Below are 132,042 nucleotides of genomic sequence, written 5' to 3' on the forward strand. Positions count from 1 at the left end.
TTTTTTTTTTATTGGAATCTTCATCTTCACCTGTCATAACCCTTACTTTTTAATAAACACGTGGAGGTACCCTGAATAATATATTTGGTCATCTCACGTGACAGAACGTTGTGCATAAACAAAGCATGTCAAAGCCTCTTCATTTATTCACCATACATGCCTTATGTAATGTTAGTGCATTGTTTTTTCCCAGAATTAAAAAGAAAGGTTAATTCATGAAAGTAACCCCTTAGGTCAAACTGCTTTTTTTTTTTTTTTTTTACGGGTCCTCTCTTTATCCACTTACTCATGGTGAAGCCATGCAGCGCTGTCACTTGCAACCCAGTGGGCATTTTTGAACATAAGGCAGCAGTGCTGTACATTAACAGAGAAGGAGTGTTTTAGAGTCACCTTTCTTACAGTACAAAGTCATGCATCCTGCAGGCTCATGATGACTTGCTGTGTTCCACTCTCATGCCTCCTTTCTCTCGAGAGATGAAATGTGTACGGAGGTATCTGTCAGAACACAACTAACAGGGCTGCTACGCTTAGCTGTAGCTCCCTGTTCATCCTCTTGTGACAAACACTACACTTATTCTACCCAAGCGAGGCAGACGTGATATAATTCCCTGTGTATGGGTCTGTAGTGCTCTGACAACAGTCCTATTTGGAAGAATAATGATTGATCTGTAGTGATTTCATGTTTTCTTCCATTGATTTGCTGATGAAAATGTTGATCTGATACATTAACCAGACACATCAACTTGAATGTGATTTGGCAATATTAAGCAGAAAACTGTACATGAGTATACATAGTGAATGCCTTTTATAAATGTGGGACTTACCGGTAAAATGTCCTTTGGATATAAAGATGATAAGAAGCTTCATTAGGCATTGGGATAAAACAGGAACACTCATGCATTTTAAAGGAAATAAAGGAGAGAAAACTGCACTGTGTAGCTTTCAGAGCAACTATTGTGTGGTGAATGCTGATTTTTGGTTTTACACAATTTCTTCATGTCAGCTGTCGGCTTGCTGTGGGTAGCATTATGCATGCAGTGATTTAGCAAGTGGTCCTGAAAAAAAATGAAGGATGTTAAAATATTACAAATAAGATAAAGACATTGGTATGAGCAGTGTTGGTGTTTGTATGCCTCTGTGCCACCGACAGCTGTGACAGGCGGCATTATGTTTTCAGGTCAGCCATCCATCCGTCCCAATCTTGTGATCACGATATATTAGCGAAGCCTCCAGGGGAATTTCCTCAAATTTAGTGAAAACATTCCCTGACACTAAAAAGGCAAATTTTGCCAGACAAATGTCAAAGGTCACTGTGACCACTCAAAACTTATTATGGATCATAACCTGAATAGAAATAACATGCTAATTAACTGCTACTGGGCTAGATGGCGGAGGCGTACAACTGCGAGGTGGTAATTTTAGTTCTGTTTTAAATTCTGTATTTGTCCACCATAATAATTTCAGTGTGTAGTGATTAATTCACACGGTTGATATTTTAATTCAAATAGCAAAGTTCAACCTTCTTGAAATGTCTCTTAAAAATGATAACCTCCTAATGAAATGATAAGATAAGCAACCTGCGAGCAACGGGTGAGAGGCTACTAAATTGTGTCATTTTCCTGCCGTCCACTTGATCATCAGATGGGAGATGTGACAGCAAAGGAAGAACTACTGTATGTTGCTATGATGTGTCCTTAAATGATCAAAACAACAGAAGATAGATATAGATATTTGGCACATCTGAAAAGACTGAAAACACTCACTTATAGAGCTGTTAAGTGCTTAAGCTGAATTCTCCTCCGTGGCTATAATAAGCAGCTCCTTCAAACATCTGCTGCAAACACAGTATGGTGGGGTGGATCAGACACGTGTACCTACTCTAGCTAGTTAGTTTAATTAGTTGTCTTGCAAAGGAAGAACAGAGAGTGGTCTCCAGTTGTTTACAGGCCCGTTCTCTTCTCTCTTTTAACGTCTTTTTCTCTTTTGTCAGTGTGATGTCCCTGTTTTTCCTTTATTAAAGCAGAACTATGCAGGATTTCGGCTGTAATTATTGTGGCTCAGAGTCACTGTGATGGTAGAGTGACCTATTATGAGGTGAATGGGGTCTAGGCCAATGCGCTCACCCCCCCCCACTGGCTGAAAACCGCACTTGCAAGATCAGTCCTCCGTCTCGGTGTAAATCTCATCAATGGATAGAACTATCGCGAGAAACTGCCTTACGGCAGTACGAGATAAGAACGCAGATGACGTCATGCATGTCATGAATCGTGATTGGTTTGAGTTCGGAAAGTCGGAGGAAACCATGGAAACATGTTTGTACTGATGAAGTTCGGCTTGTGGCTAACACGGAGCTAATGCTAACAGACACACACACACCATGGATCTTTTATAAGATAATGTAATACATCATGACACACACACACACGCCTTCGCGTTTTGGAACCTTTATTCATGTGTGTGTGTATGTCTGTGTCTTTGTGTCTTTGTCTGTGTGTGGCCGTATTAGCGTTAGCTCCGTGTTAGCATTAGCTCCCTGTTAGCGTTAGCTCCGTGTTAGCATTAGCTCCGTGCTTAGCAAACACCGCTCTCTACCTTCAGCAGTAAACACAAGCACGTGTAGGGAGGGGGTGGAGGAGGTGGTGGCGGCGAGTTTTTTTTTTACGACAGTGACATGTGCCTCCCAGAACTGTGGGGGAGCCCCGGAGAGGGAAAAAAAGAGAAACCAACGAAGGAGCGAGCTATTTCCGGCCAAGTTGCATAGTTCTGCTTTAAGACTTGAGTCATTGAAAGTGATGGATTTTACAGTATGTGATTTTTGCAGAAATACATACTAAAGTTGAAGGGAGTGATTAACAGTCATATTTGACCCATAATTGGATCAAGTGAGTATATGGTTGGGAGGTTGATACTGTTGCTCCACTGTCACTTACTGAGCAGACCCTGGTTTGGCAACAATTTGGCTTCACTTTTCTACAGCGGGCTGAAGTAAAGATGCACCATACAGTTATTGGTCTTCTCTAGTTGTGTTGATAAGTTACAGTTTATTGATTACACGTGTCAGGTAGGGATGCACATGATTGACCGTTTAACCGTTAACCGATAACAAGAACTTTGACTTCGATTAATACTATCGGTTATTTTATTTTTTTTATTAGCTCCTTACAGTATGTCGCCAACTCATGGGGGCGTGTCGACACATGCAGACTTCCACGTGTCTTCAGTCATATTTTGCAGCAAAAAGTTACACAGGAGGACTGACAGTATGTACAGCAGCCCCCATGAAGGAAGATCAGTCAATAAATGTAACCTACACGGACATACGGTAGATGTGCATCACCTGTAACTACGGCGCTGAAAAAAAAGAAAGAAAAAGAGGACGTCACTGCTCTCCATCCTGTTCACGTGCAGCTCTCCTGCAGCTCCACAGAGGAGCTCTGCTGTTCCTTCAGCCTGGTGTTTGGCTGCACTGTATAAAAACACACTACATTGGACGATCTAAGCTCCATATGCGTGATCAGCTGAGACAGAGCACAGTGGAAGTGGCACTGATCAGCTGTCGCAGCGCACATGTGTATTTAACGGCAAAAAAAATTGAAAAAATTGAGCGATTTTTTTTTTTTTGCCGTTAAATACACACGTGCGCCGCCAGCGTCGTAATCTTCGGTTAATATCGGTTAATGGTTAATAATCGGTTAACGAGCGCCGGTTATCGGTCAGAAAAAAAAAAAAGTGCATCCCTGTGTCATGTAGTTTTAGTTTGTGATTTAAACACACACTAAGCCAAATCCATATGAGCTTTTGTAATGTCAAAACAGCAGGAGGATAAGTTAAATTCTTTAATCCATGTTGATGATGTTGCCTTTTCATGCAATGTTATCAGCTTTGTGTTTTGCTCCAACTGCAGTTTGAATGAGGATTGAGATTTCAATTCCCCATTGATCACATTTGTATTGCTGTATCATGATCAGATTTAACACCACTATTATCTGTAATTTGTTCATCGTAACTAATGAAAATCAATTTAATAAATGATGTAAAGTTGAAATCCCAGATTTGGCTGCTAACAAGTAGAGTCACTGTGTTCTCCATTAAAGAAATGAAGGCACTTGATCACCTGGGAACCAGACAGTGGTGATCACATTCAAATACAATGAGAATTAATTAGATCTATATATCATTGCCCAAATGTGCCATGGGAGTGTCCTACAGCAGCGCACTGGGAATGAGCATGTGACACAGAGGACCATACTGTACATCTATGGGGTTGTTTGTGTGCTGCTTTGTTTGAGTTGACCACAAAGTAAAAATACTATCATTTTTCTATGAAAAGTAATTTAAGAGAATGAAGCGACTGCAGGCTTTACCCAAAAGCACCTTTAGCAGCTTTAATTCTATGGGCCATAGTTACCATAGCAACTTGTGCCCCTTGATTTGTGCAGGGAAAATCAGGTCACATTATTGCTGTTAGATGCGACCTTTACTTCACTACAGATCTAATAGTTGGTTTCCTCTTTCCACCAATCACTCAGTGTGCATCTCTATATTTTACTTCAATTGTCTGCATTCACACCAGCATAATTCAAAATGGATAAAAATCATCTTAGCAAACTTACAGGGATTTTACCATCAAAGCAAGACTTTTTAAAAAGAGTCTGAAAAGCCTATCTTTTCATTTTTCTTTTTGCCTTTAGTATGTTGTAACGTGGTGTCACACTTGAACCACTGCTATTTCATTATCTAATGGATGTTGTAAAGAACTGTGGGAGTGTATAACAAAGCTTAGGGGTGTGTATTGGCAAGGACCTCACAATACGATATGCATCACGATACTTGAGTCACGCTGTGATACAATATTGCGATCCAAATTTTGTGGAATATTGTGATATATTGCGATATTCTACATAGTTCACTGACAAATTAAGAATGTATTATGCATCTTAAAATCCAAGGTGGCATATTTATTTACATCAGATAATAGTAATTCATCACCAAATGAAAACTTTGTTAACATCTGTGTTTTCTAAAAAGATAAACTCCACGTCTGTTTACCTCTTCAATCATTTTTATTAATGCAAAATGGGCAAACATATGCATCTGACAAAATGAACTGTTTGTATTGCCTACTAGTTCAAATTAATTAAATACTATAGTAACATGTGGATTGCTGCACCACTACAAGTAAAAAAAAAAAAGTAGTTTTACATATAAATAAAAATGTTCAATTGAAAATGAAATATAACCTTATTCATTTTTCACACTCTGGCGCTTCCATTTCGTATCTGGCAATAAAGGCTGCAGTCACACACATGCAAAACACAAATGCAGACACTAGCACTAAGGGACACTCATCCGTCACACATACGAATAACAGTTGTGGATTTTCCCGTGTTGTTAGCAGTGAGTGGGAACGACCACAGCATCCCGCACCACGACCACACCAGCTAATGTTAGCTTGTCGGCTAGCAGAGTCTGTAGGCTCATGTAGCATTAGCTCCTCCAGCTGGTCTGCAGTGCCCGCGGTGCTTCATTTACAGTAGGTGATGTGGCCTCAGCAGCGGTGCTCCAGGTGCAGTCCTGGTCTCTCCTGGTCCTTCACGAGATAGAAACCAGAGCTCGTCCAGCACACTTCACCGGTGTTTGTTGTAACAGGAAGCTTTGCTATGGATGAGTATCCGTCGCGCTGTGGCACATTCTACACTTTATAAAATAAGTGTATGTTTGATTTAAACACTGCGCCGCTTTCCTTATCTCTTTCTCTGGTGCCTCCAGCAGCACTTGTGGACTAAACAAGTAACTCCTAGTACCAAAACATTAAATTCACCTTTGCAATTTATATAATAATTTATTTAATAAAAGATTGATCCTTGGTGTCTGTGTATCGATACAGTATCGCCGCTCAAAATATTGCAATATTATGCTGTATAAATATTTTCTTACACACCTAATACAGCAGTAAACATGTCTTATTCAAGCATAATGTCAGATTTTGTAACATACAGTACAGGAGAGAAATCCTTTGAGAAGAAACCTGTAATTTCCAGCTGATGGAGTTTGAAATTTATGAGCTATAAAGGTGCGTTCACACCGGACCTTTTATTTTTGTCGCTGTCGCTCGTGTCGCTCCAAAAAAATCGCTCTGTCACTCAGCTGCAGTCGCTTGTCAGTTTGGAACGATACAACAGATCGCTCTGATGATGTTATTCAAGCGATTTCAGTCGCTCTTTTCTTCCCGTTTGTATTGGTCCAGCACGGCTGACATTGTAGCTGCTGGCACCGTTTACCTGTTGTGGAAGTCCCACAAGCGCCGTACAACGTCAAGCTAGCTTTGCTCTGCCGGACTGGAGCGTTTCCATGATTTCAGTAGTTGTCATAGTTACACATAGATTACAGCAGCCAATCAGCGCTGAGCGAGGAGCGACTGACGGCCGGAGAGTTGGGATTTCTCATCTCGAGCGACAGAGCGAAAAATCGCTCCGTCGCTGTCGCTCGGAGCCCCAGCGATTTTTCGCCTGAGCGATTAAACGCTCAATCGCTTGTTTGCATTGATGTAATATGTAAACTCGTCGCCAGCGAGAAAAACAAAAGGTCTGGTGTGAACGCAGCTTAAGCAAAAGGCTTACAGCTTACAGTTCTGATTTCATTTGTTATTCTAACTTGCATTTACCAGAAAAACAACCTAAAGACACAGAGAGCACAGATTTATTTTTATTTTTTTAAATTCGTGTTTTGCATCTTAGCTGATCATCTATATATTATTGTGTTATAGCTATCCAGATACAACCATTAGAAGCTGCAGCCGTGAACATGATTTGTGCTTTAACATCATAAAACATCATTGGTGCCATGGATTCAGATTAATTCAAGGAGTCAGTCATTCTCAGTAACATCATGTACAAGTGGGTGTTTTAACTGTGCTGACCTGACTCGTAGAAATCCAACAATGAGCCTTGAGATTGTCCCCTCATGTGCCAGATCACATACTCATTAAATCTCAATTTTCAGCAGGGCTCATTAAAAGAATAATTGTGTGACAGACAGAACCTGTGTTCGGCTGTTTTATGTGGACGGAGAAAATTTGAAGTATCAGGTCCTCAAAGTGTGTGTGTGTGCGTGTGTGTGTGTTTCTCTGCAGGAGTCCAGGCTGGTGAACATTATGATTCTCTAAAACTATGTACACTACACAGATGTAAAGCAGATAGAAAATACAGTAGCCTATGTAAATGTGATCTATAATGCTTCACATACATTCACAGTTGTTTTGGATCCCAACACAGCATTTTTTCACAGTATGGATAAAATAAGTTTTTTGTCCAAAAATATCACATAGAGATATTTCTGGGTTATTGTGGTTTTACTAGCAGAAGATGTTTGAGAATTATTTATATACTACTGCTTCTACAAGGATCTTAAAGTAACCAGATGCTTTTTGCAATTTTGACACATTTACGCAAAGTTGACACATTTCCAGGTGTCGCACTGTAAATATGTTTCATTAATGGTGAGAAAAAATATTTTCATAACAGGAATTAAGGGCCTGCAACATGTACCGGTAATTCATATCATGCTACGTTGCATAATCTACAAATTAGCCTTAACATTTTATTGAGCATGGGCATGAGCAGATGTAGCTCCATGACCCATTTTAGAGCCAGTAAATTTACCACATTGTGTGACCTGCTCTTCCCTCTGATAGGACACCCAGAATAAAGCAGAGCATTTATAGAAAGTTCATAGATGCTCTAGAGAAGCTTTGTGGAGGATTTGGACGCCAGTTCACTGAGATGATAGTTAGCTAACAGGTCCCTGTCCTGGACCATTAGTGATTTTCTATACTGTATGGCTCACTAGGGCTGACCCGATTATCATATTTTGATAATCGAAGCTTCGACGGCCGGGGGGGTGGGGGGGATCGTAGCGGAAATAATGAAAGTAATGGCAAACAAACACTGCATACTGTATCTCCAAAATCAGGCAGGTTTCCAGGATGCCAAGTCGCCTACTCATTTTAATGTAACAATTGCCGATGAGAACCGGTGTCAAACAGGAAAAAAGGAAGAAAAAAAAAACAATCGATCACGGACTTCATGATCGATTACCATGGCAACAATCGAAGCTTCGATTTTTTTGGGTCAGCCCTATGGCTCACCATTGCTAATTTCTTTGCCTTGCGTCGTTTAGAGGACACAATATATCCAACTGGCATGCTTAAATGAATAAATGATTACACATATTAATAATTGAACTTGAAAATTTAATATGACATGGTTTCATTCAAGACATTTCTCTTCTGCTGTGTGAGCTTTTTCACTCCGGACAAGTTTGCTGCCCTTTGTCTATACATAACACTCAAAACAGCTGAGCTGTCTCATTTAAATATTCAGGACCCTGAGTTTCTTTTTTTCTTTTCTTTATTTTTCTTAGGAGAAGGGTCAGCTGTCATTACCTTATCTCAACTAGATGGATGCTATAGGTGAAAAATCTCAGGTGCGATGGTGTATTTTAAATATTAGCAAGAGTTTGTGTTAGGTGAGTGCATTTGTTCTTTTGCAGCAGAAGAATCTTTCCACGAGATGTGGCGCCCGTTGCTGAGAGCAACAAATAGCACAGTTGTGTTCATGCAGAGTGGAGAGAACTTTGCTTTTACCGTGAAGCATGTGCAGGAAATGTTAATGTTGTAGTTTCTATTAAGATCATACTAGAGGGTCAGCCATTAATTCCAGCTCTCACACCTGCTTTCTTACAAGTGTTATTTTTTTCTGCTGTTGTTATCTAGTTGCACTTCGCCCACACAGTGTGTTCTGTGTGTTTTTTTTCTTTCTTTTTTTTCAAAGGGGAACAGAAAAAAACCAAAAAAACTATTTGGCTGAGAAACCTAGATTTAGACAAGGAAGGACATTATGCTGTGTATTAAATTGTGAAATGTAGGTCCTCGTTTTAGTTTTATAGCACAGAGGATAGTGGAAAAAACCCAAAAACGACTGAGTGACAAACTTGTGAGGGCCTGTGGACAGATGTCTACTGTTTGTCTTGCTGCATGTGTTGCATTTTTGATATGATATGGATGTGTATGACCTTTTGGGTGTGCTGTTAAAAATGCTGGGGAATGGCATGCTCTTTAGAGCCCATGCTCATTGCATTTATTTATTACATCTACAGTAGTTTGACACTACTTGCAGTTGTTACTGTGAGTATTAGGGTTGTCAATTTAATTATTTTTGACTGAATATTGTATAATAATATTCAGTGTTTGTTACTCATTCAGTACTCCTCCACATAGACAGGCTCCACGACGTGCTGTATCACTCCGCCTCTTCCGCACACACCACTGATCCAAACAGCTGAAGGCGGAGTGATACAGCACGTCGCAGAGCCTGTCTGTGTGGAGTACTGAGTAGTGCTGAGTGAGTTGGTTGACTCGAATACTGCTGTGATCTCGACAACATTGCAAATAAGGGCAAAACCTCAATGTCCTTTTCGAGAATAAATAAAGGTTTGAAGTTAGTTCCAGATAAACAAACTTTTTTCGACCAGCTGATGCATTGTAAATTTTTACTTTAGATCGTACTCTTGAACTGGTGTATTATTTTGAAACAGGACTATAGGCGGTGAAAATACGCTGATTAATTGTCCCTCATTCACAACAGTGTACTGCCTGTGTCTTGGTGCAGTGCAATGCGCCAGTGTTTCTCAGTGGGAAGAAGAAACCTTTCTACTGCAGATCGTATACTTAATGGCTATTTGTACCTCATACAACCCCACTTCAAAAAAGCTGAACTATCCCATTAACGTAATTTAACCCAGTTACTGTGTATTTACCTTTACTTTGGCATACAAAGCTGGGCGGTTATCCCGCACATAATGATTCCTATCAGATGTATTTCCTTTGGCTGCTGTTTCATTGCAGCATGTTTGACAGGCTGGCAAGCCGTCATCAACTTTATATGTTTGTTTGGGGAGAATCAGTCTTCCTCTGCCAAACTTTACCACTCGCGCACAGTCTCTGAACTAAGGTAAACACGCGGTTGTTGTGTAACTTTGTTTTCGTTCCGTGTGTGTTGCGCTGATCTGCCGACATGGTTCCGACATAATCTTTTTTGGGAAGTGACGGTATTTAGGAACCTTTACGATTAAATAGCCTAATCGTGGAATTTAATACCGCGATCAATTGTGAAAACAAGTAATCGTGACATCCATCATTTACATGTTGAACATAAAATATTTTTCTGTTTTCATGCTTTATAGTTACCCAAATAAAGAACACATCATCTGCAGGAAGAACCTGAAATCTATTTAGCTTGCAACAAAGAATTATTAGAATATGGCACTATTGGAAAAGCACAAAAACAAACAGAAGATGAGCCCTCTGTTTATCCCACTGAAACTAGTGTCACATGTTCAAAGATCCCTTGGGAAATATGCACCACTCAGAGAAGTGGGAGACTGCGCTCATAAATGACAAACAATAGAAGAGTGAGTAGTGCTTCCTCCCCAGGGAACATCTTTGACTTGGCTCAAGTGTATCAGCACGGAGTATAGATTTTAAGAAAGTAGAAAGTAAATGGAAAGCCTAAACATGCATCTTTCAATGAGACCATGAACTCTCTTGCCAATCAAAAATAATGAGAGATCTTTAAGAAGAAACTGATCGAGTTCTGATTGAGTTGTCAACACATTTTTGACTGGGCTCTAATTGATAAGGTTGATATGATGCTCATTAGGGATGTCACGATTTCGATTTTTTATCGAAATCGATCGAAATTACGTCATGGTCTCGAGCATTGAAGTCAAAGAGAGGATCGACGATCACAGCCCCCCAACTGCCTGTTGTCCCCATTGCGCACCACGCGTCTTTTCAGTCACTCCTCTGAGTTCTCCTTTTATTTTTTCGTTCGAGACAACACTCATTCTCTCTCTCTCTTTTTTTTTATTTTACCGACGGTGTCTGCTGATGTGCACGTCTGCAGCAAACAGATGCACGTGTTGACTGGCTCTATTCCAGCCACATGATTGGTTCGGCGCAGCGGAACTCGAATATCATTGGCTATTTGTATTGTCTGCCAAAACATGGATGAATGAAAACTATCGACTACGCCTCATATTTCTATCGAAGAAAAGTTATTGTCCCCCTCCTACCTGGGAAACACAGCTCTAACTACACAACTCCGACAAGCACTGAGAGCCGCATGTTGCAGTGACGTTATAAGATTTAAAAAAAACCCGCAAATAATAAGCCGACGAAAAGGTGCAACTGCCACTTAACTTTTTGTCGATGTATTATTTGTATTATTTTTTTCTGGGACTGATTCACTGGGCCACCACCAGTCTGATCAGGTCCATCGCAGCGCTGCAGCTGCAGTACTGCCCCGCTGTCTGTCACATTACTCTCACGTATCAGCGCGATTTTGTTTACATCAGGAAGAATAATGAGACGCGATGGTAAATTAATGAAAATAAAATTATGATAATGTACAGATATTTGTTTCGAAACCTTGGGGGCAATTTTGGCCCCTGGATTATGATTTTTGGGGGCATTCTTGGTAAAATTGGGGACCAAATGACTGAGAACAAGATTGTTACCTTCATATTGTAAATATCAAATCGAATCGAGAATTTGGAGAATCGTGACACCCCTAATGCTCATAGACAATAAACTCAAGGTTTGATTTTAGAAAGAAACAAAAACTATATGAACATAATTCATGACCAGTTTATAACAGGAAGTAATCTAGCTAAAGAATGATGAAATCATACAATATGTTATCAAAGAACAAGAGATCTAATAATCAGTAACATTTCTGAAATATTAACATACTCGAACTAAGACGTGTCCCATCAGATCATCAGATGCTCATTTTGATCCACTGAGCCATATCATAGCTGGCTTATAATTAGGCCTGGATTTGGATAATCAGGTTGTTAGTGGAGCTAAACACACCATTGTGTAGTGAAGTAATTTTAGTGCACTCATCACTCTACATGTACAGTACGGTTTTTCAGTGTCACAGACAGGAATCTGGTAAAATGATCTGCCACCTACAAAAAATGACATGTCAGAAGAAATAAGGCCACTTGAGATGGACTCAGTGCTTATCGCTTGCTCACTGTTAAGACTGCCTGTCTAATCCTTTTACCAGTTCAGCATCTGATACTTTTTCCTGTTCACCAATCTCACAAGTGTTGGCTTTTCTTCTGAAAAGTTGTATACTGGATCACAAAAGACTGATTTGTTGATAGAATATATGACCGGTTAGACTTTTTTATGCACAGCCAACCGCTTTCTGAGCAGTACCACCACTACAGTACCTTAAAAGATAGGGTAGGCATTAGCGTTCAGGTTTAAAGCTACAGTTATTCTCTTATGTCCACCTTCTACCTCTGTCGAGCTCCTTTGAGAAAATGATTTCAGCAACAACATGACCTTGCCTCTGGGGCCACTTTTACTAGGTGTCTAGCATTTTGAAGCCTCATTGTGGTTAATTATTTAGAAAGTTCAGATGTTTTCAGTTTGTTTAATGTCATGCAGTGTCGGATTTCATTGAAAAACTGATCTAGACAATTCATTTTTGTATCAAGTGTAGCTAATTAAAGCCCCTACAAGAAACTTTTAACTGGATATGCAAAAGTCTCTTGTTTCTGCTGATGTATCTGCCTACAACAGCAAATGAGCCCATCGGTGTGAAGATAAGCTATTTCTAAATAGTGAAACAGGGAGGCAGTGGTCGGGTCTGACCACGGACGAAACAATTTACGGAACTCAGACCGGAGACGGCACGTGCAGCAGGGCTTAAGACTGACCCCGTAAAATATGTATTTAGGATAATAATTAATAACCCCCGGGGCACAGTTGGGACAAAGGTTTTTTTTTTTTTTTTTTTACACTGAAAATGTGCATATCACTGTCACTACACTGACGGTGCACATGAAGTTTCTGTCTGTATTGTTGACCAAGGATGGTTTGTAAGAGATGGCCAGTCAATATTACATTAAAGGGATAGTTCAACATTTTGGCAAATTGGCCCATTGCCATAATCGCTATAGTCATAGCAGTAGGTTCATTACCTTTAATTGTCGGTGTAAGCTATTTTCAGTACGGCGGAGCGCAGCAGCTGGCTGCTCAGAGCTACGCTATGGAGGCTAATGGAATTTCTTGGTTTCCCTCATTAAACTCATCAAATTCAACATCCCAAAACTCCACAGCGCTTTTGTAGACAAGTTGTGACCTGCACAACCACCACGCTATGAGATAATGAGGGAACGATACGAAACGGAGCCGTTTTCGAGGTAAATACAGGGTAAATACGGAGACTGCTTGCTGAAAAACTGTCCCTGAACGCAACGCGCATCAGCGGTTTTGTATGAATTTACCTCGAAAACGGCTCCGTTTCGTATCGTTCCGTTATTATCTCATAGCGTGGTGGTTGTGCAGCTCACAACTTATCTACAAAAGCGCTGTGGAGTTTTGGGATTTTGTATTTGATGAGTTTGATGAGGGAAACCAAGAAATTCCCTTAGCCTCCATAGCGTAGCTCTGAGCAGCCAGCTGCTGCGCTCCGCTGTATTAAAAATAGCTTACACCTACAATTAAAGGTAACGAACCTACTGCTATGACTATAGCAATTATGGCAATGGGCCAATTTGCCAAAATGTTGAACTATCCCTTTAAGATTCTATGGCAGATGTGTCGGCAAACTGCCAAAAGAAAGTAGTTTTTCATCAGGTGTTTTCTGCGAGTGTTGACCAGTTGATCAAATTTTAAACCAGCCAATATTTCAACTTCTTTGAATGAGAAATATCTAAAATAACAAAACAAGCCTTGTCCTTGGTGGGAATGTTGTTATCTAGGGCTGGCTTTTTTTTTTCCTTTAGAGGAGATAACAGAGGAAAATGCACAGCATTGCTCTGGCACAACAAAATAGAGTGGGTAGGGCACAGCATGGCACAGTTCCAAAGAAACTTTTCATGTAAGACTTATTGATCAGACTCAGGAATTTCTGTGAATGCGCTTCGAACAGAAGAGAGACTAGATCCATTATTTAAATATCACATATCACATGGTCCTAAGCTTAAGATCATAGTGTTACTATTACAGCTTCTACTACTAAAGCTATTATTGACCTCACATGTACTATGAAGCACTGACTTTCCCTGTGGAGGCACAGTATACACCCAAACTGTTTCCTCATGCTGACTTGTTTTCAGATACTGATATCAGCAATTTGACGAACTACAGTAGACTCAAATAGTTAGACATAGAAAAACATAGTCACCTGCCTACTATTCCTTTAATTTTGAAGACAACACTTAGATTCATGAACAACAGTGAAATAGCTAGATCCATCATTTTTATGCCACTTTTCAACCTTTAACTGGCTTCTGATGGTGTGTGCTCCCTTGACAGCCATCTCTACCTCAGGTTAGTGTAATTCCCTAGGCGGCGTCTGCTGTGGATCTAACATTAAAAACCTGACGTCCTTGTTATTTTAAGAAGATTACATTGTTTTTAAGAGAGATGGGTACATCATTAAGAATAGATCCTATTTATTTATCCATCTATTGTTTGGTCAGTTACATGTAATTTAATGATCTCAGAGTCTGGATGTCAGCGATAGCTGTGTGAAATAGTGGAATTATGACAAGACAGGTGACATTTAAAAGTGACATTTTAAAATTTGCCCAACTCACCAGAGATGTTACATCATTGTACAGTTGTATACATCGACTTGGCTTTTTGGTTTGCATTATGATGATGTGTTACGATGCATCATCATTATGATATCATAACACACCATTACATTACTGTGCAAAGTCTCAATTTTATTATTGAGAAGCTACTTTCGCATTTTTATTTTTGGTGATATGGATATGGCCGTGTCTTCATAAATAGACAAAATAACAGTTTGCCCTTCCCGTGATCCCTGACAACAGCTGTGGAGATGATAAACACTTTTGTGGCTCACTCCTCCCTCAGTCCAGGAAATGACTGTCATTGTGCATCCCTGCATTGATTCTTGAAATGAATTGAATGAAATAATGATTTTTAACATTAGACAATGCATTTCTTAATGGTATAGTTTTATGGAACATGACTCATTTTTACTGTAATCACAATTCGAACAATCACCATGGGTCTGCAAGTTTTCAGCATCCTCAGAAAATGTCTTCCAGTTACTTAACAGGAGAGTAATGTGAAGGTAAAAAAAAAAGTTTGTACTCTCTACTAACAGTCCCTCTTAACCTATTTTCCAACTCATCTCGGCTTGCCCCGAATTCCTCCACATAACTTCATGCATGTATGTCATTTCAAGCCATAGCACCTTATTAGGCTTTGAAGTGTCAGTGTCTTCTCATACAGTGTCCTCAAAGGACACATAAGCATTTCAGGCACATACTTCATACTTACTTCTTCGTCACGACAGCCATCACAGGCTGCACATGTAATTTTACCACTGTGAAAGTGCTAACTCCATTCAGGTGTGCTCTATATCGTAGTGAAGACTATAATTGCCTGTGCCGCTCTTCCCTTTGGTAATTGTCTTTTGATTGAGGTCATCAGGACAATTAAAACCATTGAGGGGTGAAAAGAGGCAGCAAGAGACTTGAGACAGCCATGCTAGGTGGTAGAAAGGATGAACAAAACATACAGACGAGATAATTATGTTTTGGGAGACACGGTGCAGTCAGAGTAGGAAGTCAGAGATGCTATAGAAACAGAATCTACACATCTACTCACAGTTAATTAATATTTCAAAAATCTGTTGTTAATAACGTGGTTGGTCATCAAAGAGGCTTCAGAAGAAGAGGTTATATGACTTATGTAATTAATGCCCTTCAACCTCATATTCAATGGTTACAGTTTAATTGTACTTAAAGGGACAACGAGGAGTTTTGGAAAAGCGAAGCGTTTTCACACTACATTTATGAGCCTCCGCGCGCACCGTAAAATTATTTTGACCGGCGCAAGACGGACTCATGTTTTCATTCATCAAGAATTAAAGTCAGAGGTTCAAAGAGGTTCACATACTGTCGTAGTTCCTACCATAAACGGCGATTCAGCTGCGTTATTCTCATGACTCGTTGCGAAACCGAAAGTAAAAAACGCTGGTCGGCTCGACCAGCATCTCCGCCACCACTAATAATAACAAAATAACGATAGAGACAGAACGATATATTTATCGAAAATGGGCCCATTAACAAGTGTGGGTAGCGGAGATTCATCCACATTAACGTGAGACTTTTTTATAACCGAATAGAAACTCCTCGTTGTCCCTTTAATATTAACATACAGTAGACAAATATGTGCTAAACAATTCATTTTAATATTATTGATGCCCATCTGAAATACAACATGGAGTTGCTTTGATGGAAAAAAAAATCTCCATGAGCAATAACGGCAACATTTATTTTGTCTCTGAAATCTGGTAAAACCAATTGGTCATGTCAGTATGCGGAAATTTCTCATGATAAATTGCATCTCCACAAAAATTCATGATGGTATGTCAAACAACACTGGAGATGTGGTTTCACTTATTTGCTGTGGGACCCCTTAGGCAAATCATTGTAATTTCGTGAAATGCCGTTTCTTAAGAATTTGACACATCACTCAGCCAAGTTTTGTCGAAATCGGGTCAGTAGTTTCTGGGATGTCGCTTGTGACGAAGGAGATAGAGGCGGATAAACTGTTCAAATAATGAATAGGAAACTGTTTCTGAGCATTCGCACATCGTTTGCCTCAACTGTAACAGTCAGTTGAATGTCAGGTATGGGTCTGTAGTTGGAAAATATGCAGGTATTCTTCCTGTTTTGTGAGGCAGTAACATTTATTTTTCTATTTTTTATTTTTTGTCTGCAATAGCCATTCTCTGTGAATGTGTAACTGTGAAGTGTGGGTGGAACAAAGTTGTCTCTTCTGTGTCACAGTGTGGGGGATGGTGGTAGATCTGAACTACACTAAACACTAAACAGTCTGAGGGTGTGGGAGTCACATTCACAAGACCAAAGTTTAGTGGTTCTCTTGTTCTGAGGGCTTCTTGCAAGTCTTCCAAAAAATAGTTGTAATTGTCTTTGTTACACACGGTAGCAGCAATCATCCATCTTGCACTTTCATTTGAATTTTAGAGGTTTTGGGGGACACAAACTTCTAAAACATCCTTTCCAGCTGAATGGATGGTTAAGCATCAAAAGCAGCAGTGAGCAGATAAATGACTACACCAACTGATAGCAGCTCACTAAGGCTTTAGGACATGGCACTGATGCTTATTACACTGCACATTTCCTAAAGACCAAATAATTAACAAAGTGTTTACCCCAATTAGAATTTCATTATCCATTTGGATAACCATCAGTGACCCTATTTTAATAGACATCATCCCTGGAGTTGGATTGGATGTAGTTAGAGGGGCGACAGTCTATCTTCACAGTCAATGGAGAATTGTTATGAATAACTAAAAGGCTTCACATGGGAAGATGTCGAACTCTCGTGGCAATGCTGATAACCACTATTGTTCCATACATTGCTCATATGCCCGAAAACCTCATTGAAGGCAATAACACACCGGTCAGGAACATTCATGTTCACATACCTTTCTCCAGCTGTATCAAACTAAATAGTAATTGACTGAGTAGGGTGGATGAAAAGCACCTTTTTCTTACGTCTTACAGTATTAAAGATGATTGTTTATAGATTACATTGTTTGAGGTCATTTTACTTGGGTTATTTTCAACTGCAAATTTATATCTATAAACACAGTACCTCCCTAAGCTATAAATCTGAGCATCACGACTTGAATCATGTCATTAGGTGACCTTTCTAGAGCTGATCCAGTGAGACTGAATTAATGAATGACACTGTTGGCTCAGAGGATTTCTGTTTTAAATATTGCATCTGAATTGAGTTTTGAAAGTAGGGCTTTCTGCTGTGATTCAGAAAATGTCCCCATGTCCCAGTAAAATCACCATGGGTGCTGTCATAGTGTCCCAGGAGTTTTGTCATTATTCACTGTCTGTGTAGCAGCGCCAGGATTTGTCTGTAGATGATATCACCACTACAGTCTGACTCTGCTGTTCTGCTAAGGAGGGACTATTCATATTCAGATGAATAAACTAAGGAGTGCACTATGTGTTTAGAAGCTGTATGTCCCTTTCAGTGGTCAGTAAATGACATTTAAATTGTTATTGTCTGTTAGCCATCCGTGTTTACTAAATGTTTGTTATGCTCGATGAATGCCAACACAGCTTGCCAGGTATTTTTTAGTTTGCAGGCTATGCATATTGTTTCTTCTCGCTTATTTCCCAAGACAAGATATAGATCTTCTTATCATCTATAGGTGGGATATTAGTGTTGGGTATATACTGTATATATGCCATCTCCAGATGTTATGCACTTCAGAGCCTTGTTCGAGAGAGATGTTTTCAAGCCTTTACCATTTGAAACTTTTCATCAGCATTTGGCTGAAGCTGATCTCATACAGTACAGTTCTGTTTTCACTCAATTGTAACTACTTTGACTATGTATTTATCACTTTTAACTTTATTTGTTAATTTTAACTTTTTTAAAAACTTTTTTCATCATCTATTTAAAAACTACTGTTGCTAATTGTTTACTATTGTTGCTCAGTGAAGGCCAGCACTAAACATGATTATGTATGTCACTGGATCCATTCCACATGCTTTAAAGTTCACCAGACAGAGGTCAAATGCTTGGAAAACATTTGTATTATAAAGGTTTTATTTGCCAGCATTAACAAACAGTACACTCCTACAACCTTTAATAGATAGATATATTTATTACAGACTTGGGTCCATTATAAAATTTTGATAAAATAAAATACAAGGACACAGACAATACAAGAAAAAATACACCAACTTTGGTTTTAATGTTGTCTGTTCGAATATTTATCACTCTGACAATACATTTTCTTTGAGATCAGTAAGCTGTGCTGAGGTTTATATTATATTGGTTAATTTAAACACTAATAAAATATGGTGGAGATAATTTATATCCTTCTCTTGAATGAATAACAACCAATCTTCATTAAGACTGTTTCTAGTCATAATGATAACCCTAGCAGCAGCAGTTCTCTTTTATTGACCTATCTAAAGCACTGTATTGAGTTGATTATGATATTCTACAGTATGTGGTCTATGTCAATAAACAGTTCAGTAATGGTTTATGACTGTCTCTCAGGTAGAACTCAGACTGTAGTCTACAACAGTTAAAATTCAGTGTTAGCAAAGGTGTTCCTCTAGGGGCAATTCTTGGTCCTCTTTTATTCACCATATATTTAACATAAGAAATGTAATCTCTGACATATACATGACATGTGATATCAAATACAGTATGTGCATGCTTCTCCCACCACTATTAAGCCTCCCGACTGCATGTATCAGAGCTCTCTGCACTTCATCATAGGTGACACTTTTCTCACTCATTTTATGCAAAAAGGTGGGATGGTCGTCCTTAACAAGGGAGCAGCATTCTATGTTGTTTATTTATGAGGCTTTACAGAAAAACTGCTTGGCTACATCTACTCTCTGGTTACATTTTAATACTGCACTTAAATGTCAGGTCTCAGGGCTTTTTTTTTTTACTTTAGCTGTACCTCTTGTTCACACTGAGAAAAAGGTTTCAAATACTGCATAGAAATGGAATTTAAAAGGGATATGAAATTATATCCTCTCATTTGACTGGATTATTTATTTGCAATTGTTGATGGGAAAATGTACAATTATTTCTATATTTCTAATTTATCTTTGTCTGGCTACGTTGTATGTTGTACCAGGATTTCCCCCAGAAAACTTGTTAAGCCCGGTGGCACCGGCGGCCCATCGGCGGCCCATCGGCGGGCCACCGGTGCCCAAGCGTGTTTTTTTGTGACAGGGGCCTGACTGATCATTGACTGATGGCAGGGCCCTGTAGGGAACAGATTCATTAATGGAGCAGTAGCATTTAGAAGGCTTGATTCCTTCCTTAAGGCCTTAAGATCAATGCTAAAAGTTGACTAGAAATTTGAAAATATTATCATAAACATCTGTTATTATCAGACATTATGTAACATATTTAAACACCAGCTATAGCAGAGTCTTATAGAAAGGCACTCTTGAAATGTTGTTCAATCAACCACAAAAAAAAAGTAATAATTATAATTATAAAAAAATATTTAAATAAATGACATCAATTGTTTGCATTGAAAACTTAAAAAAAACTGCCTGGTGTCTCCATTGTGTAGTGTAGCGTTATTTCCATGTTTTTTTTTTTTTTTTTTTTGCTCCGAGATTTTTTACATCTAGAGTCACGTACACAGTACCACGCTCTTTTGGAAACGTGACACTCACGGATTTACTAGAAAACAAACGTGTGTGATCGCGAACTTTACAAGCTGAAAAATGAAACAATGGATCATTACATCTGGTGAAAGCCCCGCGGCTCACAGGAGTCCGGAGCTCTGACGCTGCAGGGGACGACGTGCTAACAGCTACCAGCTACCGGCCGTGCTACAGCAGCTGATTGAGCCTCTTGGAGCCGCGGCTCGACTCACGTTAACGTTGTTCCTCTCGGTCAGCTGGTAAAGCAGCGGTCTGATGAGCATGATGTCCGTGACGTGTCCCGTTGAAAAAGACACCTGATCACGTGTTTATTGAGTATAAAACTGATTTTAAAAAATAAAAATAAACAATGTTTAGCTTGGCGGTGGGGCAAGTAAGGCCTGGCGGGCCGCCAGGCTTATAATACACTGAGGGCCGGATTTACTAAAGGTTTGCATGTATTAAAACGTGTGCAAACGTGATTGCATGCGCAAACACACGTGGAACCTGATCTACTAACCGGACGCACCGAGGATTGCGTCTCTCAAATGGGCAAAATAGCACGTGCAATCCATTTAGCGTGTTTGCCTTGATGAATATGTAAATATGGGCGTTTCAGCCAGAACTGGGAGGAGTAGATGCAAATCGATTTATTTAGCGAGGGCAATGTGATTTACCAAAGAGATTGCGGTGGCTGTTTTTGCGTCTTTATTTACCACGTCTGAAAACCATGTACTGTACTAACTGATACAACTTTGCCAAAACTTCTGCGTTTATTGGTTTGATACCTGTCAGAGCCCCATGATCTTACATCTCTGCATTTCCTCACGTCTGGGTAATTCTGTAACAGTTTTTTAGCCGTGTTGAAAGTCTTTTACGCGCCATTACGTCACACGTCTGTCCTGCAGTGCGCTCCGTTGGCTCCTCTCCTCTCCTCTCCAGTACCTGGCTGCTCAGCTCCGTCTCTCAGTCCCGGTCCCGGATTGAGACACGTCACCACTGCCTTCACCCGTCTTTGATCCCTCTGGTCAGTGGTCAGAGCGTTTAGATCCGTGTGTCCCACCTGAGCTCTCTATTAATCCACTGGATCATGGGCGGCACACACATATTCTAGGTGTGTGATTGTCGCTGCAGCTGCTGCCTGTTCGTCACTATATGACGAGTTGGGCCCTGTAGCGATTTGTGTTTATCTAAACAGAGCGCGAGCGAGATGAACACACATGCTGTCATTGTATGCATCGGATCAAATGTAATTCTGTCCCTTCGTCCGTCCAGCTCTCTGTCCACTCTCTCCATGACGGAAACGATTACCACGCGCAAAACCCTCATTTACATTGTGGTTTGCACGTGTTTTCATTTAGCGGGTTACTCTTAGTAGATCAGCTGTTTTGCGTGCACTAACCAAACACGCAATATTTTAGCGGGTGCAAACAATTTAGCGCCCGCTATCTGGGACCTTAGTAAATCCGGCCCTGAGGGTAACCCTGTTGTACTGTACGTTTATTTTTTGTTTTTACAAACATATCTTCAAAAAGGTTTAGTCTCTGTGAGAACAAGGATTTAATGAACATAACATTTATAATAATGCACCATTGTGAAGTAAAGTTGTACTTTATAATGCTGCACAGCTTGGCCATAATCTTTTTTTTTTTTTCCACTTTTTGCTTTTTCAAAAAAATAACAACAACATATATTTTATTTTTTATTCACACAAAGGGCTAGTTCCTAGAATAGCAACATATAAACATGACATTTTATGTTGAGTGAGTCATTCGCAGTTGTAGGAGGTTGTCCTCAGATATTGCTCTCAGAAGTCGGTGTATGCTCTGTGGTAGGGCTGGGCAATGAATCAATTTTATCAATTAATTTTTGAATTTGTAGTTTAGGTCGATTTGTTTTAATGAAAATCTTATAAGTGCAGCTCAAAACCGGGCTGAAGAGAGAGGAATAGCAGAGTGCTCCTGACAGCTCGTCTATGTGAGCTGCAGGTGAGCCGGCTGGACAGCACAGTTCTTATAGGTGATGTAAGTTTGCCTTGCAGTGTTTCAGAGAAAGCGTACTGAAAAGTTACATTTTCACTGTTGTGTTTGATAGCTGCGGGCGGTGACACTGGAATGCTGTGAGTAAACTGAAAAGTGATGAGTGTACGGTACTTGATGGAAAGACTGTTGGATATTTAATTGACAAGCTGGATCCCATTAAGACATAAGCAGAGTGTTGAGATGATTGAAAAAGTTGTGCCATTAAGTTACAAAAGCCTTCATCAACATGGTTGCATTGGATTTCCTGACAGGCTCTTTCTGATATGGGCACAGTCAAGGATAGTATATTGGCACCAGATTAGAGAACAAAGGTAAAACTAGCAGGATGTGTAAATGTGCAGCAGACAAGACCCATTCTTAAACAAGGTGAACGTTGACATTGCCTGCAGATTGGTTGTGTTGGCCGCATTCGCCACCTGCTTCTATAACACCTTTGATGGCTTTATAGATGCTGTTTACCACACCCTCAGGCTACATGCCGTTTCTAAGCAGACAGCTCATCAAGTTGAGTGACAAGTGAAGGAGTGGGAACTTGACCAACTGTGGGGGTGGATAGCGGGATAAACAATGCACTACCTGCCTCAAAGCAGAAAGTTGCATGCTGTAGCTTTCATTCTATTTTAACCCTCTTTTTTATCCAGTATAGATGCTCTTTTTCAGAAGTTCTTCTCTTTATACTCTTGCACTTACTTGGCAATTTCCCAGTGTTTTACCATTGGGCACTGAACAAAAGTTACTCACCTACATTGTTTACCCCAGTCATATATTTTCCATCCAGAAAATAAAACTGGTGAAAGGTCAATCAAAAGCCCACTTCTCAAACATTATCCATTATCCCCTCCTACACCACATCCCACTAAAGGCTAATCTGGAAAAGATGTCCCATTAACAAAGAACTTGATTTGGTCAAAGGAGTGAAACTGTGATGAGAGTAATCCCTCGTATTATCATGTTTTAACTTAATTCACTCTTGCACTTGGATTAAAGCCTCCAGTGTGTGTGTAACACCGACTCATTCTGGAGAGCTTAGTTGCTTGTGTAGGCCAAAATGCAAAAAATATTACTAAGCAGTGTTCGCAGTCTTTAACTACTCATAAAAGTCACCCTAATTGTATTTTGTTAGAATGTACGTATCTGAGAAATCCAGAAACAGATGGAACACTTAAAGAAGCACTCCAGTTGTACAAGTTGACTGCTGTTGAAACTTTTAGTAGAATTCCTTAAGATATTGTACTTTTTGTCAATGTTGAACAAATTCCAATGTTTCCAATCGATCACAATAAAGACAACTTTGCCATTAATGTGTGTTTTGGGTTCATTCACCCAAAACACACACCATTTCAAAATTATTGTGTATATTATAGGGATGTAATGGAAACCGAGACCAACAAATGTGATGTCCACAGTGTTGGTGTTGTGATACCAGAAGGTGGAATTTCTCACAGCACTGCACAAAGTATAGCCATGGAAATAGAGATAACAGCTCTGGAGTTGGCAGAATAAATTGCAGTGAAAATCCACTCCACCTCTTGTTTGTACATGAAGCGTATACAATTGCCTTAACATGTGCAGAAGAAAGTGTGTGTGAGAGAAGACAGAAAGCCAGTATTGTCCAGAGTCAAGTGTCACAGTAATGAAGCTTTTGAAGTAGGTCAAATTCAAGATATCCTTGCGGGTGGCTTGTCAAGTGAACCCTGGTAGTGTGTCTGCACAGCACAATGTGGTGCTGAACTATGTCTGTGGTTCATTTCTGGGTTTTGTCCATCTAGAATGAAGACTGTGTCATTGTAAATATTAAATTCACATAATATGTGTATCAGATATCTGTAATATATGCCCATATCCCCAAGTGTCCCTGTCACAATATACAAATTAATGAGTAAGCTCAGCAGAGATGAACACTTAGAGAACTCAAGTGTCATTCACTTATTCCCTCTTGCATGTATATTTAGTGTGATAATATTCAAATGATCACTGAGGAGAAGGCAGGCATTTGGTGCTGCCACTGTTAAGTAGTACTTGTGCTGTTGCTATTGGTACCATACAGATGCTGCTACGTGTAACTATAGCTATCATTAGCATTGTAATCACCACTGCCTTTACTGCTTATTATAGTCATCACAGGTTTGTTAAAGTACTTTTATTTGTTAATCAGAAGAGAGGCTAATCCCATTATATTACTGTTGTCTTTGCTTCCATTTTATTTATGTAAGTTTTTTTGTGAAGTGTCTTGGAATCTTGAAATTAGGCCATTTACTGTATATAATATAAAAGAAAAACATTCATAATATATTATCTCAGTATTTTAACATATGTGACTGCTCCTACAGTTGTAAATAAAATCAGGGCAAATTACAGAAAATCTCCTTTTATCTTTCTGTGTCTACTTGATGACTGGATTTGCTGGAATTTGCTCTGTGTGTGTGTGTCAGTAACAAGTGCTAAGCTAGAATGTCAGTGATTATATTTCTGGTCTCGTCCTTCAATAGACTTACCTTCCTTGATGCACAAGATGTATGCTAATTAGAACTGGTGGCAAGGTGAGACAAGGGAGTGTGAAGACGATAATTACAATCAGTATCTGGATTTATCTAAGTATTACATTTGTCATCGTGGCCCCCGCTTGCCTTCACACAATAATTTTTGTACATCAGCTCTTGACTTTACCTTCACTTCCAGTACTGTTCCAGTTATTAATGCAACTCCTTGGGTGAGTAACATCAGACAATAAATAAACGAACTGTGGATTGATGTCTAAAGGGTTCAACATCGTAATGAACGAGCCATTATTTAAACTGAATCAGACTGTTAAAGATATGCAAACTGCCCACTTTTCTGGCTTGATTAATAATAATGAACACAACCTGGTCTCTGATTTATGAATTTCTCACCCCATGCCATTCATCTTCTAGTGATCATGGAACCCTTTTACTTTATTTGTTGGCAAGGTTTTCCGAATTCAATCCGGATCCGACCCACCCGTCAATATTACGACCCGTGGCCCGTGAGATCGCCGTCATCAGTGGCGATAACAGCGGTATAGCTGTACTCTTTCGCGTCTATTTCCGGAACGGAAAATGCGAGCCGACGTAATTCTTTTTTTTTTTTATGAGAGCGGGACACTTCAGCCTTTACATTGATTCCATCGGTGTTTGTAGGTTACCCAGAAGCCGAGCAGTCAAGCCATGACAGGCTAAAATCCAATGGGAAAGCTATGAGCGGCCAAAGATCGTTTATTCACACCAAGATGGTTGCTCTGTAGTTGCCGTGTATGATACTATCAGGAAATCTCCCGAATCATTTAAAAGAAATGATTTGCTACGCTGGTTTGAGTTTTTCTCTGTAGGCCTACACACATACACCCGCGTACCCACCCGGGGATCCGACCCGATGCAGGACTCTAGTCCAGACTGCCCCTGTTTTACCCTTCACCCCATTCAGCCATCCTTTTATACTGTCTGAATTTTCACTTGTTGCCCTGCAGATTCTTTTAAAAACTGTTCATGTGCGCATTTGTGTCCCCCCTCTGTGGTAACTGTATCGTGGCCTTCTCTCTTTTATCAAGTGCTCTCTCGCATCTGGGTCCACACCTGACGATTATAAAATTGTTATTGTTCAGTGGCTTTTTGGAAAAGCCTTTGGTCAATAGTTCTCTGACTGTGCTGGTCAATCTCCCAAGCTACTCTTTTTATCCAAAGTCCTTTAAAGTTATTGTGGAGAAGTAGCCATTCCAAGGTCTTCAAGATGTGTGATGTGAGCTCCTCTGACAGTCTGTGGTCATTTGTAACCCAAACATCAAATCTCAACAGGAGTTGCAGCTGTACTATGAAGTTGTAAAGGAAATGCTCTAGATCTAGGAGAAGCTGCAACTAAAGCAGTGTCTACATCATCTGATACTGCCTGACAGTGATCATTCTCATCTCCCTCCATACCTCACAGGTGTTGTTAAACTGTAGCTTCATCTCCTTTTCATTTGTAATTCTCCATTACCTGAAATTCTCCTAGTCTCCATCACCTAAAGAAACTGAACTATGTGAATCTGGTCGCTTTTCCTCTGTTTTGCTAACCCTCCTCCTGGCCATGTGCATTTGTTTACAACATAACTGGCGAGAAATCAATCAATAGACCGGTAGATAACGTTATATATCATACGATGTTACGACATCTATATTTGTATAGTTTAAACTGTCATAAACAAGAGATTATGGGTTACAGGTTACGTTTGTGTCGCAGTGCGCAGACACAAGAGCTGGGACACCGGGGAGGCAGCACGGGTCTTGCAGGGTTGGTTTTCAGGCAAGAGACAGAGAGCCTCCATTCTCCCAAGATGAGCCATTTATTATCCATCACAATTACTCCAAAGCTGTTTAATTAAAGTGAAAATGTAGTTAAGCTACAAATCCTAGTTCCTCTTTAAAGCCTTTTTTTTGCTGGTGTTACACTGTCCAAACAAAAGTTAAAGTAGTCTTTAGTGCAACCAGGTCAGTGTTCTTGCTGTTATCATTTTCCTATGACTGAGTAAAATACTGAGTAAATTCCAGTCTGTGGTCTCAAAACAGTCCTTTAGGAACTCACCGGCCTCTGGGGCCCAGTTCATGAATGAGCAGGTAAATGCAGTTTTCCTCAGTACTCAGGGTTTGTAGGAAAGCTGAAGACAAACAAGATTATGAACTCATCTGCCAAGAGCTGAATCAATGTAAGCCTCCAATAATGTTTGTATCAGCAACCATGCGTTTTCCCCAGCTCCCTTGCTTGCGTTGACTCCTTCAGGGGTTGGTCCTCGGCCCTCCTCTCATTATACATCCTTCCTCTGGTCTGGGTCATTTGCAGCTTTCAAGTGTTCTTGCTATACTGATGATGGATCTTTTTTGTCTGCTAACCCCAATAACTACAGTCAACCTCCATGATGGCCACCGAAGATTGTATATTTCTGAATTCAATCCACCTAAACCCTGATAAAATAGACATTTTTGTAAATTGACCTAATTGAAGAACCACCACCACAATTGGAAGGTTTATTTGTTCTTCTCACTCAGATATAAAAATCTACCAGTAGGGGTCTTGGTACCATCATTAATCAGCATGACTTTTGACTTTAATATTCGTAAGCTTGTTCAGCTCTGTTTTCTTCACCTAAGAAATATTGCCAAAATTGATGTATCTTGTCCTCTATTGAATTTGAACTATTAGTCCAGTCCACGCTCTCATTTTTTCTGGATCAAAGTATTGTAATTCTCTCAAAATGTGCCTCAGTCAAGGTGATCTAAACTGTGCACACTTTCACAGTTTCAGACTGCAGCTGCTAGGCTACTAACTAAAATGAGCTGTCAGCCACATTACCCCATCCTTGCATCTTTTAATTGACTTTCTGACACCCCGATTCGCTGCCTTTTGTCCATCCACTGCTCTAACTGCAGAACAACCCTCAGGAATCATCTTCCATAAGATTTCCTGTGGTTTTTATATTGGAATTTATACCTTTGTTTGGCCCTCATATTATTAATGAGAGTGTGAAGAAGTGTGAAGAAGCACTGTTTTGCTAACCCACACAAAAATAATTTCTAATGATGCATCCTTTGTTAAACAAAAAAAAAAAAAATCATTAGATCCACAACACTTTCTGTTGAAGTGTGATTAGAAAAACAGCACAGTTGTTTACTTAATTATAATGAATTTTGCTAATATTAAGCACAAAATGGAAACATCACATTTATTTTTGTAACAGTGTGAAGTATATTCAAAAAGTGTTTGTTGAGAATGTGGGAACATCATTAGGGGATGTTTGTGACTTGGTTTAGAGAACCACAGCCAGGGACACCATGTCTGCATGATGTAACAACAGTGAGACAAAGTGGAAGCATTACATTCAGAAATATCAGTGCACCTTGTAGTACTCTGCATGTTACCTCATTAATAATCATCTAGCTGAGTTGTGATCGTCTGGACAGAAGTGTGGCACAGTTGTGCTCCAGAACCCTTTAATGTATATAGCCCACACCCGAGAAAAAAAAAAAATACAGGTACAAGTCTCAGGAGGTAGCATCAAGGAAGCATCTCTCAGTTATGTGATATCTCAGATAGTTTAAGCCCGCTTAACAGCCTGCGCATAGCTAAAAAGGGTAGACGAGTGACCACACTAGAGGGTATTTCAATGAATGATGAATAAATTATGTTTTAATTAATGCATTTGTCTATGTAATCGGTGGACTGTGTATTAATTATATTTATGCTTTACTTGTCATTGCTTTAGTGTCATTAATTTCATGTTTCGTTGGATTGAATATTTCATATTGCTGCCAGATAGCGCCCACGTTTACATGCCATTATGCTCTAAAGCCTGCAGTAGATGCTTTGTGTAGGTTTGTCTCTTGTGAATTGAAAACAGCTCTATCAATTTCTTCTCCCAGATATAGTACATGGTTGACTGAAAAGTGAAAGCTTGTCCACAAATGGGACTAAACTGGACTAATGTGAAAATGTGACTTATGATTCTGTTCTTTTAAAGGGTCCAATCCATATACTGTATGCTCTACCTGTAATTCAACTTTCATTTCGGAATTCAGGATGAAATTGTATGAGCATCAGTTTAATGGAATAAGTGGCTGGTCAGCCTTATCATATGTCAGCTTTCCCAATGTGGCTGTTATAATTTACAAAATGTTCATTTTCATTGCGTGCTTGAAATTTTGCTTTTTGGATTTATTAACAGAGATATTTTTGGATATTCAGATGCTACATGGCAAAATGAGTTTTATCACAGGAGTGAGAATAGTGTTTGGTGTGGGAACATTGGGCCTCATTCACCAATATCTTCTTAAGAACCTTCTTAGATTCTTTCTTAAGTTGTTCTTAAGAAGTTCCTTAAGAAAACCCTACGTCAGATTCATCAACGCGTTCGTAAGCCTCAGAATTGTTCGCAGCTGTGTTCTTATGCCATCTCCTCGTAAGTTGAGGGCGTGTGCCAGGTGAGTCTAATTAACATAGGATTAGCATAGGTAACTGCCCCATCAATGCCCGTAAAAGGGCATGAGACCGCAGGGCCGTGTGCACACACAACCCACAGGCACTGAGCAGAGAAGGTGAAGTAAGAAAGAAAGTTGAAATGCTCAAATGAAAATCTGGGAGGGAGCACCAGACTCCAAACGTAAAAAGAACTTAAGTAGTGAAGTGGCGCTACTGCGGCAGGAATGAAACAAAGAAACAAACAAAAGGCTTATATTTAGTTTAAACTTTATATTTTTATATTTATATTTAGGCTATATTTAGTAGCGTCAGCAGTGGATGCAGCTCTTCGGTTGTTATCAGAGAGGAGAGACCACACTCTCACGTGTGCCATCATAAATATCATCATATTATCACCTATGAAAAAAAACAGTTGTGTGTAGTGTGAACACTTACAGTAAGTGCACTGTTGCAGCCCGCAATTAGGGAAGAAAAAAATCATATCGGCAGCTGTATGCCCCCCCCTCCCCCCAAAAAAGATATGATATGAATTTAGTGTCTATAATGTTTTTTAAGAGACTGCAATGATTTGTCAATTATTATTATTAATATATATGATTATTAAAAACATCATAAAAGATAAGAAAATAATTCTTATTCAAATCATATAATGTTATACAACTGCAGAACAAAAGAAAACGCTATAATCGGTTATTTTTGCAGAAGTCTCAGCACCTAAAAGTGCGTAAGTATACTCCTGACTGTTCTTAGATTTTGTTCTTAGTTAAGAACAAATTCTGGATAAGAAAACATTCATGAATGCCACAATCTTCGTAAAAACTTCGTAAGTAGGACTTAAGAACAAATTTGTTCTTAAGAACGGTTCGTGAATGAGGCCCATTGTCTTGGAAGAACTTCTATTTTAGCAAACACACTATAGGTGAGAGATGATAAAACATAACCTGCAAATAGATTTCTGCAGGAAGAGACGTGCCTCTCACGCTATTTACTAACTGGGGTTAATGTGAAAGTTGCCCGGTCCAACATGTACCAAGGGGTTTGATGTGATGACAAGACCTGTGCAGCCAAGAATAAAGTGAGGTGCTGAAGGAGCAGACAGAGAAGGCTTCCTTTCCTGAGGTGATTTGTGCATTATGAACGCAATAGCCTTGTGCTCGTGTCCTACCTTACTGACATGCTATGGCCTTTTATGTGTTATGCAAGTGAGATGCGAGGAAGGTCATAGGGAGGTGAAGGAGGTGGAGAACTTTTTCCAAAAAGAGACTGCAGTTCTAACCATCCTCTGCACAAAGATGTCTAGACAGTCCCCCCTCAGCTATTTAATGCTTTACACCAGTGAGCAAAGAGAGTGAAAAGCAAAAAGTAGCATTATTAAGTGTCAGTCCCCATTTGAAGTTTGTTTTTTTATTCATTTCCGGCTGTAAGCAAAAGGCTTAAACGTACAGCAAAGACCTGTAGATTACATATGGTGAACAAGCAGCAAAAGACACAAAGAAGGAAATGGATAATTGTGTTTGTTTATCTCACTTTCATTCTCCTCCTTTATTTCTGTCTGTGTTTTTTTCTTTCTTTCTTACTCTGAATAATAGATTGCCTAATTGCTAAGTCACTAATTGTTTAACCCGCTCGTGCTCCTGCTGGTACATTCTAGGAGGATAGGGAGCAAATGAGGTGAGGCAAAGACAAGGAGGCATAAATGATAAATGTGAGACGACTCCTGCTGGATCTGGACATGCTTCCCTCAACCCTCAGAGCTGTCTGCGCCGCTGAATTAATGATCTTAATGACAACGACAACTTAAATGAAGATGAGAGAGATTGCGAATGAGATAAGAGAGGAAGAGAGAGAACCAAGGAGGGGGGAGTTGTGAATTCAAAACACCTTGAACACGAGAAAATATCAAATGAATCGAGAATTACTGCTTATGCGTATTAAATGAATGGCACTGAGGGAAAATGCCAAGGTCAGCACACTTACTCTCTTTATGCTGTGAGCCTACACACTATAAGCAATGCACCCCATTAGCATTGTTTGCAAATACAATTGCATCCATAAGTAGAGGTGCACAGTGTTTTACACACAATCTTCTCCCGAATAAGAGGTTGTTATTTCTGTCATGTTTTGATGTGGCACTCATGATGGTGCTATTGATGACTGTTTCGTTAAAAATAATGAAAGCCTGAACTTGAGGACTTTATATTTGAAACTATCAGCAAGGTGGCAATTATATGTGCACACTTTCATGCTGGAAAAGGAAGAAAGTCGAAGACAAAAGACAAGCTGGTTACATCGGGGGCATATGGACAGTTGATTGACAGTAATCATCAACATGTGTTTTTTTCCCCCCTCGTGTTTAAAGTCAGATGTAAAGGACAGTTAATTTAGAAAAAATCAAGTGATAAGCTAAAGAAGGCAAAATGTTGGTGCAGAAAATCATTCATTCATAGCAGCAACAATTCAAGAATGGCCCTTTACCGTGTGTGTGTGTGTGTGTGTGTGTGTGTGTGTGTGTGTGTGTGTGTGTGTGTGTGTGTGTGTGTGTGTGTGTGTGTGTGTGTGTGTTTGAGAACATGTTTGAGAAAAATCTTCAAATATCTATCTGGGCAACATCATTAATTTTCATTTGCTTTGAAGGTTGAAGTTAAAAACAAGAAAAAAGGGAATATCCGCACACTGGGTTAAGGCTCTCATTTATTGGATAATTGCAACAAGAGCCTTAATCCAGAGTATGGATTTTCCCTTTTTTCTTTTTCAATGATGCTATGACTATCTGACACCTGGCCTAAAATAGGCACTGGATGTGCGCACAACTACCGGTACTCTGTTTTTCTGGAAGTTTAAAACAAGAACAAACGCTCTGCGAATCAGATCAGATTTTCAACCTGATCCTGTGTTTGTGTATAAAACCAATGAATGCATTGGTATTTAGTGACAGGTGGTGACAAATGAGTGACAGCCCATTTCAGAGCCTAATTATCACTGTCAGTGATTCCTTGAAACATTTTCCCAGGCACAAGCCTTTCAACTGTGTTGTATATTTAGGGGATTTTGTAAGATCTGTGATAGACTGCAATTCGAGTGTGTGTGGAGGATTGATGAGTGGAAACTACTGACAACATACAATACTTAACACAAAATATTATCTCTAGCTTTTTTCCACATACAGTACTGTATGTTCTATAAATAACAAGAAATACACAACACTTACTTCAAAGGTATATTGGAACAATGGAGTTGGGTAATCTTGTCATGTGTAGCTCTCCACTCGGCCACATTGTAATCGCTATGATCATAAGACAAGAAACTAAATACATGGATGTGGGCAGTGTGTTTATAAATGTATTTGACAACCAGAGGTGCTGTGCATATTCCAATGATCTCTGATGGTGTTTTCTCTCTCTGTAGGCACAGCTTTAATGAAGAAGCAGATCTGCTAACATTCTTGCAGAAGGGACCCTCTTCAACAAGTATGGGGTCACCATGGAAACCATTTCTCTTCCTGTCTGTCATCAGTGGCCTTTCAGGTAAGAAATTCAATGGGTAGTGCTCAGAAATTATAGTGAGAAATTGTTGTCTAGAAAAGTCATTGTAAGCACAGATATTAGAGGGATTCGTACAGTATGCGCAGCAATCGACTGCAGTGAAATATCAGTTGTAAATATGACACAGCCAGGAGAAGCATCATTTATGCATGTGAGAGGGCCATTGTGTCTTTTCACACTTGGAGAGGAGTAATCCACCTTTTTTGAAATGATGAATTTTGCATTTAAATCTGAAAAAAGCGAGGATACCATGCATGGCTCATTGAATGCTCCTGTTCTGGTTTTGAGTCTCCCGTGATTTGACAGTGTTTTTCCACACCTTTTCAGTTGAGGTCTGTGGTGGCTCTAAATAGCAGTAACACTCAGAAAAAGCAACAACCAGCGATAAGACCACATTTCTACATTTACATGACAATAAGTCAAAATGCAGGTTTAGCACGACAAGTATTCCCTGATAAATACTGCCCTAGTTAATTAAAATAGGAGAAAAAATAATCTCCATTAAGTGCACACGCATGCTCATCCAAAGTATCTTTCCAGTGTCTCCCCAGCATTAGTGGCCCAAATGGAATAAAAATCTCACCATGACAGTGCTTTTCTGGCAGTGTATCTTTACTGGCGCGATTAGCAGTGAGTGCACAATTTTAGAGTTCCAGATCAAGTATCTCCCTTGGTAAGTCTAGAGCATGTGTTTGCCGGTCTAATGGATTCTGCCCTTTTAATGGTTCTTTCAACCCACCGGAGGAGGGTTCATGCTCTCTGTAACTCTCTGGGAGTCAAACACAGTGCGAGCCTCACTTGTCCACAGCCTTTTCAAGAGCACTGGCCAAACAGCTGACTGCTTATTTACAGTATGTCCAGCTAGCTTTTCTTATATTTAATTTCTGATTCTGATAAATAGGTTTGATTAACATATTAATAAAACCATTGATGATGAAGAACTGCATAGTGTACACAGAAAGGACATCCTCATTAGCAATACAATACTGCAATAAATACCATGGCTTGTTATTGAGGTATTGTAATATTGATATTTGATATTGTTACATCCCTATAGAGAACAAAGAGCAGAAAAATATTGGGGTGATACAGTTAATCTACAGTATAACGCTCTGAAATTCAAGGATTTCATTTTTCTTTGCTGGTAGGGCGATGGAATAGGCTGAGAAATAGGTATTCATTTTTTATACAAATGGTCTTAAAAAGACTTGAATTTAACTTGAAGAAACCTGTAGGAACCCTGAGGCAGGCAACTTTGCGACACACTAGTGCCAACAACTTGTTCGTCAACTCCAGAAAATATTCGTCCTTTGAATTTGTTTTGATTTTAACTGCTGTGAAGGATATTTTACCTCTGATTAATGCCATCTTAAATGAAAATGACTTGTAATGTAATTTCTTATACTGATGGAGTATATGAATTAGTTTTAGATTTCCTGATCATTTAACACATGCTACAGTAAACGTTTATTGTTTGACAGAGCAACTAGACAGGGTAACATCAGAACCATGAATGAATGTTCTGATTTGTCGATAGATGTCAATAGTTATTTACACACTTATGTGAGTACTGTGTGAAGCCTAATTCCCCTTTACAGTAACTTATAATATATAATATATAAAATGTTTCTTTAATTTTCACATATTACAGATTAGATAGCAGGTTTTTGTTTTACTACACTTACCAGATTTTTTTTTTTCCCTTGACAAAGTCTGTTTACCAGAGCCAAGCCTAGCTGCTGATGTCTGCAGGAGCACTGCTGATTGTCCTCCTGTCTCTGGGAATTTAAACTCCACACTCAGCTGGGCTCTGGTCATTGTGCTTCAACACTGGACTTCGTCTCCTGTGACAAAATAATCCTCACATCTCTGAAAACTTCAGAGCAAATATCCAATCAGACATTATTTGAATAAACTGACCACCAATTTAAAATCGTGGTTAGTTTCTTGCCTGAACAAATGTACCCCATCTCATCGCCCTAGTGTCCAGGAGCACCTCTGGTGTTGCAGTTTTTTTATAACATTTTTTTGTATTCGTTGCATTTCTATATCTGAAGCACATTTCCCTTTATGTTTGTGCTTTCACTCTTATATACTATATCCTTAGGGCTAGCATTGGACCTGTGTCTGAAATAAAGCTTATACAGTATATTGAGCCCATAGTACTCTATCTCCACTGTGTTCACTATTTTGTGGTGACATCTTATTTATCCCATATTGGTAACCTCATCCCAACTACCCTAACCTCAACACAGGCCATAGCCTAATAAGTGTTTGGTCTGAAACACGGGTCTGTCAGTCACTCTGCTCTGCTGTAAGCCGAGGAGAAAACTTTCCTTGTATCCTACAACCTTTATCCAATGAGGAGAGAGAGCGGCATAAAGGGGCGGTCCTCTCTGTGTGTGCAGCCAAGGGATGCGCGTGAATGTGGTGACGTAGGGACGAGGGCGGGGACTGCTAACTCCATCTGCTGACAAGAAGTTAGCCAAAGCGACCGGATCGCTTACTTCTGCTTTAAATATACTGGACAGATACTGTATATTTGATTCTTTAGTAATTTCAAAAGGAAGTAGAAATGAGAACAAAAAGCTCCACCTGCAGTCATTTGAAATGAACTAACTACTGCATTAGGAAACAACCTGTTATAAATAGGCTGGAGCTGTTCTGTTTAGCAAGACTTCAACTAGTTTATTACGTTTATAAACAGAGACTCAGTGGCTTTTGCAGTTAATTTGTTTCAGCTGAGTCAATTCTGTCCATTGATTTTTGATCTCAGGATTTGGTTCCTTGGTACCTTGGGCACATATAGTTGGCAGAATTTTCTCTCCCTGTTCATTATAGGTATCTCAGCCCAACAGACTATTGTTGTCTTACTGCTTTGCAAAATAATTGCCTCTCTGAAAAAATGGTACGCTCTTTCTGATAGGCCTTATAAGGCTTTACTATGGAATTGATTTTTCCACCTTTACATTCCTTACTCTTTCAGAGAGAAATATGTCCCCATATCTAATTTTTTTCTTAATAAAAAATGCCATTTTAGCCATCAAAGGTAACAATATGTGGATTTTCTGGAACACAATCAATTAAAATGTTCCAAGTTTTCAGGCAAACTGAATTTAAGCATGAAAGATCAGCCTTTTAGTACACTTTGTATCTTATTTGCATTACAGGTATGGTGTACTGTCCCTGTTTTTACATCCAGTAAAATATGAAAATATGCACATTCACAAAATGCAAGTCATTAACCTTTTAGCAATGATGATGTCACAAAAAATACCAGTCGGATGAACATTAAATAGTCACAGAGATTTCACATTAGCATACAGCATGACCACGAACTCCCTTTTATATGATGGCTCAGTTGTTTGCTGCTTCCAAGTACAGTGGACAAAATATATACTACAGTATACAGCCTTGGTTTTTAAATGCACAGTTCTTGGTCATAACATAGGCTATAGCCTACTTGTTGAGATTTGTTTTCTCTCTACTCACATATAGGTGAAACTATGCAGCATTCTGATGTTACTTATGTGGTTGATCACCATTTCCTGTGTTGCATTATCCCATTTGCCTATTTGTACAATTCTGGCTACATTTCCTCCTCCCTCCTTCCTGAATCAAGTCTTGTCTTTTGATGCCACAGTGGTGATGGCTGTGGATTTAGGTGTTATGTCCTCTGGTTGTCCATTCTTGTCAGACCTCAGAAACGCCTTGAGAGAATTTCTTCAAATTTGGCACAGACATTCACTTGAACTGATTAGATTTTAGTTGTCAAAGGACACCGTGACCTCACATTTGTTTCATTTCCATGAACGTGAAACATCATGAATCCCTGGAGGGAATCACTGACTCCTGACTTTGGCCAATAGTCAAGAATTCATACCTAATCGAATTCACACCTTCATTTACATAATATAAGGCTGGGCAGACATGGACGTAAACTACAACTTAAACTGACTGATGGAGGCACACAACCATGGTAACTTGTTGTTGTATGAAAGGGAAAGGAAATATAAATGTAGACAAATTAAATGGGAATCGCATAAAAACCCAGAACAGGTACATCAGTGTTGTCCTCGGGCATATTGTGTTCTTATAACAAGCAAGGACAGGTCTTTACTTTTGTTTGCTTTCTCTGTTCTTCAGCCTTGGGATAAATTTCTGAGCTCAGTCTTGTTCGGCTCTTTTGGAGTGGCGACTCTCAGAGGAATTTTATCAGATCTCCTGAAGGAACTTCTATTTCCTGTCATCATCCATCCACACATTAAAGGGATAGTTCAACATTTTGGCAAATTGGCCCATTGCCATAATCCCTATAGTCATAGCAGTAGGTTCGTTACCTTTATTTGTCGGTGTAAGCTATTTTTAGAACGGAGGAGCGGAGCGGCAGGCTGTTCAGAGCTACACTATGGAGGCTAATGGAATTTCTTGGTTTCCCTCATCAAACTCATCAAATACAAAATCCCAAAACTCCAAAACGCTTTCGTGGACAAGTTGTGAGCTGCACAATCACCACGCTATGAGATAATAATAGAACGTTACGAGACAGAGTTGTTTTAGAGGTAAATTCATGCAAAACCGCTGATGCGCGTTGCGTTCAGGGACAGTTTTTCAGCAAGCAGACTCTGTATTTACCTCGAAAACGGCTCCGTTTCGTAACGTTCCATTATTATCTCATAGCGTGGTGATTGTGCAGGTCACAACTTGTCCACGAAAGCGTTTTGGAGTTTTGGGATTTTGTATTTGATGAGTTTGATGAGGGAAACCAAGAAATTCCATTAGCCTCCATAGTGTAGCTCTGAACAGCCTGCCGCTCCGCTCCTCCGTTCTAAAGATAGCTTACACCGACAAATAAAGGTAACGAACCTACTGCTATGACTATAGCGATTATGGCAATGGGCCAATTTGCCAAAAATGTTGAACTATCCCTTTAACAGTTAGACATTGTCTTATCAATAAATGGAATCAAATGAGGCAAATTAGCACTGCCCATTTTGTGGGAGTTTGGATATCATCAGGGTATTGATTTTTAAACTGTGATGCAAAAACAAGAAACGCCTCTGTGTTGGATGTCAAGTCAGTGGATTGTAATTTTATGGGAGAATTGTTCATTTTACCTGATAATTCCTTGACTAAAGATGGACAATTTGTAACAAAGGAAATCTATAAAAGCAGTGGCTTTTCACTTTAGTCAAAACAGCGCTGGGAGCTGAGCATGCTTTTAACATCAGCTTCAGCTCAAACTATCAGCACAACTATGTCATATCTTTGTCAGAGTGCCCCACTTCAAATTGGTTTTCAATATTATCAGCAACAGGAACCATGAGCAGCCATTCCCAGAGGTGTGATGCTGTCTTTGTCTTTTATGATACTTTTGACATTATGGCTTGTGTAATGTGTTCCTGACCTACTGTTCTCTCTGAATATTCTGAAAATGCTCACTTTTGAAGACAATAGTGGCTCTGCCCTGTTTTATTTTCCTCTATTCTTGTCTCCACAGCCCAGTCCCCTTTCATTCCATAGATATTTAAATCATGCAGAAGCAGAGAGGGCAGCACAATTAGATTTCTCTCATGTTTAAAAGTGGGCTGGGCAGGCATGATGTCTGGGACCATTTTTTTCTCTCCCTTCAGTCTGTCTCTGATTGAAATACAATGTTGCTTGGAGTGTTAAGTGTGGAATGGTAATTCAGCCGTACCTCAGCTTACTCTGAGGTGTCTCAATATTAAAAGTAGTTGTACTGAATATAGATGTGTAGTGCTGTATAAGTGATGCAGGAAGTCATTTTCACCAAGGGCAAAAGAGTCATAGACCAGAAATATGGTTGCATATGGGGAAATGGATGAGCATTTCCATGCGCTACACAGTGCCGGACCATGCAATGAATATATTGCTGTGATTGCGTACCTCGAAAAAATAAACATCAGAATATGGAGCTTTGTTAAAAGTCACCTCCAATCCACAGAGGTCAACTGCATTTCCAAGTATCCCACTAACCCAAATGGCATACCTGTCACTGCAAACTTGAAGCCATAATCACTTGTCATAATCTTGCTTGTTATTAACCTAATGTTGCTAAACTGTACTAACATCACGAGCTTTGAGATCTATTTTTGGTTTCACCACCAGGGACTGATGGACTTTCTCCAACTGGCAGGAGAAGCAAAGTTGTGACAGCCTCTCTTATACTAACAACTAAAGCCCAGGCGGTGGGGGGAAAATAAAGAAAAGTAGAGACAAAAAAGTCATTGTGGATTTTTGTAAGCATTAGAAGTTGGGCACAGCACTGAAGTATTGGCAGTCAAGCGTCTTTGGTATGTACAGTGATCAACGAAATAATCAGTACCCAGGGATTTAGAATTTAGAATTTCAGATACACAAGTACAATGAGCTTGTGTGCTGATGCCAAAGTTTGTGAAATGAGTCTTGTTATCATGAGCCACATAGCCTCAAGCCAATTAGAAAAGTTTGCTTCATATTTTTACACAGGAAACATGTATTGTACACCTTGTGATTTTCTATTATTTTCCGGTAGAATTGTGTTGAATCTCTAATAGAGATTTTAAATACTAATGATAAATAAATAAAAAGAATAAAAGAATAAAAATCGATCATGCTGGACAGAGACTCCTGGACTTCCCATTAAGAGGCATGACAGCATTAATACCGTATATTATATGGCTCCACAGCAGTTTCATCATTACTCTGACAAGGTTGAAGCAACTCGTAGAATCCTCATCGTCCACCAAGGATCAGGGGGAAAGACAGGGTTTTAGTAAGTAGTCCACTGTGATAGGAGGTGAGGTGAGGTTGCATATGATGCATGGATTGTTCTATCTGTAATGATATTCCACTGAATAAATGTTCTCAAGCCTAATCAGCTTCAGTCAATATAATCTCCCTGTGAAGGTCTTCATTAATCTTGCAGGCTATGGCTAATCATGTCCGTCTACTTGAGCCCCCATGAGCGTCTCACCTACTTTCTGCATGTTATTCTAATTAATTTTTCACACCACAGTCTAGAGGCTTCAGGCAAGCCCAAGACTCACACATGGTCTCCCGTGCAGTTCCAACCCAATAACCCGATACAAGTGAATCTTAAAGTATGTGAGTTTCTCAGTCTCTCCCCAGTCTTCCCTTCCCCAAGTCTCCTTTCACTTTGCTTGAAGCATCTCATCATCCTTTAGCCTCACCTTTCCCTCTGTTGTTGGTCAGTTTGCATAGGGCTGGGGCTAGGGCTATTATATTGATAAAAATAAATCATTGGTAATTATTGATAATTTTCTTTTCAATATTTGTTGAACATTTATGCTTAATAATCTACCTTCAATAAAGACCACAAGAAAAAAACAACAACACTGAATTCAACTTCAACTCTTTATTCAACCAACTTTCTTACAGCTATGACTGTTAGAATTATTATAAGTAAAGGGAAATCAACTTAAGTTAAGCAGGAGCTTGGTGATGGAGTGTGCCTGGGTCCGTGTTTGTGATTGGCTTTAAGGAAGTAGCGACTTTGGTACCAATGAACATGATAGGCTTATGAAACAGGAAGGGAAACGCTTGTTCACAGGTCTTTTTCTAACAAACTTTTTATTGACCTGTTTTTTATATTGATCATCACGTGTCTGTCTATCGATAGATAATCATTATCAAATTATCACCCAGCCCTAGGTTTGCACATAAAGTCATGTGTATTGAAGCTGGATAAGTCTCCCCGGTATCATACATCATAACTCATACTTGATACTATTAATATAGCATATGTGATAACCATTGAAGTAATCCATAACACTGTATAATCAGGACAAGGTAACAGGACCATTTGGCCTTTTTGTTCTTTGTTCAAGTTGAAAACGGCCATTGTCTCCTCAGTTGATGTTATCATGATGGTAGTGTTAAGACCTGAAACGATCACTGATGGCACTGCTCCGGAGCTTCCTGAAATGCAGCAGGTGCAGCCCTTTCAACAACAATGAGTGTGTCAGATTTTGCCTCCTCTGAAAGATAGGGATCAGAGGGATCTGCAAGGGTCATTGCTTTTATCAGATGAAGGTGACAGCTGACAACAGCAAGTGCTGTCGGCTTCAGTAGTCAAACAAACAAAAGAGACTTTTTTTCAGTATGCTGTATTTGTCAGAATTTAGCCTCAGACTGGATCCAGGGATAATGAGACCTTTTCTCACTTTCAGTATGCAGAATGTGTAGGATCTTTCTGACAGGATTTGCCTGTAACCTGTTTATTACCCATCGCTATGAGGATTGATACACACTCATGAAATAAGCTTGCTTTTATTCTGATGTCACACAAAATAGTTATGGCAGGCCATTGCCACCTAAAGGTCTACATGGTTCTTCAAGATTCCTTAAGAAATTAAATTGATTGTTCTTAGCAAAAACAGTTTCATTCAGCATAATTAAGTCATTTATTTTCTGTGCTAATTAATGAGTTAAAAACTGAATGAAAACTGTCAGAGAATCTCAGCAAACATCCCTCAATTACCACTTTCTTTTTTTGGGGTCGACCTTGCAATCAAAATGTGTTGGCTTGCCAGGTTATTTCTGTATGGACACCTCAAATACAATCAAATTAACACCCTCCATAACCATTTATGGTTGTCAGGGATGGAAAAAGTAGATATCTATTTACAGTATATCAATATACCTCTATGAGACTGTGACAACACATCTGAATATGTCAATTTGGGATCACATCACCACGAAGTCACGTTTGTACTAAAGGAAAAGGTAGTGTGGCTCAAGAAGTGTTGGCACAGTATCAAAACAATGGCATTAATATGATCCGTCTGTGGTACTGATACTGAGACACTACTTCAGCACACAACAGTACTGCCTTGTGTGGGCTAATAATCCTGGGTTTGAACTTCATCACCATGAAGTTCCAGATTTGCTGTTAATCTCACATAATGTTTATTATTTTTTACACACGTCAAAGTGTTAATAAACACTAGTGTGAATAAAGCTTTTAGTGGGTAATCTCATTCCGCCTATATTTTCCCCCAATAGTTTACCTAATATTTTCAACCAACATTTAATAAGACACAAAGTACATGCCACAATTATCATCATTACCAGTTGACTACTGGTTTAGTATAGAATAGTAATTTCTAACTATAGATTTGCAAAGTTATGATTGGCTGATTTGCAACAGTTTTCAAGTTACAGTAAAGTAACATGACCATGTTAACAATGCAGAAAAAGTAGTTAATTAATGGCAACAAATTCACACAAAAGACACAGTAGCAGACAGTTGCTCTTCTCAACCAGAGTACCAGTACAATGAATCCTGCATTGTGGGGCTTTAAATTACCACAACAGAAATATGCCAGTTTGCATTGGCATGATATGGCATGAATACCTGTACATCCGCATCCATTTATTCAGATAAATGAGGCTTTGTCTTGACAGTTGAACATTTATTTAAATAAAGACAGTGCAACTGTCATTTTTTAACAGCATCAAGTATTTAACAAGCTCTTTCCCTGTCATCACTCGCTGCATTTCTCAAACATTCTGCAACTGTCACAGCAGTGTCACAGTTGTCAGTCAGAGATGCAGGTGTTCACTCATATATAAATGTATGTGAGAAACTGACTAAAGTCCAGCCTGCTGCTGACAGCTTTGTCCCAGTTAGATAAAAAGCTTTATTTTAAAAAAAGGACAAAAAGGAACAAACAAACAAATCAGGACGAGACACTGGATGATGAATGGGCTACCAACATACCATCATTCTACCATGGTACCATTTCACATCGCAGTGGCTGGAATAGAGGATAATATCAATAACATAAATATCCTTGATGATGCATACAGCATTTTTTTGTCTCTTGGAATGTCCATGCTCACTTCTCTCATACATACAGTTCAGACTAACTCTTTAGTCACAGCTATTGTGTGTGTGGGTATGTGTACATGTATATGTGAGTGTGTATGTATTTGTATATCTGTGTGTACATGGGGGTTTTCTTGGTTTTCTTTGTTGTTTTTAACATCTGTGATGCACTTTGTGTTAACATAACGGGCCCTAGTTTCGTCGACCAGGTGAAGTCTGTGATCAGCGCAGCTTCGCCACGCCAACGGGGTGTGGTCCAGGTCCGTTTCGCAAGATTGGTGGGCCGCGCAGTCAGACTTAGACCGGCGCAGCCCCTCCCCTCGTCCCTCCCACCGGCGCAAACGGTGAAGAGGGAGGAGACAGGGCGGGAGGAGGAGAGAAAGGCGTGGAGTGGGTTTGACACAGCCGAGTCAGATCTTCACCAATCAAAGGAGCTCCTCTCCTCACCTTTAACTGCGCGGCGGGTGATGCGCGCTGCAAGTTTGTCATTTTATACTTGGACATGGACGGAGGAAACAGCGACGCCAGAGGCCGAACCTCTCCCCGGAGGAAACAGCTGTTTCCCCGGAGGTCCGAGCTCAGAGTGACCAATAATGAGTTTACTAATATACTTAACCAGGATTGATCTGATACACTGAGAACCCCTACGCAATCTAAGAAACAACAACTAATAAACTAATAAAGAAACTCACATTTATTCAAACCCTGTGTATAAGATCAGAGGTGTAGGCTACACTAATCACAACATAAACACACACCATGTGGAGGAAATCAGCAAGGACGCGCGCTCTCTCTCTCTCCCTCTCTCTCTCTCTCTCTCTCTCTCTCTCTCTCTCTCTCTCTCTCTCTCTGTCCTCCTCTCTCTCTCTCTCTGTCCGTCTCTTTTTTTCTCTTTTTTTCTCTGTGATAGAGATGCTGAATATACTGTAGTAGGCTATATACTGACTATCTGATACCGAGGCTGTGGTGGACTAAGAGAGATGATGATTTGTGTTTTGTTTTTCATTACGGCTGCGTGATGCGGTCGCACGTGCTTATGAATTAATAAGTAAATAAATAAATACAGCGATCATCACAAGGGCAGAGTGGTATCTCAACACGGCAGCGACATGCAGTCATCCACCCTCAGTCCTGCTTTTGGGACATCCACAGCTGCTTTTCAGTGCCAGTTCGTCCCTGCTGTGTTAATTCAGGTGGAGTTTCCTTTACGCACCGACAGCCTTTGATCTCTGCTTTGATCTGACGTCAGATGTGACGGGACAATCTATATAGATATAAATTCACGTGTTGATTCCGTTAGTTGCATTAAATAGTGGTTATTGTGGATATTTATTGCATTGAAATGTGTCTGGAACTGTGGAGATCTGCCTGTGAGGTCTTGGTGACGTGTGTGCACTGCAGGTCAGTCAGCCAAACTTCCACTGCACCTGCTGCGCTCCGCGCTGCGCTGAGACTAGACCTGGTTGGAGGTGGCGAGCTTTCAGCGCAACTTCGGCGGGACATTTTCGGACGAAACTTCCACTGCACCAAGCTGAATCTGTGACGCCTCCCCCTGCTGCGCGGCCACGCCTATCTCAGCGCAGCGCGATCTACAAATCTTCCAATCTGACTTTGCGCTAGGCTGCGCTGGTCGAAACTTGCATTAGACTGGCTGCGCTACCTTGCGCCACCTGCGCTGCGCCAGCAAACTAGGGCCCCAAGTATGAAAAGTGCCATATGAATAAAGATTGATTTGATTTGATTTGTAGACAATCTGTTGGGTCTAACAATTATAAAGAGAAGGCGTACACCCTCTCTCTCAGTAAAGTGCCTTGAATATATATGTATTTTTCATATGTAGCCGAAAACAGAGGGCTGTGTGTAGGAGTCACAGAACTGGCTAAACAGAGTCATACAAGAGATGCAAAACCTCGACAGACCATATAATGACCTGGATGTCTTACCAAAAAACAAATAAAAATGCTGACAAATCTATAAACTGTAACCAAAAGGAAACTAAAGGCTTAAATGAAGGGGTATTAAACCCAGTAATTGCTGGTAAAAAAAAAAAGCATCTTCGCAAAAAAAAACTTGGCTTTTGAGAAGTGACATAAAATGACAGAGAATTTGTCCTGAGACTAATTAAATGTTAGAAAAGCAGAGTTCAGCAAAATCATTATTCAGCATTGTTCGATGTTTGAAAAGGTTACTACAGTACACCATGTTCAATGAATGTTACACAAAACAAGTCAATATAGACAATATACACATGTTATGGTTAGGGTGGTATTCAGTCAAAGGAGCTAAAAATAAGAAATGTGTTAGTTTTACTTTTTGTGCTTCTACTTTTTTCTTTTACTTTTCTAGCAGTCCAAAGCACATTTTGATTAGAAGTGGAAGGCTGTGCATTATTCAGTCAACTGGGGACATCAGCAGCGGGAATGTGGTTTGCACCTCATTTGAGCTGATTCTCAACAGAATAACTGACTTAACTAGCGACCAACCAACTACTAATTGCTTTGCTTAAGTTATGGTCTACAATTTGAAAGATTGATCATTATTATTAACATCATTTAGACGGTGGTTATGGCCCTATAATAAGACCTACACAATGTGAAGAGCAAAAGGAACGAAAAAATAATCATTTTCTTTAGCGGCTCCCCCTTCCGCTTTAGAAACTACAAGTGGTTTGTAACCTCTCTGAGCAGCTTAGCCACAGACACATTGAACCCATGAATTGAACAGCGCCTGACACCCCCATGGCAGGTCTGCCGCTGAAAGCCCCACTAGGATTCAGAGAAGCACAGTACAGAAGCACAAAATTTGTTGCTTCCGTTATTACTGGTGCCGCGCCGAGTCTCCCTGATCCTTTCCCCCACACACAGCGCCCTGTGCTGGGCCGCCCCGCCGACCAGCCTCCCTCCAGCTCTGGAGCTTTGCTCGGCACCGCTACTAGTGGCCAGGTAGCGGCTCTTCATACAGAGAGGAGAAGAGCCTGGTCTCTGTTAACTCCCAATTTTGTCTGCATTCTGGTTCCAATCTAAAGAGCAGATCTGGAATTCACCAAATTCACCAAAGTAAAAGTTTTCACCAACATAACACTAAAAATAAAAAGATAATATCTTGCAATACAGTTAAATACAATAAAAGAAAAATGTAAACTTAATGGCTTGGGGATTTTCTTGTAAATTATATTACTTAAATTAAAGTTTCACCGCATTTTATTAGCTTGGTGTTTTTATTTTGACGGAAAGGCCTGTCTCTCTCACCCTGGTTGCGGTTGCTTACCAAAACAGCTACTAAACGGCCCCAGACTAAGGGGAAGGCCATACGAGCTCAGAGGGGTGTGTGTGTGGGGGGGGGGGGTTTCTCAAATCTTTCTCATCGTCTTTCAGACCATTAGACCATAGCTTTAAACTCAAAACACCTTTAATTTCAAATGGAGTTCGATATCCTACTTCTCCGCAGAGTATGTGATACATAATTGCCCACTCTCCATTTTTGGATAGCAGTATTTTTGCAGCTGAGAAGTCCCTCAAGGCACATAATTATTTCTCAGTTTTGTTCAGTTCTTTCATAGCACTTTATCATGTAGTGCAAAACACTGCCACCCCTTTTTGCAGAACTCTGATTAGACTCTTGCTGAGCTTCGAGCCTCTAGTGTTTTCATCTTATTTTTAAACATTATAACTGTGCACCACCAACACTTCCATATGATCAGTAATTTCAGCTATTTGTTGTCGTTGTATTGCGCAGTGGCGATGGGAAAGAATGTATTGATGATCATCTGTCACAGGGAAAATAAGCGTGTGTGTAATCTTGTAATATTTTTAGTATCATAAAAGACACCAGAATGGCAAATCGACCTATGTAAAGAATTTATTCCCTTAAAAGTAATAGAGGAATGTGGTGACAGAAATGACTAGTGACAGCTTCAACTGCCGTTTACATTTCAGAGAGAATGTGATTCTGATCCCCCATGGGCTCCTTTACTTTAAAGGATGCTGTTTCGCTCCTGTTCTGTTAAACCTGACATTTTATCCAATTTAAGACTTTGATAAGAGTGATTTCCTGAATATGCAGTGCATCCGCGATACTCTTGTAAGAAGAGCATGTTTTCACCCAAGGCATTATAAGTGCCTTTACATAGTGCCTCTAATGGCTGCTAGATGCTCCGCTGAAAGACTGGCAGCATGGAAGTCAAAGGCGAACGCTCCTAGAATTGCTGTAGAAACAGAGAATGAATATGTTTTCATGAAGGAAGCTGAGGTGTTCATTGATAATTTCAGCTCTTTTTAACAGGTGTCTCGGCAGGTATTTGAAAAATGATTGATCCATTAAGTGGATATTAAGTCTTTAAGAGAAATTGATTTGGGTACTCGGGCTGCTCCCTGTTGGGTTGGGTTGGATTACAGATACTGTCTTTTCTGCAGACAGTAGCATTCTACTTTTTCCCATGTATTTTACTCACAGCTGTCTCTGAATCATGACATGTTGTTATCCTGCTGTCTGTACTCTGTTATCTTCTTTGTTTCCTGTTTCAGCAAGATTTCTGCCCTGTAGGAAACTAATTTGTTGAAAATGATTCCTCATGCATAAGAAACTAATTGAAGTATTTCTTTTAACCAATCAAATTGCTGTTGAATACTTTTATTACCGTTTAGACATCAATGCGATATGGCTTACTAGATATCTGTCTAACACTGCATTCTTTAGGCCACATTTTTGTCACCTACAATCATTTTCTGGCATTTTCTGGCAAAGTCATGACTAAACATTTCACTGTGTTTCACCTCTCTTTACAGACTTTGCAAGAGCTGTTGCAGCACGGCCTATATCATATGCAGCAGTATTACGAATGAAATCAGACAGCTCTTCGTCAGTGCTCAGCTCACGCAGCAGACCTCGACAACACCACAGTGGTGGGCTGGTGACTCCTGACTGGCCTGCTTTCTCCAGTCACCCCCTGTCAGCCTTGAGTCTGCTCAGCTCTCAGGAGGACTACCGGAGTGAAGGTAAAACTAATCGCGCAGTCAAACCTGCCGTTTGTTTTTCTCTAGTTTGAACCAAAATTAAAAAAAATTTCCACTGCTTTGTTAAAGTTCACACTTACAAATTTGAGTTATGTCACAAATAGCATATTTGAGGTGCACTTTGGAAATGTATCTTCCTGCATAGATTTCATCCATAACTTCAGTCAAGGATCATGAATCCCTGTGTACACAGCGCTACACATTTCTACGCAGTGGAATGCTGTTCTGTTCATTAGTTAAGAAAACAGGAAGAGAACCCTGAATAAATAAATATGATTATCTATAAAGAGTGGTTTCCCTTCAGTATATTTTGTCAGGAGTAATTGGTAGCTATCATGTCACCATCTGTCTCCTTCTGCCAAGAGAACGTTGCTTCTCTGGGTGTAATCAGTCCTGGATTACATTATCAGTCCTGACCAACTGCCTTGGAGTCACATCAGGACAGACCGAGACATGAATTCTCAACTAGTCTTAACGTGAACAGGAGATGCCACATGAGTTCAGATGACATTGTTCTCACCTGCTGAAATGAACCAGGGCCGGATCTACTAAAGGATTACGTGTATAAAAACGTGTGCAAACTTGACTGCCCGCGCAAAGCTGATCTACTAACCGGGCGCACCGAGGATTTCTTCTGCTGCAGCTCGACAATATGTTTATTTGCCCCTCTATTAATCCATCTGATCAAATTTTTATTCTGCGTTTGCGCCCATCCAGCTCTCTGTCCACACTCTCCATGGTAAAAATGATTACCACACGCAAAATACTCATTTAAATACTGCGGTTTGCGCATGTTGTCATTTCGCGGGTTACTCTTAGTAGATCATTTTGTGTGCGCTAACCAAACACGCAAAAGTTTACTAGGAGCACGCAATTTAGCGCCCCTTATCTTAGTAGATCCGGCCCTCAGTGGGTGGTGACTCTAGAGCCTGAATAAACTGATTGGTGTGAATGCACTCTACTATCACTGTGCTGCCAATCGTCTGCCATTCCTGGTCACACTTGATACTAGCAGCCTTCCCTGCCTGTTTAGATTTGTTCCAGAAATGAATCTCACCTATCCATCATCACTGTGTACGGTCTGCAGTGACCATGGTCATGCCCTTTATGAAATTGAAGTGGGATCATGGCAATATCCAACTCTCTCTGTGTTCCTGTCAGTGTAGAAGCTGTAGATATGATGGATATCTTAGTCAAAAGGGAAGATTTAATACCCCAAACACAGCATGGAAACACACTGTCATAAATCTACATGGGTCACTTGCTGTCTCGATTTACAGTATGAATAATTCTAGAGACTATAGTGACACACTGATGCTTTAATATATCATTATATAGATTAATCACATCATGCTTATTGCATCTGGAGTGCTTAATTAATGGAAATCTAAAGAAGCTGCTGAATTGGCAAACAGGATCTTGCTCTAGCCCATTTTGCAAGTAATGAAATTAGTCCAATTTAACAGGCAGAAAGCAGAAATCTTTTTTTCCCCTACTTTTTTATATTCCCCTTTGGTTATTTTACATCTTGATCTTTTATATTTCAGCGTGCCTATCTTTCTGTCTTTCTTTACTGTCTGACAGTATTATCACTATGTAGTCCTAAAATGACTTATATCTCTATGACCAAGGTGAGAGTAATGCCTCTCCATTGTCAGTGGTGACAAGAGCATTATACCATTGCACTGGATTGATGTTCTCTGAATGAATTGGATGCCAAAAAGTAATGCACCTTTGGTGGCTTAAAGGGGATATTGCTTTTTGGCTCTGTGAGTGACAGATGGCCATGGTATTTGGAGTTGAGTGATTTAAACAACTTCCAAGCTTGTGTATGAGTTGGAAGTTTATACACAGAGACAGATCGTAGCACATTAACCTTTTTTCCATATGGTTGCATACTCATGTGTTGTACAGTAAGTTGGCACAGTTCCTAGTCTAAAGGCCTGCTTGACTAAGATCCCAGATAAAGAGTACTGAATTGCGTGTTTGGTTACTGTTCGGGTTAGGAATCCTGTAGTGGGTGATCTACTTAGAGTAACAGCCTAAATGACAACACATGCAAACTGCATGCATCTCACTGAAATGACGGAGAACTGGATGGCTGCAAACTGAAAATTTAATTTGATCTGATGGACTAATAGAAGGGTGGAAAATAAACGTGGGAGATTATCAGTGAGAAAGTAAATGTGGTTTGTAAAACAAGAAGAGAACAGATGAAGTAAAGAGAAGAAGATCAGATATAAGTCGAAGAACAAAGACAAAATTGGTTTATAATGAAACCTACGCAAGCGGGGAAGATCCGTCTCTGACCAGTGTTGAGCAGCAGGTGCAGCTCACTTTCTGTGATGAGCAGGTACTGTAACTGGGATACCAGCTGTCATCCATTGGACCGGAGGTGCGAGCTGTGGCACAGCTCTCAGGTGGGACACTTGGGACACACTCGGATCTACAGTAAACGCCCTGGTGAGAGGGATCAAAGATGACGTGAAGGCTGTGGTGAGGTCTCCGTCCAGATCCCAGAGCCAAGCAGCCAGGTGCTGGAGAGAAAGGAGAGGAGCGCACCAACTGCGTGCATATCGGCGCTGAAAGGACTTTTAACACACCTGAAAGACTGCCACAGTTTGTTGGAATGACCTAGACACGAGGACATGCAGAGATGAAAGAGCTTCTGTCGTGGCAGATATCGCCCATCTCTCTCTTGTGACTGGCTCCAAATCAGTCAATAGTTCATCCAGCTGCTCCAAAATTACATTATTGGATGTGCAATATGTCTGACTCTGAATTATTTTTTCTTACGTCATTCCAAAAATGTAAACACACAAGTGAGTAAAACTAAGGTTAAGTACTCAAATTCTCCTTCTCACTGCAATACCAGCAGCCATTGTGTGTAATGCTGGGCTGATTAGCACCTCCTATTCAAACATATTCAATTCAGACGCAGTCACAATCACTGCAATTGACTTCCAGGCTTAGTAAATCACACTGCCTGTACTAAATCAGGCATTTCCTCCTTGCGATTTTGCACACCTGGGCAGAAACACCCCATGTTGCATATTCATTAAGGATCAGGTGCTACTGTAAATGGACGGTGCATGTTGTTTTGCTCATTTGAGAGACACAATCCTCAGTGCACTGCACTCAGTAGATCAGCTTGCATATTTGTTTGCGGGTGATAATCAAGTTCGCACACGTTTTTATACACGCAAACCTTTACTGTAGCGGGTCAGGCTCGAAATGTCTCAAAAGGAAGTGATTGAATTACAATATGTCTATCCTTCATGTTGGGACACAGTAAGATGAAGTATTACATCCGCTCTCCAATTGTCCACTCACTAAAATACTGAGGTCAGTCACACTCACAGTTAGTTTCGGCTGTGAGCTCAAGCTGAACACACAGCTTTTTCTATAGCTCCCTGCAGGACAATATACATTATGCTCAGGTTCAGATCAGGCTCAACTGTTAAACATAATTATGGGGCAGTCAGGAAGGATGATGACACTCCTTGTGTTGTTTTGGTGCTTAGCTAAAGCACACTGGGTTTAAAATAAAGCAATAACTATGAAGTTAAAGTGCCAACTCCCAGCTTTAATTTTAGGTTGTTTTCATCCACGTCAGATGGACACGATGGGAATTGTAGCCCTTTTTATGTGTCATCCCTCAGTTTTATAGGAAAATAAATACATAAATTTGGAGAATTAACAGAAACTTGGAGACATTGCATAAAGTCATTCCTCAGTTAACGACTGCCTGTAGTCTGTGACCAGCAGACACCAGCAGACACTTGGTGTCTTCCCGAGGGATGCGCTGCTGGGCCATGATATTATCCAATTTATCTTCTTGTTTGTTTCAGCTGAAACACAGCACCAGAAACCTTATGGTTTCATTTGAAATAGAAATCATTTCATCACATACCATGACCCACTCCACAAGCAAAACGGGAGCTGGTGAAGCATGCTGGTATTGATGGATGGATGGATGGATGGATGGATGGATGGATGGATGGATGGATGGATGGATGGATGGATGGATGGATGGATGGATGGATGGATGGATGGATGGATGGATGGATGGATAGATGGATAGATGTACAGTAGAAACATGCCAATATTTCACTATGTAACACCACAAGCACTGATTATTTACTTATTTATTTATTGCTTCGTATGCATAGCTGGGTTTGCAACTTAATATTGATTGGTTTTCTTTAACTGATTAGGATACTAATTCAAATGCTCTTTATTGCCCTGTTGAGCCATAAATTGCTGACAAACACTGACACACACATTCAGACAGTATTCAGCTGCCCTTCATTCTTTTCACATGTGGTTATGTAGGAGCTTAATGGTAAAGTCATTTCGGTTCAGTTTTATCTTGAAAGTGAAAAGAGATTCTTAGAATGTTTGAAATGTATTAAAAAGTCAAATGCAACATTAGCAACATAACAAAAAATGAAATAAGTGAGGTGCTCTGAATACTTTCTGAATGTGCTGTACTATGCAAAATGAGCCCCAATTTTTCAGATCTTCATCAGATCATTCATTAATAGTGAGAGGTACTCGCAAGTGACTTGCATTGTTGTATAATTCATACACCAGATCATGTATTGCCAGGCAAAAGTTATGTGCTCAAATAATGACACGTCTTCAATCACAGTGTGAATATCTTTACAGTATACAAGGAGAATTCAGCTGCAGTTACGTATGTTGTCAAGTGCAACACAAAAAAAACATTTCACTGGGCTTACTTTCTTCAAAAATGAATTGTCTCATAGTGGAACAATTCTGGTGAAGGACACAGGATTCAGCTGTCCTTTGTAAAGTCTTGAATTCTGTGATGCAATATACCGTACCTTAGAAACCTTCCACAATAAGTGCATCTCCTCTGTGTTAACTGAGGGCTGGATCAAAGAGGAGAGTATTATAAAGCAACAGAGGAGAATTGCAGCAGAGACTGTCAAGCAGAAAATATTAGACTGAGAAGCGCATCGATATGTGGGTGCATTTATGCCGTGGAGAGTTCAAAATTTTACCCAAGAGCCACTTCAAAATCAGCAACAAGAGCCCCTTCGATCAAGAAACAGCATGACTTAGTTGTGGCCATGTTGGTATTAGATAATATTTCACACATTTGAAATAATGTAAGCATTCGTAATTTGAGCTTTCGGTGGAGCCCTTACTGCAGAAACATTAATAATACCCCCACTGTTACCTGCATTTCTAAAACATTTTTTAAACCTCATTCATTTTATATTTACAATTGTGATTTATTGGGATGTTTTACATATGTAAAGAATATGATCAGTGATGTTTTCATCTTAGTCTTGCTTATTCTTACCCAAATATTGGTATGAAGACCATTAAATGAGGGGACTCATTCATCTCTCCACATAGCCATGGTTGTTTCTAACTCCTAATAATGAATCACACCTGATGGTCTGTTTGCTGCATGTGTGCTTCACCTGTCCAACCACACAAAGAACAAAAGCTGCCCCTGTGTAAACCATATTCAGTATACCACGCTTGATGACAGATTATCAGTGCTCTAAATGTCAGTGTTTTATACCTTTGGGATACCTGCACTATTCTATGAAATGTGTATAGCCATATGAAATTTTAATGCTGCTACAGAACATGTGCAGTGTTGACATAGATTTGAAGAGGTGCTGCAATCTAACCCATCACAAGCAGTAAGAAGTAAATAACCAAGAAAGGAATGTATTATGTACACATACTTGTATTGTCACGTGGATGCAATTTTCAATGTTTTCATTTAATGTGCATATTGAGCTGTTCTATTTGAAAGATGAGGCACAGCAAATATGTTGTTTTATGTCTTGTAATGCTGCTTCCAGAGCTTATACTGTATAAAACAGAAGACTGCCATTAGAAAAAAAGATGATGGGGTAATGACGGAAAAATAAAAATTGTGTTCATGTAACATTTCCTTTCTGACATAAAAAAATGCCTCTTTTCTGTTCAGTGGGAGGTTGGTAAAATTATCTGTAAAAGGAAATTGATCTGTGAGAAAATGCTGGTAAATTGTATGATGTTGGTTGTTTAAGACTCTGGTGTTCCAACATATTAGCTTTAGTCCAAAATGAATCTATATTATTGTGAGGACTCCACGTTTGTAATTTCAACCCCTGGGATATGGATTAAAGGTTCATATTAAAAGTACAGTATAAGTGTAAGATGTCTAAACATGTATTTTGTTTACTGCATATGAATGACAGGTTAATTGTATGATATCAAGGGGTGATTTGTAACCTAAGCAATGTACTCTATCATCTTGAGAGGGGCACATTTTTACTCTCACTTTGAGGATCACTAGAATGCTTTACTAGCGCTGCATCAGTTATATAATATGTCACAGTAGTGTTATTATCTGTCAGAAAAATCTGCCGTCTGCTGCAGAATGTCACACCAGTTATTGTTACAGATTATTTTGTTACTTATAATTCATCATCACTCTGTGGAGCTGTACATCTTCCTTCTGCTTTTTTTCTACAAATGATGTTGGTATATACAGTAATATGTACTTGTACTAAGCAAACTGGGGAGTAATAGAAGAAGTAGCTGGACAATAAAACTGATTGGTGCTCCTGTTGTGATACATCCTGTAATCATCCTTGTCTTTACATCTCTTTTTTTCTCCTCACAGAAAGTGAAGAGTTTGGGCCTGTTTTTGTCCGGGAGCCAGATGATGTTGTTTTTCCTTTGGATTCTGATGAAAAGAAAGTGGTGATGCACTGTGAAGCGCGGGGGAATCCACCACCCACATACAGGTGTGACATATATTTGTCTCTCTCCTTATTGCAGTCCTACAGTACTCTCACAGCTCATTAGCTTGTCATTCACCACAAACATATTAAAATCTCCTATTCTTCTTGTGTTTTTCAGTTGGTACATCAATGGCACAGAGGTGGATGCGGAGGCAGATTACCGCTACAGCTTCATTGATGGAAACTTCGTTATTACAAATGCAAGTGAGATCACTGACTATGGGAAGTACCAGTGTAAAGCAGGAAACAGCTTTGGGACTGTCTTAAGTCGAGACGCTCTCTTACAGTTTGCATGTGAGTAGACTTTTTTATTTACAGTTCTGCTTACAGAAGGTCTATTACTATCCTAATATACTCTATACGGTAGCATATACCATACCTCAATGTCTCTACGTGGGTAAAATCTACATATTAGTCTGTCAAACCTGCAGTAGAATAACATGGCTCACATTGTAAATAATTGGCTTCAACCTCTTTGCTTAAATAAGCCAAAAAAGAGAGAAAAACTGTCTGGTTCCAGGGCAAAATACCAACTGCTGTCTACAGTGAAGCTTTGTTGCTGAGCTCAGTAGCTGCAAGCTCCATCTGATACTGTTGGATTTAACTGCTAACAGGGTATCTGCCCTCAAATACCATGTCTTGATGGTAAATGAGAGGAAAAGGCACATTTCTTCCCCAGTAATCCCCTGGCCTACCTCCAAAACATCATCAGAGGCTAAGGCAGCCCACATGGCAAGACCAGGTGCACTATGTTCAGAGGAAAATGCATTGTTGGTTTGCTGTATAGTTTCCTCTGGAGCAATGACCATAATAGCCTTATTGGCATGTCTACAGGGAGCTACCATTCTCAGTCACTGAGCTGCTTCTATTGAGTATAGTACATGGTTTCGTGTGTTGTTAGGGGGACTTACACTTGTTAAAGGAATTTCTTAGGAAACAAATGGCTAGATTAGCCTGAAACGTTGTAGACAGGAAAAGGGGGCAGGTTTCTTTTCTATAAAAGCACTATTTTCTTCAGGCCAACAGAACCACATTAAGGTTTTCTTTACTCTTTTGTTCAATTTTATTCCTTTGACAAAGTATCATGTATTGAGGAGATCAAAAAAAGTGAACAAAAATCAAAAGAAAACTGGTCCTAAATTAAATATAAACCATATTGCATTGGCAGGCTGAAATGCCCAGATGGTAAAAGACAGACACACTTCAGCACACTTCAAAAAAGTGCTGCTAGTTTCCGAGGGACAGAAGCTGTCCATGTACATGTACCCTCATCTGTCCTCTCAACTATTCAGATGTTTTGCTTTTCCTCCACTTGAGAGCCAAATCAGTGTGGGAATATTTGGCTTGAGCCCTTTTTTTGGCTGAAAAATGTTTTTTTCCTGAAAATGAGCAATGCAACATGAAGGCACTCATTTATTAGTCTAAGCTTCAAGCTGAGACATAGGCAGCTATTTCTGCTTTCGCATAAATACTGTGCATTTGCTTGACACTGCATTATCCATTACATTCACAGTGCTAGTGCAAGCTTCTCCTCCTGTAGTACTGTACTGTATGTTTTCAACTGTTTTGTTTTGTGGAATCAGTGTAGTCTTTCGCATTGCACCTTCGTTATAATGTATTCCATTTATTGACGAGTTTCTGTAGATGCCTTTCTGTTCCTCCTCTGCTAAAGGTGACTGTAGTTGCTCATCCTTAAAACAAAACTAATTGAATCATAGACTGAATCATATATTCACCACAGTGCAAGTGGTTGTCACTATTTAGATTTTTTTTTTTTTTTTTTTGCTGTTTCCTGTTTTCAAATTATGGAAACTTTATACTGTAATACAATTAAAAAAATACCTCATATAATAAAGTATTACCAATGAATAATTCAATAAATATCAGCATAAAAGCAACCAGCAACAGAAAGCGGCTGGAACACCCAATATGAATAATTGGACTAGAAGACAGAATCAGAATCAAAATAACTTTATTGTCCCCTAAGGGAAATTTGTCTTTGGCCAGAAAGTGGACCGTGAACAAAGGAAACAAAAGGGGCCGTGCACTATGTTGCCCATGACAGATGTGCTACATGCATCTAGTTAAGTTGGTCTGTACTGTATGGCTCATTGCAGTTCTTCTAATCGGTGTCGTGGCAGAACTTCTTTAGCTCATGAGGTCATGTGTCTCTGTTCGTGCTAATGTTTGGTTGACTGGCAGGTTTGTCGGTTGAGATGATGGCCACTTGTTTGTCACGCATCAACTTCACTCAAGCCATCTGTACACCAAATTGGATTTTGTAGTCTCAGTGACGGACAGGTCAGTCAGTATCCTGTTGGTGGAGCGTGACAAGGATTGGAAAGATGCAGCACAAACGGGCTGGGCTGCATCAAGGTCAAGGTATCACAGCAAAAAATAGCCAATAATCACTTTTACAATTATATCATTATTATTCAACCTTTTTCGCTGAATAGCGTTATTGCTTTGCATTGTGAAACTGTAACAAATTTTCTGTGGCCTGGGGGTTTGGAGACAGGGCCCTGAAATGTCATTCGCTGAATAAACATGTGTGACTGTCTCAGTTGTACTATTGAGTCAGCAACAAATCCCACATCTCACCAACTGTTGTTGTGGTGAGAGCTGAAGAACCTGTCACAAATATCCAAGTGGGAGAGTGAATGACTCTTTCCTTTAATGGTAGCAGCCGGCATCATAAACTGTTAGAGAAATGCTGAAACAAATATTTGTTTTTATCTGTGGATACACATTAGTTTTAGATGTTGTTATTATATGTGGGTAGAATTATTGAACAAATAATATATTTCCAAACACCATTTGCAGTTCACACATAAGAGAAGAATGTCTTTCTCCACAGTGCAACATGCAGCACATGAAACAGCATGTAGGGATGATATTAAATACAGTGAGAAATACATCAGGGATGATTGAATATTGAATACAGTTGAATAAATATAGTACAGCAATAATCAAAAAATAAAAGCAATAATAAACAAGGTGGGTGCCTTATGAATGTTGTTTCCGAGATACACTTAACAGACATTAGAGTTTATATTAGGCCATATTAGGAAAATCTGTCCAGTCCAGTCCATTTCATCCCATGACCAAATTTCTTTTTCCTTTAATTTTATCCATGGCTGTTTAGCATTTGAAGTGTGAATGTTTCTCCAACTTTACACCAAACATATCCCCAACACCATGAATGTATAATAGTCTCATGCTCAGTCTGCATTTCTTTAAAATGCAGTCCTTCAGAAGGCTTGCCACAGAAACAAAGAGAGGTGCCCTGCAGCACACATTTGGATGCAGAACCTTCCCTCTCTCTTTCAGCATAACAAATGGTGGGTATTTATCACTCAGCATGGAGCACAACTTTTTCCTCTCATTTCATGTTGGCACTGCACATTTCCATGTGTCGACATGACATGCGTTATCAACTGCTTCAACAATTTCAGAAACATATAAGTGCTTCCCCTGTTTTAAGGAAGTTATTACCTTTATTACCTTGTTTTGTTTTAAGACTTATATACATTGAGACATCACATACAGACAGCAGACAGCTCATTTTAACTCTGCTTTAGATTGGGGACAGTACTACTATATTGCAAACTGTACCGTCTGTAATTTTAAGTGTAAACTAATTCCTGTGATCTGTGAGGCTTTAATGCAATTTATATATCTACACTGCAGGCTTGGACCAGATTTTATCCCAGAATAATCAGATTCAATAATTTTAAGTTTATAATACGGGTAGTAAAGACATATATACATATCTCAGGCAAAAGGTGTTGAGCCTTCACCATGATGCATCCCTGGAAGGCTTGGATTTGCTAGCCAACTGATCTTTAATAGCTGTGTGTACTATAATCATTTGATTGTGTTAAAAAAGAGTATTTACTTGAGGAGAGCTTTGGTTTATACTTACAGTACAATATGTGTGAATTGTGTTTGTGTGTGACAGATGGAGAGGGAGAGGGGGGAGAGTGTGATTTACTAACTTTAAAATTTTAGCTCTGGGCAAAGATCTGGTAAAAAAAAAAAAAAAAAAAGATAAAAAAATCAATTGTGTAGATCAGGGTGGCCTGAATGAATTTCGCTGGATCGGGCAAATGCTGAAATTACGTGCCTGCGCAGCACTTCACTATACTCACTACTCCAGAGAGTTGGAGGGTTGTTATGTCAAGCTGACGCACTGAACACAGCTCAGTTTCACGCAGGGAATCAGGGGAGAGGTAAGAGTGGACCAGCCTGACTGTGCCAGGAAAGGTTCAGTCAAGGCTGTCTATATTCTATCCACTGGTCATGTACTCTGCTCCAAAGATGTTTGAGTAGGATGCTTTTTCCCCTCTCTTTGTTTTGAAATTCTGAGCCGCTGAACTCACACTTGGGCTGTTTTTCAGCCGTGACTTTGATGGCAGCAGGCAGAAAGGAGGCTTCTGATCTTTCTCCCCAAAGAGTTCTTCTCTCGCTGCAGACGAGTCTGGCTGTGGCTCAGGTATCGAGCCACTCTGAGCAGTACAGTAGTAATGAAATTAATGGGATGCTTTGACTCTAGCATTTGAAAACCCACACAAACTCCCCGCTCTGAAATGTTCTACAAATCTGAAATCATCAGTAGTTAATGCCCATTGATTGAATTCATACTGATCTTGAAATAGCTAATTTGCATTGAGCACCTGCTCTTGTGCTTGCTGCAAATTTCATCACTGTGTTTCTGGATTTTAAATATTTATACAGACATATGTTGACTTGTAATTTTTGAGGACGCTTTAATGACCGTACGGGTTTTACATTGTTAAAGAGTCATTAATATTGATTCACTTACATAACTGTAATTGTAAAGGACAATAATCAGTCAGTAAGACATCAATGTTAGAAACATGAACATCTCTAACACTGATGTCTTATTTCTGTGTCTAACTGAAACACCTCAAATTACATGTAAAGGGATCAATGCTGTGGTGCCTCTACAATGCCTATGTGATTTCACTCAACAATCAAACATTGACATATTTTATGTAGGTGGCACCTATGTATGTTTCTTTTTTCTTTTTTTTTACTTGCTCGGTTATGTTACTCATGCTAACCATTACTTATTCATTCCAAACCACCAGTGCTGCATCTGAAAGAGATGTAAAATGTATAATTTCCCATGTGCCGGTGTAATATGTCTCTGGATATACTGTACTGTGGGGTGAATTGTTACTGTGCTAAAGCATTTGGCTATGTAGAATAACAAAATAGAAATACATAAAGATGAAATTTACATTCAATATTTATTGAATTAGACAAACTGGCTAGGAAGACTTGTATTTCCACAATACAGTATATAGCCTGGCTGAATAATTGAAGAGGAAGAAATATCTACATATAAGGGTTTCTGCCAAGTACCAGTCGTGTTGTAGGCAATAACAGTTGCTGTACTCAAGCAGCCGGATGTAAAACGCTTTGGTCAATACTCATCAGACAGTTGGTGTTTATGTTACCTATTTACTGACTAATTTATTTTTTTCCTCATCCAGTTTAGTGTTTACTATAAATGCAGAGGCTACTTATCTTACATTTAGATTGTTTGCTCAAAGTTACAATAGAGAGCAGTAAGCCATTTTTCATGTTGGATGAACAAAAAGTGAGAGGTAAAGAGAATCTGCGCTGACAATAAAACATTTTTTTTTTTTTTTTTAAAGCAGGCTGACAGCTGCTGGTGAATCAATAGTGAACATGGTGACAATCAGCAGCTCTCCATCTCTGCACTCTGGTGGCACATTGTTAGCAGAAATAAATCAACACAAGTCATTCATACCAAATGGCCCAAAATGATGAGATTGAGGTACTTTAGCATAGCAGCACAAAACAACTTTTTGAATAACATAGGACACCTAGCGCGAGTATTTACAGTTATCTGCATTTCAGAAATGAAAGCTCTGTGTATTCTTGTTGCAACAATGAATGGTATCTGGATGATGATAAACGGTCTGTTCAGTGTTGAGTCCTCGTTGTTTAAAGCACAGGAAGTGGTCACCATTGCAGGCTGACTTGTGGATGTGGATTGAATGCTTGCAAGTCCTGTTCCTATCATAGCCTACTGTCCTGATTGAGTCTGCTGAAAAGCTGCAGCATGTACTGTATACATTAGATTGTTCCTGCATTGCTTTGCCACATGTTGTACTATTTTTGTAACCATAGCCTTATTTATTTATTCTATTTACCCTTTAGCTTCTTCTGAATCGGTGTAGATCACACAGATTGTGACAATTTACTGGCTGAAATGTTATTTAAAACAGCAAGGTGACAGTACATAAAATAAAATGCAACTCTGTGCTATATTGAGAGCAAACATGGACAAGTGACCACACTGATATTTGAAAATTGAGAAATACACATTGAAGGGAAATTGACTGTGTGCCATATTATAAAATGAAGGCCATGAACCATGATCATTAATAAATGTGCCTGAAATTTAGAGGAAATTCAACTTTCACAAGTACTCCGAGTCTCCGAGGCATAATTTCCCAACAGTTACAGTGTGAGGGTAAATAATGTCCCTCAAAGTGAGAGGATGAAAGTGGTGGAGATGCAGAGACCTGCCCTGGGTCAGCAGCCTGTCGCTTGATTTCCACGGTTTGGCATTGTTTCAACTAGAAATGAAATGGATGGAATTAGTTTCCGAAGGACTGCAGTTCTGAGATTTCAGTCTAAACCTGCTTTGTTCTGCTACCATAGAAAAATAACCACCAAACAAAGACGACTACAAAAATAGTTTCCAAATAATGTTGGTAAAGGAGCTTTTTTTTTTTTCTTTTTTTTTTTTTAGAAACAGTCATATTATATTTGGGATGATTTAAGGTTGGAATTGGATTCTTCCAAACAGCACGACAGCTCTCCAGATGGTAATTGATTGGCAGAGCTTTGTGTCTAAAGCACATGATATATTTTTTTACAACTTCAGGGGTGTCTGTCTCTTCCTGCTTTTCCCTCTGAATAATTTTATAGAGCAATTGATTATTTGAGGAAAAAATAGGCAAATCAATAGTGAGATTAATTGTTGCTGTGGCCAGACAGACAACCTGCAGAAGTAACCGGAGTACCTACAAGGATGAGAATGTGTGAGCCCATGATAAAACACATACAGTACAACTACCAGGAATGAAATTGTGGATGAAAACCTGTTCCTTGCAACACTAACTCAAAAACAAAGTCTGTATATGTATTTAGTTTTTTTGCTTGCATCCCCAATATTATGATGTTAAATTGAATGTATTTGTTGTCTTTTTTCTATTGCTCACTATTTGTACAGTATTACTATTTTTACTTTTGTTCACTGAATGGTCCAAACAAGCTAAGACAGCTAGCTGCAGGGACATATACATCTATGCTAAGAGCCCTTTTAGGATCATTCCACATAACCATCAATGACATATTTGGCTGTTGCTGAGAAAGCCTGTCTCTGTGTACTCTTTCAGATCTTGGTGCTTTCAGTGCGAAGGTCAGAGGTGGAGTTTCTGTGCGCGAAGGCCAAGGTGTGGTTCTAATGTGTACCCCTCCTCCTCATTCACCAGGTAAGAAATTTTACTTCAAAATCAGGGCCAGGGGTAAAAAATAATTCTCCTCATTGCTGCCTTTAGGACAGTCAATAAACTCATCACTGTTCCCTATGAATACCCTTATCATTTTTTTTTTAATACATTTTATTTTAATGGTTAGTTTCAGTACCTGTCCCTTCACTTGTCTATCAATCCATACAGTACATGCTGTTTAAATGATGAGTGTGATAAACTATAGCAACAACAGAGCCAGACACAATACTCTGAGACCAAATTTGATGGATCATTAGAAATGGAAAGAAATGTCACATCCCCAATTATTTCACGTAGGCAAAGCATAGGCACTGCTTTTTAATGGCATATCTTGACTATCCCTCTCAGCGGTTGTCCTCTAATGTAAGATGTTATGTGAGCCATGAATCATCCAGGCTTTCTGTTTGCATCAGCTCTGTTGCACTGCAGCACTGCACCCATGGGAATGTTTGCCAAGTGCTCTTCAGTACCTGCTCCTGTTTCTGGATGCCATTTTGCATGACGTGATAGCAACCAGAAAATCAGAGACAGAGTTGCTGACAAAAAACAAAACAAAACAAGACAATTCATGATTAATGAGAGAATTATTGACAGATAATTCTAGATCGTTCTCATCCTTAAAGTTTGCCATCAATCACAGCACAGGTTTTGCCTTGACTGCAGCAGCAAGTAATTCTTCATGCTGCATTTACAGGTCAAAGCTCCGTACATTAATAGTTAGAGGTGTGACTAGCATCAAATTAGAATCAGATACTAGAGATGATGTTGTGGAGTGAGATCAGTGTGATGGAAATTGTGTTTTTTCTGTCATTTAAGGTTTGTTAGTCTTGCTACAGTAGGCTGTAAAAGTGACCCAGGTTTCAGTTATTGTGATTTACTGTTGCACGCCCTCATATTATAACTCTTGTATTAGAACAACAGAATGGATCAATACAGAATTTATTATATGTATATAATCACTCAGCCATTAAAAATACAATTTAGAACAATTGGATTTCATGTCAGATATCATCAAACGATCTCAATATCAAAAGTACTGTGTGGTGAAACACTGTGGTGTTGTAATAATTTGCATTTTGTTTTTATTGTCTGAATGAAGTCGCTAAATGAATTGTTAGAGGTTGAAGCACACACAGTTAAACAAAGACATAAAAGATCACATCTACAAGGGGATGTGTATGGCACTTAAAACAGAGACTCCCTGAAGTAAGTTGAGTATTACTGTCATTTGATAAAAGGGGGAAGTTTTGAGAAATTGCAATCAAAGGTATTTGAGGCTGTTTACTTATATGGTAAAATTGTATTTAAAGTGTTATTGCAGTGAGAGACAAAGTACTTGATAAAGTGACCTAGCTAAGTATTGTTAAAAGAGAAGGATCATTTTTATTTCATATGGTTTCAACTGAAGAAAGCATTTTAGAGCTTTCATTTTAAATGAGGGGTAATTGTCTCATTATAACATACTCCAGTTATAAAATTACCATTTTACCAGTAGATATTATTACTGTCAGAATATTTCCCTCTATATACAGTACACTGGCCAGTGACAGGTCTGCCTCTACGGGCTGTTGAGCCTTTACTTTGTTGCTTATTGTTCATGTTTATAGATTATGCTCAAATACACATTACAGGTAAGATTATCATTTATTTCTTCAACAGTCCTCACATTAAATGAAAAATGATCTCCAACATCTAAATAATTTTTTAAAGAATGCCGCAGCCATGAAATTTGCCTATGTGATGAATGCATCAATGAGTCAGAGCTTGTCACAATTTAAATTCAGATTGTATAGGGAGTGTTAAACAATGTTTGGGTTAAATTGGTTGTGGGAGGACTTAAAGACATTGAAATGCCACTTAAATTAGATAGGTTTCATGACTGAAAATAATTTGAAGTCACTGAGATGTGAAAAGTTTATTATTTTCTATTTCATGGCTTTGAGGCTTTTTGTAAATACGGTAGTGTTTTACTTTCATGAAACTTGAGTGTGATTATGACCTTTAAATAAAACCAGTTGGACTTCTGATTTCTTTGCCAATGCTACATGTAACTTTTTTGGGAGCACAGATTGTTTTCATTTTCTTTCTGCTGTATTTATATTACAAAGCATTTAGTTATCATTCTGTATTTTCTGTATTCTGTACTACAGTTGCTTTATAGCCCAGACTGTGTTGTATATAGCTATGATTCCCCTGCTTATCAGTTGGGCCTTTGAGTGAATTAAACTACTGTAATGATGCTGCCTATGGAAAGAATTTGTTGACATCAATGTCTGTATACTGTATTATTAGATACAGTCATTAAGATTGCATGTTGAATATGGTTTTCTACCACAGAGCAGTTGTTTCCTGTGAGCTCACATCAAGTGTTGAATTCAGTTCAAACCTTCAGATCTGAACATCTTTGAAAAAGCAGTTAATCATTATTCACTAAGGAAACTCTGATAGTGTAAAGAAAATATAGCCATCCTTTTCTTTTTCTTTTTTCTCCAGGACAGAAAGATTATGGAGGCAGAATCAAAGAGTTGTGAAATATAGCTGGGCAACATTGAATAGATTAATTTGTCCCTGACAGTCCTGTTTTTTATACAATGATGGATGTGAGGGTGTGGATCTATGCACAGTGGACAAAAGAAAAACAGCATGTCGTCAAAATGAGCTCTGTGTTCATTTTAGTCATACTGCATCCGTTCATCCATCCGTCCACATCCATCTATTTCATCACCTGCTTATTCCTCTTCATGGTCGTGTTGATGACTTCTGATCTGTTTTTTTTCTTCAAATCCACACATTATCCTCCAAGCAACTTTGTGATCTTTCTTTTATTTCAATTTAATTTGTATATCAGCATGCATTACTAAATAGTGAATAATACTTAATACATAAGAACATCTGTGTTGCTAAGACTGCCAGGGTTCAACAGTTTATGTCCTAGACTGCTGTACACTGTAGCTAATTCATGAATAAAATATTAAAGATTCAACTTACATGCAAATAAGTTTGATATCTTCCAAAGCTTTTTTATTTATCAGGTCAGAGAAATCCTGTTCTGCATTCTTTCCTTTTTAAGTTCAGAGAGCACTGATCCTGTCGTATGATGACCTTTAACGTTCCAGTGCTCATGCTGTACAGTGAAGCTCACTGGAATCAGTCCATCTTTGAATAATCAGTCATCTTACGTAAGCCAGCTTTACCTTTCGGATGCTATCGCCAATTAATTGAAATAACCTATTTGCAAATAACAGACTCATTAAGACGCTGTTATGTTTCTCATCTTAAGAAGCCTCAGGATTATTTTCCTGGACCTAGTTCAAGCTCACAGTCATTTTATAGTGATGAGCGAGCTGATCCCTTGATGTTGTACAAATCCCACTCTCATTACTTCTTTAAGTTGTTATTGTTTCAAAGGCAATGAGCAATCGTTAGCAGCGGTGGCATTAATGATGTTATCTGTGGTTAATATTTTGCTTAGTCTGTGGTTTTACACGGGCTCACACAGAACATCCAGTATCTCACTGATAGTTTGTCTCACACTAACTGTTTCATAGTTAACATGTCAGATCAGATGCACCATTTCTATTGTGAAGTCTTGTTTTTTCATGCAGTGAGACTACAAGAACTGTGCGCTTCAGTAACTATTTGAGGCTTTCTGCCATAAACTCAGTCAATAACCAGCTATTGTTATCCTACAAGGATTTGCTATTAATACTATTATGAATAGTTTGAAAGGCGAGACGGAGATTAGACGTGAAAGAAATTCACTTTGTTCTTTTTCATTACAAATGGAGCTTAGTTGTCTTAGGATCACAAAAATATAGATCTGAAAAAAGTACACTTGACTTTTCACTGCAGGATTTTGTGTGTTGATGACTATTACAAAGCTACATTCAGCATTTTTCTAATCTGTATGGTCTCACCTTGCCTTTACAGAGATCATCTACAGCTGGGTGTTTAATGAGTTCCCCTCATTTGTTGCTGAGGACAGTCGGCGCTTCATCTCCCAAGACACGGGGAACCTGTACATCTCGAAGGTGCAGCCCTCTGACGTTGGAAGCTACATCTGTCTGGTGAAGAACACTGTGACAAATGCAAGGGTCCTGAGCCCCCCAACACCTCTAACATTGAAAACTGATGGTGAGGCTCTGGGATTTATCGCACCTCACACACGGTAGCAGTCCTTGATTTGTATGAATGCCCTAGGCAGACAAATCTAATGGATTTCACTGGATGAAGCACATACTACAGAGGAAGTATCAGAGAGTCCTCTGTGATACTTTCTCTGTTCATCTGAAACTGTAAACATTTTTGTAGCTCTATTACAGTGCTTCCCCCCGCTGCACTTGTTTAGCACGGATGAAAATCTAAAAGCATATTTTATATTCAGGTGGTGCATTTTATTGTATCATAATGCATTTTGGATTAAAAAAAAAAGAAAAATTAGATCAGATAGGTTAATAAAAGTGGGACATTCTTCAGCTTTCCACTGAGCCTCATGTTGGTGGAGGGTGTTATGAATTCCATACACACCGTAAATAGATAGTGAGCAATGCTTTAACATTAGTGTGGGGAGCCTTCTTCGCTCACAATGTGCTTTGGTGAAACTGGCCATAAGGGAAATCATTTTCCGGCATAAAATTAACTGAATCAATGGCCCTTGCTGTGGATGGGATTTTGTTCTTTTATACTGGCCTCTCAGGAGCCATGCTGTGGAGCTGTTTGTTGGAATCAGGTGTGGATTTCACCTACAGGCTTTTTACATCTGACTACACAGAGAAACGTCCATCACTTCACACAGGTGCCTGTCATTGTCAAGGTTTCAAAGAGCCATTGAGATTACATCCCCAGTGAAGGGCCTCTGGTGCCTCGGAACCAGGTTCGCTCTAAATGTTGCAAGAAGAATTTACCTCTTAAGGATTACATGCCTTCCAGCACGATTATGTATGAACTGGACCGCAGAGACATATATCATACTTAGCTCATAACCATTCTTAATTGGTTTGGGTCTCTCATTAACCAAGATGAAAAATACAGCCAAAAGGACGTTGGCCAGTCTGCTATGATTGTTTTAATGTGCTTCATAGTTGGATAGAAATTATTTTTGTTGTTACTTTTCAACAACATGTGATGGGAGAGGAATGCATTTTGCAGCATCCATATTGTGACATGTGGCTTTGACACATGGGGCTGAAGGACAGCACTCTCACCTGCAGCACAACATGGCCAAATGAAGTCTCTACAGTTGTAAGCCCATTATGCCAAAGAATGTCTTGGCATCTCTTGCTCTGCAAATCTCATGTTGCTCGGCAGCTCTCTATATTGTGAAATTGGGTCTAAAATGCCGAAAATTACATTGGCACACCTCACAGCAGTCGCCCAAATGTTCCGCTGCTGTGTGCACCCCTCAGTCATTGGACTCTGACCAATCAGACGGGGCAATCTGTGCCTCAGTAAAAGTGAGTGATTATTACACAGTAGACAGTTCAAGCTGGATCTGTGTGTGGCTCACCACTGTCAGCTCCAACCCCGACTCTCTTAATCAAAACAAGCATCTGGGCTCCATTATATCCTGCTGGAAGCCATTGATTGTCAATTCACAGTCCACCTTGAGCAGATCACTGAACTCTGCGCTAATGCAGTGTTTTTAAACATACAGACATACAGTTCATCCCAGAAACCCCCGCTCTTTGATTTATCTCATTGGTGTGCCTTTTATTACTGCAGATAATACTAACTGCAAAATGGTCCTGGACCACACCACATGAAAAGCATGTGTTTATATAAAATGTAATTTGTGAAAATTGTATATTTTACACAGCCTTTTATAGATAGATAGATAGATAGATAGATAGATAGATAGATAGATAGATAGATAGATAGATAGATAGATAGATAGATAGATAGATAGATAGATAGATAGATACGTCTCCAACAGGTGCCTCAAGCGGTGTATTCAGTGCCTCTGCAGGTTTACCATCATCTATCATCCATATTTTGTCCTGTACTGTTTATAGCAGATAACTTGCCATCCATATATTCTATTTTTATGTGTAGACACAGGTTTGTTTACATCAGTAATGTTATCAAATACAGGAAGGACTAAAACACACAAGATGTAATGTATATATCAGGTAAAATTATCTTCTATATATGAGAACACAGTATCCATACATAAGAGGATGTGCCGCAATTTTTTCTTAGAATAAATTACAGATTGGACTTTGACTCATTGTTCCTATCGCGAGGTAAGTGGTAAAACCTGCAGTTGGACCACAGCACTAGTGATGTTATTATTGCTGGAGGAAATTTTCTCTCTCTTCACTGACAGTAATATCAGTTGTTTGCAGCCATCATGTCATCGCCACATGGGCATGTTTTCTGCACTGCACTGTAAATTATTGTTGAGGAATTTAGGCCCATAGCCATATTGGATGTCAGCATGACATTTTTTTTTTTTTTTTTTTTACTAACCCACATATTTTTAATATATGTGCCAAAACATTATTGTTTGTTACCCTGAATGTCAGCAAAGTACTGACATACAGTCAATAATAAATGTGAAACCATGTAATGGTAAATAACAAAACAGTTAAATCTCTGTCTAGACTAATAGGAGTGTTCATCTCAGTGCTTTTTAAAAATAGAAGACCATTTTGATTGTACTGTGTTGAGAACAAGCAGCAGCTGTAAATGGGCTGTTTCCCCTGCCGGCATGTTAAACCCTGGCTTATCCCAAAGAAAAAATGCATTTAAAAAACTGAACCATCAAAAATTGATAATTAAATCACCAGAGATTGTCTGGTATATTAGAATTTTTTTGGACTGTTAATCATGTTCTTTGTATAAGACATGGCTGACGTTGTATAGATGGAGGATCAATGTCTTAAGCTTTCAATGGGTGCTACAGTAGGAGTGTGACAATCCAATTACTATTTTGTTCAGCTGTCTGCGAATTGGCTCAAACAATCCAAGTGATTGAAATGAAGAAAGTAAATGGAAGTTTTTATGAAACAATTGCAATTTTATTGGCAAGGGGAATTCTGATTTGACTGAGATGTGAAAAGTTTATTATTTTCTATTTCATGGCTTTGAGCGCTTGTGATCAGTTTTTTAGTGTTTTACTTTCATAAAACTTGAGTGTGATGATGACCTTTAAATGAAACCAGTTGGAATTCTAAACAATTGCAATTTTATTGGCAAGGGGAATTCTGATTTGATTAGTTCAGGGGTTTACACAAATGAATATGAAATACTGTCTATATATTATAAAGTTGTTCCAGTTAATTTGTTCAAACACAAACTTACAAAATGTGTTTGTGTATTTTCTATCTTATCTAAGAAAGATGCCTCTGAGAGTCACCTTAAATGCCTATCTACTGTATTAGTGCACCAGAGACCTGCTATAAATGCTATAAATGCTATAAATTTGAGAACATGCATCATACTTTGTAAAATGAAAAACAAAGCACAACAGAAAAATGTGATTTTCATGTGATTAATCGATAAAATGGGAACATATATAATGCTATGCTACAAATGAGGACCAGTAATGTTTCAGCACGCCAAGTCTGGACATAATTTCTTTCATTTCTATCAGGTCCAGCCACTGAGACTGAATATGATATTGAATATACTATGGCATGAGCCAATGAAATATTGCAAATTCATTATATGTGAAGGGCTGCTTTGGAGCCATAAATGTTGAGAATGAGATTGAAATTGAAAAGTTCTTTGGAACAAATATCATAAAACTCCTTTTCCATACATAGCAAGCTACAATTCAATAACTCCACTCATTCTTTGCAGCAGTCATTTTTTCACATAAAAAGTGTCAGGCACATGTAGGAGGTATAATTATGGTTTCTCAAATGCCATGCCGGTCATTTGTCATACTGATTATATACATTACAGAGCATCTAGAGCAGCGCTGCATATGGTCTACTATGTTTTCTTGCAAATTCAGGCCGGTGCTGAGGTTAGCAGTGTGTCCATCAGAGGTGTTCATATGCAATGATTGTGTGTGTGTGTTTGACATTATTCTCTAAAGAGTAAACCATTTGTAATATTTATATTGCAAACTTTCATTTAATGAGACAAATATTAATTAGATCTAAGGTGAATGGTTTTTTATTGGTTACTCCAGATTTGCTCAATGTCATCTGACATATCGTTCTTGTAAATGGATACAAATGGCCACTTAAACTTACAGATGGAAAAACAAAGAAAACACATTCTCTAGCTGTGAGAGAGGAGCTGTGATGTTTTTGTGAATTGTAGAGTGAATTGCTAATTCTTGTTGACAACACACTACTGTCGGTTCTGAAGACTATTTGTGGCTGTGTCATGTTAATGTTTGTTTTTGTGATGGCTTCTGAGCTTTTCCACCATTTCTTACACAGAGAACATGGTTCTGCATAGATGCCATTACTGTATGAGGAATTCATCTAATACTCCTGTATTTTCCAACTGACTTAAACCACCTAAAAATAATGAAAATATATTAGAATTGATTATACCATCTGCGCGTGTTTTCATCCATGTTTTTTTTGTGCAGATCAAAAATATTATACTGTGTATCTAGCCAATATCACTAACCCTATTGATAAATAGTGTGTAAAGTGAGGGTGGATGGTTGAACGATGTGCCAGATGGTGTGCATAATGTGCTGTCCCACACCTGCACACTGCATGATTCAGTGTACGGTGTATATTTTAAATGCTTGAACATCAGGAATCCTCTGAAAATTTCAATTTGCTGCTACATTTCTATCTTCAGTTGCAGCATACATACTCATAAAACCTGCACTGGGGCAATTGGCAGTGGACATCCCTATTATTTCAAAATCACTATACCCAGTCTCTGTGTAGTACATTGCTAGAAAAGATGAGGATGATGGGTAATGGGAGGGTAAGTGACTGTAAGTGACTGTTTCAATCTGCTTGGTTCTAATGTCTGCAATTCCTCTCTCTTAACCTTTTCTAGGTGTCATGGGTGAATATGAGCCCAAAATTGAAGTGCATTTCCCTACATCTGTTCTGGCTGCCAAAGGAGTCACTGTCAGGCTGGAGTGCTTTGCTCTGGGGAAGTAAGTAAACAAGGACATATTGCACAAATATAGGGAGCCGTATGCAGTACAATATTAATCACCAGGAACAATAAAGGACAGCCTATCACTGATCTGTTACTGAGAGATCCTCTAGATAATACTGTACCTCTTGTGTTTCCCTCTCTTCTTTAAATTACATTATTCCATTACCTGAGTGGGAACCAGGCATATCTTGTCTTCAGGCAGGATGTTAAGTGAGTGTAGAGAAGTACAGCATCGTAGCTCGGCTGTTAGATGACATGTTAGCGCAAGGGGGAAGACTGAATAGGGAATTCAGCCCTAGGGACCCATGTGTTCTCATAATTGAGAGCCCTAATGTATCTGTGTTTCCTGGGTGCTTTCATTGTCTGTTATGAATGTAGAAAGCCAAGGTTATGTCTATGAAAAAAATTAAATTGGTAATAGTTGTCTGCCAGGAGGGAAAACACTTTTGTCCAAAGCACTTACCACAGTTACTAAAGTTAGCATTGCTGGGTTCATGGTTTGTGACGCTGAAGCTATTGCCTTTTTACATTAAAAATATTTTCTGAAATTGCTTTTGGATACACTTTGGGAAGGTTGGACCAGAAATGAAGCCACAATTATTTGTATTCGATATAAAAAAAAATTGCAAAGCAGTTTTGATCTTTTCGTTTTCAAAGCAAAGTTGGAGTGGTGTTTGACTCCTAAAGAAAGAATTGAATATCTTACAACATACTACTCTGTTTTGTTTATAATTATTCAGCATGAATTATTCATCACCGACTCCTATCTTATGTGCAAACAGTCGCTAATCTACAGATGACTAAGGACCTCATAATTGTTTACCTTCGTTTCAATTAATTATCCGCATTATGGTTAGTCATTTCCTAAATATATAGACACTGCATTCTAATCTCACACCACTTAGTTTTCCCATGAAGATAAGCAGAAGTTTTTAGATGCTTGTAGAGGAGGCAAACAGCTTGAGTCCTTGCCCTATGAATGAAGTAGTTTGTGCATGATAGCTTTCAGTCAGACAGTGATCTCAGTGACTTACCCTTGTACATGGAGATGAATGATTTATCAGCGTGCCCTATTAAGGAGTGCCAGTCTTAATATAGCACTGAAAATGAAGTTAAAATGGGTTTTGTTCTCCTGTTGATCAATATGTATGATGGCAATGCTAGCTAAGACAGGGTAGAAAAGCTCTTTGTGAATGCCAGAGCCTCTTGATGTAATTGTCTGTTGTGATATTTGCTTACTTTGTACTTTGTAGGCCATAGTCAAGGGCAAAGGGAACAATTAGACAAAGAAAATAAATGAGAAAGCAATAAAAAACACAGCCCTTCTTAGATTTAAAGAGGTTTTCATTCTGGTCACCTTGTGATGTTATTTTTAGTAATGTCTCCAAGAAGGATCATTACATAATTATGATTTTGTAACGTGTGTCTATCTGAAAATTAATTCTCCACATAATTACTGTTATAGTGTTATTATACTGTAGAACACTGTTTACCTCTGTGGACCAACACTTTGTCCTTCTGATGTTTATACTTGCTTCATATAAATATGAAATGAAAAATGGGCATCATTAGCACTGTTCTTCAGATCTTTTCATGTGAATAAGACTCATATTCAAACAAATTATCATGTGGTCGAACAAGGTTCATCAGGCAGAGAGCTGTCTGTAGACACAGACCAAAGTTTCTTTACAGCCAATTAGCTCGTTCTTCAAGTAGTCAGAACTGTAAAACAAATATAGGGTACAGTCCAGCACAGCACCCACTGGCATTATCTTAACCACCAACTTTTTTTGTCAGGGTTCCACTTCAGTTGGAAATCTGTAGCAAAAAAAAAAATTGTGAGATGTTTACTGCCATTACTGTACAATGTTAGCTTTTACTAAGTTCAACAGGGTTCAGGAGTAGTTCTTAGATTATGTAATGTCCAGGGTTAACCCGTGCATGGAATGGGTCAGATCATAAAAATTAACAGTGAAATATCAATTACATTGTCTAAAATCTGAAATCATTTGAAGATTGATTTTTTGTTTGTAAACTGTGAAACAGAAAATACTCCTGCACACTGTCCACACTTGCAAAAGGTAGTTGATTTATTAAGGAAGCAACATTTTGGTCCTCAGACCTTCATCAGGTAATCTCTTGTGGAAAAGAATTTGTCCTGGTGGGTGGCGGATGGATTATGTGTACATGCAGATTTGGATAACATCACAACTGTTTTAGTTCTTTAGTAATGCCAGTTGATGCCAAGCAGTTATAGTTGGATTAACAATATAGCCTAGTTACCCTGAATGCTTAAAGCCACCTCTTGATGGTGATGATCTGCTCATTTCAAAAAACACAAATTCAATGTAAAACCTTTGCTTCATAGACTGATTTATAAGAAACTCTGCAAAGTGCAGTTCTGTTAGCTGCATTCATTTCAAGGGACTATGAAGTTCACTGCAGTTCAAAAAGGCTTGTATATTTGATGGGTTACACATTCTCCCACTCATTTCCACTTAAAATATAATATGTAGCATGTGGTGGATGTTCTCATCTGAATAGCCTTGGAGTAGTGGATATACTTTTAGCTTCAACGGCCCCAGAGGGAATCAAACCCTTGAACCCTTTCCTCATTGAGCTACACAGGCACACAAGGGCCACATTGTCAGCAGCAAAAGTGCCTGTTAATGGCAACAGATTTTATCTTGCTGTGGTGAATGTCTTTGTTTTGCAGATCATACAGGCAAAAATGTTAGTTGTGTTTCAGGTAGATTCTCCCTTAAAAATAGTGTTGAATTTCCTAAAAAGAAACAAGAAACCGAGACTTACACAAGTGAGAATGGTGAGATAATATTTAGATCTAAATGATGAAGCAAACCAATTCCCTAGTATTAGATTTAAAGCAGAAGTAAGCGATCCGGTCGTTTTGGTTAATGCTGCTTTCCAGGCAGGCTTTTGAAACCGTAAGTTACAGCTTCAAGTCACAACTTACGACTTTGTAGCGTTCCAGGCAACCCACTCTTGTTTTTCCGACCTGTTTTACCTGTGAAAGTCACTATAACGGCCACTCGTAACTTCCGACCCGTGAACTCGTACCAGATTGAACTGGTACGACTTCACAGGTCAGAAAAACACGAGTTACGGGTTGCCCTGAACGCACCATAACTTCTTGTCAGCCGACGGAGTTAGCAGCCCCCTCCCTCGTCATGGATCTATTGGTCCTCGTCCCTACGTCACCACATTCAGGCGCATCCCTTGGCTGCACACACAGCCCTTCATGCCGTTCTCTCTCCTCATTGGATAAAAATTGTAGGATACAAGAAAAGTTTTCTCCTCGGCTCAGAGCAGAGCAGAGGGACTGACAGACCGATATAACTATTTAAGACTTATATTAACACAAAAATATCGCTTACTTCTGCTTTAATTTTGAACCTTTATTATGAAACTAGTCCAGATGAGGTACAGCAATTGTGTGGAATGCTAATTAAGATGTAATCTACTGAGCTCGCCTATGGCCATGTTCTTAAATTGAATACAGTAACACCTTATATAAACACCAGTGTGAAACACATTGACAACATGAGCATGTGAAATACTCAGTTTGTACGCTTTGATAAAATCAACCAGGTTGACCAGAGCTTCACAGTTATGGAGTTCATTCCAGCAGTTTCACCCAGAACACAACATACTGACAGGCAGAGCTTCTTATTTTTACACTGAGTGAGTCTATTCCCTCCTGCCCAGCCTCAGTCTTGTGAACACATACAGTATGCTACATCCACTGTAGGCCTAGTGCTCATTATTCAGTCTCCAAAGAGAACTCCTGCCATATACTCATGAAGATTCACCCACATGTTCCAGTCCCTTTGCTCTCCAGCCATTCAAGAGTTTTTTTTTTTTTTGGCACAATGGTAACCATAGGCAAATGCCGTGTAACTGCATGCCATATTTATGAGTACTGAATTAAACACCATGCAGTTTGTTGATGTGTGTTTATGCTGTTGGTATAGGCCAGGGGCATTAAAAGGAGGAAACAGTACTAGGAAATGGCCCCACATTACGCAGATATCTGATTTTACCTCAAGCCCCAGATCTTGCCCCAGGTATCCATATTGTATGGAATAATTTTATTGTTGATTTAACGCACTTGAGCAACTCGATATTTAATATATTTTCTCCATTATTTCACTGGATTAATGTGAATCGTGTCTGTAATATAAATAAAATTACATCTCTTCATTTTTTCAGGGATAACCTGGAATAAAAAAGTGTAAATATCATGAATGGAGGTGTTATCATGTATGTTCTGTTTTATTTCATATGGAGATAGAAATTACAACTTTGTAGATGACGACATACTGTAGTGATGGGACTTATCCCCAAATTCATGTGCAAAAATTTCCGGCTTTGATAACTGAAATTTGTCTGAAACTACTGACTATATTATTCAGCGTGTTTGACTCTCTGGGGTTTGAGGAAAACTAAATGCATGCTCTAGTCTAAAGTAATGATTAACCATTCAAAAAAAAAAAGGAAAAGAAAATGAAAAATTTTAAACCGTTTGTCTACAAAGGGGGGAAAATAAAGCTTGTGAACACAAAAACTCCATAATGGAAAAACACATTGTTTGACATAAAACACGCTCTGAATCCTAATTTGAGCCATTGTTGCCAAGAGCACTTCTATGTCCTTGTGAATTTAGAACAGATAGAAAAGCTCAGGGATGTAACATTTCCATCTTGGCTAAATGATTGATGAGTTCACTGGAGGTTTGCATAGTGTCACATTTCCATCTTTCAGAGACCTGTCTATTCTAGTTGTCATACACGACAGCATTACTGATACTGAGTGCCTAGTAATACATTCTCTGCATGTGTGAGTCATCTATCATCAGGATCTATTGGGCAATCCACGAATAAGTAAGGATAGATGACACCGCTCATAAACCAATCATAAAAATCACTACGGCTGATTAGAATATTGTCACTGTCCTTCTGAAACCTGGGGTCTAATGGGGTGGTCATTTGGTACAGTAAATACATCATGAATGGTTGAGAGGTTAATGATTCACATGTAGAGCAGAACCAGCATTAAATGGGCATCATGGTGTGTCAATTCCTAATTGCAAATTAAAGACCTCTGGGATCTGTAGGTCATTGCAGATGTTTGCTAGAGTTCACTGTTTTTGTTTTGAAATCTCTTTGAGTGATTGGTAGACTGCAACAGTTTCTCTTCTGTTTTGATAATCACTGTTTTGATTAATCATGCGTTCAAAGTGTGTGAGTGCGAAAATGGCAACCACAACTCACAATGAAGTCACAAATTTTCCCTCTAACTCTCTAAAACACAGGCAATTTCACTAATCAATAGACTGATGGAGTATTAACCAACAGTTAAACACATGCATTAAAAGTAAGAATATAACTCATTGTTTTTCCACAGAGGCAAACAAGGTCATAGTTTGAGAGAACTGATCTTTTTAATATTTTATCTGAATCACAAAAGAATCTAACACTAAAATGTCCTGAAGTTGTTCTAAAAAGGTCAAAGCGGATGGCGGATTAATCTATGAGTGTATGCGGTAATGTTCTTATTGTAAAGAGATAAAATGCAGCTCACATAATAAAATATACTGTAATCAGTGCTCACTCTCCAAGACTGTATTAAGTGTATAATATCATTCTTCTCTTCTCACAGCCCAGTGCCGACAATCACGTGGAGGAAGATAAATGGCAACATCCCCAAGAAAGCGAGACTTCGAAAGTCACAGGCTGTGCTGGAGATTCCCAACATTCAGCTGGAGGACTCAGGAACGTATGAGTGTAAAGCTGAAAATCCAAGAGGTGGCACCGCATTCAAAGGACATCTACAGGTCTACAGTGAGTCTGAGCATGTCCTCACTGCTGTGTCTTTAATCTACAGCCATCATACATTTGGCAGTATAGGCAGTATACTGCATCCAGGAACTGAGTAAATTAGTACAAGTTTTCTAAACTACTTTTCAACTTTTTTGATAAAATATTATGGTCACTCTGCAGTTTCCCCAGATCGTTCATGATATAATCTCCGGTAGTTAGAATATTCTCAAATCTCACGACTGGGGACCAGTACTGGTCCCTCTGAATTTGCTGAGCAGTCCGAGGACTAATTATGCACCCGTTGCAGATACTTCACAAACAAGTGTTCATCATCTTAATGAATGAGCTGTTTCTTTTAGTTGAGAAGTGTAGTTCTCCTACAGTACCATCATTTGTTCTGAAATATTTATCTTTTCAGTTTTTTGTAATTAGTGTGACTGCTGAGCAGTCACACTATTGTTCTTCTGTTTGGCCATTTTCTTCCGCCTTTTTACGGTCTTCTTCTAGTCCTTCATACTTTGTGCTATTTCAACAATTCATATATCAAAACGTGCAGCTTTTTCTGGACTTTATTGGCATTACTTTTCTCTTTTTAACTCTTTATACTTTTTAAAATATTTAACTTTTTCTGATTTTTTTCAGCTTTATAATGGGTGTGTATTGCGTCTAACGAGCAGAGCCAGAGTGGTGTCAGAGTGGAGAGAGGCAGAAAAACATTCTAGAGTTTTTCTGGCTAAACTGTCAGCACGGCCACAAATTAAACTCTAGACAAATTATTTTCTCCAGTTTTGTAGCCACACTTGTCTTCTGGCTAAAATTCTGGTCAAAAATGCAAAGAGACTTAGATAATAATTTTAAATATTTTTTAAATGCAGCCAGGGAGCTCTCTGCTCTCATTCAGCTCAATGTATTTTTTTCACAGCAGCAGGAGAAGGAGCTCAACTTTGTAACTTGCTGTTAAGTGCTTTTTAATTCATTTTAATTCACCAAAAAATAGTCACAGGTCACAAAAAAGTCCTCTTCTTGCTTGGTGTGGCTAATTTATACTAATTTCTCTTTATTTTAAGAATCATTGAAAAATCTCACATTCATGAAAGTCTCAACCTCTCTTCACCACAACTCCACTGTAGTGTAGGTGGTAGGGTGGCTGCTTCCCAACCCCAAGGTCACTGGTTCGAATCCAAGGGAAGAACTCTTGTTACGTTGTGTTGAATTCTGCTCTCCTCCACTGCCTTCAATTGGTTACAGGTGTTTGTTATCTCCTTGATTACTCATACCAGTTTGCAGCACATCATCACATTACAATGAATGACAACACTCTTGAAAGCAGTGTGCTCTCTGTAGCCGAGTGGCAGAGTAAAAGTTTAGTGATCATATGGTCATGGGTTCGATTCCTGCCTCAGTCATTTCACATCATTGCTTGACTTTTGATTCCAATTATTCAGCTGTCATTGGACAGTCTTTGATTCCTCATAGTATAAAGCTCATTGTAACTCAGGTTCTCTGTGGCCATATGGTTAGTGTGTTAGGTGTTGTGCTATTTCAACAATTCATATATCAAAACGTGCAGCTTTTTTTTTTTAACTTTATCGGCATTACTTTTCTCTTTTTTTAACTATTTATACTTTTTAAAATATTTAACTTTTTCTGCAAATTAAACTCTAGACAAATTATTTTCTCCAGTTTTGTAGCCACACTTGTCTTCTGGCTAAAATTCTGGTCAAAAATGCAAAGAGACTTAGATAATAATTTTCATTCTAAGTCATTCAAGCTTGACTCTCAAGCTTTCTTGATGTTGACAGTGTTCAGATCATTAACAGACAACAGTCTCTGCAACTGTGTGTGCACTGTGGCCTAGAGGCAGAGTGGAAGTCTAATGACCATGAGGTTGTGGGTTCGATTCCGACCTTGGTCAAACATTTGTATGGTGATCACTGCTTGCACTATTTGCTAATTCTGCAACAGCGTTCAGTTGCTATCAGCAGTCACACCATTTCCATTCTTGGAAATGCTTTTTCTAGTTGTAGTTGTTATTTGTCATATTCACTGATTTGTCATCATTTTTCCTTTGGTGGGTATATAGATCTAAGGTACTTCCACATATTAACAGACATTATAAACTGTAGCTGTTCAGGTAAATGCTTTTGATTTGACCAAAGTGTATGTTTTCATAAATTGCAATATTCTCATCTTAAATCTAATGAAAATATACACAAATTAATTATTTCACAAAATATGTCCTCATAACTCTGATCACATTGATGTTTGCAGTATGTAGTGAATTTCTGTCATGTTCACTTTCAGGATGGACTTCAGTCAAGAGTAGTTTTCAGTTTTCAATTCATTGTGAAGAATGAGAAGGTTTACTAAATCACTGCCCTTTGCTGTGATCATAAACTTATCTATGAGGTTGTATGTCCTCTATTGTTCTCTGTCTGTGCCATGTGCACAGCACCACAGTAATGGACTGCCTCAGCCTCAGTAGGACACATTTCCAAGGCCCTGCACTTCTTGGCAACCTCCATTCTGTTGACATCACAAGGAGAATAGGGAGCCTAATTTGTAGCAGGCTCACGCTAAATGTAATTTACACAGGTCAGCTGGTAGTGTGAACTTTCATTGTGAGGGAGACCTTCGTGACCATAATCATTCAATCAAACCACACAGAAAAAGCTTTCTACTGAAGGTGCTGTATGCAAAGAACAGCAAAAAAAAAGTGCTTGGTATGTTACTGCAAATCAATGGCATAGCTTTCTTTTTTCTGTACACACTGGATAAGAAATATACCACTATGCACTGTGTGTCTGGTGAGGTGTGTCACACTATACCGTATACCAATCAGAACGAGATGGTTTTTGCAATATAAGATTTGTTGAAGTTTTATCTACAACAGTACAAATTATGTGTAGTAGCACATTGTTGATTTGAGGGTCAAGAACAGCTAAAAGTCCCAAGAAAAGAGATTTAGAAAAAAAAAAAAAGCTTTTGTTTGTGACTGATTAACATTCCCCCTGTTACACAAGGCTGAAATAATGGTCCAGACCCAGTAAAAGGTACATGTCAATGTTACATTCTCTTAAATTTACAGGAATTGAAAATGACATGTAAGACCCAGTGGACAAAAAGAGACTACAACATGAAGAAGAAAGTGTATACAGCAGGGTTGAGATCTGGAGCTGTGACATATTCTGTGTAGCTGGTGGAGTTGGACGGGAACTCTGTATGCAGCCTGGAAACACAAGCAAGTAGGCTGTGGAGAAAAGAAAAGAAATGAAAAGAAAAAAGTCTTCATGGTTAAGGGGCCCACAGGAAGGGTCAGGGTTAGTTTAGTTTGTCTATTGTATGGACATGTTCTGCATTTGAAAGAGAGAATGGTACATGTTCACAAACATGATTGAAAAACATGAATGTGAGAAAAGAGGAGAGGAGAGGCTGGCTTTCCTCTTATTGACAACCTTGTGACTCTGGGTCCCTGCAGTAAAGATCCCCACTGTATTTTCTGTGTGTAGCAAAAATATCTCAGAAATTGATTTAATCGATTTCACAGTAACATTATGGCAGTCACTGTTTGTTTGGTTGGTTGGTTGGTGGTACATGTTGGTCTTGACTGAGAGATGTCATCTGAACTGAAACTCTCCAAACTGCCAAAATTCAGAAAATGTGACAGTAATTGTTCTACAGCACAATTGACCTACCACAGGTACCATGGATATTGTACTCGAGACGTGATTCTTCCATGACCTACAAGGGCAGTTATACAGTACTGTAATAACCCCAAGAATCAAAACAAGGCTGGCAGAGTTTTTTTTTTTCGTTTTGTTTGTTTTTATAGATGAATCATCAGGGACAACTTATAGACAACCAGCAGCCAGTCTGCAAATGGTTCCACAGAGCATTTTAAATGAAGGGAGGAAAACAAACTGATATACTGTAAGCATCTCCATGACAGATGTACATACCTCAATTCAGTTCAGCTTTATTGATATCCTGAAGGAAATTAGATTTCGGCACAAATTATTTTTATTGTTTGTGAATGTAGACAACTGACATCAAAGCTCCACAGCAACAACATTCACAGATAAAAGGGAAACTTGATCTTGTTTCAACTAAAACAGCAACAGCTCGTAAGGCTGTAGTAGGCCACTCTCACTACTAAATCATTCTGAATTTGGTATTGGGAATTATGACATTTCATAGGTCACTAAATTATGGTATTGTGACATCCCTAATCTTGACTAGAGGTGTGCTGGTATAGAGAATTATTGGCCAAGACAATCACATTTTGAACATTTCAATAAATTCACAACCAGTGCTATCCAAGTAGCCAGAATCCTAATAATCCATGTATTTCTGAGATTTCATCTTTAAAGATACTTGCTTTGGGGTTTAGTTTAAGAATTAATTTAGTCACTGAATAACTTAATCTTCTCTCAGGAAACCAGTTCAGGTAATTCAGCCTTTTCAAAATGTGGAACACATAATCGTGCCTTAGAAAGCACATCTGAGATACACTGATTTGAAAAGCCACTTTGGTCTGGAACAAGTCTTAATCCTCGTCCGAGAAATAAACCCCAAGTGTGCTTAATTAAAAATCATTTTTTAGTCTTACTGGAAATACTTTGTAAATGTATAGGTTTTACAGTGTGCAAAAGTAGATAAGAAGTCATTGGCAAGATGTCAATGATGTTTAAGGATTCAAGGATTTTTATGTAAAGTGACATCAAAAGACTGAAAAAACCAACAAACATTGTGCTGCATGAAAGGAAGAACACCAAAAAGAAGGATTACAAAAGCTTCAAACAGAGAGCCAAAGTACTGGCTGCTTTTTCTATTGATAAATGTATACTGTATATATAATATATATATATATATATATATATATATATATATATATATATATATATATATATATATATATATATATATATATATATATATATTTCTTTTTTTCGATAGTGTAGTAGTGGAGAGACAGGGAATGGGGAGGCAGACAGAGGGGGAATGACATGCAGCAAATCCCACCCGAGTAAGGATTCGATACAGGGCCGGCTGTGTCGAGGACTGTAGCCTCGGCACATGGGGCGCCTGCTCTACCAACCGAGCTAAACAACGCTCCCCCCTTTTTTTTCTTTCTCTCTCTCTCTCTTTCTCTTAGGACCACATCATCAAGGGATTAGAAATAAGTGGTTTAGTACATGACGGCATCCACTATTTTGAATACAGCTTGTTATGGACGGTTATTGTATATATATATATATATTGACGGTGCATGTGTGTTCTCTTTCATGTACTGTATGTAAGTAGAGGAAGTCATACTTGTGCCTTGTGTGCGTGTTTCAAGGATGTATTACTTATTCGTAAATCTTTTTTTCTCTATCTTCTAGCCTTCCCTCAGTGGGTCAGAATGATTAATGATACTCAGATGGATAGTGGAGAGAAGCTCCAATGGGAGTGCAAGGCCACAGGGAGGCCCCGGCCCACCTATCGCTGGCTTCGTAATGGTTTGCCCTTGACATCCCAGGTACCCTCCTCACTGCACAGCACCCTTTTCTTTTGTTGATTGTGCCATGAAACATCTGAATTATTCCTTTGAAAGTACATGACCACTATGTGCAGCAGTACATCTACATTCACACATGAGCCCCCTTTCTACTTTCTTTCTTGTTACAGGGTCAAGTTGAAATAGTGAATGGAGATCTAACCATTAATAAGGTGCAGCAGACGGACTCAGGAATGTACCAGTGTGTTGCGGAAAATAAATATGGGGCTATCTACTCCAATGCTGAGCTGAAGATCTTAGGTATTTACATTTATGCAACTAAACGAAGCATTTGAATAAAAAGAAGTTTTGTGCTCTGCCAGGTATATTTCATGGTTCTCTGCAAAGAATAAAATTGCAGACCAAGTATTAGCATCTGAATAAGGTACCAGATGATAGGTGAGGTGAAATTGAAATGCAAGTGGTGAACGCTGAACTGAAATGTGCTGATTGCCAATCAATGGTCCCTGATTTAACCCAGGTAGTGGACAGCATGAATAAAAGGGCCCTTATGGTTATATTCAATGAGGTGTCTGCACACATCAAGTTGAGGAGAGTCTTGAACAGTTCTACATTATCCTGAGGAGAATGCAAAGCAATGACTTGTAGGTATAGATTTATACTAATGGGAGCAAACACAAGAAGAGAGACATCAATGGTTTCTTTGATGGAGTTTAATGACTCCATTAAGGTCTTATCTCCGCTCTATTGTTTGTCATCAAAGCACAGAACACTGCGATCCACATTACTTAGAGAAAACAAACCTTCACTTTGGACATGACTTTCATCAGATATTTATTAGTCAATGCCATTATCATGGTATAATAAATTATGATTGTCCATAATTGCCAGCTCACAGACTGTACAAATTTGCCATTGTCTTGAAAGTACCACTTCTTTTTTTGTATAGCAAAAAATGCATAACATGAAATTTAAGGACATTAAAAGTCAAGGAAACTGTGTTCTTCAGCCTTTAAGGCTTGAGGCTAAAAACACAACAGTCATACTGAATGGCTGTTCACTGTTCTGTGTTGATGCACTATTTTCTCCTTGTCATCTTCTATACTGGGACACATCTGGTGACACCCGTTCCCCTTTCGTGTTTCCCTGAGGGACAGTTTGATTTACTGTCTGTGTGGCATGCCCTTTTTTGAAGGGAATCTGTGGCATTTGGAAAATCCTACTGGAAATGGACAAACTTGTTTTGTGTTTTTTTTTGTCTATGCGCAGCGCATGTTTTTCCCTAAACCATCATTTTAAAAATCTGTGCACAACGGCCCCTGTTTAGTCGACTATAATTCACTGCATTGTCTGCAGGAGTCAAAAGTTATAGATTTAATAAGCTTTATCTGATCTGAGCAGGAGGTGTTTTTGCCTTTCTTAGAGTCATAGTCACAAGGATGATATTTGGAAGCTGGTGATGAATGTTTTCATAACTATACCCCCCAGGCATCTCATCCCAGTGACCTGTGCTCCCTAGAGATGTCCACAAGCAAACACTATCAGGACAGATTACATGGCTAATAACAGGCTGAAGATGAGCGATCACTGGAGGCTACGTGGGGGCAGCGGTTGCCCTCATGCCTGTGATCTTGTCCCAGATCCAGCTCTTCTGGGAGGGTTGCGGGTGAAGCAATAAGGCACCGCTGCTACCAGCTGCAGGCCTGCTCTCATTTTGATTAAAACAAATACTCACAGCAACTGCTCTGTTTTCTGCTGTTTTCCCTGTCTAGAGGGACCTCTGCCACTCAGGCAGCTACTCAGGCTCAGAGACACAAGTGTTACCAGGGGAGGGGTCAGCCTGTAGCTACAGATGGGATTGAATTGTCATTGTGTATAATGTCACGTATAAAGCATCACTCAGGATTTGAATAATCACAGCGGACAAGGCCTTGCAGCCAGTAGATGGCCTTGATGTGTAATCCAACTCCATACCAGTCGCACACCAACTTTAGTGCCTTTAAGCCCTATTTAGACCATTAGTGCTTCATTTGTGGCCTTAGGCAACCCATAATTATTAAACAGATTTATATAAGTATTTATTATTCACTCAGGCAGCCTGGTTAAATATGGGTTTAAAATAATTTTCCTAAAAGCAGTTCAAATCATCCAGCCATGTCATCATTAACATGATGGCAGTTATTTTGTAATTATGCTTCACAACACAATTATGTGTATTTATATAGTGAATTAGCACATAATCAAGACAAAGTACAGCATACTGTAAAGTATTTAAAAGTAGTGAATGAAGGAAATCAAACTTTGAAAAAAGTTATTACTTTGAAAGAAATATTTTGACAGTATTTTGATCAAGCTTTGTTTTGATTCATGATGTGTCATACAGTAACCCTGTAGCATTTTTAGCTATTTGTTTCTTTTAAATACCACAGTTGAAGAGTTGGAATGACTATTTTGTGTATTATTGTTACAATTTAACAACCACACAGTGATTACAGCTTCATTAGGCATTTTTTCACCACGAGGGGACATACATTTTTAAAAACAAGCTTTGGCACATGTGCAGTTTAGACGCAGAGCAATGAAAGATCTTAATTTTTCATTGACTTGGTAGCATTCAGTCATACCGGTAGTTTGATGTACAAGAGTGCTTTGGATATTTTTAATCACTTTCAATATGAATAGTAGCAGGTTGTTGTATCTCAGCTTTCTCTTTTCTTAGTTTTTGTTTATCCATAAATTAAAGTCAGTGAGACAGGCAATAAGAGCATGTCGTGTATTGGGGACATGTGAAAAAAGTGGCCCAAAAAACCTTTGTGTATCAACAGGATAAAAATGGTAATTGACATAGTGATAATGATTCCCAGTGGGAGAACATAATGGAAATAAAATCAGACTAGAAATGCTTCCTTCAGGAATACCATGTGTTTGTGTGTGTGTGTGCGTGCGTGTGTGCGTGCGTGCGTGCGTGCGCACTCATTAGCTTGAGAGACCCACCCACTTGTACTGAAAGATTCACTGACATCTACCAGAGGAATATCATCACATTTTTATTAATTTAATTAATTATGTATTTTTTTAATACATCTTTAAATCTTGTGTGTTTGTCTTACACAGCGTCAGCACCTGTTTTTGTCCCCAATCCCATACGGGTCATTGCCACACTTGGGAAAGATGTATCAATCGAATGCAAACCCAGAGCGTCGCCCAAACCACGGATAACATGGAAGAGAGGAGACAGGAGGATACAGCCAAATAAAAGGTATGGCAACCGTTTTTTTTTACAAGCATAATGTGTTAACACTCAGAAGTAGCTTCTTACTGTACATATTATCTCATTTTGACCTGTTGGTTATAATGTACAGCTTTATGAAATAAGAAAACTACCCTGAGTTAACCATCTCCCTAAGAAAATATATGCACAGTTTGTTGAGCTTGTAGAGAGTTCTTCTGGAGGACAATTTAATAGTGCACATTCTATACTGGACCCAACACAAAATAACACAATAACAACACACACTGACCTCATAGCAACATACATCATGTGATTTATTTAGCCATACTTAAATTAGAAAAAAACATTATTGATAAAATATCCTGATGTAAATGTCTTTTTGAGTTAAAGTAGAGATTAAATACACGACATGTACATTGGTACCATAAAGCTTTTGTGGTCACTGATTTGCAACACTGTCTGCAGCAGCCTAATATAACCAGAGATAGATGGTTTGGTACAAATGTTATAGCAGATCTCTACTGCGTGACACATCTTAAGAAATACACATTATACTGTCATACTGTAACTCCTAGGCCTGTGTACTGGTACAATTTGTGGTATTGAAAAGCAATGGGGATGTGTTAAACATGGATACAAAATCATTTTGTATCAGATCACTGAAGAGGAGCTTTTATTCCTTCATTGTGCACTCTACAATGTCTCAGCCAGGATCTGAAATAAAACCTTTGAAATATTTTCATACTTACAGTAAGAGCAAGGATTAATTTTTGCTGTTGTCACTGGATAGATTGTGTACATTTTCTTTCTTTGATTTACCAGCTCCCAGTTATAAATAGTACCAGATTTTTTTTCCTTCTGCACAGTTTAGACAAGAGAATATTGTGAGAGAAAGTTAATTGCCCCGTAAAATATGTATGAAGTCATGAAAAGTTTGTCTCCCTCAATATCTTTATATTGTATATCCAGTTATATTGTTTTATGCCATAGTTTCGTGGCATAAATTCAAGTGTTAGCATTCTGGCTCAGGCCTTTGAGGAATTGTATACATGTCTTGTTGTAACACATCACACTTTCATTACTGTAACTGAAATTAAGTGTCACTGCTAAAATAAAACACCTTAGGTGCTGGCAAAGCTCTGGGGACGCATACTCAACCCCACCTCCTTCTCATGGATGCTGACAATTTAGACTGTACAATTGCATTTGGAATTCACATGCAGTTTGATACATCATCTTTTATGAGAAACATCTCTCGGTGGTACCTAGAGGGGGCTGAGCAGGACGAGGGTCCATCAATCAAACTGAGCGACACCACTGAAATTATCAGTCACTGCAGAGCATTCCAAGTTTTGAGTGAGAGAATGGGACCTTTGTTTATCAGCCAAGATTCAGCAGTCTGTTCAACAGCCTCGCAGCAAGGGCATCCAGTTGATAATCAGATCCTCAGTGTGTCGTACCTTCAAACAGGCAGCGACAAATCTTAATTCCTCTAACAGGTGGATAGAAGCCGAGTGTTCAGGAATTAGTTTAACATGGTAATTTCAGAGACTGCTGCAAATCTGCAAAGTATTTAATTTTCCAATGAAAGGAAAATGGTCCTCAGAGATAATTTTGGATGTCTATTTTCTACGAAAGAACTGGCTTCAGTAAAACTGATGGATGGGGATAAGTTAGTGTGTATTGTCCTAAAATGGTGATAAATGACCCTGACTTGTCTGGATCTGATAAAAACCTTTGAGGTATTTGTCAAACCTTTGCAAATCTGTTTTTCCATGTTGGCAGTGAGATTCATACCTGTTCCAACGCCCTGGACCTGTTTTTATCAAACTTGAAGCAATGTCTTAAGAGAGCAGGGAATTTTTCAGAAAATATATTTATAAAGCTACTAAATCTCTCCTATCAGAGCAATTTATCTTTTGCTATTAAGTGTTGGCAGCATTATATATGTAATTATATGTGAGTGGTTGATTTTCTTCATGATCTTTACTGAAAATATCTGCAGACAATAATTCTAAAGCTTCTATGCACAGTGCTTTTATAATCAAAAGCTCAAATCCAATTAGAGTTTGACACTCTAATTGGATGTTTGTTGCAACTCAACATTACTATAATGAATTACTGAGCTGGATAACACCGGTTTAGGATAGGGTGGGGGTCCAGCACTCAAGTGGAGATCAACCTTGTGAAAGGCTGATTTCTATCTGGAAAAGGCCAAAATGAACAATAGGAGTCATGTGTTTTCAGGTCTTGACCAGGGTGACTCCTGCAAGGATTTTCTGCCATTACCTTTAGTAAAGTAAAGAGTTTATGGATGGAGAGACGTTCTATTCTTGGAAGAACAGGGGAGGAATCGAAACAGCTTCACGTTTATCTGGCATTGACAGCTGTGCTGACTTAATGAAGGTTTGTAATTAACATGGATTTCCACTAATGTTCGGGGCTTTTGTCTCTTAAATAGAAAGTATTAATCCCATTAGTTTGAAAGTACGTGGTGGACTCAATTGAAACCCACGGACTCTTTGTTGAAGACAGTAAGCAAATGGATATTTTGGCTATTTTACATATAAAAATTGTGAAATGCTTCAAATATATATTATTGGTTACAAATTTGATTCTGTAGCAGTCAGTTGTAGACCTTGCTTGAGGTGTGAACATATATGTTTTCCAATGCTGAAGGTTTTCTGTGATCTTCTAATGTTTCTCTTAGATTTCCTAAGGTTGAATTGATTTGCATATTCTGTATACCCAGCAGTCCCTATCTTGTCCTTTCTGCCTCAGTGTCCTTGTCGGATGTGAATTTCCTCCCTAATTTGAAAAATGTCTCCTAGCTGCAGATTGCTTCTGAATTGTCTATGTGTGGCAAGATTTTGTCACGCCTTCATGAGTTTCTCTTTGCCAATTTCAATCACTTTGCCCATGATGAAAGAGCTTAGTGTAAGTATAAATAAATATAAATGCCAACCAATATGAATTGAATTAAAAGACAAGAGTACCACACACCCCTCCAATTGTTTTGATTGTTTTATTTGGGATGGAATTGTTTTTGGAGTTAACAAAAAATAGCTTTGCATCCCCACCCCTGGAGGACATGCTAAAATCAAATATTATGTAATTGTTTTATTTTTGATGAATGTGGTTTGCACTGGACACTGAGGAAGTCCTCGCGCTCGCAGTGCTGTTTTTTTTGACATGATTCTTGCTCTACAGCCGTCTGCTCACACACCTGCTCCTAGTTTTGTTGGATACATACATCCTTTAGTATCTGATGTCAAGCACTTAATTCTCCAGCTGTTATTTACAAGTCAGAGCAAACTGTTACTACCATATTGTTAGTGTCCTTCATCTGGATAAGGGGCTACTTATGAATGCACGTGGTGGTGTTTTTTTTTTTTTTCTTCTCTCTATTAGCACTTGTGTTTCCCAGGAGGACAGCTCAGTGACGTGCACAGTGTAGTTTGACAGATTTTTTCTTTGTATTCATTGAATGCTGGGATATATTGAGTTTGTCAGGTGGATTCATGAGGGTTGTGAATGATGAATGCACCATTTATTTAGACGTATGGAAATAATGATGCAGAGGAAAAAAGAATCCTAACATCTATTTTATTTCATGTTGTGTACTGTTCTCCTCAAATGTTCTGAGCTTTTCCTTTAATCAGTTCTAAATTATACCATAATTACGCAAATGACTGCCTGTTGTGTTCCTGCAAAGGCAAAAGATGAGATATTATGTATCATTGTACCCAAATTGAAAGACAGAGGGATAATTTGTTTTATTTGTTTTTTTTTGTTGGTTTTTTTCTTCTTCTTCTTTTGTTGTTGACATCAATGCTTTGATGCCACTGTTTTTTTTTTTTTCATGTACTGAAATTTGTATGTATTCCCTTAATCTGTGTCTTTAATAGCATGTGTTTAGCCCTGTTCAGGATGCAGCTACTTACTGTAGTGGTATCTGCAAATCAGATTTGTTAGCAGACATTTAAATTGTTTGTAGCTTTTAATTGCAATAGTTTTATTTCCATGTTTGCTTGTTGTAGGCTACACTATATACAACCACTGTTCTTGACTTCACATGCCTTGGTCCTTTGAGCTTTTTTGTAACACAAGCATCTTACTGTGAGATGCTTTTTGTTCTTCAATTCAGTGATAATAACTTGTTAGCTATAAACACAAAATATACATTGGAATCTCTTGTGGATGATTATTTCAAGAATATCTGAGCGGTTTGTTTTACGTTTTTTATTCTCATCCCCAGTGAATATTGCTATTCTTGTAACCCAACACAACCACAAACACATAACCTCATGCCTGAACTTGTAGAGCAACTGTTCGTACGTGAATTTGTTTCTCATACCAGTATTGATTTTTGTGTCCTTTCTCACAGGATTATGTTGTTACGGAACAACACTCTGAGAATTGTTAACTCCAGCCGAGCGGATGAGGGGAGCTATGTGTGTCGGGCAGAGAATCAGTTGGGCTCAGCAGAGATGACTGCCATACTGTGGGTAAAAGGTAAGTGATGCCCTGGGGGCCTTTATTTTCTGCCAAATTAGCACAAGTCGGCCACTGGTAAACAGTCCCCAATGTCATTTTTTCCTCCCACCTTTGCTCGGGTGCCAGGAAATTTATCGTGCTTGCTCAACCGTGAACCAAGGGCTCTCACATTCAAGAATCATATTACAAGGACACACTTTAACAGTGTAAAGGCCCCTGACTCACACACGCACTGTGCACAGTCTAGATTAGAGCTAAGCAGGATATTTAGTTGATATAGGTGAGTGTTGTTAGGTTTGGGCTCCTATGATTACTCTGGCAGTGAGGTCACACTGAAATGCAGCTGCTCTGGGTTAGCCTGAGGTGACAGTGCAGCAGCTTTGTGCTTCCAGAGGCCATGCGTGTGGAGCTTAGCCCAAGTAGAGTGGAGGTGACAGTGGGGGAGAGCGTGGTGCTGAGCTGCAAGGCAACACATGACACGTCGCTGGATGTGGCTTTCCAATGGTTCTTCAACCAGAGACCAATCAACTTTCAGCAGGATGGCGGCCACTTTGAATACATCCAAACAGTAAGAGTGAGAGTAAGAGCAAACGTAAGACAAAGAATATCTATCTATCTATCTATCTATCTATCTATCTATCTATCTATCTATCTATCTATCTATCTATCTATCTATCTATCTATCTATCTATCTATCTATCTATCTATCTATCTATCTATCTATCTATCTATCTATCTATCTATCTATCTATCTATCTTTCTCCTCCTTACAATTTTTTTTTCCAATTAATTGTCATTATTACCAGATTATTACCAGGTTGCTGTATATCAAGTAGATTCTGTTCCTCTGAATTGCACTTGTAAAATCTCTTTGTCAACAAATGAAATATATATATATGTCATATTGATATTATGGCTTTTTTAGATATGCAATAAAGTCTAGCATCATCTGACTTTCATCAAATTATGGCTTTGTCATAAACATGGTTAAAAAATCCATTCACAGAAGCTGTGCAGTAATGAGGCCCCTTCTTGAAAGAATAAGAGCTGAATTGCCTCCATTCTTTCTGTTTGTTTGTCTCTCTGTTTAACTGAAGTCATCTCGAAAAGGTCAAAGGATGCAGGGTCGAGAATCCTCAGGGAAAGATGTCCGATAAATTCTTCAAATAAAGATGAAAATATACACAAACAGGGAGGCATTTAACCTTTCCCTTCCCTTAACGTCAAGGTTGCATTGTTCACCTTGACATTTCACCTTCACCTTTTCACATTTTTTCTTTTTGTTGGCTTCTTTGTGAATATTTAATACAGATTGTATTTTAATCATTCCTTATTTCAAGTTGTAACCATATTTGGTGAACATGGCCATTACTATAACTACAGAGACAAGCCACACTAGTCGTCTCATATGAGTTGTCTATGGTTAAAAGTTAATAAGAACCACAGTCATTAGAAATTACTAGAAAAGAAAAAAAGTTAATATAGCATAACATTATTATATAGCACTCAATATCATTCATGCACATTGAATGGAAATGGTCAGTTTACTTTTTTTTATGAATATCTCTGAACAACAGTTTCAGGCTACCTTTTTGTATCAGTTTAGTTCTATCTTCTTACTGAGTAACAGTACTCGCTTAGATTTCCCTTTTCTATAATACAAAAGAATCATTAGTGACTAAACCATAAAATGAGGTTAAAAACAAATTTGCAAGAGAGACAGGAGTCCTGTTTATGTCACTCTTCCTCTATCAACAGTGGGTGTTAAAATCACATCTGTCCTGTGTCCTCTGCTGCTACCCGTACTCTGGAGAGAAAGTATTTGCAAGTGACAATCCTTTACAGGCACAACAGATTCCTGGCTGATGCATGGTTTGTAATTTTAATCAGGTTTCGTGCTAAACAGCTGCCTGTAGACCTTGAATTATTCCCAGTCTTGCCTGAGGCATTTCTCATTTCAACAGAGAGAAAATACGGGTAGCAGAAGAATGTAGCAGGAAGTGAGCACCTGAATTAAACAAAAATCTCTCAAGCCGCATGAGCCTCTACAAGATGTAAAGGAATCACACTTTTTTCTATGTCAAGCACATTTACTCTTTACTCTTCTTAATACCTAACTTTTTTATGCTTTGCTTTACCAATTGCAGCAGTCTTCAACAGTGGATCTGATGATTAGGAGTATTTTGCTGAAGCATGCTGGGAAGTATGGGTGTCGGGCCCAGACCAGTGCTGACACTGTATTCGCAGAGGCTGAACTTCTTGTGCGAGGTAAGCTTGTTACCTGTCAGTGCACCATTGCAATGTGACATCTTGTACCCTCTTTACTGGAGGTACAGTAGTGACTCACTGTCCCCCTTTAACCAAACCACCACCCTCAAACAATGTGCAACTGTGCATGTTTTTCTCATGCTGAATTATTACTGAAGATTTTGTGTCTGGACACTGTGTGAAGGAGTGAGTAGTTTTTGGGGGTGAGCGGGAGGAATGATCAGTGTACATGTGATTACCTAACTATTGTTTTAATATAGATTTTAGAATTTATGAACCGGTCTTTTTAAGCCGTTGGCAGAGCTGTGAAACAATGTTAGCCTTTTCTGTGAATTCAGGGAATTAGCCACAAATTAGCTTCCAGTGCAGCAGGTCTCGGAAGTTGGTTAATTAGACATTAGAAATTTGCTCCCGGTGGAGACTCTGCACAACGACTATTTCCACATTATTGCCCCCTTTTGATCATCTTGACTAATTTTTTATAGTCACCGTGAATGTGGCTGGACAGACGGTCTGTCTGCATGAACAAGTTTAATTGAGCTGTTAAACAGATTGGCTTAAAACGTCTAGTGATCTGATTCCGTGGCAGTTTCTGAATGTTGCTGATAATGTAATGTAATGATTATTGTCCAAGCAGCTTGTGGCTTGTGTTTGACTTTCTTGCGATGACACAGTTATATGTGTTTTAAGACTCTGATGCAATGTGTAAAGAGGGCTTCTTGTGAGATGGCAAACACTAACATTTTAGAACCAGGCATCTTGCCAAAGATAGATTTAGACTGATTTGGGTGGACAATTATTTAGTATCATCATTTACATTATCATACATTTTTGTGATGTGGTTTTGATGCATCATTTTATATCATTATCAGAAGAAATATACATTACAGCCATACCACCCATCTCCACTGTAGTATTTGATGTATTTAACATTTTTCAATCAAAGATCAAGCACCTCCACTACAAGGGAGGGTTGGGCTGGTATTGTGCTCACTCTTCCTATAGTGACACAATGCGTCTTAATGTCTGGAAATGCAAATGCACCTTTCAGCATAACCTTCTAATGGGCACTTTTTTGGAGACACAGTAGATTGGTTTTCATTGAGAGTACCAGCTGCCAGCTTTTCATTTACAGCTGTTCCCCCCAGAGTCCTTAGACGTTTCCTGCACTTGCAGATTACATTTGCTCCTGAAGACTGAGGTAAACATATGTTCAGCTGTATTAAAACACAGGAAGGTCTACCACACAGTCATGCTCAGTAGAACTGGCAAACTGCCTCCAAAGCCCCAAAAAGGGAAGCTTCAATATCCCTTAATCAGCATGAAATCCTTGGCAGCCGATCTGTGTCATCCCGAATCCTCGTTTCGGTTTAGTATGTCGTGTTTTTGTCTCTTGTTTGTTTGTGCAAAGATTACAACAGGGAATTTATGTTGTCACCATATGCATAGACCCTTCTTAATGCTTGCATGGTTGCGTGCATCAGTGTATCTAATATAGACTATGCATGACGAAGACATCACAATGTGGACCGGTTTTGAATTCAATCAAACGGCAGCAGAGGTTGTTTTTGTTTTTCCCCTCTGTCCTGACATTTTATGAAGCTGTGGTGGTTAAACCTTCCAGACCTGTAATTTAATTTGTGTCTCCTGTCCTGTTTTTTTTAGGTCCTCCTGGACCTCCCGGAGTGGTGATAGTGGAGGAGATCACAGATACCACAGCTACCCTGTCCTGGACTCGTGGCCTAGACAACCACAGCCCTATCAGCACCTATAATTTACAGGCCCGCAGCCCATTTTCATTAGGCTGGCAAACTGTCAAAACAGGTAATCAATAAGGAGCAGATCGCAGCTCCTAGATTTGGGAGGATAATGTGGGGCCACGTAAAGGCTTTAATCCGACCCAAAGTCACGTGCGGAGATAGTGAGTCAGCCCAACAAGAACAAGGTTACTGTTTTAAAGAGGCATAATTAAAAATTCTGGTGGCAATTTGCTTTGACACATTAACATCATCAGACTTTTAAATCCCATCAAAAAGTAACAGATAATGTGCTGTACCTTTCTCAACAAAACTCTAACAGATAGTTGAAATCCTAGTTCTGTCGTTTAACGTTTGAACTTGGCTGTTGTTCAGAAGAGCTTAGCAAAAAAGTCATTTGAGCCTATATCAAATGTCATTGGTTTGAATTGTATTTGGTGTCATATCAGCAGTTAGTGGGGGAATTAACCTTTTGGGCTTGAATTATGCACTTATCTTTTCTAATTTAGTATAAATGCTCCCCCACCGCTTAAAAAACGAAATAGCTTTTTTTTCGTACCTTGACAGAAAAATCCATTAATTACTATCACTTTGTATTAAAGGATGAATTCTTAGTAAGCATTGTGTGTAATTCATCTTAATACGCCATGTGGTAATAAAAGCAGAGTTGAAGGTGTGATAATGATTCATCCCCACAGATATATCAATCATACTTTGTATACATTCCTCTCACATCAAGCCTGTTCAACCATATTTAATTTGATAAAGCACAATTAGGAATCTGTGATGTATTGTCAGTGTTGAACTTGTTAAGATTAGCATAAAGGGGATTGGGCTTTTAACTCCCACTCCTTGCAAACATAGTTATCGGCTCATGTTTGAAGAGCAGCTTGCTTGACAGAGTGGTCTCATTGTGAGCTGCTTTGGATGATAAGAGTGTAAGCTCCACTGCTGCTCTGAATGTTGCTTTAGTTAGTATAGAGAGACCTCTGGTTCATTTATTACATGGATATGCTTTCAGTCAATGTTTGTTTGTTGTTGCAGGATCAATATTGACAAAGCTTGATTATGGCAGCCCTGAAGAAACTAGATTATTTGTGTTACCTGCTTGTAATTCAGTTGAAAAATACATTTCAGTCACAGGATGTGATCTATAATTACATAGCTTCAAAGACATTGAAACATCATGCACAAGGTTTTATGAAAACTTGGTATAATTACCACCACCCATTATTTAAAATATTTCAAATCACAGTCAATGTGGATGGAGGGTGTACAGTAATACTGGACTGTCCGTGAGAACAAACACAATGTTACTTTTGTTTTTTCTTCTATGGCTCTGTTCTCTAGCACATTGGATTTAAAGTGAAACAATAGCTGTGAGGTTGAAGTGTCAACTCTCAGGTTTTACACAGCAGGAGAAACAATGCAGGATAAATCTTCCAATGTCAGAGAACAGAAAGTTAACACAATCTTGAAGTCATCGTATTTAATCATACTGTATATAATCCACTGTAGTTAATGATCTATCTTCAGTGATGCAGCCTTAGCTACTTTCTGCAGTCTGGTCTTTTTTGCAGTGAAACACCTGCTCAGTTGTCTGAAGTCATGTAATTGTCTTGGCTAACAAAGAACTTTTGAGTGTTCAACCACAAAAGCCTCCCTGGTTGCCTTGTCTGTGTGTCCAATTTCCCTGCTGCATTGTTATTTGGTAGTAGTTTGTATTTAAAAGTGATTCTTGATTGATTCTTACAATGTTTAACACCCAGTGGGGATTTGAACACTGTCAAACACCCCTAAAGATGAAAGCTCGTGCTGAGAGTCTTGCATGTTCACAAGGTGAAGAAAAAGTGCTGTAGTTGTAATGCGCTGCTTGTCCTGAATAAATAAATACACAAGCAACACCCTTGTGTGCAGACCCAGACCCAGTGACAGGGGACATGGAGTCAGCCATTGCTGTGGAGCTCAACCCGTGGGTGGAATATGAGTTCAGGGTGGTGGCCAGCAATGCGATTGGGACTGGAGATCCCAGTGCACCTTCAAGAGGAGTGAGGACTAAAGAAGCAGGTAAATCCTCTTGTGTGTAAGTGCTGAAAACACACTAGATTCAGGTCACATTTGACAGAGGATGGTAATCACCCACAGTCCAGGAACTTATTGAGTGCTGATGATTCGCTGTGCCCCTAACTTGCCACTTCTTGACCATTTTATATAGCCGTTGTTAATATACTCAGCTTTAATTGGGCAAGAAGTCAAAAATAAGCAGCTTACACGAATTCCTACAAGTTCAGTCTTTCTGCCAAAGCAGCCAGTCCTATAATACCCTGAGGCAAAGACACAGCAAAACACATTATTTATGGTGAGCAAAAAATTCATTGAGACAGTCTGGATCAAGTGTTCTGCTTCACTAACTGCTCATTTCTCGTCTGTAAAATGTAATAATTATAAAGGTCAGTGGTCATTTGGAAGTGGCTTATTTAATCTGTCCTATCACTTCAGCATAATTAACAGACTAATTACTGTATCTACACACAGTTGTGTAAATGAATCTCTACAGTTGCAATCCATGATCCAAATGCCAGCAAATCCAAAGAACCTGCTATCACTTTTAGTTTGATTGACAGGCATTTTAATGCAGTCACAAAAACTACAAAATAACTAAGTTTTTAATATTTTCTGATGCAGTGAAAGGTTTGTTTACTTCAGTGAGGTTTTTTACACTCATCACTGACACAGCTTTGTTGTTGTTTTTCCTGTTCTGAACAGTTGACACAAAATGCATCCTTGCTCAGTCATTATTACAATCCAAATTATTAACACATGTTTTTCTGTATTATTTTCATTTTCTTCACTTTTGAAAAACATCAAAGTAAGTTTGCAGTATTGGGTCAGTGATGCATTGTTAACTTTTTTCTCTTTCACACAGTACCATCAGTGGCACCAGCAAATGTTAGTGGAGGGAATGGCCGCCGGCACGAGCTGGTCATCTCATGGGAGGTAGGTCCTCAGCTAAACTCCATCTGTAGCACAAACACGACGACACACGTGCAAAAACACAAATGTCACAGTAAGTTTGGCGTTTCACGAGAGCAAATTCAAATTGTTGTTGAATTAATTAATTAATGGAAGCTTTAGTTTATTCTACTCTCACATGAAAAAATAATCTTTGCAGATGATGATCCAGAAAAGTCAGCGTCATGACATTGGAGCTGTTGAATATTTTTCCTCAGAAAGAATAGAATAATATACACAGTATATTTAGAAGCTGTATAGGAAAGGCCTTGGAGGTCCTTGAAATTTAAGATGCTTATGTACAGAACATTTTCTCATTTTCTAAAGAAACTGAGTCAGAAACTGCCACAGGTCATGCATTAGTTATACTGGAATTCATATTCAATTTATAAACCATATTCAGAGTTTGCTAAAGTTTCAGTATAATTTGAAGTTTTTAAATGTGAAACCTTACCATCTGCAGTGTAATTAAAATGCAGAAATTAATCTAATTTCAGTCAATAGCGATTTTCAGTCAAAACATTAGCTCAGCATTTTGCGCTGCTCAAGATGCCTGTTTAGGATCAAAGCCTCCTCAAAAGCCGTCATGGAGGGGACTCCTTGTGCTTCATCAGAGAAATAATTAGTTCATATGAAAGCTTGCTCTGTTTTCCAGTGTGGTGCATGGCGGTGTTGTCTTATGTAAATACAACCAAAATAATCCACTGCAGGTATTACTAACTTTCCGAGATGCTCACAAATCAGCTACTATCAAATAACTGAAAAAGGTAGAGGTAATAATTGTAATCACCAGTGCAAGTTGACATATAACCCCACACAACATAATAAACAACACAATAAATATGAAGGCTGATTTGTCATTTTGTGAATTATGGTATTGTTTTAATAAAATTCACATTATAAGCCAGAGTTTTTCAACCTTCCCTGCTTGTGACCCTCTAAAACAAATCAGCATCTGTAGTGCTGGAAACACCTGGCATAAACGCACCCAACGGTGATTACTTTTAGGATACTTTACATAATTAAATATTGGAGGAAACATATAGGGTGTAAATATTCATATCTTGACTTGAGAGTATTACTCACCCAAATGTAATAATAAATTTGTATGTTTATTCATTATCACCACCTCCTGCTATGAACATTTGTGAGCCTGCAGGTTGAGAATCAGTGTTACAATCCAAGAGCAAAAACAAGGTTCACTTCAAGCATCTGTACTCAAAGTACTGCTTTGGCTTTCCCCCCTTAGGAATTTAACTGTCACTAAGTAATAAATCCTGCATGTGAATGTGACTTAATAATCATGTAGAGGTTGCTGCTGCATGCGGAATTCATTAATTCACTTTTTGTTGCCTGGGAATTCTTGTCAGACGTTATTAAGGGGGATAAAGCACGGTTGATAGACGACGCCAGTCCTTGTGGTTCTTAAGCTTGAAGAACGGTCTAATGATTTTAAGATATACAGATGATTGCATTAGTCTACAGTCAGTTGCATTCACTTTAGTTGAGATATGACAAGTAGCTGTGGTTTCACTCCGTGTGCTGGGGACCTGCGTTTTCTATTCCCAGAACCATCAAAGTGGGATCTAATTAAAACATAGAGGAAAAGTTTCAACAGCTCAAGTGAGAGGGTGATGTGAAGAGTCTGGAGATGTTCTTAAAATATGGGAAGACAGATGTATTGAGGGATTTGCTGAGCAGAGCATCGGAGGCTGGCAACGTCTGAGCTCACTTAACTTCCACTCTGTCGACAAGACCTTTTACTTTTGCCTTCCTAACCAGCAGTGCACCCAGTAGTGCAAAAGAAGGTATTCAGTTTGGGTAAGAGTGGAAGGGTTTGTTTTGATAAGGTAGCAAAAGAGTTTAAAGTTTAAAATCCAGGAAAAATTCAATGTTGAACTGGCAACATGCAAGTGTTGTGTTGGAGACGCTGTTGGAGAGAACTTTCAGGCTAAATCTAGTATTAACTGTTCGCTGTGAGTGGTGTTGGCACCAGTTGCTGTTCCCTTGCAGGACTTAGTGTGTGCATGAGTGATTTCACTGATAAGTCTGAAAAGCATTTCCACGCTGATTGATTAGGAGACGTGACACTCAGCTATTTATTAGTGTCATGTTAATGTTGTTGTTGCTGTTAATGTCAATTTCAGCAAACAAAAAGGTCAGCACCAGAGACAGGTAGAATAGGTAAAAAAAGAAAAACACAGATGTGAATGCACTGAACCCACAGGAAACCATGACCCAGAGGTCAGACAGAAAAACACGAGAGAGATGTGAATTATATCCAGTGCGATAACACAGAGGCGGGGTTACGGTCTTCACAGCTCTCTGTGCTGCAGGAGAGAGGGTCTGTGAGTGGTGAAAAGGCTCAGGTGAGCCCTTGATTAGGGCAAAGTGACCTTTTTCCATTTCAGAGGGGAGGCATGCTAGACCCATCTGCTGCTGTATTCAACATGATTTTCTCTGACTTGCCTTCACCCAATTTTAACTCCTCATCGGAGGATTTGAGCAGGTTGAGCTTGCTTCAGCTGCTGCAAGAAGGAACAGGCCAGATGAGAAAGGGCTTCAGTTCAGTGGTGCAGAAAGGTTTTCCACACGACCAGAGGTTGAAGTGGTTATTGTAAAAAAAAAAAAAAAAAAGAAGCAGCTATATGAGATAAGAAAAATTAGATTTTATTGATCGCAGGCAGAATTAGGATATAGCGGCAACAAGGAATACAACACAAGCATTTTATAACAAATGGATCCTGTTCATGTTTCAAAAATATAACAAAATGATAAGTTGATGTCAGTTCACCAGAACAAAACTCCACTCAACTTGAAACATTTTGACATAATAACAAATGACAGATTTATAGAGTATCTGTGGAAACATTTTATGCTCATTTCCGGTACATGTGCTTTAAAAATGTCATTGGCTCTTCTCATTGTTAGATTTATAAAACACATGTGAAAGTACTATTCGCTGTGGAAAGTTTTTTTTTTTTTACCAGCAAGGCAAAATCTCCTGCTTTATTATTAACAACAGCACAGCCTCAAGATCATAGCTCATTCATTGTATTTTAAACAGCTTCTCGCTTTATTGTGTTGCAGATTTGTTTAAACATCCCAGGTCCCAAAGTTTGAGGGCATAACTCGGTCACAAAAGCAAAATTTGCTGACAAAGCTCAAAGAAGGCCAGCTGAACCATGTATTACAGAGAGCCGCATGAGCCAGGAATGATTAAGATGTAGTGAATTTAAAATTTGGTCCCACCAGAGAGCCACGATGACGATTAACCTTGAATCTCAGAGTCATTCCCAATAAATCCAGAGGTGTTTATAAATATCAGTTTGTAGTCTGGATCTTGACAATGGTTGTAGAAAATGCAATAAATCTCACACTAAGTAAAGAGGATATTAGTGTGAACTGTTTCCAAGTGGACAGCTTGGCTCTCAGCCAGGTCTAAGGCGCAGCATGTACAGAATTACTATGAGCAAAGCTGAAAATTTGCAATTGAGATCAGTTGAAGGATATATTAACAGGGGAATGGCGAACAGATGTGGAAGCAACTGACAGTTATTCTTGTAGTTATTAAGTATGGGAGCCAACTGCCACTGGGAAGATAACCTTCACACGAGGAGAAGTGCACCTCAGTGGCACATTATGGGGGATAATGTCCATTCCAGATGGGATGGTGTTTGGTGGTAGACCATTTCCTATTTATAACTGTCATTAGCTTGCCTAGTATAACACAGTGACGACCTCTATATGAATAAATACAGGACCCCATGTTGAGAAAACAATCAGGGGACACTTAAAGTCTCAGAATACTGATCTGATAGGTGCTTGGTTTTACAAAACACTAAGAAAGAGTGGTTTCAAGCTATTAATTAATTTTTATGTCTCTGACTGAAACTATTTCTTGCCCAGAATTCTTGAAGACTCGCTTGATAAGATTTTTAAAAAGAACTTTCTGTCTGCAGTGTTAGACCCCCATGACTGGAACAATTTCTCTCTTCAACAAGTGCCAAAGCAGAAAACTGAGAGTGAACATTGTTGTGTCGGCTCAATTGTTTTTATTCAGACATTGTTTCCATTGGGGTTAGTCCACGTCTGAAGTACTGAGTGTACTTGAAAAATTAAAGTGCCTCTTTGAAAACGATGCTTCCTCCCTGCCCATTGTTGGGTGTAAGAAGTAATCACCCATCAATAAGTCAATCACTTTTCTTGAGTGTCACAGGACAATGCTGTGATGTTCTATTTAGATGCAACGTCCTCCTTTTACTACTTGGCATTTTAAGTCTTTTTTAGTTCTGCCCTATTTCTTCGCCTTTCTGTTAAATGCTTTTGGAAATAAATCAGGGCTCTGTCTGTGATCAATGGAGATGGATATTAAAAGAGACAGAGCAGGAATGTTAGCCCTTTTTGGCAGTCGAGGCATGCGAGCGCATGGCAGTTCCACCTCTCCAATCATCTGTGGAGAGTTGTCAGAGTCTGGACGGCCATGGTGGGCAGGGTTATTAAGCAGGATGAATGACTAAACAGTCTGCGCAGCTTCATTCAGCCGTCTCATTAGAGTCGACGGTGAGAGACTGCTTTTCCTCGTGAAACCATTGGGAGGACCATTAGTGATGCCCCCACAGTCACCGTCACCGAGCCCAGCAGGCCCCGCAATTTCATCCATGAGACTTCAGTTATATTATCAGCTCACGCTTGTCTGAGACTATCTCAATTCCCAAACCTGCAAGTGTTTCTAGACTTAACTAGCTAATTTGTTCACGCTGTTTCTAAAAGACTTTAGATATTCCTTAGCATGTCTTTAAAGCCATTGCCAGCTCCGATGATAGCTTTGATGGAAGCTAATTCATTTTCACTAATCATCCCTGTAATTAGGAAGTCATGGTTATTGGTCGTTGTTGAATGAAATGTGAACTAACACCTCCATCCAGCAGTGATCCCTCTGTAGACTAGATGGCTAATTTGGGTGATGCCTTCAGGGTACAATCTTCTTTTGAAGCCCGTGCAAATCAGCGCATTACCTCATGAGCGGCAGACTTGTTGCCAAAAAACAGGTGTACAGGTGTTTGTCATTTAATAAATTTAGCCAAAGATTTAATCCCCGCAGCTCGTATTTTAATTAAATTTTCGCTCACTTAATAAATTGGCATTTGATTTGATTAAGCACCGAGCAGCTGTGGAAGACAGCTCCCAGTTTTACCACTTCAGGAAAACCGCAGATAAGCACTGGAGCCGACACACAAAACCCAAAAATCCCCCTGTCAGACACGGAAAGATAAATAGCTACATAATGGGTACAACTGAGCCAGATATGATTTGTTTCTATTACTGAAGACTGACTGCATCTTTATTAACACTGGCAGACAGTTACAGTAAATGGCGAGGAAATTGAAAGCTGGTTAAACGGGACTACCATAGAGGAAGAGCTTCTGTTTGATTTCCTTGCAATGAAAGCCTTGTGCACACTGAGGAAATGTTCAAATGAGAAAATGTGCAATTAATGCACCTTCAGTTTCAGAGCAGAAGCACTAGTAAGCTCGGTTTGCACTTCCATCTCAGTGAGCGACGCGCTCCAGTGACTGTTTTCTCTCCTTCTGATGTTTTCAGCCTGTGTCTGAGGAGTTCCAAAATGGTGAGGGCTTCGGGTATATTGTTGCATTCCGTGCTAACGGGACCCGCGGGTGGAAGGAGAAGATGGTGACTTCTGCTGATTCTACCACGTACAAATACAGAGATGAGACCTTCCCTCCCCTCACCCCCTTTGAAGTTAAGGTTGGAGTGTACAACAATAAGGGAGATGGGCCGTTCAGCAAAGTTGTCATCATCCACTCTGCTGAAGGGGGTGAGTGAGTGAATACATGTGGCTGCTGGGTTTCAAAAAGAACAAAGAGAATAGTTTTAATTTATAATCGTCATCATTTTGACTTGTTCCACAGAACCAAGAGAAGCTCCGTCTGATGTGAAAGCTCACAGCATTTCGTCATCAGGAATCAGAGTCACGTGGAAACCACCCAACCCTGGCCCTGGAAGACCAAAAGGATATGAGGTTTTTTATACATCGTGCCTGTGGTTGTGTGTGTTACCGTGCACAGTTGCACATTTTCATACAGTGTGTGACATTTTGCATAATCATGCATACCTTTGTGCATCGGTAGAAGCTTGAAAATGGTATTTTTTCACGCAGTCATTTGTTTGATGTTTAAAGGTCAGCTACTGGAAAGACATGGAGCAAGAAGAGTCGGGGAAAAAACAGAGAACTGTGAAAAACGAAACATCCACAGTCCTGACAGGACTAGAGGGCAACAGTCTGTATCTCATCACAGTAAAGGGCTTCAACAGCATCGGCCAGGGTCCTGCTAGTGCTGCTGTCACAGCCAAAACCAGAAAAGCCCGTGAGTGCAGTGCTGACACTAATTACATAACACTATATATGGAACAGAGGCTACCTGTTAAGTTCGCTCTAAATCCTCTTGTAAAAAGTGGAGTAATTGACCTAGTTGGTTGAAACTCTGTTAGAAGTCTGTTTGAATTTGCACCAGAAGTTCTGTTTTCCCTCCTCAGCTCCCGCTCAACCTCCAGCCAACCTCATGTGGATTCAAGAGGGCAACAACGTGTCTTTAAGCTGGGACCCAGTGAAGGCAAAAGACAACGAATCTGATGTCATCGGGTACATGGTAATGATCCATCGCTAATCTTATGTCTGTCTCATAAAACAGGAAAACATGAATGCAACTGCAAGGGTTATGAAGTGGGAGGAAGTATTTTCACTGGTGCAGCACCTCTGGTCATTGCAATTGAAAATCAAACATTACACAGATGTTGATGTATCCACTGAACATCAATGTGAAATTGTAAGTGTAGTCAAAAAATAATGTGGTATAGTGACAAATGGATTATACATGTAAGGTTTCTATGCAGTGTGATGCTCCAGTTTACCGTTAGTGACAGAAGAATTCAGACAATACAGTGGATATATTTCAGATGTAACCTAAACACATTAAAACATGAATGCACATGTCCTGCAGGTTTTACTCAAACAGGAGGGCAGAGGCCATAACCAGGTGACAAGAACCATCAACCCTTCCACAATGCTTTCACTGCCAGAGGGAGGCACCTATGTCATTGAGGTGCGTGCCCTCAGCGAAGGCGGAGAAGGAGCAGTCAGCTCCCAAGTCCGACTTGTCACCTCCTCCGGTAAGCTCCAATATACTTAGTCGTCTCCTCTTCCAGTTTCACGCTCATTACATGACCTCTAAAATCCAATGCCCATGCACGAGCCGTTTTCTCTGCGTAGCGATCTTGAGTTCTGCCCTTAATGGAGTCACCACAGCTGTTGTTCCAGCCAAGTTTTCCTTGGCTAATACTCTTATAATTACCTTGCCCACACAAACCGTCCTACTCCTGCACAGCCAATTAACTCTTAAGCAACAAGACGAATAGAAAGTTTGCAGTCCTGTGTGCAACGTAACAATCAGCTTTTCAAGACAGCAGCAGGGCAGTGGTTTGCTGTTTTCCTCTGCTTCTCCATTTTCCCTTTTCTTTCTTTTGGTTAAAAAAAAAGACAATTTATTCATAGCTCCAAAGTCCCTGAGAGCGATTCATTCAAAATATCAATGGAGTTATTTAGCTTTAAAAATGAATGCAGTTCCGGCGTTTTGTTTAGCATCTTTGTTTTCATCAGTGTTCCCTCTCTTCCTCCCTCCCTCTCTCTCTTCCTCCCTCCCCCCCTCTCTCCCTCTCTCCCTCTCTCTCTCCCTCCCCCCTTCTCTCCCCCTCTCCCCCTCCCTCTCCCTCTCTCTCAGGTGTTCGAGCAAAAAGTAACCAGTGCTCAGTGCACTGTGTGTCACCCAGCCTAACATGGACAGCACTGCTCCTGGTTCTTCTGGTGCCTTCAGCTTCCTGGTGAGGCCACTGTGCCATCCTCACTGTCACGGAGGGAGCCAGCGGTCTTCTGCTCCCTCATTCCCTCTGACTGTCTGCTTGCTTTGGCCTTACCCATCTCAAAGGGCCCGAGGCCGGCCGAAGGGGGTTGAGTCTGCCAGTTAACGCGCGGCTCTTCAGAGTTCATCCCTTTTAGGTCCCCGTTTCTTTTGAGGCTCTGGACGTTTGATTTGCACTGTTCTTTCCAACATCACGGTAGTGTTGTACTGTAGTGTACATTGTGTGGAAAGATTTGTTTAATCGTTTACTTTAACATCACGTGTTCATCTCATTGACTGGCATCTAACCACCTCCAGACGGCTCCTACAGCTCTGGGGTTCTACAGAGCGTGAACAATTCCTCGAAAGCTGCTGTGGTAGTAATACAGGGATCAGCCGGCCTGTTTCTTTTCATTACTTATCTGCATCAATTTACCCCTTGGCTGCCTAACAAGCAATGCAGCAGAAGCTCAGTAGAGATAAGTGCATTGTTTTCTTATTCACACATTGAGGAGAAAAAAAACGTTTTTTATGGAACCAAGAATCTTACTATTTCCAGACTTGCTTTTTGTACATTGTGTTACCTTTAAAGAAAAAAAAACACAGTGGTGTGTGTCAGCTATGTCAAACTCTCTGTTTTTTGGTAGCGATTAAGCAATGCTTGGTGATACAGTTTGTTGACTGTTGGATGTATGGAAGTAGGAAACAGGTACTTACCTGTAGTGCCCAAACACATTGATAGACAAAGACAACTCTGTACGGACTCTTGGTGTCAGTACAAAATAAATGTGATGTATATTTTTTAAAAACTTGGTGTTTGTAATTTCTAACTCTTGGAAAAGAGGCTAATTATTTTCATTGTTCATCAGTCTGTTGATTATCTCACAACAAACCAATTAATCATTTTATCTATACAATGTCAGAAGACAGAGGAAGTGCACATTCTGTTTCTCAAAGCCAAAGAAGACTCAATTTACAATCAAATAAAACAAAGAAAAATATAAAATTCTCTCATAGAGTTTGATTGCCTGATAAATAGCCAGATTACAGAATTATAAAAATTGTCTGTGTATTTTTTATGTTGATTAACATAAAGATGAATCAACTTTAGCACCATAATCCATCTCAGATATTTCACCGCATACAAACCTCATCAACACTTTGATTCTATATTGTATCTGCAATAGTTAGAGAGACGCAGCTCTATCAGACGGCTCTGCACTCTGAAAGTTGTGCACTTGGCTATGAAATATGTAAATTGCGGGCTGATTGAATTCCACACACGTGGCATTACAGGCCACAAAACTTTCAGTGATAAAAGAACCTCTGCAGAGCCAAATAGGGCAGCATCAAGAGTATCTCCTCTTCCTCTCAGGCTCCTTTTCTTGCCTTGTCTGCAGTAAAAGCTTATCTCTCACCGGGCAGAAATCCAAATGAATTTACCTCAAGTGTAATTAATGTTAGAATGGAGATCTGAAGTCCTAAAGCCTGCTTGCTTGAGCAGACCTTTTGCTCGCTCTGCCTCCAGCTCCCTGGACTCTCCATTACAGAATCAGAGTAACCTGGCTCACCTGCTCAGGTTCAGACAAGGCTACCTGCTCAACGACCAGAGATAGGACCACACAGGAGAACAGAGGACGAACACCGCTCCGAGCCGTGTGTATCCCACTTTTGGCTCCATTGAGAGGGGGAGGATGTGAGGTTGGGCTCCTCTCTCTAACTTGAACATCATTTCCGTCTGTAGTGCAACGCATTAAGCTGTTTAATGTGGATGGAGGGGTTTTGCAGCGCTTTTTAGCCTGTTCAATAACGCCGGCTCAAACACATACCTCCACACAAGTGCTAATGTACCGACCTTTAATTATTCATGCAGCACCTGTCTGTGTTGGCGCATCTGATTTATGATAATGGATTATGTATCCTGCAAGGGGACCCATTTGGTTCAGAGAGCCAGAAGCTATAGTGTCAGCAGTTAAAACATGAACTCCACCTAGGTTAATGTCCATGTCTGTGTGCCTGTACATGTGAGTGTGGTGTGTGCCGGGATATACTGTACTTTTTAGTTATCAACAGGATGTTAGATGATTTCAGGGCTGTGTGTCGCTTGAAATCAACAAATAATCATATGTACAGTTTAAGATCACTCCAACTGCTTTTTGAATAATATTTTGCATAAGAAAATTTTATTTTGTGGGTTGCTATTAGCATTTGTTTGTTTTTATGTTTTTACTGGCTTGAAAAGTGGTTCTGTAGAAAAGTATTTGCTGTCAGTATAAGTAGATGAGTATAACCTCCAGCCTTAAGAAGTCACACTGCACTGAAATGTAATAAACCTCTTCACTTGATAGGGTTAGTAACACACATACAGTGTAACAGCAGCCCCGAAGCTAAAGGATTCAACATCTCTGCTCCGAGGATGCTTCAGCAGGACACACTTCACTTTAAAGGATATACTCGCCTCTGTATATGCATGCATCACTTTATGCTGCTGAGTTTCAGGAGTTTCCATTTCCACAAACATGAAGAGGCTGCGTGAGAGCATGTGGTGTGTGAAGTTTCTCTCCTGTTGCCTCTTCATTCTGACTGTGCTTTTTGTGAAGCCGAAACCACATTCACAAGCAGGATGACTCCTCAAACCAAACATAAAAATAAAATAAAATAAAATAAATCCTTTAAATATGATATCCCAACAAATATCAGTTGATATACTTCCATCTTCATCCATGTCCTTTAGCCTTGTGAAACTTTAAAGTCAAGTATTAAATTGTATCTGTGGCATTGTTGTTGGAGGATTGGCTGTGTGATTGAGAGATGAGCAGGGAGGGACTTCGCTTTTCAGGCAGGTCACAGTTTAACACTTGTGCTGAAATTGAAGAGTGGGGCTCTCAACCAGCTACTGCTTCTACAGTGGGAGGTAAACTGAAACATCATACAGGAAGAGACTTACTGTGCACTGTAATTTTATGTCATGCAGCTGATGTTTGCCCAGGAGCTGACTTTTTTTTAAAAAGTCTGTACGGAGTGTTTCCACAGCCTATAATGTACATTAGCTGAGTACTGTGTAAGGGGGGTGGGGATCAGATGGGGGGGGGGGGGTTACAATTCAATGACAGTAATGAAGTACATGTGAGTGTGTGTGTGTGTGTGTGTGTCGACGTTTTTGAGACCATTAACAGATTCTATTGAATTAAAGTAATGATTGTGGTTTCACCCAATTTCAATTTTGCCTTCAATCTTTCTCACTAAGCTTTAATTAAGTGTTTCCAATTCACAGTTTTCTTCCTGTGTATGTCTGTTTAATAGTCATAGCATAATTAAAAGCTTATGTATGATGTGAAACCTTGTGTGGTAATGAAACATTCTCCAGATGAGATCATTTCTAAGCTGTCGAGTGAAATACCAGCGAAAGTATTTCCCATTTTTGCAGCTCGATGAGACATCCCGTGCTTTTCTTTTTTGGTATTTTGTAAATAAATGTAAAAAATATAACTGTTGGGTCTTCAGATAAAACTAGCTCATTTGTGTTTGCTGGAGGAGGTTTCTGTGATGTTTGGATTTTGGTCCTGTTGGTTTCCCCCCCGGCAGTGGCAGAGATGGCAGAGAATGAGAATTAGCGAAGTGTGCCATGTTCTGTTGAAGACTGTGAACAGAGGGATTAAAGGAGCAGCTTTGCAGAGAGAGTCAACATCCAGCATTGTATTGCACCAGTCCAGTAATTATTGAAGTTATAATTGAAGCTGTCTTTTGACCTCTAAAACCAGCTGCACTGGAGAGGAACCATCAGGAAGCCACAGTGCACAATGTGTGCTGCTGAGCTTTGCAGGAAATAAATTAAATAAATAAATCCCGCATTTTCTTGCTTGTTTGTTTACAGTGGCATTAACAACTTGTTCTTTGTGTTATTTTTCTTCCCTTTTTGCTGCATGAACTCCTAGGAAATGATGTGAGCTGGTCGGCCAGTCCCTCTGACACACTGGTCAAGAGGTTGTTGAGATATCTTTTCAATTACTGTTCAATGTGGCATAAAATCTGATATGGATATTCAGGCCCCAGAAGGTTATTGCTGGTGAGCACATGCACTGACTTTCTACAACTGCACACCAAGAAAAAAACAACAAAACATATACTCTAGAAATTTAAATGAGACGTTTGTGCGATTACATTTGCATTACATTTTTAGCTACCCACAGGATGAACTTGTTTAAATCCAGACCTTTACTGTAGCTCCATACTCAGGCAAAAAACAAAATATAAAGTCCACTGTAGACACACACGAAATGGAGCTGGCAAACCGAAGTAATGTTGTGGCTGCATCCGTGCTCTCACAGAGATAAACATTTGTGATTGTAGTAACCCAGTGGCTTTTCCTCCAGCACCAATCTCAACACTGTACTGCACTACTGACACTCTACCTTTAAGTGCATTGTTTGTTGCTACACTTTCGTATTGTGGCTTCAGTAAGAAAGTATGTTGTGGTTCTATTATTTATTTTACAGGTCTTCTGTTGCCTTTGCAGTACTACCTATCTATTTGAAAGAAAATAAAGAACTGCGTCATTTGGTTGGACGTTTGCATGAACAGACAATTTCATTAGAACCACAAATTCATAATGCAGTGTTCATCAAATGTTCACCATTTAAAATCAAGCTAAATATCCACTAGTTGTAGAATGTTTCTTTCTTCTTTTTTTTTAAAATAAATGTTCTTGCCTGTGTGATGGCAGATGGCATGCGATTAGAGGGGAAATTTCTTAAGAAACACTGGCAAATTTGATGTACCGTAGACCCTCCTTCATGCGAAATTAAAGCAGAAGTGCCCTGCTGAGAGGCCTCATTAGGGAGGCACATTTAAGAGTAAATCAGAGAAGAGGAAGAAAAAAATCCTGTTGATTAAGCTTTCCCTCCCTTGTAGTTCAGGCCTTTTTGTTTTTCGACCTCCAATAACACAGCATGTCATGTCTGAAGCTGTACTTACACAACGCTCTATTTCCATACATGATTTCTAATTTCTTTTATTTTGACGTCATGGTGCTCAGAAGAAATCACTTGCAGGATTTTGCCCTGCAGGTAAAATCCCTGTCAGGACACTAAAGTCACATAATGTGGATTTGTTTATAGAGATACTGGAATTCAGCCAAATCCCTGCAGATTGGTGAAGGTGGTGATTGAATTCGGAGATCCAAGCTTACTCCAGACCCATTGTGTGAGGGAATATAATGGGATGGATTTGTAAATCTGGAGACAGCATAGGGAGATTTAAAGGTCAGGAAAGAAAGTAGTTATCTCTATGCAGGCCTGTGCCAAGACCTTATAATCTGCCCAGTTACCTGTCTGTTATGGCTGGTGGCAGCACAGGCAGAGAGGACCCAAGAGCAGGCTGATAGTCGGATGGATAAGTGGGAAGACAAGGCCGCCAGGCAGCAGACAGGCAGCAGGCACAGAGGGAAGCACACAGAGACACGAGCAGATGATGTGACAAATGAGAGGGAAAAAGGACCGGCATAAATAACAGGGAGCAAATCAGGGAAATGAGGAACAGGTGTGGAAGAGGGCAGGGAAGCTCAGGTGAGTGTAATTAGCAGAGCAGGTGAGCAGGTGGATCAGGTGTCAGAGGCCACAGTGAACGGGCTGAGACAGGAATCGTGACAGTAGCTATGGATGTGCCCGTGCTGAGGAGGGACCCCGGAGACATCACGGCAGCCCTTATTTAGGGTCAGGGTTATTTTTGCAACCACATACTATAGCCTACGTTGTTTCTTCATTCTCTCAGTATATATAATATGAGTGTTTCCTGAAATAGCCCACTGCACTTCAAACACAGCAACCCAACCAGCTTAACAACCGTCGTCATAGTTACTACAACAACTGTCATGGCCTCATTTGGTTCAGGCACAAAAGGTAGCCTGCTTCCTCATTAGGTTTAGTAAAGTAAAGTAGCTATATGAGATAAACAAGACTTGTGTGGCCCCTAATAAAATAGAGAGGTGTTAAAATACAGTTTTTTTTCTTTCTGAAGTAGGCTACATAGCCTATAGCCTACTTTTTAAAATGTAAGTAGAATGTGTTTAATTTTGGGATTATTCAAATCTAAAACGTAGATGTAGAATAAACTAAATAAATAGGCTAAACGATTTTGTTTAATGAATGAAATTAAATGTCGCGAGAATACCGATACAATGTACAGTAGCCTAGCTAGTTTTGTTCCGTTGTCAAACAGATGGTTAGTTTACGTTACAGGGATTGGCTGAGATACGGGAGCAGAGGTCAGATCTACGGGTCAGAGAGAAGGAAAGGAGAGAAACCGGAAGGAGAAAGTGCACGCATCATTAGCTAAGTGTTGTGTGTGAGAGAGAAAATTAACTCTACAAAATCCACGTTTCCTCATTGAGGCAGTTTCTTGGGACGAGTTAATACGAGAGAACAGTGAGCTGGAGGACTGCACGTCGGACTGAAACGGACCAGCACACCTTCAGACAGAGTGGAGTGCTTCGCTGCTGCTGCTGCCTGGTGTTCCTCATGGTGCACATGGAGCTGAAGCTACAGCTGAGCTGTGAGTTGGACTGGAGCATGGAGTAACAAGGTGTACCTCTTGCACCGCTGAACTGTCATCTGGCATCACACAGGGCAGGCCTGCATCGCTGTCAAGGTTGGTGTGAGTTTGTGCACGAGTGAGTGTCTGGACCCATTAGTTAAGGTGTTGCCTACATAGGCTACATATTGATTGTTTGACATTGAACTCTATAGAGATGCAGAAAGGCATACCTAATTACTCTTTTATTTTGAAGTAGGCCTACGCGTTTTTTCAAAGTCACTCTTAAAGCTACATTATATTTATTAAGCGGATTATCATTGGAATGTGAGGAATTGAAAATTTTGTAGGCTAGTCTATTTAAATTAGGCTATTGTAAACGTATTCAATTTTATTTTATTTTATTATTTGTTGATTGTTTTGTCTGTTTCTATTTCAAGTTTAATCTACTATGGCCTATGTAAAACAAAAGACCAAAAACTTCATTCATTGTTGCTCTGTGTTATGTTGTCTGGGTCAGTTAGTATAGTAATTAAGTAAGTATTGATCAGTTAAATCAGTGGTCCCCAAACTACGGCCCGCGGGCCAGATGCGGCCCTCGTTCAAATTCCAACCGGCCCGCAGCCTCTGTCATCAAAAAAATCAATAATATGCGGCCCGCCAGCACGTACAATTTTTTTTGTCTCAGCACCTGGGCGCGTTTGTGCCATAGCGGAATGAAATGAAGGGAGTGAAGCCTCTTGTCAGTCATCCAGGATCTTTGTCTCTGTGGGGGGAGGCGGGGCCGCTACCACACACACAGTGCAGCCCGAGTGCAGCATGTGAGGAGCAACGCAAGGTAACGTCAGTTGCCAACTTGGTGACTTTCTCCCTAAATCTGGCGACTTTCCAAACCCTCTCATCGACTTTCTTTTTGACAAAAGCCACTAGCGACAAATCTAGCGACTTTTCCGGTGCTGTTACTGTTACAAACGCTTCTGGTTTGGAGACTCGGACGTGAAAGCACGTCATCACTGCTGTTTCCAACGAGCAGCGGTGCTGCCGTGAGCCCCCCGCCCCCGTCCCTACAGCCCCCCACCGGCGGTGTCACGGAGCTGTCCCCGCTCCACGCCGCTGACACCCCCACCACACCGTCTTAGAGCGACATACACAGCCTCAGTCACTACTCACCTCATCTACTGTGATGACACGGTCAATATCTGTTCAAGTGCAGTTTTGTTGATACTTGATAAGCCATTTTATGTATTGTTTTGGTTGTGTGTAGTTTTATATTTGAGTGCATCTTTTCTTAACAGAGACAGGGTCTATTCTTGTTTTTGGTTGTGATTTTTATTCAAGTGCAATTTTAGATTTTTTAAAATATAATATAAAATATAATAATGTATCAAATTAACCTAGATATGTTTAAGCTTCCTTTTTTTCCCAGACATTTATGTCATTTTATGTGGTCTTCAAATATGAAAAGCAGAGTGATTTTGGTAAAAACTTGTTTAGATTTATTTATCTATGTGAAGAAATGAAAAGAATTCAATTTGCAATGAAAAAAAAAGTCGACTCGGCCCCCACACATTTTTACTTCACCAAATCTGGCCCTCTTTGCAAAAAGTTTGGGGACCCCTGAGTTAAATAGAGTACCCGGTCCACTCAACATAGATAAACTTTAATGGTAGCTACCTGATTACAACAAACCTACCCCACTGTCTCACTTGCAGCATAGTAGGCTACGTAAAGTGGTGGGGTGCTACCATACAGTCTGGGTGCTACACTTACATAGGCCGTGGGTAGGCTACAGACTTTTATAATCTTATACTATGTCACCATACCGCTCCCTTTGCTCATCCCATAATTAACACCCTGACAAAAATGTAACCATGTGTATAAAAGGTCACATTCTTTAAATGTGACCTTTGAGGGTAACATTTATGCTTTTTTGTAAATGTATGTTTTTGGTATTTTGTTATTATTTGTGTGAAACCTTGGACGTCATGGGACGCAAATTTCAGAGTGATCTGACAATAAAGTGTAATCTTATTTTATCTTATAAAAAGCTGAACAGGAGACCTCCAGTAAGGGTATGTTATGGAGGACAGACAGTCAACATTGTACCATGTATGACTGAATAGTCATGTAAAGGTGGACAAAATTTGACTTGATGGTGAAGCATGGAGGTCAAATAGTCACTGACATCAAAAAGTTTGTTCCTGGTGATAACGTTGATGTTCACAATGACTTTTGTCTTTTCGACACCAGCACAGCATTTTAAGATGATGGTGGCACTAGTCGAAGGGGCAGTAATTTGCCTGATAAGTTTTATGCAAATCCATAAGTAAGTTTTGAGATAATGTATCTAGGTTACACAGAGTTTATTCTGGGTTCAGTCACTGTACAGATGTGGGTGATCTGCGGGGGGTCATTAAAGCTGAATAGATTAGAGAACAAAATGAACAGCAGACAAAAATCTTCATATCAGCTGTAGTTTTATTGCTTTCCAAAGAGATAAACAGAAATTTTAAAATGATTGATATGTTTAACCATGAATTGAAAGGTAAAACTAAAATTACTATTATTCAACTGTGTTTTGAGGGGAAAAAGAAGATGATCAGACTGACATGGTTTTGTACTGAGTTGATCAGATAATTAGTTAGTGGGTAACAACAAGCAGCAAAAATAAGCCACCAATGTGTACTGTATAGTAGTTGTATTGCACCGTTTGGAATGGATAGCTATGCAATAGTCCATCAATGAGTGTTAAAAATACCAAAGCCTTTTGTAGCAATACACTTAACACCAGGAACAACATAACTGCATTTTATATTTTAGAAGGATGCAAGCAGTAAGCAAGATATACTGTAACTATCAGTATCAGCCACTATACTGATACCATGGCACGTAGGAGACAGGAAGTGCGTAGCTAGCCATCACATACAGATAAATTGGTCATCCTCATATCTAACCTTTACATTCTATAGAGAAAAAGCTCATTTTAAACATGATTAAAATGTGTGTTTTTGTTTTTTTTTTCTAATTCAAATGCCTTTTGATTAAAATGTTTAGAAATGTCAACACAAGACCAAAGATCTGTGATAATGTATACACAAGGGGTCTCATTCATGAAACATTAGTAAATCTGTTTGTAGAATTGCACATAAAAGCTCATGCTACTAAAAGCCTACTCCGGATTCATGATTGGTGCAGGAATCTCAGATTTGATCGTACAAATGTGTGTAAAATCATGAATGCTCACCCATCGAAAAATTAACAGCACACCCCCAGTGATCAGCAGTTAGCACAGATCCCCGCCCATAATGGCCATACTGTATAAGGAGATCATGACCACCGTCATGGAGGTAGGTGCATCCTGTCCACCTGCGATCATGAGGCAAACAAGGAAAGAGAGAGATATGGGATTGGGTGGAGAGGAGTTAAAAAGAATATTTAATTTTCTTGTGTTAGTGGTGTGACTGGGACAGGTAAATCAAAGGTGTGGAGGGAAGTAACACTAACGTGAATAAAGTGTCCTCGGTTTAAAAAACCATTGAATTGAAGAAGTAAAATAAAAAAATATTTGATATGAAACAAGGAAAAACACATAACACTCATAAGAACTCGAAAAGCCACAGGAGGAGGAGGCTCTTCTTCACAGTCTCAGCTGTCTGCTGCAGAGGAGCATCGCTGCATCAACACGTGAAGTTGTGTAGGCAGGTTATATTGTTACAGATGAACCAGCCGTCTCTCACAGCTCCATTCAAACCGGTGCCAACTGTGCTATTACGCAGGATGAAGTGTGCGTCCACCAAGCGTGTGTGTACACAACAACAACAAACACTGCATCACATATCAGCTGCACATTTATGGAAGTTTTTCTGGTTCATATCATACATCAGGTTATTGTCATCATTAGATGGGGCCTTGATATGTGCGTGTCCGATCCCTAATTCCTGTCCCTCTCCAAATATTTTTAATCATTTTTCATGTTTAAATTACGTGTTTCAAAGGCATCAGCGTATTCTGAACATAACAGAGAGCAATACAAATTGAATTTGTTATTTCCAACACTGACAAGCAATATTTATGTGCATTACTACATTTACACAAGCGCTACACACAGTCAGGAGTAGGTGTAGATTTTGTGAGTAGCTACGAAAAGATTGTGGATACTAAAAGATTGATGAATGCGGAAATCCACGTAAATGTCCCGCTGCACACGGTTTACACACAATTTCATGCTCATTCATGAATCAGACCCAAGGAGAGAAAAACAAGGGAAGATTAACAAGAAAACTTTGATGCTGGTCTGTGAAATGACATAATTATAACCCTTGTGGTTTATCTTGTTAGCTCCACACAAATATGTTGACAAGCTATCACTTTAAGAAACCTTATTCGGACACACCCACTCATAGGCTACCACTGCTGTGAGCATGATTCACCTGGCAGGAGGTCTCCCACCAATAAACGCCAGAGAAGAAGAAGGCACAGGCCTATCAAGTCTAGTTAATCTGTGAGGTTTCTGCCGACCACACTCTTAACCACCCCTGACAGTCCACATGTGGTCGTCCTCACGTCTGCTCTGACTGATTTTACAAGTTGCTGCAAATGTCTGACCGTTGGTTCAGAGCAAAGGAGTTAAGCCTCAAATTTACAAAGTTTGTCCATCCACTACCAACCACAAATTGCACCATTAGATTATATTATGTGTTTCGATGCAACTGAAGTCACCTTCCTTGCTTTCATGTTGATTTTTTTTTTTCATCATTGATTCATGAGTTGGCATGTATCCACTCTAGGCCTGGCTTTGTACAGGTGCCCTATATTAAAATCTTATATCAAAATGTTAGCATTTGTTGGAAATACACCGCTGCGATGAAAAGGTGCTGGACAAGTGGAGACTTAAATCTGCAGGTGGATGGAGCATTAAGCAAATGTTATGGTAGCCAGGATGAAAGTGTTTGACTGACAGGCTGACCGTGCCATCCTGAGACTCAGGCTGAAATACCTTTTGAATACTGTATTTTTCAAGTTTCTTTTACCTTTTTTAATACAGGTTTTGGTTGAAAAAGCTCAGATACCACCAACGTTATTCTTTACTTGGGAAGGAAAGAGAACCTTCTCATTTTTGACGAGGAAGATTTTTCTGTGAAAAAAACAGATGTGTAGTTTATCACCAGAATGTCACTTACATGAGTTTCTGTTGTCAGTCAGTGCTGGGTGCCTGCAGATGGTCACGTCTCGTTGCATCTAGGTTGCCTTGTAAATTTACCTGTGGCAGAATAGAAGAAGATGCGTAGCCATCTTCCCCTTTTCAAAGTAACCATTTTCCTCCTGAAATTAAGACTTTCTGGGTCAGTTTTTAACAGTGCACCGGTGATTTCAAACAGCTGGATATGTGATAAGTGTGCGGTGACAATCCTGTTGCCTGTGAATTGTGAACGGTGAATCAGTCCAGCTTCACTATTTCTGTGTCTCAGGCATATTGAGTTTTTTTTTTTTAAGCTCTAAATAACAAGTGGGTGTCTGAAGGTAATACTCCATGTTTTATTCATTGCTTTCAGATTCAGATGAATCAAAGTCTCATCAGTTCCTTTAATGCACTGGCTTCTTCTGGGATTGAACTCTTCTGACCTGTCGCTGAGACCTTGCTGCAGCCCCCCACTGTCGATTTTCCATGGAGGAAAGAGAGAGAGGTAAATGCTAGGTTTATCCTTGGTCCGGAGCCCGGCTGTGCAAGGGAGCATCCAGTTCATCGTTTGGCCTTTTACAGCTTCATTGCCTACTTTACAGTAAAGCCAGGTGCAGCGAACCTTTCAAGGGGCTGACATATTGCCTGATTTAAAGATTCCCTGGGTGGCAGGACACAGTAAAACCTGGATCAGCTGAAGCAATCTGAGGGTTCCTTCAAAGTGAAACTAAGTAATAAAACAGTAAAGAGGCCACACTCTCGTTATCTCCCGCCTTCTTCTTGCTGTTCATCTCTAAGTTTAAATTGGGTGGATTATTGGAAAGCCTCACATTTGCCCATCCCAGACTGCAGTGGAAGACATCCGAGAATTTCCATGACTAATAGAATGAAGTTGAAGCCCTTTTGCACTTGCAAATTACATGTATTCTTATTTCAGCTTGACTGAAATGTGACTGACTTTCCAATGTAATTAACAATGTGCAAAGTAAAAACAGCTGTAGCAATTTTGGTACTCATTTACTCAAGTAGCAAGTGTTTGGCAATCATTGACACTGAATGCTAACCAAGTGTTTTGGTGAGGATGTTGCTGAGGGAGCATTTGAAATAATTCGACGACACACTCGATGTGTCATGATGCATGAAATCAAAATGTATTATCTGACAAATGGCATGGATGTGTACAGCATAAACCATGCAAGGAATGTGGTCAACAACAACAAAATCACTGTCTATTCTCTCTAGTCACAGTTATCTCACTTGCATACGTAGCTCCTAAGATTCCTGTTGCAAAACTATAGCAAATGAGCTTATTATATTGTGTTATTAAGAAGAGCTACAGTAACAGGATGAGGCTGAGGCACACCATCAGGAAAATGCTTTGGCCACCCAAAGGTAGAGGAGCCCCTCATCCCCTGTTATGTTGGCACATTTTGCAAAAAAACATCCATAAACCCTCATAGACCTCCAATAAGGACATGATAATGCACTGGTGCTGCCTCAAACACCCCCTAAGTGCCCCTGATGGGCATTTACCAATTTCCTGCATGTGAGGCATTTAGAATACATCAGTAAATTGTTGTGTCTGCCAATAGTCTGCATCAGAGGCTTGTATGGACCATCTGTAAATTGTAGGGTATGCCAACAGTCTGCATGTGATGCGGTGCTTTAATTTGCTTCTTCACCTGCTCCCTCTCTTAGTCTGGCATCAGCGCTGAAGAGGCAGGTCATGTATGTAATGTCACGCTAGCACATAACATTGTGTGGACACTCCTTCAGTCTCAAGAATTCAGTACGCAGCTGAAAAAGTCATTGAACCGCTCACTACAGGGGCATATTATTATTGTATTATGTCCAAATACACATTGAAAGGTCCACTGTGAGATGTGTTTTCATATTTCACCATGTGAAACCACTGTATGTGCAGATTGTGCAAAAGGGGTTGAGACACCAGTCTGTGAGATTTCTGCCTCCACACAAATACATTGGAGGTTGTTAAGTTTCTGTTTGTGCTGTTGCTCACAGATTTGAAAATCTGAGCATGAAACTGTCTTTTCAAAAACCACGTCAGTTACTGCACAGACTGAGATACCTGAACAGTTTTCAGTGGAGCTTCTAGTTTGCCAAAGAAATGGATGCTATGAAAAGTGTTCACAGAGAGCTTCACCGGTTTATCCAGAGTGTCCAAGACAGTGTGTTTGAAAGACACACTGCTGGGGAGTTCTTCAGTGCTCTCAGCAGCACAAATAAAATTACCTCTATTACAGTTGGATGACAGCACAAGATTCATAGACCTAAATCTCCAAACTTCTGTGTGTATAAGACCAAAACTGTCAGCACGGCCAGAGACCAATGTGGGCAAGAAAAAATGTTGTTATTTTTTGTTATAAATTGTTTGAACCAACCTTTCAAAGCTTTCATATGTGAGTCCAAACTCCCTTCTCTTTGACCAGAGAAATACTTCATTTTATAAACTAGCTGGCTACAGCGGGTCATGTTGGTGTGCACCTCCAATGCCCTGCAGGAACCTGACATCTAAAGGGTGGATATAACAATGATACTTGGAGAATCAATACAAGTGTCAATACTGTACAGACTGCCAATGCGCTCAAGGCTTAAATCATTCAGCTCTGCTGTCTTACACAGGGTGTTGTCTGTATGTCATCCTCCCTGCATGACAGTTGCTCATCATCTAAGCCTAACAACAAACTGAGGCATAGTCCCAGTCGAGCTGTGGTGTCCTCCCAGACTGCTGAGTGAAAGCAGGTATACACACACGCTGGAGAATCAATATACAAGGAGGCTGCAGCTGTAAGTCAGACCATGATGAATGAGACAGACTTGGAGGTGATTGAGCATGTCTGCTTTGATGGTGGTGCATTTAAATTGGGCTGTACATGTAAATGTTTTCCCTTAATTGGTAGCCAGAAGAGGTTTATCACCCGAGGTGAATACAGATCTGCAACACAGGCAACTGAGAAGAAATTCAATTCAGATTTAATGAGCTGTAGGCTGGAAATCTAGCTTTACGCTCATAGGTTGAGCAGAGAGCCACTTCTCTTTGTACCGAGACGTAGAGCATTTTATTTCTTTCCTTGTCTTTCTGGGTTTTTTTTTTTTTTTTAACTCAAATGATTAATGTCCTATGTTTTACCCTATTGACTTAAAGCTCAAATGAGGAAATTGCTCTCAGGAGTGGTGCACTTTACCCTTCATTCAGGCCAGTACGTCTCATGTGCGGATCGTGTTTCCTGGATAGTAGATTAAGTCCAACTGATTTTCCTGTACAGTAGAAACCAGAAGCCAAATTAATTTAGAAAATGGGATGGGCCACAGATGTCAGCGCCATCTCTTCAGGTAGAATGGACATCGAGGTTCTAACTGTTGAGAAAGCTTCTTGATTAACGTTGTCTCGGAGACTAATCAGCGCATTAGACAGCTCCTTTTATGGTTGTGACAAAGCGTAGGCAAAAATACACGACAGGAAGGAGCCACGGGGAGCTGCAAAGTAAAGATCTGAAAACAAAGCAGATGCCCACACTGAGAATTACAATAAATCGTCAAATAATAGTGGGAGCTGTCGGAGCTCTCATCTTCACACATCGCAGCATGCAAACACCTCACATTAAATGAGATGCCTCTCATTCTAAAATGGCCATGCACACATGTTTGATGCTGCACATGAGAAGATAAGTGCATTGTTGAGGGACCATTTATTCATTTTAACAACTGGGAATTCTTATCAGGGTTGAGGGAAACAATTTGACTGCACAGAGAAAAATGATTTATGGATCTCCTCTTTATGTTAGTAAAATCTAAATGATCTGATGCTGTAGTGAAATTGAAATTATTGTAAAGGCACTGCATGGAAGCACCAACGTCAAACTCATGTACTGATAGATGACTGTAATAAAGTGCCGCTTGAACGTGACATTTTTCAACCCGTGTTGAGGATTCCAGAGGTTATGAATAAAATAGAAATTTAGCATGAACGTACTTGATATCAAATCGGCCATTTATCCTACAAAAACAGAGCCGCTAAAATCAATAGAGCCACTACTGTGTTTACTGTGCTGTATGCTGGGACAAAATCAATGTAATATGAGCTTCAGAGTGTCCTGCTGAATTTCTTAACTTGTGCAATTGGTGGATAATCTTCAGACATTTCCTTTGGGTTTCTTTTTGGAGCAGCAGTTTTAAGTGGTTCAGTTACAGGGCTCTGCGCACCATCAGAGCAACTGTGTGTTTACCGCGCACTCGTCTGAGGCTCTGCGTAGCCTGCTTGACCGCTGGAGCTAATCTCAGTTTAGCATTTCCACACAAAAGCCGCCTTTGTGTTTACTCAAACAATGGCAGACCATGAGAAGCGTCAGATCAGGCCGGTTTTTGACATATAGCCCTCAGTTTCAATCTGTCTGAAATGGCAGTTTGCTCATGTAAGCTGCAGCTGAGCCAGTCTCCCACCGGACTGTCCCCGAGGTCCCGATCCTTTGGAACGAACACCGCCATGTGTTTTGAGTCGTGCAGTGCAGTCAACAATGACAGCTATATATTTATACTATGACATGCTTCAAATAAGAGTGGATTAAAGTGTCAGATAGTAAGTAATGAAAAAGCGATTGGCAAAGGGTAACATGGAGGTCACAGAAAATTAATAAATGAATGCTGCAAACATTCAAGGGGTGACTTATGTATTTGTTTACATGCTGATGCATCTTCAGTCAGACCAAGCTCTGCAGGGTGCAGCAGAACTGCAGTGACTTGATCACCTCTGTGTTTTCACTACTGAAACAGTCAAAAAGTCTGAACACACACATTGACAGCTCCTGGCTGTAGCGTGGCAACGCTGCTGCTCTAGCATAATGTTATAACATGCTTAGCATTTCCACTGGGCCCTGTTGAAATCCATATTTCGTTTATCATTCATGCCTTGCATACTAATGGGCCCGGTGCTAAACGACAAATCCTGCGCTCACCGGCTATTTATAGCTCCTATTGGGATCACACACAAAAAAGCTGAACGGTTTGTGGGGAATAACGCGCCGAGGCCTGAAATCAGAGAGAAAGACAAAAACATACACTAAAAAAAGTACTGTAAGGTTGTACTTTGACTGTGAGATGGTTTCCTTTCCACATTAAAAATTCAGTAATAAAGTGGGCATGAATTGGCCCAAAGACGAGTGTACCTTCAGCCTTCAGTGTGCTGAGACTGAAACTGCCCTGAGGCCTTTTCTACATCGTTTCTTCTGTCTAAGTCTTCATGGTGCTCTTCTGTTAGCTGTCTAATGAATGCAGAGGCAGATCGGTCTGTCTGTCTTCTGTGAAAGAAAGTACTGTACCAAGAATGCCACATGTATTACATATACTTGGAATACTTTAATTATCCATGATGCATGTGCTGTTAAACTGCAGGGTATAAAATGAAGGTGCCATGAGAGTATAACAACAGTTGGAACATTTATATTTATGGTATTCAACTCAAACTGTCCTGCTGAGTGGTTATAGAGTTTTTCAAACAGCATCACTGAGAGCAAATAGATACAGACGTTTAAATCATACTTGTGCTGCAATATTTGTGGTCAAACCGTTATTTGAAAGTTGTTTCTCACCACTAAGAGCCACTATCCTCGCAAATGTTGTGTCATGCTGTAGACTGAAGGATTGTATTTTCACACAATGTGCAGCTTGCTTGTGTAGGTATTTCATCCTCCGTCGTGGCGCAAAACTGTATTCTTTATTCCACAATAATATATTGAAGGTAACCTATATCATAATGTCCAGAGGTGATGTGTGTAAATAATAACATAACTTGATTGTTTTGTATCATTCAGCTGTGTCACATCCCTCCTCTCTGAGCAGCCTGTTTATAATCTGCAGCTGTTTTATGACAAATTCACAGAGGGATTTGTCACACCTGAGCATCTGAATATTCTCTCCTTCCTACAATATTCTCCGTCCCACAATGCCTCACATTTAACAGCGAGAGATGTTTGGCAAAGCAGCTCATAAACCACATGACACATGAAAGCTAAGGGTATAATCTGCTTTCAAGAAAAAGGATAAATCCAGACACACAAGTGAGGTATTGATAGTGCGGTGGCTCTGATGCTTTGTGTGTACACAGTATTTGTTACATAAACAGGGAAATGTTGAGGACAGATGTTGTATCAAGCCTTTTTCTCAGTGGAATCGAGCAACGCACAGTTGAATATCACACAGATTGTTTTAATTGGTATTGTGCGTCTTTTGTCCTGACGTGTTCATAAAAGCTGACACCGCGACAACAGCTGACTCGGCCAATTCAATGCAATTTATCAGATTAGCATAAATCTTTAAAGTGGAAGCTGTCACTCATTTGGTTTGATTGGCACTGCTGGTTATGTGAGGCAAACGAAAAGTGGTTAGATAAGCCTTTTGTCTTTGTCTGTTAAATGCCCTGACCTTGGATTATTGAGTTTCTGTCAGCTGCAGTCTCCACTGCTCGTTGCTTATTTACCAGCTTTGTGCTTGTGTAAGGACATCGTGGTGAGGAGATTGGTGACAGTTTTGACGCTGCCTTTACAGACACTCATCACTTTCATTAGTCCTGACCTCTCCAGGCTCTGAGGCGCGGGCCGGGAGGCTTACATTACAATGTTTAACATGATGTCTGGGAGAGTAGAAGTAATGAGCTGACATTTGCGAGCAGCATCTGCAGCGCACTAAGCGCAGTGATGAGAAATGTGCAAATGTGCTCTTGTTTGTCCATTTTGTGAAAATGCTTTGGACACTACTGAAAAATGGTTTGGTCCAAATGTCACTGTGCCTACTTTACTGAAGTCCTGCCTCCTTGGATACCAAACTGATTAAACTAATGTACCAAAACACGACGATGCGGTTGTAAATTTAGTGGCTGTTGCAGCGGCCCGGTAGTTCACAGCACTTGGGAAAAGTCTCCAAATATTCGGATTCATTTAATATTTGAAATGAAGGCAGTGTTTTATCAAGCGTTGTACCATTATATCCTGAGTCTGCTTATGCAGTGATGTCAAACTTGGAGCTGTATTAACTTTTTTTCACACTTACCTTCCCACGTTTGATTCCAATATAACAGTAACTTTATGACTGTCAGTCACTGGGATCCATCTTCACTTCATATAAAGCTCTAGAGAGAGATGTAAATTTTCACTTTATTACCGCTTCATCCCCGTCAGGCTCAGCAGCAAGTTAAAGGAACACTATGTAAGTTCTGATATTTGACACAGAGACTGTCAGTCACAAAGAAAGAGTTTCATTTCCGCAATGAAACACCCTTGACTGATACAACACACTCACTCAGTCTGCAATGTTAGCATCTTGTCAGAGTCACTATGTCTTATTTTATCACCTTACCACTCTTTACTACTACTACTACACTGTTGCACCTTGTTTTGCTTTATGGTCAACTTTACATTGTCTTTTTACTCCACTAGGTGAGTCGAGCCACTAGGAGAGTCTAAAAGTTGTCTCTAAATTTTTAACTCGTTCAACTAGGAATTGATTGATTAGACGCCAATCTTTGGCAGATCAAAACTACTGCTGAGAGAAGCACTGTGTGCTGCGTATCCTAACCCGCCTCCCATCTTGTTCACTGTGTCAGCACACAACAGGCCAACAAACCTAAACAACATGGTGTCTGAGTTGATCCTACACAGTATGTGAGACTGATACAATGTACACCATCTGCAATGCATGCCAAAGATGATGGGTATCAGCCGTGGATCAGTGGATCTCGGTCATAGATGATCCTATCAGTGGCAAAGAAGTGTCATCACGACACACTACATCCAAGAATATTGTGTTTCCAAGTATCAGCATTGTGGGGCCTTTAGTATTGAGGATAGTCATGCTTTGAGGAGTTGGTGTGGTTGTTATATTTTTCATTATTATTACTATTATTTTTATGGCAGTTGTTGTTGTTGTAGTAGTATTAGTAGCGATAGTAGATTCTTTCATATCTTTTACAGCCATCTACTTTGAAAGTGTAACGACCTACACCATTTAAATTAGCTGTTCATGCAACGTCTCAATACTACAGTAAATGTACAAACTAGCTTGATTGACAGGCACAGCTATGATGCTGTATGGCATGTTGTATATGGTCTGTGCCGCTCCGGCTATTGAACTCATTCAGAATGATGTAACTGCTGATGAGGCTGGTAGTGTTATGGATTTGTTGTCTCTCATCTGTGCCAGTGCTCAGGATTTAGCATTTCTTTCTGCTCTGTGGCAGCATTTACTCTGTCAGATGATATTATATGCGCCACACTGATGGACTGAAAATCCAAACTTAATTTGACTAAGCATGGAAGTGCAGACTGTATTAATTTGAGTGCTCAACAGAAAAAAACAGCAGTGACTTTCAGCCACATAATGCTTTTAGTTGCGGAGGGCCTTTAAAAAAAAAAAAAATCTGACCATTACTCTCCTTTTCAATTACCCGCTCAAAATAGGGAGATGTCAAACAAAGCTTCTATCAGTCAATCACCAGCAGTGGAGGCATGTACTTATGTGTCTTTAAAATTGAAAGCTACGCAGTTATTCAGACGTTCTTTAAAAGCACATAGCTCTGCAAGAAATACTGGTCACTTTTGAGGGAACTTTTCCTCCACTGGCTTATATTTTTTCTCCAACATGAAATTGATCCAATAACAGCTCTCCAGCCTGAGCTCCGAAGTCAGTTTTGTTTCATCACCAATGGCCAAAGATTGCCTCTGTGTCAGGCACTGAAGTTGACATAGGCCTATAGCTACAAATGTTCTCTCAAATTTACACTGAAGACGTCTCAAGTCCTTCACATCCTGAATAGTGTCTTTCTCTAAAATGACAAAAAAGATTAAATCTATCTTCTTAGCAACTCACTATACCCAGTGTCTCTACATGTAACTGCTCACCTACTGTATGCGTTTCCCTTAGAAACGTAATACTCCCTTGCCTCTGGGAAGTAGTACTCCATATTTGAATTTTGAGGGAATTGTTTGCTTGATTTCTCCTTTAGCATGCTCTGTGGAAGTTAATCTCTTTGGCCCTCTCTCTCTGTCAGCAGAGGAAATATATTGGATAGAGAAACTTCAGGTGACATAAAACTAATGGGCTTTAAATTTAACCATGAGAAGGGAAGATGATTGGAAAACTTTTTGAAGAATGTAAAATTATAATTCAGCCTCCCCGAGGAAGAGTCTGAAGCACTGGAGGACCTGTGTAATTCTCTCTCTGATGAAAACCCTTAATACTGATTTATCTGATCAAGAGCGCCTCAACAGCTTTCTCAGGCCTGCCTGAGGAATACTAATAAACCAGTCATCCAGAGGGCTTGTTCAACAGGGAGTGGAACAGGACTCAGGCTTTACAAACAACATCAACTGAGGGTGCAGTATTTGATCAACCCACAATTCAGAACTGTGACAGCTCTGTTGTGCCTCCTAAAAAATGTACTGTAATGTGTCTTTTTTATGGTTGCTTGAAGCCATTAGTTTTACTTTTATGTTTCAAACATTAAGTAATAACATTTCTACTTAAACAAAATAAAAGTTTCTGAAACTGGTGGCGTCAACCAGCCTCAGAAAGAGTACACCACCACTGAAATAGAGAAGAACACAATTCATATTCAGTTCATGTTATGAATGTTTGCATTAGATAACATGACGGATGGAGTAAAAATAAACTTGCCCAAACTTCTCTGCGTAATATCAAATATTCCACAAAAGCTGCTAAAACCCAGGATTTAATGAGAAGGAAAGAAAAGCTATGGCATCGTTTCCAACTGAAATGGCACTCAAAAAGGATGTCTGGTCAAAAGCACAGTGTCCAGATGGATTAGGCCGCAAGAGACATTGATCCAGTTTTACATGCAAGCTGTTGTTTTCTGTTGGGACCCGAATATGAACTGGATCCTGTGCTATTAACTCCCAGATGGTTAAAATGAATTGTCCAATAAATTATACCACTTATTGCATGTGGCTGGTTTTTAATCATGGCTCTTTGAAATTGACAATTTTATTTTAAAAAGTAATGACCTAGCGTGTTCATTAGGTTGGACAACAACAAATGTTTCTCCAGAGAAGAAGTAAAAAGGGGAAGACAAAAAAAACTCTTGTAACAATTATGGAAAACAATAATCAGTCGTTACATTTTCACATCATATTTGGCTCACAAATAATAAAAGTGCTGCTCAGTTTGGCTTTTCTCTTTCTTCTGAACAGAACTGTATTTTTGGTGGTCAAAGTGCAAGAAGGAAAGAATCTGTTTTCTCCGCCATGAAGAGAAGTGAATCATTCATTTTCCAATGACGTATTAAGCGTGAAATATTCTACTTTGAGCTAAAATGGAATCAAAGACTTTTCTGAGATGCAGAGGAAATCAAAAGCGGCTGCTGGCATTTGAAGTGCTAACCTGCATCCTACATCTGGTTTTAAAAATAAGAACAAAGGCTCCTCTCCAGTGTAGTAATGGTAAAATCTCTTAAGCACTATCCTCTGCTCCACACCTTCAGATTTTCACATCCAGCACAGTGATCGGTGATGTACCAAAACATCCTCACAGTGTGGGGCCAAAGAGCAGTTTATTTGGCTCGACGAGAACGTGCTGCGGTTGAGAGGTCTCTTTTTTGAATTTCTGCTGCTTCAAATTAAAGCCAAAGTCCCAGCAAAGCAAAGCACACAGCTTTGCTTACAAAGCTGGTAGAGCGGCACTTGTAATTTATCACCCAGACTTAAATTTGTGCCTGGGGTCCACCTGGACAGCTTTCACCTCAGGAAGGTCAATGAGGCAAAAAATAAAACCGCCTTTGTCCCGAGGACATTCCTTCTTAGGTGCACTGAGAAGATTTGGAAGTCAAAAGCTACACATGCGGAGCCACAGATGAGGCTTTCATGTGCTAGATTGTATTTACTCTCTAGCTCCGGCATCTCGTAGAGGATGATTGTGTCGCAGCTCGGACACAGCCGTGGGATTTCAGGCTAAAAAAGCTTACCATCCCAGTTTTCTCTGTGCAGTGAAAAGCAATAAATGCAATCCCCGTGGACACTCACATGCCTCTTTGTGTAAAGAGGAGGTAATCACGCATAACTGCTCAAACGTCATCTGGACATTGGAGTCATAAACGAGAGCCCAGCACTCGCCAATTTGGCAGATTGCACTGTCAGGAGGTAAACAAGGGAAAGAATGAGGAAGGACTCATCTGATAAGAAATGTCAGAGCTTGATTGGATTAAAAAAACCTTCTAAATTAGGGTCATTAATCATGAGGTGGGAAAAACAGTGACAGGTCTTGTTCTCAAAAGCTGTCCTCTGGAACTAAGCTGCGTGCCACCCGGAAATTGTGCAATTACCTTAATACCTGATTGAAATGAAGAGTATGCATGGCAGTGTCAATTGTTAATTGTGGAAAACAGTTAATATAATTCAGAGGTAATTGTCATCACAAGACGTCTGGTTATCTAACCCTGTCTTTTTTGGGGGTGCGTTTGTCTAGACTACGTAATTAACACAACAACATTACCTTGAATTCACTTAACGTCTCATGCCAGCCCACACTGTGCAGCTTTGGCTGATTCTGACTGTGATATGAAATGTCCTCCTCTGGCTAAGGATGAACTGTCAGCCAAATCCCAGCCAGCAACACACATGTCAAGTGTGAAATCTTGAACTCTATCATTTCTGCACTTTCAGATGGAAAATTGAGAGCTGTGCATTGAGCAGAAAAGTTTAGTTTTTTTTTTCTCTTTTTCTCCTAGTCCATCTCGCAGTCATCATCTTTCACCCAATAACCCAGTTCAGCACTGCAGAGTGCACACAGCAATTAACTGGGAGCAACAGGGGTTTCCACTAATGTATCACATTTCTCTGCTCTGTGTCGATGTAACAAACTGCCCCCCTGAGGGCTGCTGCTGCAGAATGATGGCACGAGAGCTGGAATTGACAGGAGTATGTTAGGAACCGACGCCCTCCCTCCCTCCCCCATCTCTCTCACCACAAGGAGACCAGACATCTTCTAACATACAGTGTCTACCCCACTGTGTGATGCAGCGATATCCGAGGAAATCTAATCAGAAGTCGTCTGACTTGTGCATAGCTCACTGCAGAGCTAATCGATGCTTATTCTGCATGGATTGATATCGGTTGTGAAATCCATTTCCATCCGAGCTGATGATTCTCTATCAGCAGAGGCCAGAGAGTCCCTGTGTAATGCATTGAGAACAAGACTGAGAGTGTGGGACGATGTGCGTCTCATATCTCATTTCATCCCCCCTACATGTGCAATATGTGAAAGATGTCTCACTCACTTAGTGTGTGCAGAAAGCTTGTGTGGTTCCAGCGTGCGCTTGTGTGTGTGTGTGAGAGAGTGTTATACGTGCGTGATCCTATATGGTTTTTCCTCGGTCTCCGTAGGTGCAGTCACAGAGAAAGACATGAGCACTGCTTCTCAGTAGACTTATGTTTGCATGACTAATATGAATGTGCACATGCCTTTATGAGAGAGGAGTACACAGACACACTTCTCTATTGAGCATCATCTTAATTAAACCAAATTTTCCTCAAAGACTCTACAGGCAGCTATTTTAGATTGCAATTAGCCATGCTTCATACGGCTAACCACTCGTCCACAAGTCTCTGCTGGTATGTTGTTGAGGCAATATTTTTGACTGCTTTCGTGCGTAATTCATGAAAAAGCATCATACAGCTGGAATGCACTATTTAGCTGTATTTTCGGGGAATTACCTCTTCACTGAACCATTGCTTTCCCTACAGTCACATTCCCTACCAAATGGATAATTCATGCAAGAGTGTTATTATGACTCCAATAATCACATATCTGCAGGCAAACTGGGCTCTCTGGCCAGCTTTGTCACGTGCATGGTTTAATGTGATTTTGGTGGTGACCATGACATGAGTTGTACAACCTCCCAATGACTCACTGTGGGTCTCCGTTCGGTTTCATTACTAGACTTGAGATTTCATCAGTGTAAATACATAGGGTATGTGTAAGGAACGAGGTGTTGCTGCCTCCTCAGGTGCAGCCAGAGGACAGTATTCGTTCCATTTCCATGTCCTCTCAGCTTGTTTCCCTGTAGCTCACATCCGCCATAACGGAGATATTTTGGGCATGTGTGTCACAGAGTCAGAAATAGGCTAACGCTGTGTTAAACATGTAAACGGTTAGTGAGATCAGAGGTGAAACATTCAGCAGCAAAGGGTAAGAGCAGATGGCGATGTGAGAATGCAGACCATCTTGAACCTGGGTAGTGTATTGTACTGGAAACACATTGTGCTTTTTGGGTCCATGTGTGTTGTGTGATTTTCAGCAGGGATTTCTTGCACATGGTGTCATGACTGTGGATTGATTCCTGGGATACAGTATAAAATGTATTCCCTGTCCTTCATATGTAGCCTAATATTTATAAAGAGGAAATAAAAAAAATGTAGTTGTGGACCTAATTCCTTTAATTATAGGACACAGGGGAAACAACCTCTTCAGCCCCCTTGCTTTATAAAAGTCATAATATAATTGGGGTCCTGTAGGTTGAAGCAGGAGCTAATTGATGCTTATTCTGCATGGATTATTGATATCTCTTGTGAAATCCAAGCCTTTCTCCATCTGAGCTGATGATTCTCAATCAGCGGCGGCCTGTCTGTGTCTAATGCAATGAGAACAAGACTGAGGACGTGGGAAGATGTTTATGCACCCCTTGTATTATTCTCAGACTAAGTCATAATTTCTTACATGGCGTGAGGGTGTCGTGACTGTGGATTAATTCCTGGGGTATGGGACACTTGTCCCCATTCTATTTATGTAATATTTATGAGTTAGAAATCACAATTTTAAAGTTGTAGACCTGTCTCCTTCAATTATAGGACACATGGGAAACAACCTTTTCAGCTCCCTTGCTTTGGCAGATTCATAATGTACCTGGGGTCCCCTAGGGCGAAGTAGGACATGGTTGTCAAAGTTCTGACAAAATACTCTTGGCATGCTGCTTAAATTATTTTTACCTGATCAGATGGAGCATACTGGCGTCACTTTCATATAGTTCATGGGCACAGTAAGTGATTAAAAAAAATGTAATTTAGTGAAAATGGAGTTTGACCATGGGCCTAGTGGCCATTGCTGGAATTTGATGTTAACACACACTAACAACTCAGCTGTAGCCCCATGACGCCGCCCAGGAAGGTTATCTGTCTCAGATGATTTATCTCACTGCTACCTACAGTCAAATCAGCTATCTTATGAGGGAAAAGGTTAGTAGTTAGTTATCAGGGAAGAAGGGTAAGTCTCCCCTCCAAATGGCTCTGAGCCAAAGCCTATCTCCACTCACAGAGCTTATGGTCTGCTCTTGATAGCGAGGCATTAAATTATTAATGCATTTTCTTTTGTTTGTGTTGGTTCTAGCCAACACCGCTACATCCGCCTCTCCACAGATGGTTTTTACACTTTGCTCAAAGATAAAGCCTCTTTCCAGTCCCCCGATGCTGTAGAGCAGCCTAAGTAGAGAGAGTCATCCAAACGACTTAGTGCCATTGGTGACAGAGCCTGTGCCTCATGCCTACCAAAATGCTCATTTGGAGTGTGACATCATTATCACTATCCTTCCCTGTTGCAGGAAGAGGATGTGACAAATTCCTCTGACTCCAATTAGGCTCTAGTTTAATTACTTCCATTTACCAAGGTATTAATTCAGATCCCTCTCCTCAAAACCTCACTAATTCCAGTATGATGCATTGTCACCCATAATTTTTTGCATAGTACACAGTTCACAATTTTAAGCCCCCCTGGCATAATTTAACCAGACACCTATAAGACGAAGCAGAGTCACTGCTCAGAATAATAATAATAAGATAAAAATCAAATTAAAAAGTATAATGTGGCAACAGTGTTTTTATTGGAGCAGACTTTAGACTACTACAATATTCAGCAAGTCCCACTGTGAAGTTTGATGTGAAGCAGGAACAAAAATTGTCACCAGATTCAACCCAGAGGAGTCTGTTTGGCAAATCTAAAATGTTCCTACAAGCTTCATCAGATAAACGTGTGTGGACAAAAGCATACTGATGCTGAAGAATGTCAACCAGTGCTCTGGACATCCTGGCTACTGTTTTTTCATTTAAAAAAAAATCACTATTTATTTTTTTATTTTTATATC

The 132,042-nt window shown here is 39.6% G+C and overlaps 1 protein-coding gene across 1 annotated transcript; it reads left to right on the forward strand.

Moving 5' to 3' along the window:
* Nucleotides 1–32,760: 32,760 nt before the first annotated feature.
* Nucleotides 32,761–105,168, forward strand: cntn5 (contactin 5; the record flags this gene model as incomplete). The annotated part of the gene is made up of 23 exons (XM_083985788.1): nucleotides 32,761–32,830; nucleotides 47,486–47,695; nucleotides 54,375–54,498; nucleotides 54,614–54,789; nucleotides 61,959–62,054; nucleotides 66,003–66,206; nucleotides 71,052–71,154; nucleotides 76,839–77,020; nucleotides 82,384–82,520; nucleotides 82,670–82,799; nucleotides 85,614–85,758; nucleotides 90,119–90,246; nucleotides 90,621–90,808; nucleotides 92,376–92,496; nucleotides 94,162–94,320; nucleotides 96,171–96,320; nucleotides 97,180–97,250; nucleotides 102,870–103,104; nucleotides 103,199–103,308; nucleotides 103,468–103,654; nucleotides 103,824–103,936; nucleotides 104,288–104,456; nucleotides 105,065–105,168. Exons 1-23 carry the CDS (start codon nucleotides 32,776–32,778, stop codon nucleotides 105,166–105,168), a joined length of 3,297 nt encoding a protein of 1,098 aa, XP_083841914.1. The 5' UTR covers nucleotides 32,761–32,775.
* Nucleotides 105,169–132,042: the final 26,874 nt, after the last annotated feature.

This window comes from Trachurus trachurus, assembly GCF_905171665.1.
Source record: "Trachurus trachurus genome assembly, chromosome: 13".
Taxonomy (NCBI): domain Eukaryota; kingdom Metazoa; phylum Chordata; class Actinopteri; order Carangiformes; family Carangidae; genus Trachurus; species Trachurus trachurus.